General features: G+C 41.9%; 3 protein-coding genes across 9 annotated transcripts; all 3 read right to left on the reverse strand.

Annotated features, from left to right (window-relative positions):
* Positions 1 to 24,550: 24,550 nt before the first annotated feature.
* LOC104019703 (mitochondrial amidoxime-reducing component 1) lies at positions 24,551 to 34,960 on the reverse strand. Its single transcript, XM_009473009.2, has 7 exons — positions 34,668 to 34,960; positions 34,303 to 34,476; positions 30,680 to 30,842; positions 28,855 to 28,995; positions 27,778 to 27,839; positions 27,618 to 27,689; positions 24,551 to 27,087 (listed from the first exon to the last, which is right to left on the reverse strand). The coding sequence occupies exons 1-7, from the start codon at positions 34,937 to 34,939 to the stop codon at positions 26,961 to 26,963; spliced, it is 1,011 nt and encodes a 336-aa protein (XP_009471284.2). The 5' UTR covers positions 34,940 to 34,960; the 3' UTR covers positions 24,551 to 26,960.
* An 8,264-nt stretch (positions 34,961 to 43,224) lies between these two features.
* On the reverse strand, positions 43,225 to 47,487 carry CUNH1orf115 (chromosome unknown C1orf115 homolog). The gene is made up of 2 exons (XM_087775935.1): positions 47,151 to 47,487; positions 43,225 to 44,759 (listed from the first exon to the last, which is right to left on the reverse strand). Exons 1-2 carry the CDS (start codon positions 47,436 to 47,438, stop codon positions 44,640 to 44,642), a joined length of 408 nt encoding a protein of 135 aa, XP_087632061.1. The 5' UTR covers positions 47,439 to 47,487; the 3' UTR covers positions 43,225 to 44,639.
* Positions 47,488 to 51,311: 3,824 nt separating this feature from the next.
* Positions 51,312 to 112,963, reverse strand: MARK1 (microtubule affinity regulating kinase 1). Of its 7 annotated transcripts, none has more exons than XM_087774741.1 (18): positions 112,628 to 112,963; positions 89,298 to 89,501; positions 88,541 to 88,594; positions 80,529 to 80,577; positions 79,325 to 79,390; positions 78,242 to 78,312; positions 77,200 to 77,256; positions 73,126 to 73,362; positions 72,917 to 73,036; positions 68,617 to 68,716; positions 67,897 to 68,009; positions 66,450 to 66,624; positions 65,124 to 65,317; positions 62,413 to 62,513; positions 59,405 to 59,566; positions 58,351 to 58,602; positions 55,519 to 55,563; positions 51,312 to 53,401 (listed from the first exon to the last, which is right to left on the reverse strand). In XM_087774741.1, the coding sequence occupies exons 1-18, from the start codon at positions 112,676 to 112,678 to the stop codon at positions 53,047 to 53,049; spliced, it is 2,406 nt and encodes an 801-aa protein (XP_087630867.1). In that variant the 5' UTR covers positions 112,679 to 112,963; the 3' UTR covers positions 51,312 to 53,046. The 7 variants fall into 7 exon arrangements, with proteins under 7 accessions (XP_087630867.1, XP_087630866.1, XP_087630869.1 ...); XM_087774740.1 differs by having other exon boundaries at positions 58,351 to 58,605; positions 112,628 to 112,961; XM_087774743.1 differs by having other exon boundaries at positions 66,471 to 66,624; positions 112,628 to 112,958.
* Between the last annotated feature and the right edge of the window lie 20,196 nt (positions 112,964 to 133,159).

The following is a 133,159-nucleotide window of genomic DNA, read 5'->3' on the forward strand; positions in this document are numbered from 1 at the left end:
TCTTCCCAGGGCACGTTCCTATGACTTAGGCTCAAGCGTAATGTTGCTTTTGGTTTGATGGTTAAATGAAAATCCAGATTCCCCTAAAATTGTACAATTTAGGAGCTCATTCCTCAGGTTCAAGCTTACTGCTGGTGTCTTAGTCCACCCCCAGCTACAAGTGAGCAGGGATTTCTCTTGCTTCTTCACCAAAACCATCCCATTTTTTAGGTTTTCAGTAAAACTGGAAAGTATCCGTGTCAAATGCTGTTGAAAGAGAAACCTTTTGTTTTTATCAACAGTTCCCAAGGACATGCATTTTCTCAACAGCTCTGTGGACAGGATATGTGAGTGAGAAAGATACGGGTTTTAATCACTGTCCCTCAGCCAGGTCAGGTGGAAGGAAGATGTTTTTTCTGTGGCTTAAATGAAGGCCATATTTCCAAAAGAAATTGGTGATAGTGGCTCCCTAACTAGAGACAACACAATGAAATCCATCATTAAGGGACTGCGTCCTCCAGCTTTCTGAAACATCAGACCTTTAGGGTGTGACAAAATGAACAACCCCAAAAGGAACCAGACAGAATCACAGTCCTCTTAAAAACAAACAAAAACAAACAAAAGGGTCAGTTTTTGCCTGCCACCCCCAGGCCTAGGAACGAGCCCCCCCAAGGTCCAGATCGAGCTCTACAACCCCCAAAATGAACACGACTAGAATTTCACGTTGGAGCCATCTCTCCAAACACGCTGCAAATCCCTTTGCAAAGAGAAACACTTCATAATCCTTCCATTCATGACTGTCCCTCCAACTTTAAACATGCATTTAAAAAATAAATAGGGCATGGGTGCTGTGCAGGAACAGCTTGCTGCTTCTCCCTTTTTTTTTTTTTTTTTTTAAATCAATGAAACAGCCTTAAAGAGGCCCCCTTGAATGAGTTCTGTTCATTTATTTTTCTTGGAAACTTCCAGTCTCCTTAACTCCTTTTAGACATGTATAGAGGTGAATGATTAAGTTGAAACTATTATCTTTGCAAAGAACATCTCTGCTGGTTGCTGGCCAAGTGGAGAGGAAAAGTGAAATGAAATAAACACGACGGAGCTATTGTGTCCCCGACCGGTCCCTGTGGCGAGGTGCTGGGAAGCTTGGCGAAGTTGAAAGGAGGTCCCTGGGTGAGGACTGTTAATGAGGCAGGGCACGTTTTGGAAGAACGTTTTTCTGGCCAGAAATAAGAGCATATGAATAACTTAACGTGAGACAAAGTCAGCCCTCATATAAACAGGTGCCACTTGGAGCTGCAGCTGCGGCTGCCAACCTCCTTTCCTTGGCCACCCCTCCAGAACATGAAAGCAAAACTTTTGCCAGCGAAGGGCACGATATAAATGAAGCTTCAGAGTGCCCTGCTTTGTGAGAGGGCGTAACATCCACTACTATTCCTAGGGTCTCTGCATGACTGCAGCGCTGGGGGGCTGCGGGCAGGGAGTGGGACCCCCCGGCGCTGGGCAGCGGCAAGGCGAGCAGCAGGCGTGCTTTCCCCCTCCCGGGACGTGCACCGATACGAGGTCCCACATGAGATCCGTACCCATTACTCCTGGCTCTGCCACCGGCCGATGGTCCGCCGGTCGGCAATAGCCTGTGCGTCCATTTTCCAGCTGACACGCGAGCTTTGGGCAGACGCTGCCAGGTGAGGTTAGGCAGAATTAAAGTCTTGTGCATAAAGAGATGTGCATCCTCAGGGCCCGACTCCCGGGGCTCCAGCAGTTGTGGTTGCCGCTCTCTGAGCCTCCGAGGCTGGCGCGTAGCTTGAGGACAGCACCGAGGCACTTCTGCATTGGCACCAAGGAAGCTGAGGGACACATCCAGCTGTTGGGGCAGGAAGGCACAAGCTCTCGGGCTGCAGCTGCCTGGGGGGACAGTTCACAGCCCCGGGGGACCCACCGACACCAGACTGCTCGGGGAAGAGGCCGTGCCAAGGGGCCAGTGGTTAGCCGGACTGCCGGCCTCAACACGGGCACAGAGGGACATCAAACGTTACAGCTCACTGGGCTTATCCTTACAAAACGCTCTGACAAGTGAGCACCTAGAAAGGTTACAAACACACTTACTCTGTTATAGCTGCATCTGATTCAGCAGAAATTACCTGACATCCTGAAAACGAGGTGGTTTAAAAGACCCGCACAGTTTAATCCAGCTCTATTTCCAGACTTTAGACTATGGCATTAACTTGTCTTCAAGAGAAACGTGAGATGCAAAATACTTACTGATTTATTACTCCAAAAGAATTACAAGCAGCACTTCAGTATCTTGCTCAGGACAGAGGCATCAGTCAGTCAGTGGATAAAGTAGTGGGATTCAATGCAGGCAGTTACGCAGGTTGCACATATTGAAGCTGCTCTGAAAATTTGTCTTACTTGCTAATTTCATTTGAAAAAATTACCTGTAAGGTATTGCAAATTGTCCCTGGACCTGGTTGAGTCAAGGAAAAGCTTGAAATGGCCACCATAGGCCCATGTGTCTCATGTACCAGTTGACCATTGCTTTGGAATCACCCCACTGGGCTACTTAAAAAAAAAAAAAAAGAAAAAAAAAGGGCAGAAGTAACATTTACGTCACAAGTCACATCTGCTCCTGTAATTACTTTCCTGTCAAATGTTTTTGGCGGAGAAGGAAACCCGACAGAACTGGTATCCAACAATGGATTACAATTCACCGCCTTGAAATCTCCCATTTTTCTGAAGGGAGAAAAAACGGTGGCGCACAGCTGATCCCCAGCGTGTTGCCATGAGGATAACAGAAAAATCAAATGCTTGGCTGTGAGAGCGTGTTTACAGATCACTCACCAGGAAAGGAAAGCTTAGCAAATCTCCCCTGTGAACTTCCTACGTGCCTACGTAGCCCCACGCGGCACAACAATGCCGAAGTCACCTGCGAGGCTGAGCTGCTGCAGGAGAGGAAAACTCATGCGAACCTAACGGTGCCGGCTCATTGAGGCTTAATCTTCAGGCCACACGTAATCAAAAGACAAACAGTCCGGCAGCAATAGCAGCGATAGCACATGTGTGCAGAACAATAGCGCGGCAGCCAGGACAAGCTGTTTTAAGCGCGGGTCACTTAGAAAAGCGCAGAAAACCTGGCAGACTACAGAAAAAGAGAGAATCAAAATTTAGTGTAGCGCAAGTCATTTCCAAGGAAAACACGCAATGTGCACAAATTGTCTGCTAGACGAGAAAGGGTCGGTTTTCTGCAAGAGTAAAAATGGGGGATGACGCATAGGCCTTAGCTTGGATCAGCTAATGGATAACTTCCTTTGCCTTCTCCAGAGCAGAAGGAACAAGAGGCAGCATCTGTTCGCTGCCTCACCAGAGCCAGGATTTTCTCTGTTTGGATTTGAGACTGTGATAGGTAAACCCTGAAGCATTTCAGTGCTAAGGCACAGAAAATCCTTATTCCATTACTGCTGCCGCGTATCCTGGCGGTGCTATCATCTTTCCAGCCTGGATGCCCTCCTGGTGCTGCAGCAGTGCGTTTGGACACCAGAGGCTCTGTGGAGACATCCTGAGCAGGGCTGAGCTTGCCCTGGGCTTGCTCAGCCCCTTGCCTTGCCGCCACCTCTGCACACAGGATAAAGGTTTCTTTTCCTTCACTGCACAGCGGACACCACTCAAGTTTTATATTCTTAGTTTTTTTGATGGCATTTGGTCCCGATGGTGATGGGTACCCACAGCCCTTGCTGGCTCACCCTGCCAGGAGGAAGCTTTGGCTGCATCCCCATGTCAGCTGTTGGGAGAGAGCGGTGGTGACTTTCCCAAGCAGATGGAAAAATGCTCTGCCAGGAGCACTGGATCCAGACGTTCAGTGTGACTTTTAGCACCAGCTCTGTAGGGACCAATTTCTGTGCAACGCCTGTCAAACCCAGAGCACCAGTCCCATTTCATTCATCTTCATTTTCTTCCTTTTCTTAAAGCAAATCTAAAAATTATTCGAAAACTATTGTTTTAACAGACATACAATAAATCAGACGTTGTAAGGGGAGAATGCTGCTGTTCCCCAAGCCAAACACATTCCTGTAGTTCCTGGCCGAGGTTGGTGACCATCAGGACAAGCATTACGTTTCAGCTTTGCTTGGGCCTGAAGTCAGCGGCCGGCAAGAGGGTCTCCATCTGGAGTCATTTTATAGCACTAGAACGGTTCTCCTCCAGGAGCAGCCACCGCCTGCTAATATAAAAATACTTGGGAGAAAAAGCAATACATTTTATTAGGTTGGTAGGAGGAAAAAAAGCTCTATTCAAGACTTCCATTAACTTTTATGAATATCTCCAAAGAGATTTATTTTTATAACAACATTGAAGCAGAGGAATAAAGCCCAAGTTTCTTGACACTCGCAATTACGATTTCTCACCACAGGCAAGTCCAGAGTGTCTGTGGCCAAGCCCTGCTCACCTTGTTCATGTGAAGAGCACCTCTGAAAGCCAGAGCCTGGCTGCGAGAGGAAGGGTGGCCCTGTGGCTGGCACTCAGGGGACCCGTGCTCATATTTTGGTGCTGCCGCAGGCTCCCTACATGACCTTCTCCGCATCATGGGTTTGTCCCAGGGATGTTCAGATCTGCTCCTGGAGTCCCACCAAGTGCTGAAGTAACCCGTCCCACTTCAGATCCTAGCCTGCGATAATCAGAGGTCATCTTTTGCCCGACAGCTTAGTATTTCTACCCAATTAATAAAACGTGCCCTCTCTTGACTTCGGTAAGTCTGAGCATTCACACTGCCCATCCAACCGTCAGCCCTTTTCAAAACCGTCCGCATTGCTGGCCTTCGCTATCTCCTGCGGCAGGGAGCTCCTCAGCCTGAACACACATCGTATAAAAATACTTCCTCTGATCTGTTTTGAATTTGCTACCTTCTAATTTCATTGAATGCCCCTTTGTTCCAGTGTTATATGACATGGTCCCACCAATCTATTTTCTCTAGACTATTTATTATTTTCCTTCCCCTCTTAAAACCTAAAGCAACGTTACAGAAGGAAAAAGAGGTAAGAAAAAAAAAAAGCAAAAAAAAAAGCTCCCCAGGAAATTGTTCTAATAAAAAAATGATTATACTTCATGGTGTGGCCTTGCTGCTCTCTACAGCTGTTGCAAACAAAACCGGTGCGGCGTTGAGCTGTCAGGACCAAGGCACCATACATGAGATGCACACGTGTAGTCCAGGCAGCCCAGATGCGCTGGCACGGGGAGGGCAGGCGCTGGGGAGCGGAGAGATGGAGGCACCGGCCGAGGCTGCACCCACGGGCACCGGCAGCATCCCCAGCACTGCCGGCACCCGAGCCAGGAACTTATTTGTTTGGATCTGAGGCTGCGATAGGCAAACCCTGAGGCATTTCAGCATTGCAGCTCCCACCCGGCCGCTGCTGCTGGAGAGAGGCAGGTCCCTCCACTGCCCAAGCACGTCCAGATGCTTGTGAACCGCGCTCTCACCAGCCCCATAGGAAATACGACCAAAATATCACTCTGATGAGTAAAAGCCCCTCAGCTGGGAGCACTTTTCTAATGAGATTTCCAACACCAGCTGGGAAGCAGCTGGCTGGCCAGGGTGTTTGTAAGGCTGCTGCGGCAGGCAGCTCCCGCCTGTGCAGCTCTGGGGATGTGCTTTACGCTGCAGCCACTGCAGGATGTGAAGCAGAAGAGCCCCCGGCCACCTCCCCAGATGCAGGTCCATCCCACATCGTTTATGTTTTCAGCTGCATTTTTAAAGCACGGCTGGTTTCTCTGTTGATACACTGCCCAGTGACTGTGCAGCTCCTATTGGGAAGGTCTGGGGAGTCCACAGAAGCTGGGTAAGATGGCCCAGCACACACAGGAGCACTGGGACCAGACTTGATACTGGTGCAAGCAAGGCGATCCCACTGGTCTGGGCTTTTACAGTCCAAGAGGACGAGTGAATGGTACCTGCTCAGCCTCGGCAGCGGACACTTGTCCCTGGTCGCCCAGCCCACCATCCTCCTCGTGGCCAACAACGTGGCCATGAAGTATCAAAACTCTTGAAGTAATGGCTAGACCTTTCAGCATTAAGCCAAGGGACAGCACTGACATTTTTTAAATAGCCCTGAGGCAAACAGGGCTGCTTGCTTCTTGTTTCAGGCTGGCTACATACTCGGACTTATGACAACACACTGATTTATACTGGGATCACCGTGTTCTTCCCCACCACAAAAGCCTGGTTGCCTTTCATCTTCTGCCTTCCTTTAAACAAGTGGAACAATAAAAGCTTAAATTCTGCAATGCAGCTTCTGCAATCATTTCACAAGTGATCCTTTCCAGCAATTCAAGCAGCTGCATCCTCTCATCATCCAGAGGCTCTCAAATACCTGAGCAAGAAGACCATGTACCACGGGGGCTTGGTATTCCCTGAGGAACAGCCCAGGCCTTCACAGTTCTGGTGTTGACCTCGGAGCACCAACCACCGCCAGCTCTTGGCACCAGGTTTAGGGCCACGGACTACAGGGGCAATGCAATAATCACAGCCCTTCTGCCTGCTTCACCCAGCAGTCAGCAAGCGACTCCTGCGGAGGGAGGCCAGGGCACAGAGGGCAGAAGCAGCAGCTCCTCGCCCATCCCTGGCTGGAGCAGAGGGAGCGGGGCTGGCCTGTCAGGGCTCAACCCAGACACTTCAACTCACCATTCCCTCCCTGGAACAAGAGGGGTCCAGCCTTGGCCCCTCATCCAAGTTGACACCATTTACACTTTCCAAAGGTCCTTGAAGGGCTCAGAGCAAAGCATGCAGTGAGCAAGCACGGTGTAACCAGCCTGTGCAGGTACTTGTAAATTAGGAGACAAAAAAACCCACAGTTGTCTCAGGACATTGTCCCCTGAAGTGGAGACAAAGCTCCCTTTCCTGGAATGGCAGGCATGTGTCTTTTCTGGGGAAAGAGGATCTGTCTCCTTGCTCTGCTTCCAGCGACCGAGGTCCCAGAGGGCAGGACGTGCCGTGCATGAGAACAGCACACGTTCTGCTCGGCACAGCGCGCTGGGACTGTCCCCCACTGCAGTGAGGAAAACAACTCAAGGCAGCTCCATTTTTGACTCAGGAAGATTCATATTTAAGGCAGGACAATTTTTTGAACTGGTTGTTACATGTCTCTGCAGTTCCTGCTCCCAGTGCGAAGGAGAAGCTCCATGTACCATCAGCAATTTGTCCAACTCCAGAGGAGTATCAGAGTCCAAGTACAATGAATCAATCTCTCCAATTAAATGTAAGTTTATCTGGGGGCGGGGGGTACTGTCTACCCCCAGCCCAGGGCAGGCCGGCCAGGGAAGCCGGCAGCAGGCTCAGCCTGGAGCAGGGCTCCCCGTACCGTCTGCTGTATCCGACTGCCCTCTACCCGACGGCGCGGGACGAACAGCGTGCGGCTCGCTCAGCAACCTGACCGAATCCCACCCCTCGCAAAGCAGTGCCATCAGTTATAAAAAATAAGAAGAAATGCATCCAGTCTTGAGGACATACCCTCTTTAGTTTCTCAAGACTCATGCCACAATGCCCCGAGTAAGGAAAATGTGCCATTGCAAATGTTTATAACATCTGATTTAATGTTACGCAGCTTCTCCCAGCCATAAACCAGAACAAATACTCCCAAGATTTATTACATCCTTCCCTCCAGGGCCTTAAGCAATTGTACTTGATTAATTCAGCAGTTAAACAGAACCAAGCAGAAGCATGATAATTTTGCATCCAGGATTCCTAAGACGCATACTGTTTTCCACAAGGATTTAGGTCTAAAACCAGGAAGATGAGTCTCTAAATATGCTCTTATCCATTTGCATGGGATAACAACACGCACCGGATGTTTTCTCCTTGCAGAGAGATGCTGAGCTAAGTTTCTTCTTGCTTCCTGACATTAAGAATTACTCCTCACTTTTTGTAGCAGTAAATAGCTGTTCCTCAGCTTACATTCTGGATAGGACAAGTATTCTCACTGCCTTACTGCAGTGTCATTTTAAGTGATAGAAACATTTCTTCAGTACCATTGTTAACAGGAGCGAGACCTTCTGGTGCATTTCTCCTGTAAACATCTCTTTGGGGAGTTCAAGATCTCCTGCAAGCAGAGTAGAAGAAACTTCCCTTTGCCCCAACCCCACGCACAAATACCCAGATTTGCCTCAATTCTGCTTCCTTGCAAATCTATAAAAAAGTTTTGAAAGCTCATTATTTCCTTTCTCTGCATGAATTCCTTACAGCAAAGTCTCCATGAGGAGAGACTCGGTTGTGAAGGTAGCACACCGGTGTCAGAGATCGGTAGAGTGACAGGCAGTTTGCCTCCAGAAAGGGACCGGAAAAAACAGAGACCAAGAGTTTCTTACACATTTCCTCGGGACTTCTCAGAGCAGGCCTATCCACATGACAAGAACTCTTCAAATGCTAGCTAGAAAACATGAACAGGAGCTGGAAGAAAGCAGGTAGCCTTTCTGTTTCATAGCTTCTTCCAGGGTTCCATTCTGCCCCCCGAGAGACCCGCGTGCCCAAGGAAGGGTGTAAGCCAAGGAAGAAAGCACATCTGCCTTTTGCATATAGTTAATGAATTCATGGAAGCAGAACCTGAATGGAGCACTTCTGGACAGCGTATCGGCTTTGAAGTGCTGGAGCAATTGAAAATAGCAAGCCTACTTTATACCATCACTGCAGGGAGCAGGGGGTACTGAATAGGGTGTACTTCAGTTAACTATAATGCACAGAATTTATTGCAAATTAAACTGTTTACTGTACAAGGCAATTTGCAAGTACTGTCAGGCTCACAAGGTTTTTTACTGTTGATTTTTCAAGTATTAAAAAACCATCAAAACAATATTAATTGAATGCTCCCTATGCCCTTCCATATCCTCAAAGACATTTACACATCTTCAAGTAATCGAGAAAAATGACCTAGATTGCATCTGATGGGTCATTACTGTTCTACAATACCCACTGGAAAACGCATGTTAAGAGCGGTTTGACAATAATGTATTTGAAGCTACACAAAAAATTGTGGAGTGTATAGACTAGTGCTTCAATTGATTTGAAATATGGTCTAGCATTTGTCTTGGCTGCATTAACAAGGTCTGTTTTACCAATACATTTGTATTTATGATGACTAAGGGCAGATTATAGTTGTTAAAATTTGTCCTCCTGACATGAAAACACTCCTTTGTCATTAATACATTTTGTAGTATAAACTATGATGTCAGGTCAATGTAAAGGGTAAAAACTTTCCTAAAGTATGCACACATCATTTTTTTTAAAGCTATTGAGCCTAATGGAATAACAAAGGTCATAATAACAAACCATTACAGCTTTGGTCTTGGCAACTATGTCCACAGAAGAATCCTCCAAGAAACAATCATCATTTCTCCAATGTTATGGCATTAGGACGACAGGAATGGTTCACAAATGAGTCATGTGAGCCCAGAAACGCAGTAGCTATGTGAAAGCTGAGCAATCAATTATTCATTTGTTTACCGAGAGCTTTCTCAGCTGACATTAACCAGAACTTCTTAAAAAGAAGAACTTTACAGCTGTCCTTGGCTGTCCCACGAGGCTGTGCTCAGAGGCTGAAAAGATTGCTTAATTTCTCTGTAAGTAATCTGGTATTTTTATTGAAATAAACAACAACATATGGACTAATTAACTGGGTTCAACCTGAGACCCAGCAGGTGTCAAAATATCAAAGACCCAGGGCCGGGGTGATGATAAGATGGGAGACCAGGGCAGGGAAGAGGACGTTCAAACAATCAAAATCTAGCTCTTGCTCAAAATTCAGTACATGAAATCCCAAGTAAGCTTTCCTGTACATGGTGTATTGAGGATATGTATACACATTTTGGTCACATTAATACGCATAATTAATCTGCTTTAATGGATTAAATTACATTTTTTCTCACTTTGTAGTGATTGTTTACCCTAAACCCTAACAAAGTTGTTACATTGAAATCTTTTTCAACTACAAATGAGTAAGATTTTAAGAGTTTTAAATATCACACCTTCAACTCTTCTTAATCTATTGCTCTTTTTGCCTTTTTTGGTTTGAAAGACCCATCCAAACCAGGGAAAACTGCCATACAAAAGGAACTGAGAAAATCTGGACACAAACACAGTGTAATCAAGTGCAAAGCAAGCACATAAAAAGAGCTGATCTGAGTGGAGCTAATTTTTTTTTTTTAAACAGTTTTCTCTACATGATAAAGCTGATGAGGAACACTAAAGCCTAGGATAACTGCAGACAGCAGAAAAATGTTTATACGTGGGACTCCACAGAATTACATCTGAATGCCATTAATATTTCCAGATGAAACAAAACTGAGAAAAACCTGAAATAGTAAAATCTTTCATGCTGACATTCCCGTTGCGTTCAGGCTAGATTCTCAAGATGCCATCTGTGATACCAAAAAGAAGTGATTACAGAGTTGGAGATTTTGGTTCTTTCAGAATTGCTAGCAAATGAAAAATCCTACCTTAACCTTTTGACATTTACCCTAGTCAATAAGCCTCAGTTTAATTTTGTTTTCTTTTTCAGACTGAATGCAAAAAATGTGTGCATACTTTAGGAAACATTTCACCCTTTACATTGACCTGCATCTACTTCTAGAAAAAAGGGCAGTAAAAACTACAGTTTTAACAGCATACCTTTAAAAAGCTTGTTATATTTCTAGGGTTCTGGCAAGAAGAGAGTCCAACAGGATTTGAGAGGTGGTGTGGCACTGCTGTGAAATCCACCCACTGAAAAGTCTCACTTTTTGTATGCTTTTTAAGCACTTCTAAAGAGGCTTTACCTACCCATCCTGTGCATGGTTCTTGAACCCACTGTCCCTCCTCCATCATTTCTAAAAACCACCAAATAAAACCAGCAAACCCTAGCACTTACTGGAAGAACAACTGGGATTGCTAGAGTGCCTCGCTAGCCAGGAAAGGCTTGGAGGGGACCCAGGAGTCCTACTTTTACTTCTTTCCCTGATTATGCTTAAAGATACTGACACTTCAGATAGTTTATTACTAAGCACAGCTCCATCTGCTTTATGAGGAAAGTGAGTATCAATCCACCCATGTCAGAGATAAAATACAGGAGGCTCAGAAAGGCTGCGCAGGGTCACTTTAGGCAGAGCTAGGAACAGAATCCCTGTCTAAACAAAAGTCGCGTCCATTTCGCTCCACTATTCTCCTCCAAATGATTATGCCAGTTCTGTAAGCTATAGGCTCCCTATAGGTAAAATGCCATCTATCTACTTTCACTAACAGACAAATGAAGAGATAAGCATTAACAAAACAAAAAGCGAACGAGAGTATCAGCTCTTCTGCATTAGCCACTGCAAAGAGGAAGTTCAGGAGAACAGGGAAATCCTGATTCCTTTCATGCAGCTACAGCCAGAAAACAGATGGATAAAGTGTGCATCACCACCCTTCCAATACATTTATCTCTATCACCATGAGCTACTTCTCAAGACACTGAACCATCTAATACAAAAGTCTGTGTAGAAGAAATCTAGTCAATGTTGCTTTTGACAGACATACCTCTCAAAGCAATCACTGCTTCTTTCAAGTGCGTGACTGTCACCTGAGAATTGTGGTTTGGTTTGGGTTGTTTTTTGTGGCTGCATACATGAGTTTAGGGATGGAGGTGTACAAAACACATACAACATAAAGACCAGGAGCTGATCAAAATGAAAGCTCATAATATGAAGTCATGTATATCTAGACTCCTTTTTTTAAAAAAAAAATCTGATTTAAACAAGCTTTTTAGCATTTCAGTTAATTTGGGCTCTTATACGTGAAATGCACTACAAATATACACATTTATTGGAAACACTGTTCATTTACACAAGGTCTGAGCTGCTTATTCAGATCAAAGAATGAAGCAGTCATGAGTAAAAAGTGAGAGTGATCACTCACAAAATGTTGAGCCTCCCCAAGTCACATACCCTCAAAAGTCTCCACCTTTTGAATATTTGAGTCCCATATATTACAGTCCCATCTGCAACAGATAGTATACCATTTTATGCAGTTAGGTGGATAATTGATCCCATATATTAATTAATTTTCAATGGTAATAATGACTAGACCATATTATTTCTAATATAATTCCAATAAGTTAATGGAACCCAATAATGCTACACTAATGTAGCTACACTACATGACGGTCAAATTGCTACCTTCACTTTCTTTTCCTAAAAAGGCTGACTGGGGGCAATGTAGATGAAATCATATTTTGATTTATTTCACCTTCCCATACCCACTTTTGTCCCAGATGATTAAACCTCCCTGGTACTCCGACCACGCTCTTTTCGAGCAGCCCGGTTCAGGAAAGGGCTGACTATACGTGGCACATCAGCGATACGGCGGTAGACAACTGCTGCCCCAACATATTCTTAATTTCTGGAAACTGGCACTGACACCCACACCTGCTACCACACTGCGTGCTGGTTCTGACTTTGCGAGATCCTAAGTCTGTGGCCTCAGCATGAAGCCTAATTTTGAATTTCTTTCTCAGAACAGTTTCCAGCCCCGTTTTTGATAAAAGCTGATCCTGTAGCAGAATCACTAGATTTCAAACACTGACATAGCATTTCTTGTGTAAATATCCTGTTACTAAATCACGCTGCCTTTTCCCTCCTTTCTCCTGCACATGGTTGCGCTCACAGATAGAGCCACGTTTCTTGCTTTAGGGTCTTACAAACAGGCAGCGATGGGCAGGCTGTGGGAGGGCGCATCTCCTTTCAGAGCTTGCGCAGAGGAGCAGCAAGCTCCAGCACACCAGGCCGTGCCCGAAGATCTGCTCAGCACCACTAAGAGGGCAGCAGAGCCCAGCGCTGTGGTACTTGCTCTCCGTCACCTTAGCACTTACCAGAGTATCTGTCCCTTTAGGAAAAGCATATGGAAACGAGGTCTTGTTGAAGTCAACGGGATCCTGAGCAAGAATTATCCATTACCAGCTACGGTAACTCCTGGGTGTTATTGGGAAAGAGAGCAAAGGCAAGGAACAACCACATGAACACCAGTGAGCAAAGACAAAGTAAAACCACAAGGACAGATTAGCGTAGGGAGAGCAGACAGGTGGTGAGGAAAGCAAATGAATAAATACTGCTGCAATACAGATAGCGATGCTCATGATGAAATGACTTGCCACAGCCATTTTACAGTATTCCTTCTGCTTGACAGTATTTTTTCAGGACATTGTCCAAGCTATAATGGCATAGAAAAGAAATCAAAGCCATCCCATCCCTCTCATCTAACCCAACTGTGTTCTAGTTGCACTGGTCTACCAGAAAAAGTACAGTAAACCAGAACTGTCTTCCTTGTCCTATTCCTTCCGCCTCATTACTCTGCTGATCAGATAAAACATATCGTCCAAGATATACTTCATATTCATTTCAGGACTATTGTTCTGCTAGAAGGGGTAAGCTCATGCTGTAAAGAAAACTTGAAGATCGAGCATCAATATATCACCTGGTGACATGACAGGAAAGAATAAAGTTTAGCAAGTCATGAGATCTGTATAGGGATAATATTTTTCCAGCGGTCTATGTGATGCAAAACCAAAATCAGAAGGGAATATGGTAGTTATTTCAGAAAAAAATATTGTCAGATAGCTGAAAGAGAAAGTGTATTGTCTTGCTCAGTTTGTAAGTGGGAGCCTGGATTCCTCCCACCCAACTCCAGGTACCAGATTGTCTTTGCTTTCTTCATAGTTAGGAGAGAGACAGAGGCATCTCTTGAGGGTGGCTTGGCCCCGCTAACTCCCGACTCCTCTGCTGGACCCTGCCGCTAGGTGGGAAGTTCTCAGGAAGGCCTCTCCACACTGAAATGCATCTCCAAGCAGCCGATGCTTTAAGAAAGACCTTCACTGGAAGTGAAACCAGTCTGTTGAGATGATTCAGAGAACGGTTATTTAAGTTGTGCCTCAAGTACCAGTAAAAATTAAACTCACTGACAGAAAAGCAGAAACACAGTTTCTAAAGTACAGTTCTAAGACTTTTCTTCCCACAGCGACGAAAGAGGGCAAAATATATTGCAGTATAATGTACTTACAGTGCCTGTTTGTGGATATGTAAAGCTCTACTTTCTCTCCCAGGTCATCATTAGAAACCCTCCAGTTGGTACCAAAAGAGCTGGGTGCTTTCTGGATTTGCAGGGAGCAGAGAAGTGTATTTGGGAGAATTTGTAAGGCTACACGTTGCCTAATACGGGTGGCCTCTGTCACCATTTTTATTATACATTTTTCTTAGGGTTCAGCAAGTGAATTAAAATGCTGTAAAATAAGGAAAGCACATAAAACCTTAAACCAGTAAAGGCCTGATCCTCTATCCATTGAAAATGATGGCAAAACTTCCACTGACACATGGGCAGGCAAATGCACAGTAAAACAAACAGTGGTGTGCTTGTGGACAGCCCACAAGCAACACACGGGGAGAGGGAGATCTCTCCCAAGATCCCAGCCGAAAGAGTTGCATTTCCAGTAATACCAAAACACCTGAACAGAAAGGGGAGCAAAGCAAAGCTCCCTGAAACGTTCAGCCAAGGGTGATTCGAGCTCCAGTAATAGCAACAGAGTCCTGACAGGTGAGCAACAGCAACTCTATTCAAATGTGGTTTTAAAGCATATTTATACTTTATCAGTGATTTAAGATCTTAACTTTTGTATTTATTTAAAAAGCAGCAGCACTGTCAAGCAGCTGACAGTAAGAGTAAAATGCAGCTTTACTTCTTGAACATCTGGAAAAGGATAGGGGTAGAAGAATAGTTTGCTGACAACTGTAGAGCTAGCACAGATTTAGGACCCAGTGTTGCCAAATGCAAAGCGTCTCGAGGCAAGAGTGAAGGATCCTCAGCTGGATCTGTCCTCCGGGATGCAGCAAAGGACATCAGTCCCTCAAATTAATGATTCCCTTTCCTGGAAACCTACACTTTGTTATATTTATGGGAGCTTAAAGTTCATGCACAGTCCTAAGACAGGCTAGAGAGCTCATGCTGAATTCTTTTATGTGCGAGAAGTTTATGAGTTTTGTAAGATGGTCAAAAACGGGCAGAGTATTGAAATCCCTTATAGACACAGTGCTCATGTATCCACACAGACGTCCTAGTGAGCAGGTACACGGCAGCAGACCGCATCAGGACTTCTTGGCTGTGGACTTCAGCTGGAACAGGTCTTGCAGCAAAAGTGCTACGTTTCCAGTGCTCCATTTTTGTACATAAATAACATGGTAACAAAAACAGGGATACTCCTGTGTGGAAAGTTTCAGTCTAAACAGCTTACACAAAAAACAGAGCTCTGAAGAAGCAGCAACACAAATCCCTGCAGTATTGTTCAACAAAAACATCTTGAAGAAAAGAGAAAGGCAAAGATCATCTGTAGCACACTGAGATCTCAAGTCAAATCCTACTCGCCTTATTCAGGTGAAATGACTCTTCAGTTTCAGGTCTCACTCTTGAATATGCTGGGTGTATGGCTTCTTAGGGCTTACAAACCCTTCACTTTAACAGTTCAAAGAAGATAACTAAAAATGCCAGTGATTAAAGCTGTGTGTATTCAAATGAAGAGCTACTGAAATGTGGAACATGTCAGGAACCACAAAAAGAACACAAATAAGGAATGAGTCACTCTAAAAGCAATTTCCAGTGGAAACTGAGGGTGAAAATGTACCATATTGTGCTGTGAGTTTGACAAGTATAAATGAAAACTGAAGTGAAACCATGCAGGTTTGTTGTGCTCTCTGGATATGAGAGGCTCATTAAGCTTTTCATTGTGTCCACAGATTACGTATGCCCTAGGTTAGCTTTTTTTGGTTTGCTTTGTTTTTCCCAGAAGGTGCAAGCAGAGTTCAATAACAATCTAAATCACTCTTAGGCTGTCTAGTCTTTGTACAGAGTCTTCTATGCGAAGTTACTTATTCCAGCATAGGCAGGAATTAGCATTCGTTTTTAATGACTTAAAATGCCAGATCTATAATGTAAGCGGCTGAACCCATAGGCTGCAATGTTTTAAACTCCTTTCCAGGTCCTGCCCACTGTGCCATACCTATGCACACATTTTCCTTACATCCCCCAAAGACCACTTCTGTTTGGGAGAGTGCATCAGCACAGGCTAACGTGTTTTTATAAGCAGGGAAGAGGGAGGTCGTAACATGTCTATGCTTTGGAGAGGACATCAACGACTGTAGGTGCTGCACTTGCACATACAGAAAGAATTTACAGACTAAAGTAGCAATGCAAAAGAAACAGAACAAGGGGGCGGAAAGGACTGTGATAAATCATCCGATTTAATCCCTACCCTAAGGCAGGATCGGCTACTATGTTATTTCAGGGCAAGGTTTGTCCAACTTGTCCTTAAAGATCTCCAATAGCAAAGCCTCTCCTCATGCCTGCACAATCCGGTCCAGCTTCTCCCCCTCTTTTCCACTCAGAAAGGCTTTCCCGATGCCTAACCTGAGCTCTGCCGCTCAGCTACCCACAAACTGAGTGCTGCCGTCCATACAGGTCTGCTCAAATCCTATCTGTTTATGAAGGCAGACTGCTTAGGCTGCAGTAAAATTAGGAAGATAGGATGCCTCGCAGAGAAGCCATTCCTGTTCCAGCAGGCAGCATTAAATCCTGGATGAGCCTTTTGCCCTCGTCCTCGAAGGAGCGAAATGCAATTTTGCCTCCATTGCAGAGCAGCTGTGGATCAGCCCTGGCTACCCGCGATGATAACACACCATTATCACCAGCCTTCGCTTCAGAAAAGGAGACAACTACAACCCGTACCTCAAGGGAAGAGGAGCTAAAGGTGTCTCTACCTCACAAAGCCAGGCACAGGACAAAAACACTCCCTCTGGCACCAACCCAAGCTCCTCACAGCACAGCCGAGCACCAAGCAGAGATAGTCCTCAGCAGGATTCATGTGTTACCTCCATTCTGGATTCAACCTAGCAAAGCCCTGGGTGCCAGCCTTCACCCACTGCTGCCATGGAGTCCCTTGGCCCGCAACCACCATGGGGCTTCCAGACCCGGGTTACGTGCGGTCTGCCTGCCGGGGGCTCCTGGACGCCGCAGGCTCACTGCGCACGCTCTGCGCGGCACGCGCGGGCTCCTGCCTGCCTCTGAGAAACGCCTGGCAGCCCTCCCGGAGCCACCGCTTTCTGACTGCGAAATGCTGGCAGCAGCCCACTGTCATTATCAGAGCATTTCACCTCTCGTGTTTCACTCTGCTCCTCTCCGAGAAAGAGAGGACGATTATCCATTCCCCTTGGGGTTTGTAAGAAGCCCGAAGCCTGCCAGGTGCTGAAATAACACGCCCGAGGTGCTGCAAGCCCTTCGCGGGGTGGCCACCAGAGTATTTTACAAGTGACTCCTGGCTCTAATTCAGAAGTGGTTTCCTGCTCTGCCAGTTGGCTGCAGAAACAACACTCAACAACATTTTCACGAGCTTGTTACCACCGAGATAAAAAACAAGAGAGACTGGAGACTGTCGGTGCCCTCCACCACCCACCAGTGCCACCTCCGTGTCACACAGCGACCGCAGCACTGCCGGGCACCAATGCGAAGCAGGCCGGTGCCCGGGGCTGAGCCGCAGCACCCTGGTGCTTGGAGGAGGGATTTCCCTAGTGCTCTTCCAAAATGTAGTGGAAGTGCAACGTTGGTTTTTTTTTTGTAACACACGAAGAGTGCTTTTTTCCATTTGTTCTGATCCATCAAAAGGATGTTAAAAGAATGATGTTAAAAATACTGAATTTCTGGCCAAAAGGAAGGCATATGAGAAGGAAAACCATTTCCAAGAATCCGTGTTCTGGAAAACAGGAGCTCCTTCTCCCCTGCTTGCCAGTACCGCACACCCCAGGAATGCCATTATCACAGCACCCTCACTCAGGGTGTGCTGCCCAGTCATTACATGCCCATGTGTTCACAGAGAGCTTCTTGGTTATTTCAGCTATTCACATGTCAATTCAGCAATAGTAGGCTACAACAGATAAATCCCACCCTAACTTTAGAAAAGACTCCCTGAAAGAACTGCTTTGTTGAATGAAGCATCATTTCTGCGATGTCACTTACGCCTGCCTTGAAAGGGGCTCCCAGGGATTTCCTTTCCAGCTGACTGTTTTCCCACTTATTTAGTCCCTGTTGCAGAATTTGCGAGGGCATCTTAAAGCAGAGAAGCAGCTTGCAAGATTTTGCCTAACAAACATAGTTATTCCTTCTCAGAGCCCGACAGCGTGCACAGCACCTTCAAGAAGCTGATCTGTGCGAAACCTTCATATGTTTATTGTCACCCTTGTGTTCCTGCCCAGCTTGGGCTTGTCCCATGCAACCGATGGAAGGCTCCCTAAAGCACAGGCTGCTGTTCAGCCATGCCACTGGCAGGGACTGGTTCCAGCCACAGATGTAACCGAAACAAAAATAATCATGCACAAAACTTCAGTTGGGACAGGTTTGAAAAGAGAATCTCCGTCAGTTAGTTATTTCTTGGCACTGCTGATTGCCAAGACTTTGAATTTCAATATGGGGTGAAGATTCAAAACAGAGAAGCAGAACTCCTGACACCAATAGGATTAGACATGAATACATTCACTCTAACCCAATAAGACTGAGATGTCCTATATCCCAAATTGATTTTGCATCTTTCTTTCTCAGTATATCATCTTCAAGAGGTTAGACATTTGGCATGCATCTACGGAAAAGCCAGCTGATACATTAATCAAAAGCTTCTGCGACAGTACAGGCACAATCAACATGTAGGAAAGCGTATCGCACTGGAAAAAAACACATGTCCCAGCACAGTGCACCTAAGAGATCACTTGGAAAAGACAGATAGCGAAAGATTTACTGAAGTTGCAAAACCAAGATAAGCAACATTATTCTCCAGAGAAGGCCAGAACAGCCTTCAGCAGAGAGTACTTCCCAGTCACAGCAAAAGCTAAAGCAGACTACGTGCTGCAGTTGGTCACTAACACACACACAAGGCTGGTTTCCAGTTCCACTGGATACCTCAGGGGATGCCATTGAAGCCATCCAGCACGCAGAGGCTTATTTCATAAGGCTGCATAGATGTGCACACGTTGGAGCTGCCATCGGCTCCGCGGCACGGGGGAGGCTGCAGGGTCAGTTCCCTACCTCCCTGCACAGTTCCCTCACAGAGGCTGCCGGTGCAGTTGGTGAAAACCCTGGCTCACCCCAGCCTTACAGACACCCTATAAAGTGCATATACCTGCGATGCAGCCAGGTGCACCCCACCACATGCTGGAGGTTAGTGTTTTCAGGACGGGGCTGCCTTTATGACCATGCACCGGTCTCTCTAGGAACCTGCTGAGCACACTGGGGTAAAATGTGGAAGCCCAGGAGCAACGTCGAGGGTACTACGTTCTCACAGAACTTGCCCTTATGCAGCTGAAACATTATCCCCTGGGCCTTGACAAACAAAAATCCCAAACTATTTACCATTCTAATGAATTATGATAGTTGTTCTCCCTTTCTTTCCCCTGACTTGACTACACACTAAGGTGAGCAGAGAGTCCCAATGCCATCCCATCACCCGCTTCCCATCCAGCTGTACTACACCCCAAAAGGCTACACAAGCACCTGGACTAAGAGCCACTGTAAGTCTAGGAAAAATGTTCAACCTGGAGAAAAGGTGACCAAGTACCCAAATACACTAAGGGATGCACCATCTGTATGATAGAGAGGGACTTAAAGTGCAGCAGGGAGCACCGAAGCTGGACATTTAGAAAACGCTCCCTCTAAGGTCCCTTACATAAGGTCATTTTCCAGTCGCTAAAGATGGAGAAAGAAAGGAGAAAGAAAACTAAGCCAAGAATAAATAAATAAATAAATGAATAAATAAGAGAATTTTTAAAGGTTCAAAAGTTAATTATCACAACTTCATCTAGGGCTGGGACACTACATACCATCTTGCTTTATTCCACTGATGCCAGGAGACTTTTAGTTCAGAGGACACACCAAAAGTGATGCCTCCCTTTTTCAGTGGAAACCTGCCAGGGAAGAAAACAAAAAATCCATGCATGTATCTGTAATAGGTTGTGGTGAGCATGAAACAAGAATAGCAAGCCAGGGAACCCTCACATTTTGCAGGAATGGAGCTTCCATTCCCTTACACAAGTTAAATATGTAATTCAAAAGGATTTTCTCATGAGAAAAAGTAAGCAATCAGGAATGGAAATAAAGTGGTCAGAGCCAATTATCTTGCCAACTTGAGATGCCTTCAGACATGTGTTTGGGGCAGGGGAGCCTCGCAAAACAAAATATTTGAGTATAAATGCAAACCACACCATTTTGAAACAAAGGTTGATTTCTTATACATTCAAGGATAAATATGCATACGTACGTACATATATATACACATAGACACACACACTCTTAAAATAAACAGCTGACTACTGCACAGGTTGAAGAGTGAAGGAAATGCAATGTCCATAGTGCACTACCCCGTAACGGAAGCGAGAAAGGACAGGAGGAATTGAATTGATTGAAAACGCATATGTATTGTGTGATTTTTGTGGAGAATTTCTGAAGTCTATTATAAATACTGCACAATCTTTTTTTTTTAAAAGAATAAGCTTAGTATAAGTGTGGTTGTATTCAGACTCACCTGTGGGCATGCTGCCCCCTCTTTTAAATTTACATATCTTCATGTCTTCTAATCCAGCTCCAAATCCACTTTGACAGCTCCCTCTAGATGAATAGATAAAATACACTGACCTCTCCTACTCAAATTAACAGAGAATATATTAAATAGCATTTGTGGGAGACCCCTTCAGAACGGGCATGCCAGAGACACATACTTTATCCAAATCTATTCCATTTAAAAAGGGCAAACGATCCCAGGGGGACTGGGGAGGGCAGGAACTATCTGCGATGCTAATAGCTTTAAATATAGTCTATTTTCTTCAAACGTAGCTGGCATCCAATGTATTTATGTACATAGAAAGTTCAGTGGGGTAGGAACAGCTATTTTTGGGTTGCAAAAAGGTCAGAGGAATGCAAGACAAGCACTGGCGCTCCAAGGCTCTTGTAAGAATGCTAAACTTGACAGGGCTTTTTAGGAAAACACATTTTTAGTGAAGAAATGCTGGCAGATGGCTCCATAGTGATTGCACATATTAAGTAAAGGACTGCACTTGTTGATCAGCAATACAGCTTTTCTACTGCTTGGAGCTAAGGTGTTGGGAATCTTTTTCAAAACAAACAAACAAACAAACAAATCCCAGGTTTTTTTAGTTTTAGGGTTTGGGGGGGGGTTGTTTGTTTGTTTGTTTGTTTTTTGGGGCGGGGGGAGTGTGTTTCTTTTAAAGTTAAATGGAATCATATTTTAACATACCTGGGCAAATAAAGAAGTGATAATTTTCTATTGCCCTCTTGAAAAGCAAATGAAAAAAAAAAAAAAGCTTTAATGGCAGTGAATTACATAGTCAAGCTAAGTAACTAAGGCTTTGCGTGGAAATGAGATACCATGGGAAGAGGTGCGTACCAGGCTGCCCCTTTTTAGTTTGGAGTATAGTTGGAGTTCAGCCTCCTGTCCCTCATGGAGGAAACCTGCCGTCCAAAGCAGCCCCAGCTGGGACCTGCCTTGCACGCACCCTGCTCGCAGCTCCTGTGGCATCTGGGTCTTAGAAGCTCTCAGGCAGGGCCACGGACACCGAGGCCCCAGAGTATTTCCAACAGCACCAGAGTTGCAGGCACGCTTTGGAAGCACAGTGCTTCAGGCACACTGCTACCTCTAACCTCTCTGGTTGCAGGAGCTAACAAGGAGAATATTTAGCCATGCCATCCATGTTTGTGATTTCTCTACAGTTGGTAACTGAAACAGAATAAAGAGGGGAAAAGCACGCTAAGCTTTTAATTTACTCTAGCAGCTTTCCATTGCCTGCTGCACTGCCTGCGTTCCCTCAGGTCCAGCTGCATGTTCAGATTAAAGAAATCTGATGGACTTTGCTCTTGCTGGCAATCTTAAAATAAGTACACGTTGCTTATGTCTTCATGGATGCACAACACTGACTCCAGCACTGCTGCCACCACTTCCAAAGATAGACTCCACAAGGCTGAGCTGAGTCCAGAAGAGAAACCAAGCCAGGTTCTCAGCAGCACCACAGAAGTCCTAGCAAGCTGTTTAACCTGCATCTGCTCTCAGCATCCTCCAAGGGGCTGATAAATCACAGTGGCTTCCTGGAGCACAGCGGCTCCCAGAACAGGTCCTCCCAGAAGGCACAGCCAACACTGTCACCCTACTTAGCAGATGAAGAGTCTTGCAATGAGGGAGATCCCAGCTGACCACTTACACCGGTGTTTTGGTCACACATCATGGTAGTTTGCCCACGTAGAGAGCAGTTACACATAGGGTTGCATACAAGCGAGGTTCAGCATAGACCTTCTGCTCCATCAGACACAGTGCCCAGGAGCCTTCTCTTTTTTGAATTGGTTGTTGAAGGACTCAAGTTGCATGCCCTTGCATTTCAAGTAAACACAGCCTTTTCCTACAACCATTTCCAGGGCTGAGCAGATACTTTTCGTGGAAGTCTGAAAGGATCAGATATTTTTCCAGACTTTTTACAACTAAGTTTAGATTGATGGATCTATTTGGCTTCCTGGTGCCAGGAGTCAGAAAAATGAGAGAGGTTCCCACCCAAACTCTCCACGACGATGTACCACAGCCTTCTCTGTGGCTATGGTCTGCACGGGTAGAAGATAGTCTCTACTTGCTGTTTAGCTCAGGCTACAATTACTTGTGTTGTGATTTCCTGAAGTCAACGTGATGAGCTGTTGCCCATTGGGGAACGTGGCATTCCTCAGGCCAGGCTACAAGTGGCTGTGACGGGTATCGGGAGTTGATGCTACCCCACAACTAAGGCTCATTCTCAATCTGTCTGCAGAGAAATGCCTTGAGAACGTCCAACCACCCAGTTCCCTGCCTTGATTCACAGCGCCATCTCTTGCAGCTCCAGCCCTAACACACACCCTCCATAGACCTGAGCCTTGCTCGCCTCCTTTCCTCTTACAGCCATTCCTGTTCCCTGGTCTGCCTGACCAAGCAAACTGCCACTTGCCACGCTGACACCATCCCTCCCTTCGCTGTAGACAGGCACCTCCTCAGCTCTGTTTGCTTCATGGCTTCATGCCAGTCTCAGCTGTGGCAGATGATATTCACCTTCACCACAAGCTCGGTCCAAGCTTCATTGCTAGGCTTGACTGCCCACATCCTGGCTGTAACAATCCCAGACATGCATTTACCACCTCAGGAGCCAAAAGGTATTAACCCCTGCTTCACCAGCACTGACCAGTATCGCATGCTCCCACACAACACAGATGCAGTCACGCAGCAGCATCCAACACTCCCCTCTCCGCTGTGGGCATCTTCTTCACACACTGCCCACAAAGCAGCCTGGCTAGCAGGCAGGCATGGCACTCTTTCAAGATACTTGAAAAGGAACACCAATAAATAAAACTGAAGAAAATCAGAAGTACATCTGTAGGTGAAAACCCTTGTCTCACACCAGGAAAGTCAATACAAATGAAGATTCCGGCTCCAGAATCCAAATATTGTCACGTTGAGTAAGCAGATTTGTTTCAGAAAAGGCCCAGTCTCTGAAACCCTTACTGACTTCACCAGTGTCTCTGGGTAAAATGCAAAAATAATTACTAGTAACAGTGACATTCTAAATAGAGATTAACATTAACACAATGGCTATGTAAAATATGTAAAAACAGGAACCTTTATGAGGCATGAATGCTGCCTCTCCTCCAGCTGAAGAATGATACGTGTGGTTTTGATGCCTGCATTATTTTTTAAGAACCTTCTTTCCAAAAGAAACAAAGACTTTGCAAGTGTAGTCCTCAGCCCTGCAGCTGCCAAGTACAGGGAATTTCTTATGGATCTCAAAATGAGAATAAGGCAATTTAAGGTCCTAGAACAGACCCCACAAACAAACACCCCGTGGCAGCCCTTTTTGAAACCTTAGCCATTTGGAGTGGGAAGGGCCAGGAATCTCTTTCCTTCTTATGGAGAAGTGGAGCAATGCCTTTGGAAGGCTTTTTTTCTCCTTAAGATGCAGAAGCATGGATCTTTCTCTTGTTTGGGGGGAGCAGTCACGTACCCGCCTCAAATCTTAACAACCAGGAAATTTCTGCCTGCAAGAAGTGTCCTTCTCTCACACAATCTTCTGCAAGAATTATGTTGGTGCAGTAAGTGCTGTAAAACAAGTTTTGGCTTTCAGAGACCTGAAATAGGAAACATGACCTTGTGTTGACTTGAGTGTACTAAACTTTCCTACTGTCAAACCCATTTTTCCCTATTTTCATATGTCTGTGGAAAAAAAAAAGATAGTCTGTAAACATCTTTCTCATCATCTAGATCATACGGGTCATAAAATTCAGTCTGAAGACCACTTACATCTGATGGTTCTGCTCTCTTACACTTATAGCTTCCTCTGGTTAACTGCATATTTTCCGAAACTCAGAGGTAAGATTAAAAAAAATAATCATCACTGTTAATTATATATGATGTCCTGGAAACAGCAGCAGAAGTTAAATAGCGAAACAGAAAACAAAGAAAAAGGAAGATTCACAAATTTTACACCTTACAAGAGTTTGGATTCAACAGAAGTTTATACTTTTGATTTCTTCCTCTAGAGTTAAAAAAAGCAATTAACATTTTTAAGTACATAATTTAAAAAATAGTGTTTTATGATTGACACATTTTCAGTCAATTTCCTAAATGGCCTTAGCAAAATCAAATACAATTCCAACAGTTACAGCAGTTCAACATTTATATCAAGATATTTATATCGTAATGTTCATAAGTTATGCTCTCCACTTCCCAGAATGGCCCTCTTTCATCACATAATTGATTTAAGTGTCATTTGTGAAACGTGTTGTACTCAGACACATACCTGTTTTAGCATTCCAGCCAAATTCTCCTACGGGGCTTATACAGGGATAAGGCATTTTCTGAACAGGAATGCAGATGCAGTTTCTCATTGGAAAGACAGCCCCATTTCCAAATTAGCCCAATCAATGATAGCCTAATGAGAAGCAACATGATCTATACCACACAATTTGTTACGTAAATCCTAATGTGCTGCTAAAAGAATGGTGAAAAAATATGTTTGGCTAGAGGCAAAAATTCAACTCTCTTTCCTTCCGCTTCTTTGACTTAATGAAGAGACACACACTTAACTAATTGCTCTGGCAGGCCAGCAGGCTGTCTTTGCTTAATACCATTAGGAATTCCACAAGGTTTCAGCTTCTAATACTAAGGATCTTCAACATATGCTTTTTAAAACCGAACCTCAGGATTACTTTCCTTTTTAAAAGATGCCTTTTCTCTCACTTCCTCCCACCAGTTGCTGCATCAGGCATAACAACGCACAAATACGCAACGTGCAGTCCAAACTGGGCACTTGTTTGTCACAGGAAAACTTAATATTTACAGAGAACTCAGCTAACGAAAGGATATTCAGAGCAACTCTGAGTTCACAAATAATAGAAAACTACCTTCCCCATATGCCTGCTTCAGGCTCGCCACATATATCCATCTGAAAATTCCAGTTTCGTATTCACAACAGAAAACACAGAATCTAAACACCAAATTGGGTCATGATTTGTCCTTCTTCACACTTAATTAGATTCCTCTTTTTGTCTAGTTCAACACTCGTTCTAGATCTAGTAATCCATAACAAAGCAACAGGCAGCAAAGCATTTGAAAGATGGCTGGATTTTGTCTTGGAGTCCACTTTTTTTTTTTTAAATAATCATATAATATTTAAAGAAAAGATACTACTGCCATCATCCAACTAGTTTCCTCCCCTAACTGTTTTATGCAGTATAAAATATAGCAGAAAATGTAACTATCAGCTTCATATAAATGGCTGACACTTTCGTTAGAATAGGGGCAGGGGTGGGGGGCAACCAGATATCTAAGTGCGTAACCAGTAAGGATGTTAACATGCTCAGTCCAAAACTGCAGCTTCCCAAACATCTGCTTAGTAGCCTACTTTTCTGTAGTCAGAGATTCACTGAGCCAGAGAGGAACTGTGCATGAAGAAAGAGCCCTACAATATCGGCCTGGACATCAGCTGGAACGGTGCAGGCTCAGAATCAGATCACTCCCAACAGCTTTCCTCCCCCTCCAATGTGCGTAAAGTCTCTGATCCAGTGAACACTTAACTCTTTTAGTCAAACTGGAAGTTCTACTGATACGTTAGCAAGTGCATCACTGCTCTACAGCCTAGCTGTTAGGTATGCCTCACAGGAGAAAAAATTGATGGTTCAAACTCTTATCAAGCAGAGGTCATAAACTAAACGAACCCTCCCGTCTTACACATCACTAACCAGTGTTCCCACCTCTAGATCTGAGTAGCATTGAGTCAGCTCACAACCCTTCTCTTTCTGATATTGCTCCAAACTTGAAAGACAGCAGCAATCTTCAAGAAACGACTGCAGGATAAGAAACACTGCAAGAAAGTACCTCCAGACACAGACAGGGTGAGATGCTAAGGACCAAAGAACAGTGGAATCTAAGACAGAGCCTTGCCATCTGCACTCCCTGTTCACCTGTAAAGGCAGCTCTGTGACCAACATACTTTATGCTTGGCATGACTGTTTTTGTGATTCTTTATAGGCACTGAATGTATCTAATACATGACGCAAAGCCCTTGTACATAATTTTGGATTTCAGTACCGAGCTTGGCATCAAATTTTAGGAGGTGTGATACTCACAGTAGTGCTGTGAAGTCTGTCTTGAATTAGAGATTCTTCTATCACAACCTCCACAAGAACTAAAGATGTGGTTGCTACGGGCATGCTAGTAGATGACATGATTTTAAATGATTGGCACTTCATAGCCTCAAAGACCCCCCTGCACCTTACAAAGGAACACAGCATAGAAAATATTGCAAGGAATAAGAAAAAAGTTATGCTGGTGACCGTGTTCATGGGAAAACAATTTGTGTATCAAAAGTGAAAAGGCATCTTCTGATCAAAGTCTCTCTCATTACTGGACCATCTTGTACACAGGGTCTCCAACTTGAATCGTTCCAGTTTTGTCAACAGCAAAGTATCTTCCAAAGAGAGGGCTGGATTTGTGTATGTGTCGCTCAGACGGATCACATAAGCGGTAACTGCAAAGAGAGAGCACTTCTTTAGAATCAGTGGTAGCAAATTCTAAACATCAAAACTACAGTGATGAGAGAGAGGATATATGAATAGTGATGCCTTGTTTTGGTCACCATACTAGACTAAAAACTAAATAAATATTACAATTAAGAGAACCAAGCAGTTGAAATAGAGAAAAAAAGCCCGATTGTATTCACACGTCCGTGTATAAAACTCATACAAAAGACTTTATAAAAAGAAATGTTGCAAAGTTAGACCTTTAAATACTTTAAATACCTGTTACCCCAGACATTCACCCTAGCAGAGATGAAAGAGGCAGGGAATGTAAAGTTTGCAAGAAAGAAGAGAGAACTTCCTGAATTTTCTTACCATACAGAATTGCAGAAAGTAGAATGGAAGCCAATATACACAGACCTTTACACTGCATTATGTCCCACACATACTTCAAACCACTTTTAAAACACTAGTCTAACATCTGTTGGGATCTAGCCTAAATCCACTCTCACAGCCTAAGCAGCACTGGTATTTTTACAACCTTTTCAATGTTTCCAGGGGCTCCTTCCTGTCCAGGACCCCAGTGTCTGGGTTAACAGTTGTTAAAATACACCTGCAATGACAGACAGCACCAAATCAATAACAGCTTCTCATTATAAATCTCTATACATCTATATAAAATAACGGTCTCAGATGTTTACCTGGCACAACACACTGTCCCTTTCATCTCCACATCGCCAATAAGAATCTCCTCCCAGGTGTCCTGAGGGAAGGTAAGCATTATGCACAGATTAGTCATATCCACATGCAATCATTTTTCCAGGAGTGGCACAGTCATTCCTAGAAGAAGCGGTACCATTCCAGATGATCACCTTTACTTGCATCTTCAAAATAAGTACAATTATATTATGGTACTATTTTAATGAAAAACCCTACAGTCACTGCATTCATCCAATTCAGGACCCACTAGTAATTGTATCTGGAAAGAAAGATACACAAGTAATAAATCCCGTTCTGCAGCATGCACTTGTCCAAACCTAAAGCAAGCTTATTCTTACTGTACTTGTGATAATCTGATCTGTGACCTCTGGTAAGTCACCATTTTTGCAGAAAGGAAATTTTTAGTAGAAGAAAGTTTTCGCTTCTCATCTACACAAGCTTCCTATTGCAATCCTTCTTGGAAGACAAAAACCCATTCCCATTTTAGGAACTTCTTAGATTTGGGAAATTATCAGATCTATCCAGAGTGAATTATTTGGAAAAATGGCAATGTGACATAAAAACACTTAAAAGCCACCATCATCAGTTCACTTCATCACCAGATACCTTCCTAGATTGTTTTTTGAACTACCAGAATATCGTCAGAGATGCAGTGACAGACTGCAGTATTGCAAGGGTCGGTTTTACTCTTGTGCCAAAGGCTATAAAATATCACACTGTCAATTTACAAATTGTTCATTTGTATCACTAATTGATCAATTATAGCATGCATAGCCTTGCCTACTTTATACTTAAAGATGAGCTTTCAGTAGCAGCCTGTCATTTAAACACACTTATTTTATCCTTTGCCAAGCTAAGTAAGCATTGACAGACCTGTCTCCTCCCTCAATGTTTCACATGCACTGATGTGAGCGGAAACTGTACCTCTCTGGAATCCAGTCATAAAAATCACAGAATAGCAGCTTTCCTCATCCTTGTAGGCACCATCACACAAGGAAATTGAGTTACAAAGAAACACAACCACGCCTCCAAAAATACCTTTAAGAGAGTTATTTTACCTCCTCAAAAGCACTGCAATCTGTCACAAGAATATTTGGCCTGAAGTTCTCTATCTTAACTTTCTTTTCCATCCTGGAATTTAGATCTTCCAGTGAAGCTTCTGAGAGGATCAAGACTGGGCTACAGTCAGGATAGGCAACCTACATAAAAAAACACAAACAAATCCTAAGGCCACTGTAACAGCACGGGAGCAAAGTTACTGAACAGCAAAAGGACGGACATGTTGGAACCAGTGGTCACATATTAGCCTGACTGTTAGGCTGCTGCACTCGGGTTTTCATTTTCCTGGTAGCAGGTTAACAAGTAAAATAACATGCCCTTTCCTATTTCAGTAACCACAGCAAGTCTCATTTGTTTAAACTGTAAAATCAAACTTCCATCTACAGAATTAAACTAAAATTATATAAGCTACCACAACTTCTTACAAAATAATACTGTATGCATGTCCCAGACAGGTATTTGAGGTGTTACAGATGGAATTAAACTTAAAATGTTTTACTGATACACTAAGTTATGAAAGATACTTAAGACATTTATGGAACTGCTGAACTTACCTGGTTGGCAATAATCAACTAACTGGATTTTTCTATATAATAAACCTATCTTATCACAACACCAGAGGGAGTTTCACATACAGAACAGCAATACTAAATTGCAATTGTCCATTTGTCAGTCTAAGTTTGCCTGGAAGTGGGAGGGCTGCCATTTTAGCAAACAAGGACAATGACCAGTATTAAAAGAAAACTCCTATATATGCTAGTTCCTCATTAAAAAAAAAAAAAGAGAAATTTTGGCAAGAATTTTAGTGTATAGCCCTCCTCCTGCCCTTCTTTTATATTATCCTTCCCTCGCCCTTGTACATGCCTTTACAACCAGAAGAAGATGCGTGCTGAAGTAACTATACGAACAATTCTGCCCTCTTTTCATGCTAGGATTCCTGAATGTCACCCCTCCTAATCTGACAACCTTTTTGCTGAAACCTGGTCTTCTGTATTGGTCTCAGTATCCTTACATAATAAATGCATATGTATAAAAGTCCATAATTGAATATACCTTCTTCTCTTTGTGCAACAACAAGCAAAACACTGATGCCCTATAGATAATAACGTCACATCAGTAAGGCAAGGTACTCACAATCTGCGTTTACTTAAAAAGCTTACACAGATCAGGTACAGTTCAAACCGTCCTCACAAAAGAGAGCTGTTCAGACAAAAAGAAGGGCATCAACGGCTCCAACGATATGAAGACATCCGAGCACAGCATCTCCTTTCCCTACCTGCATTAACTTTCTCTAATATCACACCTTCAAGCCTCTTTCCACAGAAGGAGATGAAACCTCTGTAACCTTCTTTGGATTTTAATACCTAAGCTCACAACTATAGAGCCCTGGGTTAAGCATCGTTCCTTTAAACAAAATACAAGGTAACATAACCCGTATCAGTACACTCCTAGACCTAACAAGGGATAGGGAACGGAGGTTTTCTATGCAACACAGATTACACCATCAAAACATCTTTAAAGACGTAACGTTCTTCTATTCACTGAGGCACAAAAGGAATGCTATTCTGCAATGTAGTAGTTCCTCTTCAAGTATCAGTATCAGACCCTTTAGCTGTGAATGGTCAATAGCTTAGAACAGACTTAAAATAAAATTTAAGCAAGTCACCTCGTCATTGAAAAGGAGAATATTCATGTGGCTTAAGTACATGACCACACACCTTGCTCAGCTGGGCTGAATCACCAATGACGGAATGGGCATGTTTTGGTGGGTGGGTGGGAAATGGTTAAAAGAATGTACTTCTGAGAAAAAGAACATTCATTTACCTCATCTGTGGTTCGGAAAAGGTTTATTATGTCCTTTGACTTTCTTGGCACCATGGAGGGCTCAAAGTGCACCAGTCGATATGGCTCTGAGTTCAGGAAAGTGGTGATCCACTGAGCAACTTCATCTCCACAGTCCCTGCCTTGGATATCCAGTCCAAACACCCTGACGGATCACAAGACACATCAGCAAGTTAGTTGGAAAGCCGAAGGCTCAAGCATTCTTATTATTCAAAGGCAAACAACTTGTTTTAAAGTAGTAGCAAGATATAGTAAACAAACTGCCTGAATTATAACGAGGTGGAAGTTGGTTTCTGAATTTGACACAAGGATCATTCCCAGTGCGCAATCTCCTTATGGTCACCTTGTTTTGGAAGCTAAGTAACATGGACATGGCTGGACGATATCAGCTGGTGAAAGAATGAGCCATGAAATAGCCTTTAGGTGCCCAGAGCTAGCTGTCACATCAATGACCAGTAACAAACCCACTCATTTGCCATACTTTCAAGCAAAAAAACAGTCTACTCTTGCAGTTGCATGTGACTGCAACACCAAAAGATTTGCCCAGAAATCAACTGAAAGGTAATTAATTTCAGAAAATTAATGACAGTTTGAAAGGATGTGGTTAGTTACTGCAATTGACATTTACAAATGTTATTAACTGTTAATGTCCCCGATTGTTAAGGAAGCTTTCCTTCAGATTTTAGTGCTGTGAAAGTTTAGCCAGAGCTGAGTGAAACTCAAGCTCAAACTTAAGACACTGAGCTATTCTATAGGCTAAGAGAAGTTAAAAATTTATAATGGAAGCAAAGACCATGGTGCATAAAAAGTCACTGGCAGCAGAATACAAACAAGTTTACACAAGAAACACTTTCCTGGCAAGAAAAAGTAAACCTCATTCTTCCAATAAACTTCAACACCATCATGAATAGTTTTACCACTCTCTTCAAAGTAGCAATTTTGATCCAAATGCACTGCAGTTTCCTCTACCTCTACAACCATACTCGGGATAGCTTAAAGCATAGAGATACCCAGGCAGTCCACCTAGCCTGAGCCCAGCTCCTAGGAGCCCTCCTTTACTCATCTGGGGGAGAGATGAACCATCAGGGCGCTGACAGCAACATTCCTGCTCTGTTTGCTGGGACCCCTCTATCAACTCTGTGGCACAGGCTGGGACTAAATGCCATTGCCCCACACAGCATTCAACTGCCTTTCTCTTCCCTCCATTCTCTCAGTCCCTGTGTGCCTTCTGGCTAGCATGACAGAGGTGAGGGTCTTACAGCTTCCAACACTACCGTTTTCCACCCACAAAGCAGATCTATCTTAAGCAGTTGGTGATATAGGGATCCATGGAATACATCATGCAATTTAAGTATCACACCACATACAGACAAAGGGTACAAAGGACGAACACAGAGGCTTCTTAACCAGAGAGCTGTAAAAACCCTCTAGCATATTATTTGCACAAACAGAAACTGTGCCTACACAATGGCTTCAGTCCTACATTTGGCTCCCCAAAACACAGGATTTTTAAATATTCAAGTAAGATCTGGATCTGGACTCACCAGTTTTAAAGATCAGCATCTGCACAGTCTTTTGCAGTCAGACGCACTGTTGCATTGCCTTAGCTCCAAACTACTGGGCACGAGCCAGCACCAATCTGAAGGCATCGTGCTCGCCCAGTGGCAGAATAAATACAAGCCTGCGCGGAGGGCCTTGCCGGCAGAGCGTACCGTGCAGCAAGACAACTACTCCCACGCTCAAGCTGGAAGGGAAGAATCTCAGAGCAAAAGCCAAATCTTCATTTGCCTGAATATAGTACTATTGCCAAACCTCATCCTTACGAATGGCTGAATGGATCAGAAAGAATCAGCCTCGAGCTGGCAAATGGCAAATTGTTTAAGCACTGCAGAGTCATACAAAACCTCAGGATTCTTCCTGAGAAGTACACGGCAACTATGGGTATTGCTAATTTCACATCCTATGACACCACCTACAATACCAGACAACTTGGTAATTTAAAGGCCATTTACATGCATCTAACTTTTGCTTATTTGCATTCCCAAATTCTAGCAGTTTTAAAGCCAGAGAGTGCAATAGTTTATTAAGGCAAAGAAAGAAAAAAATGAAGAGAAGAACAAATCACTGAGATCTAAAATGGGAAAATCCAAGGTATTTTTTCATTACTGAAATGTATTTAGTCTATTTAAATACGTTTGTAACGGCACAACAAATTTTAGAAAAATAACATCTTGAAAACTGCATGTTTTTGTAGTGTGTGTGTCATTGGCTAACATATACACGTTATAGACAGATTTTTAAAAGACTGTTCTATTTCTCCATGAGAAATGCTATCATCTGTAACTTGCACCTGCCTTGTATAAACAGAGATACTGAGCTATGCTGATCAAGGGTTTCCACAGCAACAGATTTATGCTAAAAGCTAGCGAATGCGGTTCCTTTCCAGCACTCTCTTAATCATAGCAGCTGGTACATCAACCTTCTCTGCTACCCAAAGGAAAAGCACTTATCAGTGCTTATCTCTGTAGGGGCTAACACCATTTACAGTTACTAAAGAGTCTTACATATTCATTGACATTTTAGCAGAAAAAAGGTTTTCTGCTTCCCCCTGGCAATTTTCCAGCATGGATTTCAATACATGGATAAAAACGCTTTTGAGGTAGCACCTACAGGGAATGACCTGCTCTCTGGGGATGCCCGTCTTTCCCCTGTGACCATCGAGTGAGCCTTGGGCAACCAAGTTTTTAATTTAGGCACCTCAGTTAAATGCCTACAGACAGGGGTGAGGGAATCTAAACTCCGACATCTCGCCAATTCCAAATGGCCAGTGTGTATCCAAAAATGTTGATGCCTATACTAGTGGAGACCAAGAAATACCAACATGCATGACTGAGGCTCCGAGATGCAATTGCTCACCCAAGCAAAAATGAAAACACTAGAAGTAAACACAAATGAGTAAACATGACAGTCTACGAAGACTGAAGATCACAGTTCATTTGGCAGATGTATAATGTATGTTTCTTGAATATTGTGTCATCTTTTCCTGAGATTCGTTTTCACCAGTGTTTAGCAGATTAAAACTGGAGCTTTTGTTATGACAATCAATCCTGGCCTCCTGTGTAACACACGGCAGAGAATTTCACAGAATGGTTTGGGTTGGAAGGGACCTTTAAAGATCATCTAGTCCAACCCCCCTGCCATAGGCAGGGACATCTTCCACTACATCAGGTTGTTCAAAGCCCTGTCCAATCTGGCCTTGAACAGTTCCAATGATGGAGCGTCCGCAATTTCTCTGGGCAACCCATTCCAGTGTCTCACCACCCTCATCATAAAAAATGTCTGCCTTATGTCTAATCTAAACCTACCCTCTTTTAGTTTAAAACCATCGCCCCTTGCCCTGTCACTACAGACCCTGGTCTGAAGTCTCCCTCCATTATACAGATGGGGAGACAGACCCCCACAGAAAAGGGGCAGAGACACCCGACTTTCACCCTCCAATTTCTGCATAAGAAAACGCAAACTATCACACAGTCTTGAAAAGCAAAACATGTACGTGAGAGGCAGTATTTAGAGAGAAGGGAGGGAACCCCCCCCTTCTTCACTACCTGCAGTTCTGCACGGGATTTTTCCTGGGCAGCTTTATAGGCAAGCACAGCTTCTCCATTTCTGGGGCTTCCAAGGTCAAGTGCCCATTTTCACAGCTGACAGAAATGAGGACCAGCCGTGGCTCCTGGCGAGCTGTAACCATGTGCCCATCTTCCTTGGTCACCAGCCAAAACCTGTAGCGTGACAGGGGACAGAAACGCACTGAACAACGTTCAAGGCCGACGCCGGGCACCGGGTACTCTCGCAGCACAACAGGCGCCTCTTCACAGGCGCTGAAGGAAACCTCGAACAAACGTGGAGGCCCGGCAGCGCGGCCTGCCCCCGGCTCGGCCTCGCCCCGCTCCCCAGCCCGCCCTCGCCGTACCTGTCCCGCAGCTCTCCGCTCCGCAGCCCCATCGGCGTCACCTGCGCCCGCCGCACCGCCACCCCCCGGCACGACTTCACCGGGTAGACGAAGAGCTTCAACACCGTCCCCACCCGCTGCAAGCGGCGGCGGCGGCGCTTCTCCGCCGCTCGCCGCCGCCCGCCGACCCACCGCCAGGCCCCCAGCAGGCCGCCCAGCGCCAGCAGCGCCACCGCCCCCCACAGCCAGCCCGGCCGCGCCGCCCGCAGCGACAGGCCCAGCGCCCCGCTCATGGCGACCGAGCCCCCGCGGAGGCGGCGGCGGCGGCGCGGCGCCTGACGGGGCCGGGGCCGGGGCCGGGGCCGGGGCCGGGGCCGGGGGCGGGCCGAGGGCCGGCGGCCGCCCCCCTCCGGCCCCCCGCGCCTGGCGCCTCCCGGGCCTCGCTGCGGGCGGCCTGCCGGGGCTTCCCGGGCACCGGCCCGCTGCCCCGGGCCGAGGCCTCCGCGGGGCCAAGACCTTCGGTGGAAGAAAGAGTGAAAAGATTTGAGTGCACGCTGCCACGGTCCATCTTGACAAAATACAGGCAGTAAATGCGTTTCTTTTAATATCTGGGCTTTTAGTAAAAACAACGTTGCAGGAAAAGCATGAGCTGTGTAGAAGTACGTGAGGACGTGAAATTCAGCTGTTCGGGTTAACTGCTGATCAGCAGAGCCTTGTGCTGCTGTTGGACTGTGTGGGAGGCATGTGCGGAGGTGGCCTGCCACCTGCGCACCTTCCACATCCCTTGAAACCCCTTCTTGCACTACTTTACTGAGCAAATCGAGGTTTTTTATGAGATAAGTTACCTGCCTTGCGTCTGTGGCATGGGGATCTTCTGAAGGTTGCTTCCTTTCCATTCTGCTCAGTCACGCTGTCTGGCCTCAAGATCACGGGAGTCCCCGTAAGCCTCCCAGGGCACCCGGGAGGACACGGAGTTGTGCCGAAGCGCTGCAGATTTCCTCCTCCATTCACCACTACAGCCCTCCCCTCCTGCTCCCGCTCGTAACCCTAAACGGCCAGTCTGAAATGAGGCAGAACTGGTGCGCTTGAGATGGGACCGACACAGGGAAGACTGGAGGGGTATCTCTGGCAGGGCCGATCTCCTCACACGCTGGCTTTCCTTGCTCCGTTGCTCCTGGCAGCTGTGGCAGCTGCCTGGCAGCAAGCCTGAATCCACCACACGCCGTCCCGCGGCAGCACAGGCGGGTTGTGACCACTTATCCACGGTGAGACGCCCCGTCCTCCATACCCCTGGGACCACCCGATTGCGCCAGGTACATCATAGGTGCTAAATTGCTTGGTTTGGTTTGACCAGACCTCCCCCACCACCTTCAAATCGCTGACCCACTGAGTCAAAAATAATTACTTGTGATGACTTTTATGATGTTGCCACAGACATGAGAGAAGAGCCAGCCCTGCTGAGCAGACTGAGAGCACTTGTGCGCTCTCAGTTAATCTTCTCATTTGACATGGAGTCAACATTTTTTAATTTAATTGAATTCACACAGAGATCTTTAATCTGCAACCACACCCACAGGAGCAGAAGAATGCTGTAAGGGGAACCAGACATCTAATGTATTAGCAAATGTTCAACAAAAGTGCAATGACTGTCTAATTAGTAAGCACTGTTTGATAAGCATGAATCAAAACAATTTAACATAAGTACTAAAGGGAAAAAAACACAAAAACGCGAACTAGTTTTCAAATCTTAACAATAAAAGCAATGCATCAAATGAAATAAATAAATGAAAAAAAAGTTAATATTTATGCCGGTTACAAGTTTTTCAAAAACCAAAGGCATTCCTAATGAACATTGCTGCTTATTTTCACAAGCTTAAGGCAAAAATGAGTAACTACCTTCTGTGATTTCTTGAGCACTGGTAGTATTCTCCACTGTGCAAATCACAAAATGCAGAAAGCTTTCGCCCTCCGGACTTCAGTCTAAGAGACATCAAAATGACAGGATTTGAAATAAGGGAAAATAATTTTGGACGATTTACTGCTTGCTCCCTTCTTCAGGGTGCCAGAAAAAAACAGGTCTGGAGTGTATATATACATTTACCAGCATGACAATTTGGAGCAGTATGGACCTATATAGTGTGGTGGTGTTGCAAATAGCTACAGCTCCTCCCTAGTTACACATTATGGGCGGCACAATGGTGTACAAAACCAGCATCTTTCCGTTTGAAGGATTTGTTAACTAAATTCAGAAATAACTAGCCTTTGCTAGTGATTGCATATTAATTTAGAGACAAAATGATTTCTAAATCCAAGAAGGACCTTAAACTTTCATTCCCTAAATCTACCAGCCTGGAGCCTAAGAAGATTTTGTTCAGACCAGCCCTGAAAAGCAGCTGTTACGTTCAGCCCTGGCTCTTCTTGAAGACTATGGCATGAAGGAGCTTAAAGGGAATAACAGAAGGCAGCAGCATCTGCATAATCTCTCCTCTCCTGCTGTGATACAAGGAATGTAAAATTAGAAATAGCTGCAGAGAGCATGGTTGTGGCTTAACATTTTAGGTCTAAGACTGCAGCCTTTGAGAAAAGCCTTCATCACCCATACGCCAGGCACCTCTGAAAAAGCCTCCTGTAAATAGCTTGACCAGCAGGTTTGTTTAATCCTCCATCCCAGGCACACCTGTGCTTACTTAGGAGCCACCACCTCCTTCTGCTATAAAGCAATGTGAATAGAGCCATCCAGAAAAAATGTAGGTACTGCTCTTGTTACACTCCATAGCCTCTTGTACAACAGGACTGTATTTGCCGTAGCCAGAGTAGGCATGGTAAACCTGCACTTAAAAGGAAATAACCGTGTTTTCAAGTGCTTATAACTTCATCAAACTTCAGGACAGTTGTGCTGAAATTCTCCTGCACCAGGTTCTTGCCTCAGGCTCCTTAAAATGTGTCTGATCAGACGAAGGATTTGCGGTGTCAGTCCCACAGCAAACCGGGGCTGGGCTCTCTTGGTCATGAAAGCGGGTGATGCTGGCATATCTTGAAAAAGCATGGTGTCAGCTCAGAAGCATCCATGTGACAAATTTTCAAGTGGAACAAATTTTATGGAAAAAGTAATAACATACCTGACTTCAGATGCAGTGGGCAATTGGAGATAATTCTGCTAGAGGCAAACCTAGACTCTCTTGTAGCAGCAGCTCAATCAGAGGTCTAAGATGAATGACGAGGAAAAAGTTGAAGAATTTTACTTGTTTCTACTAAAAAAAAGACAAGTGACTGTGGATCTTGTAGGTCTTCAGTATGTGCACAGTGCACTGTACTTCAGAAAGGCATAAAATACTGCACTGAGGGGGTGATTTGGATGGACATTACAAAAAAAAAAACCCACTGACAAAGACAGCAAGATGCTGGCCTGGATTTGGTGACAGGGTGTTAGGACAGAGCTAAACGTAGGCTGCGCTTGTCTCGGTGAAGGAATAGGGTTAAATGCCCACACGAGGGATATGCCAGTTATTTTTCCAGTGACTGATAATTCAGCAAAAGGCAGGAATGAGGGGATGACACAGCCAAGTATGCAGTCCCCCTATGCTGATTTCAACAAGATATGATAAAAATTATATTACACCCACCCCCCCACAAATTATATCCTTCTTCCAAACTTAGAACGAACAATAAATTCAAAAGATTCCTTCATAGAGAGGAGGGGAGGATAAAAGCATTGCTGTTTCCTCTTACAATTTTCAAGGAAATCAGAGTTCAGTGAGTCACGCACTAGAAATGAGCTCAGTGAAATTCATGTAGGGAAAAATCTCAGGCAAATAATTGGCAATGACAGAATTAAAAATAGAGACATTAATGATAGGTGCCTTTTAATGGAGCCAGAGCAATGAGATAAAGGGATCTTTTTTTGTGATGCTTTCCTACATAGGGAATCATAAATACATAAAAAGCTGGCCAGGTCAGTAGGCTACTTCGTTCACTGGCCAGTCATATAGGAAGATGAATTGAAAAGTGTCTTTTTCCTTCAGTCAAACGTTAAACTTCAGTGTCTCTAAATTCACCAGGACAATACAGAAATGGTTATTGCAGGCTAGTGTTCGGCCCAGTATTAACTAATGCAGGCTAATGACGTTACAAGTTCTCCCCGTGTTCCATAATCGCAATTCTCCAGGTGAATATAGTATCAGTCAGGCAGCTTTAGGAATCTGAATAGGCAGGGTAGGGCTGCATGTCACCTGGGAGAGCAGGTAAGGACCGAAGGAGAGGCGTTACTGGGGAGCAGTGCATTTATTCTACAGCACGAGGAGGAACACACTTGTGCAGCTATGGTTTAGCAGCCATCACGGGGGGAGGATGGGATTCACCAAGGGCAGGAAAGTCCCCACCCTAATTGAGGCACAGCTGAAAAAGCAATCTGATGCTCGCGTAGTGTCTCAGGAAAGGAAGGAGCAAGGATTGCTTCATAGGCAGCAGAAGTAGGGGAATACAGAAAGCATCAGGAGGCAAGTACAGACGGCGTGCTGGAGCTGGGGTCCAAGGCAGCTCCTGGGAGGGTGGTTCCAGTCTGCCGACCGCTGTTCCTCCTGCATTTGAAATTACATGTCCTGCCTTAAGCAGTTGTGATCTCTCCAGCAGAGGACGAGACTCAGAAAGAAGAAGTAGCCATGGCTCATCCCCTTTCCTCCAGTGAAGCATCCTAAATGAATGCTTTCAAGGCACAGGAAGAACCTCAGGGCAAAGTGTAATGCATTTTTAGGTGTTGAAGGAAAAAAAACCCACCAAACAAGAACGATGTTCCTATGGCTTTGCATCTGAGACGCTTGCAAACAGGAGGCTCAGGATTCACCTGGGTAGAAAACACTGGTCTGCGGAGACACATGTTACACCGCTGGGACCCAGCACCCTGACGATGGGCCTGGACAAACCAGGAGGCCAGCCAGGGGGAGGGCAGGAAAGCCCTGCAGGAGATGAGACAGGACGAAGAGGCAGGCTGACAAGGCTGGAAATCTGTTTTTTTCCCAGGAGATGGCACTAAAGGACAATTGCCTTTCAGCCGGCATCGTGCAGTGCAGCGGAAACTTCGCTGGGGGCCAAACTGTTCCTCAGGCAGTTTGCACTGCCATCTCCACCAGTCACTCCTTGTTATCAGAAGCAAAGCTTTATTCTTAGCATCTGTGCTTTTAGCAGGGGTGAGGATATCTGCCTTTTACATCTCCATGCAGTTGGTAAATACAAGCTTTCTGTTGATCCTGGCAGGATCCCACTCATAGCCTCAGAAAGTCACCCAGGCTGGAAGGACCCCAGGAGGTCACAGCTCACAGTAGGGTCAACGCTGAATTCACACCGGGTTGCTCTGCTCTTTGATGCCTTGAAAGGCATGCCTTGAAAGCCTCCAGGGACAGAGACTCCCCAGCCTCCCGAGGCAACCTCTTCCCATGCTTAATTATCATATTAGTGATTTTTTTTCTCCCCTTATATCCAGCTGGAACTCCCCAGTTTCAATTTATGACCATTGCTCCTTGCTATCTGGCTGTGGACCTCAGTAGCCTGACTCCATCTTGTTGGCAACCCCTTCTTAGGTACTGAAAAGCTGCTGTCAGGTCCCGCCTAAGTCTGCCTTCCTCCAGCTGAAGAAGCCCAGAGCCCTGAGCCTCTCCTTGCAGATGATGCAGGATTCAGAAAGGAGCACCACACCCTCTGAGCTCAGGCTCGACTTCACCCCAAAACAGGCCTGGCAGCCTGATACTATTTCCTACAAGGAGAAGGAAGGGGAGAATTTTATTCCTTTACTTTCTTTTAATTTAATTATGTCCATTAATCTACAAGCTCTTTAAGCTCTCTACTGCTCCTTGAAGAAAAAGGATTTCCAAAGCACACTCTGTACAGGTAACTGCAACAACTTGCTAACATTTTAGGATCAGTTTTGTCTCAGAAGAGGCCAGTGGCTAGCTAACAAGGGACTCAGGATATGGAAAAAAAGACAACTGGTTTTACAGCAACCCAACACAAAACCTGCCCCCCTTGCCAGGCTTCCAGACAGGCAGAGGACAGAAAGGCCATTCATCCCTGAAGCAAACTTTGGCCCGGGACTGGCAAAGCCCTGGGAGCACCCAAGTGACGTGGTGTGGTGCTGTACGGCTCTCCTCAGCTACAGCACTTCAAAAGCAAGCTGGGCAAGGGTGCTTCCTTGCTGCTAATGTTGCAGGACAAAGGACAATAGCTGTGAGTCCTCTGCCATTTCCTCAGAGCCTCCGGTAAGCCAGAGTAGTAATTAAATGCTCTGGCAAAAACAGGAGAAATAAGCTTTATTCTGCTCCGTGACTCATTGAGCAGACACTAGGAATAGCCAGGGATTTAATTTAAAGGTGACTTGCCAGGATGTCAGATTAGTGGAGTTCATTCCTGGGAGAAGCTTGGACGAGTTGATTACTTCTTGCCACTCTTGCATGTATTCAGCTTCCTGAACTTATTTATCCTGCTGTTTGTTATAAAACGTGATGAAAGGTGGGTAGAAATCTGAAGGGAACCAGATAGCACAGTAGCATACCACTGAAAAAAAAAACGTGTGAGGTGAAATGATGGGTAGAGGTGCCAAGCAAGTGACTGAAGGGAGGGACGCATTTTGTCCAGCTCAAACATCAAATCAAATCTTCCCTGTGTACCCGCTGTACCGTAATATCCACCACATCCCACCTTTCTCTACGAGAGGGCCAAATGTCTGGTTTGTTCCTCAAAAGAACCAGGAGATAAGCTGCAGACAAGCCCATTTTAATAAAAGAGCCTGCCTGCGCCCGTGGGTTGAAAGCTGTCCCTGCTGGGGCGGCTCCTCCAAGGCCAGCCTCGCCAAGAGCACATAAAGCCCGTGCAGAAGCCGAGAGTTAGTCCTGGACTGCCCTCCTGGCTTGGCACGCAGTCAGGGCTGCCCTGCAGAGCCCAGCCTCCCTCACCGTCGCCGCCATCTCGCTCTGCTCTGGGTCACTTGCAGACTTCCAACGCCACAGCTCTGCCTCAGATGGAGGCTGGCATTTCTTGTCGGCTGAGCAGACAACCTGCCACCCGATGCCGAGTGGGTCCGGGAATATTTCCTCTCGTCTCTCATGGCACTGAGACATTTAGCAACAGCGCTGCGGGATCTGCCCTGCCCCACCTGTTTCCATCGTAGACCTGGCACAGCAGCAGGGATGCTGCCACGATTGACAACAACTACAGCCCTCTTCCATCCACCCCACTGAAAAATGAACCTCGCTCCCCAGATTCAGATTTCCTAGATGCTGCTGTGTCAGCTGGACTGCTGAAGAAAGTATCAAACCCTCAGGACAAGGCTTGGCCTCACAAATTCGCTCCACCAGCTGAGGAGTGAATTACTGCTCAAGGAAAACTGATAAGCAGCACTAATTGGTAGCCTCAGTGAGAACCATCAGTTCATTCCGAGCAAGGAAAATAGGCTGGCATGAATCACCAGCTGTTTTATAGCAACAGCAGAGGTTACTTGCTTACTTTTTCTTTCTCTTTCTTCTTTCTTTCTTTGTTTTTGGTCTATTTTAGAAACACCGTTCAGCAGAAGCTGACTCGCCAATATGCATCAAGATTTTCTTTTCTTAGGCTCACATAGAAAGAGCATTTACATATCATTCTGGTTCTGTACGGATGGCAATCAGGTTACTCCCTTAAAGTTGCACCAGGTGAGCAGAGGCTATAGGTCAGCAGGCAAAAGTCAGTGGTAACCGTTGTGCTGAGTGGTTCCACAAGCTAAAGTTCATGTTTACCTTTGTGGAAAGTCCCTGCACTGCATGGGTTGGACCCTGGGTGTTGTAAGGAGGGATCAGCCTCGCTATTCAGAGGACACATGGACAAATAGATGGACACTCATTTCACACAGAAAAATGGAGACAGAAATCCCCCCTGCATTGCTTTAGTAATTTTTTTTAAAAAAAAGCTCTAATGATTCACACTGTAGAAGCACTGTAAAACAGAGTAGTGTAACAAAATTCAAAGTTAATCCCAAAATATGCAAGCTGGTGTGGCATGTGAGCCCCCAGACCCTGTACACTCAGTCTTGCTCAAACAACATTAAAGGATGACTCACGGAGGTATTTAAAAGACATGTAGACGTGGCGCTCAGGGACATGGTGGACTTGGTCATATTAGGTTAACAGCTGGACTTGATGATCTTAAGCATCTTTTCCAACCTGAATGATTCTATGATTCTGTGTGGGTGTTAGGACAGCCCCGTTCTTACTACAGAAGACACAGCAGCTATCAATACCCTCTGGCATGGTGGTGGGGCAGATTGGAGGGACAGGTCTGTCCCCACAAGGAAGCTCAAGAGAAACAACTAAAGGGGATGAAATCCATGAGCAAAATCCCTTTGTGGCTATTCCTACCCCAGCTCGTGCAGCCTTAGATCCTCTACAGCCTCATCTCCACACCTTGCCTCTCCTGAGCATTTCCATGCAGTCTGGGCTACAACCGCGTCCTTCTGGAAGAGCGCTGAGGCCACGGGCAGAACAAAACAGGGAAGTTTACACTGCAGCTTCCCCTTGCTGCTTGGCCACCGCTGAGAAACGCAGGTAAACACATGACATGAATCACATTACTTTTATTTACAGTCTAATTAGAAAAGAGCATTAAAAAAATCCACCTTTGTTTCATTTGCTACATTTAACAGAAATACAGTCTGGTTTGCTAAGACGTGCAAACCCCTTCATTCAAAAAAAGACAAAGAAAGCAAATGAACAGCATTTTTGTCCAGAAAGCAAGTCAACTCCTTGATTACAAAAACACCATCAAAACCAGAAAGATCTATAACACAGAGAAAGCGCTAGCAGGGAAATCCTTTACTGCTGCCACGAAAGACTGATAGAAAAAAACCCAAACAAAACCAAAACCCACAGAATTTTGAAGACACATAAACCCCCTTGTTCCTGCGTCATCAATACAAGATTTATATCCCTGGAGGTGTGACATGGAAGCTGCTCCATCCGCACCGCTGAGCTGAGCCATCTGATGTTGACATTCTCTAGCTACAGCCTCCACATATGGAAACGAAGATGGAGCTGGCAGGTTATTTGGCCCCATTCTTATACAAGAATTCTTGGTTGTACATTCTTATATCGAACGCTGTATGTAGTTTTTTTTCAGATGCAGCTGGTAATCCATTTTCTTTTCTGATGAACACCACAGAACTGGGTGTTCTTCCAGCCCCAGCTTCCAGAATCAGGTATGGCAGATAAAAACTCCCTTCTCAGTAAGAGAAGTATATGCAGGTTTCACAGCAGCAGAGGAAAAGTTTAAAATATTCATCACAGTGAACCTTTAATGCCCCAAAATCGGAAGACAAACACACCTCATTTTCTTTCTGGATTTTAAAATCAGTCTTAAGATTTAAAGGCCCATGATTTCCAGTGTTTGAGATGAACAACAATGATGCAGCAAATGTCACCGTGTCTCAGACTCCAGTCCGTTTATATCTGAGTATATTTTTAAGTATACTCATAATCTGAACCCTCTTGGGGTGGGGGGAAAGGACACCAGAAAACCAAAGACTACCTTTTCCTGATCCCTCGTGACCTGTTTCCTCCACTGCTTTGACAATTCTCTCAGTAGCCAGACTCAGAACTCCACCTCCCTAGCTGCACCCCCCATCTTCTACTTCCCTTCATTTCTCTCTCCCTCATCTACTTGCTTTTCCATCTGTCCTTGGCTCCCTTCCACACACAGCCCAAAGCTTCAGAAAACCAACTCATGTCCGAGAACAAACTTCAGCTCCATTAGCCAAAGATTATTTCCTCGTCCTTGCATTTCTTCAACCCGATCTGATTTTATAAAGCGCTGCAAGTCTTTGCAGAGAAGAGCACTCAGTCCGGGGGAAGGGGCTGGCAGAGGTGTTCGGGGCCGGGACTGTTTGTACAAGAGGTTTCTCAAACGCGGGTCTCAGATTTAATCCTAAGAAAGCAGCAGTGGCCTCGTGTCCTCCCCGGCTGGGCGCGCGGAGCCACGCTAGCGGACGAAGGATGCCACCTGAGCTGCCACCCCAAAGGGAGCGGAATAGGCCATCGCTAATCCTTGCAGGCCGACCACCAAGTAGCGGCATCCCTTCTGCAGAGCTTTGCCGACGTTCTGCGGAGAGAGACGGGAGAAAGGGAGGAAAAAAAAGGAGAGGTGATAGAAGTACCTTCACATGCAATTGCTCCGACAGCCAACGCCACCAACCCAGAAAATGAACTTCTCCCACAGCTAATGAGGGCTTGAGCATGGAACAACATTTTGCCATCTATTTTTCTACAGAAATACACACCCACAGAGTACAGTTAACCCGAATGGATGCAGCCTTCACAGGAAGCCAGGCTTTTACGTGGGCTTCTATTCAAGAACAAAATTAGTTTAAATTCACACCTAGCTTGTAGAGGTATGTGTTTCCCATACATGCATGTTCTAAGTATGTCAGTAACCTTAAAAGCACATAACCTGTTAAAACTGGTGCTGAACAAGAAGGCAGTAAATCACTGAGAATACTTTTATGAAAATTTCATTGTTTTTTGTCAAAACAAGAATGTTTTAACCCACTTTCATGTCTGTACACATTTAAGAACTCATCTGTGTACTGCCCGAGAGATAACTTGCTACAGGTTATTTAAACTAAAAACCTTAATCTAATTTTAATTTCACTCTTGATAGTTTTTGCTCATATGGCTGGTCATGACTGGGAAATCAATACAACGTGGTTAGTTTGGGAGGAATATCAGAATTAGCTGTTAGTAACATTTTACGGTTGTGCGCGACTAAATCAAAATCATCTCTTGTAATATGGAACACACTGAAACAGAAGATATATTTTTAAATATAATGAAATTGGTGAAATCCAGTCAATATCTATTATATTCCTAGGATTTCTTAAAGCTGGATTACAGTGGTACTGGCACATGAAAACATTCAGCTGTCACGATGCCACTGCAGAGCTGAATTTTGCTGTATTTACTCCTATGGAAACTTACTCGAAGGGAGTTAAGATGGCAAAATAAAAAGGCAGCTGAAAGCCAGGGATAAAGCCTGGGGACGGAGGAGGGAACGCAGGCCCCTCCCTTCCCACATCTGCCCCGTCCTACTACGTTGCACGGGCGACTTCTTTCCTCCTTCCTGCACCGTAGGGGGGTTACCTACCCGGACCTCACCAACGCTTTCACGAGTGGTCTTTACTGCCAAAGCTAAACTGGCAAACCTTCCCCGTGGGGATGTTGGCTGGCCAATACAAAAGGGAATATGCAGCGTTCAAGAACTACCCTGTGCTCTAAACGCTATGGTAAGCGCCCTTATACCAACAGCACATATAGCAATAGCACATCAGCACATTTATGAATGGCCGCAACATGACCATGCTTGCAAAACGGCTCTGTATACATCAAGCCTACGCTGGAAGCTCTTCGGACTTGAGACTGCTTCATACAGCATGAGTTGACTGTGACTTGGAAATCTCACTGTTGGAAACTCAAAGTATCAAATCCATCACGAAAGAATGAAATATTCTATTCATCTCTTTATGAAACAGTAGCATTTGCGAGGCAGGTCATGACTGCTGTCATCCGTAAATTCTGTGAATTTCAAAATTACGTAACTTTGCCAAGGTAACTGGCATTTTGCGGATGTCAGACGTAGCAAGCATATCTTTAACAAAATCACCACTTTTTTTGAAGAATGCCGTAGAAAGTCAGGTCTCGTACTGACATCTGTAATCTCTCCGGTAGGAAAAGATTCCAGACAGGTTCTTCCTGCTAACACAGAAACTATTTTTTCCTACAAATATACAAGACATACCTAAGCTGTATTTAAGCGACACGAACAACAGAAGAATAACCACGTTGTTCCAAACAGCACTTTTGTAATTAAAGGCACCCGCCCTCCAGGGGGAGGCAAAAAAAATGATCACCAGACTGCAGGACTTGTGACTTTCCACACAGGAAAGGAAAAGAACAATTTTGAGCCAGAACAGTCGTTACACAATGGAGAACATGTTGCATTTTTTCTTTAACTCATACCGGTGGCTTTCGGGGGACACCTCGCAGGTAAACTGGCAAATGAGCGTACCGGAGGTATTTTATTACCCTTTCTTTGGGTCACTTAAGCAGAAGAGAATAAAAAGCAGGCCAATTAACTGGAAGTTTTAAGAAATGGTGTCAAAACAATGACGGCGAGGGAATCGCAGGCCAAAGCCAGGCAAAGCACCCGTCACACGGCGCAGCTTCGCGTCCTCGTCGCTCCGAGGCGGCAATTTTCTCCCCTGTGGCGCGGTCGCGGCCGGCGCGGTGCCTTCCCCCGCAGGGCCGGCTCCTCCCCGGCAAGACGCGAGCAAGGCGGCGGGCTGGCCCCCGCCTCGGGGCTGAGCACTGCCGCCTACCGCGCCCGAGGGACACGGGGGGCTGCCCGGAGCCCCTCGGAAAAGCCGGTGCCCGCAGATCCCCGCCGAGGGGCCCCCGCTCCGGCTGCCCGGCCGGCCCGGGAGCGCTCTGCCCTCACCTTGCCGTACTTCTTCAGCCGCTTCCCGTAGGGCCGCTTGCCGCCGGCCGGCGGCGGCCGCAGCGGCTCGTAGGAGTCGGGCAGGAGGGCGAAGCGCACCTTCCTGGAGGCAGCGCCCTCCTCCTCCGCCGCCGCCGCCGGCCGCCGGGGCCCTGCGCTGCCCCCAGCCGCCGCCGCCGCCTCCTCCTCCTCCTCCTCGCCGGGCAGGATGGAGACCCGGTCGTCGCCGGGCCCGCGGCGGGAGTACCTGCCCCTGGCCTTGGCGCCCAGCCGCGCACCCACCGTCATGGTGCCGCCGGGCGCCGACCCGTCTGCGCGGAGCTGCGGCCGCTTCCTCCGCCGCCGCCGCGCCACAGGTGTGGCCGGAGGCGGCCGCTGCCCCTTCCCCGGGGCGGGACGGCTGAGGGAAGAGGCGCCCCGGCCCCCGCCACCGGGAGGGCCGTGCCCGCGGACACCGGCCCGGGGCAGCCGGCTGAGGGCTGGCGGGGCCCGCGGCGTGAGGCACCGGCCGCGGCATCCCCGGCCCCGCCGCGGCAGCGGTGAGGAAAACCGTGTCTCGCCGAGCTGGGGAGTTGCGGGGGGAAGCCCGGGACTCGCCCCCCGTCAGCTCGGGAGAGGGGAACCCCCCCGTCGGTAGCGGTGGGACGGGGGAGGCAGCCCCCGCACTGCGCCCGGCGGCTGCGGCCTCCCCGCCCTGACCCCCAGCAACAGACGGAAAAGGTTCCTTCCCCAGCGCCGCTCGCACCGCCCCGCGCCGGCAGCGGGGTTGGGAGATCGCACCCTCGTACCGTCCAAAAAAAAACCAAACCCCAAACTCCCTGGTAACCCCTCTGTTATAGGTGTTCCTACCTACAGCCTCGGGTGAACGGCATCTCCGGCGTACAGGGATCCATTCCGCTACCCCCGGCCAAGGGGAAAGTACCAAAACCTTCATCTAAAGGCAAAGTTTCTCAGCGTTTTTCGCCCAGATGCAGGGGGAGGCCGAGCGCCACGTGCCCCTGCAGCTGGCTGGGCTGCAGGTCAGTGGTCGCGCTTCCGAAGCGGCGTTCGTGTAGCGGGGGCAGACCAAGAAAAGCAAAACTGTATAGGGAGGATCGATACCATTTATTAAACCAGCTGGTGTATTTCTCGAACTTTGATACATACACAAATACTTTGGACAAGGAGATGTAATAAGGGGACAGACTAATCCTTTACTGCGGATTTTTCTTACCGAGGAGCAAAGCCTTGAACCTGTGTCTCCCCGAGGTGCGCCTGTAATGTTCAGCAAGTGAATCCTGCACCTGGTGTAGTTCTGTGCCCCAGGGACGTGGTTTCGCCATTGTCGCAGCTCCAGCCAGAAAGCCCTGTCACGGACGGCTTGGCCAGTCCTCTGAAGGGTGGAAGATGTGAGCCAAGTCTCAGGTCTGTCGCTGTGGGAAAAGTGCTCTATTCCTTCCCCTATTTTATGTTACAGGTGTCACCACTCCTGCTACCATCGTCAGGTCTACATCTAAATCTCCAGAAGGCTGAGGTGGAGACCTAAAGCCAGGACAGGATTTCACACTCCAAGTACCGGCCCCAAATGGCCACCTACCACAGACACGTGTGGCCCTCGGAGCTCCTCCTCCCTCCGTGCTCCAGCTGCGGCAGGGCCCTGAGCCACCCGGTTCTCTCCACCGTCGGGAGTCAGGTGCTGAACTCGCCTACACCCTGCAGGTGCGGGTACGTCCTGAACGCTTCAGAGACAGCGAAACAGAGCAGCACCACAGGTCCTGTCCCACCTACCTGTTTTAACAACAATCACATGGCCTCAAGCTGCGCCAGGGGAGGTTTAGGCTGGATATTAGGAAAAACTTCACCGAAAGGGCAGTCAGGCACTGGCACAGGCTGCCCAGGGAAGTGGTTGAGTCCCCATCCCTGGAGGTATTTAAAAGATGGGTAGACGTGGTGCTCGAGGACATGGTTTGGTGGTGGACTTGGCAGTGATAGGTTAATGGTTGGACTCGGTGATCTTAAGGGTCTTTTCCAACCTTAACAATTCTATGATTCTATGTCAGGGAGCCTGAAGCAGCAAGGTATAGGAGTTAAATTTTGCATGCACCGATACATTGCTGTAGATTTTAATGTGCTACTTACTTAGATAGTTTGAGGGATGAAGTAATTGCTTGACGCTGATGAAGTACTAGCACCAAGAAATAAAATATCAATAATCTGTAAGTGGCTGTTGAATGGGATCTTTCATCTTGTTAACCTCAATCCACCTTGAAAAATTGTAAAGAAATAAGAATGCACTAAATGTTTTCTTGGGGCTTTGAAAAGTGTTTACGCCTACGTTTTCTATTTATAGCTCCATTACTAAACGTATACTTTGCCCCTAAATGGGAAGTACAAAGACAGCGAAAGATAATCTGCCTTCTCAAAAGGGGCAGGCCTTTCCCCACAGGCTGGGTTTATACCTCACCAGTTTGTTTCATTTTCCAGAGTTCAACTACAGAAACCTCGGAGAACTCATCGCTCAGTTGAGATTTACTGTCTCCGTTTGCGTGGCGGGAAGGGAGCCACAACACGTTCTGAGATTAAGAGGCCCAAGGAACCTCTCAGGTATATGACACTGGGTATCAAAAGCCTCAGTGTTGGCATCACCTGTACGACAGTAATGATGCCACTTGGTTCTCGTGCATTGTAACTATATGGCATTAATGACATCACTTGGTTCTCAAGCATTATTTTTCATCCACAGAAGCAGGAGTGAATGTTTATAGTCCTTTCATTGACCTATAAACATTTTAATGTTTTAAATTGGACTGCATGAAAAGGGGTCTACTTAGTTTGGAAGTGTCCGTATACCTTAAACAAAGAAATAAAGCAAAAAAACCCACCCCAGCCCAAACCAGCAGAACCATGCGGTAGTCTAACTGTTCACCCCCCACCCACCCGAAACACGCCCTAGAAATGCTGCCAAGAAACCACAATCGAATACGCAAGCCCTCTGAAGGTCCGAGACATCCCTGTCCCTTCCTGGAGCTGTGGAACATGATGTGCCATTTGACCGTCTTTCGGATTTCTCAAGTTAAGGCTGTGCTGATAAAATGCCATGCTGATCCCCTCCCATGTGAAAGTCAAGCTGCATTTTGGATCCAAATGTTCTTAACCCACGCTTACCCGAGGAGTAACTTATACGTAACAGGTACATAACAAGGCAACTGTTGAGGGACTTGGAAACAAGCACTGAGGATTCGGTATGCAACATCTTACTGATTTCCATACTGAGTACACTCCGCTTGCTAATAAAACTGGCAGTTCTGAAAGCCTCTTTCTTGGATCTTCCCATTTTATTCCTGCCAAGAACAGGAGATTTAGAAAGCCAAACGATGCGTTTGGGTGCAGCTACACCTTTCGCACTCAGATTGGTGTGTTTGCTACAGAGATCGCGAGGTGGTTCACAGCTCATCTTCCAACAAGGCAAAAGAAGGGTTTGGGAATCAGGGCAATTTCACACTGCTGGCAGCTACTGGAAATACTACCATTTGCAAACTGTCCGTATATAGAAACATTAAATTGGCACTTTGGGGTGCCGTGTTTCATGGGAGAGTTGAACTAAAATTTCTAACCTCTGTCCTCCTGAAGTGCTGCCTGTGCTTTGCGGAACATTAATACATCTCTGGTTACACAAAGTGCTGAAAACCAGCAACAATCTAGGGCAGAGCTAGCCAGGTAAAAACAGGGCCTGCAAAGCGGGAAGCTAGCGTAAGTAACTTAATCTACCATCTCACAGCGTGACCTGTATTTTTTCCACCGAAGCTTCTGAAAAGGCAAAGGGTTTTGTTTCATGACTAAGTTCACACGTGATCTTGGATTAACATCACGGTTACGTTCCAGTGGTGTATTTTCAAGGATAACTGAACATTCACGGACACGTACAGGTAAATTGAGCAGACACCCACCCCCTGACCCCGAGGCTGATTTCAGGTGAGTTTCTGGAAAAGCTCCTGGACATCCATTTCCAAGTGCTAAACCATTGGTACTTTCTGGACAGCACAGGACCACAGAACCAATGCAATGCTAATCCTGAATTCACACAACATTGAAGATGAAATCTGTACAGCTTTAGACTATTCTACTACCTGCAGTAATTATTGCGCTTTTATAAAGGGCAAACAACAAGTATTTTAGTATGAGAACTGTTCAAGTAAGTTTTAATAGAGTGCACCAGTGAATCAAGATGACTTGCATCAGATTTTGTTTCAATGAACATCAGATAAAAAAAAGAAAAGGGGCTACAGTTCTTTCTTTCCAAACACCACCCTTTTTCTAAGGCAACAATACACGTCCATTTCCGAACATAACTGTTACAGAGGAAAGCTACATCACAGTACAGTATGTAAAGTCCATCTCGGTCAAGAAGCCATTAGAGAATGGCACATTTACTACACTTACAGCCTTCTAACTTAGGGTTACAGAGTTTACCACAGCTTTTTTTTTAGTTTTTATTTTTTAAAGTGACAATTTCTTAATGAACTTTCTATTCTTCACAAGAGTGTGCAGATGGGGCCCATATGTTGATATTACAGTAATTACGACATTAAATAACATTGCACAACCAACCTCTATGGTTAATTCAGTACAAAATAACAAGTATTAAAATGTACCAGTACTAGTGGTTTTACATAGTTTATAATCATTAATTATGAAGGAAAAAAAATGTGTGGGTTTTTTTTTTTCTTTTCTTTTCAGTAGGCAAGTGCCTAATTACAAAGCTGCACATTACAGGCATAATGATGTGGAATAAATACAAGAAATCTGGTAAAATATTAAACACAAACAGGTTACATGGGAACAAACTGTACAACCACAAAAGCATAAATCAACAATTTATCATTATAAACAATGTATGTTTAGCTGTAAAATATTATGTGGAATCGCATGTACTCTTTGGAGGCACATGTTCCAAAAGCCAAGCTAATTCCTGAGGTGGTATTATTAACTTATACAATTGGTCAACACTTCAGATTACCTTGTGCTATTAAACAGTCCCAATATTAATATATTTCCATAAAATGGAATTTATAGTATTCTGAAGGCAGCAAACAAGTGATATTTTACACCATGATATTCAAATGAAATAGTTGCGGTTCTCCATTTTGGTGCTACATTTGTTAATGGGCCATGGGAGTAAGCACTGTAATTTGCAGACAGAACATCACTTACGCCTGGTTTCTGTTCCCCCACAGCTCTGAGCAGGCCCAAGGCAGAACAAAGTTTTTAAACGGTAAGTGCCAACACTGTAAACATGTATTTTTTTTTTTTTCCCAACTAAACACTGTCCAATAACAAGGATAAGAGCCAAAGATAAGCAGAACAGTCTCGTGTAGAACAAAAGCCGATTATTCATCGACTTTTGGTTCAACTCATGAACAATCTTTAAATAATTAAAAATGGTCATGCTACAGTTGTGAAAACTATTTTTGTGCATTTGACTCAGGACACAAGTTTTTTTAAAAAACGCATGATAGAGGTAAGACTTATAAAAACCACCAAAAATGTAAATGATAGGGAAGAACTTTTCCAACTGAAAGCATCAAACATACATTTCTGTGCAGAAATCTAGACAACTATACAAGATCTGAATTTAAGCAGTCATCTTTTTATTATACAACTCTATGAACATAAAATGAACAGAATGCTCTATATACTTACCTGTACATGTGAACATAACTTCTTTAGCTACAGTTATTTAATATAGGTCATACTGGATTTAACTTTACAATTCTGAATAACTATGTATAACCTTATTGCAATAAGGGCAATTTCTACATGGGGAGTTTCACAGGCCAATCACATTAGGCGTAACCAGTACATTCAAAGTGTAGATCATGTATGAATCTTCCCTGATCCCAAAAAATTTAGGTTCTCTTTACAGCTTAAGCTCGTTTGCTATCTTGGATGCAATGTTCTTAAATGCGATAGAAGTCCCGGATATTCTCTTGAAACGAACTCCATTGAGCGACAATCGTGGCAGTTTGCAGACTTCCATCTCCCACTGAACAAGGCTATCTTGTCGTGCATCACCGTGAACACAGAAGAGCAAAAACCTCTCTTTTTGTTCGTAATCACAGTTATTAGCGTCTAACACTTTCCGAATCTCTCTCATCATATCGTTTGGGTCCATAGAACTAGTGGTCTTCATACTCCACGTGAACCGCAAGGAGCGTGGCTTCGAATCTTTGCTATCCTCCTTCTCCCTGTCTTTTGGCTCCCCAGAAGCACTCCTGGAAGAAGTGACATACAGAACAGTCAAAAATAAAAGCAGTATAGCCGAGAGACAGAAGAGAAATACAGTTCTAGGACAGGGGTTTCTAAACTGCGACTGACACACCACCAGTCACACGCAAGCTAATTCAGAGTTAGATGGATACTGTTGGAACAGTTGTGCACCATCTCCTACACTCGTGCACGCTTCAGCACAGCACTGGGAGCTGCTACCAGCACTGGTGCAGTTCCCAGCGGTGGCACACAAGCAAAGCAAGTTTGGAAACCCCTGCTCTAAAACTTTCTGATGACAACATGTGCAATGGTAACTGCAGCAGACACACGTTACTCCATACTGCTCCAAAGAAAGTGGAATCTATGTAAAAGCATGACTGAAGTTCTGCTGATTTCATGATCTGGAGCATGCCATACACCAACAAAACTGAAGTTGAGGGACACAATCCTGAAGCATAAATCATACTGTAAAAGCAGCAGAGGAAGAAACCCCACCCTGCGATTCAAAAGTCTTCAGTTAATTCCCTCCCCTCTTTTCCGCCTTTCCCGCTTTTGCATTTATTATGTATTTTTGACCTCTCTCTGTGTAAAAGGACCTTATAATAACATGCTTTATTTTAACTGATGAAGCAGAATTTTGTGCTGTAATTTGGTCGTAAACAGCTTGTTTGTCAACCAGTTGAGTACAGAGTCAGCAGCTTTTTCACCAAAGAAACAGTGACATGTAGGCACCAAGTATTTTAGTTGATAAAATGACTCGGACAAAATTTCAAGGGAGTAGTTTCCAATGAATGTTCTTACTCTGATGCTTCCTTACCGAATAGATGACTTACTCCATTCTAGAAAGCATTTTGAGAAACAGCACTAATTATTTTAAAGTAGTTCCACAGCCAACTATTTCTGTTCCTGCCCCAGGTACTTAAGACGCCTGATGCCTCCCCATCCATCACTGGGGAAAGGTGCTGTTCTCATTTCAATAATCTATAAACTGTCACTATTCAGAGAGGAGTCAAAACAAGCATTTTTAATTTCACTTTCAGTGTGTTCCCCAGAGAACCACATCGCTATTAAGGCATAGAGCATGGCAGGGATAAGATCTCAAACAACTTTTAGCCCAAAACAGACACTGTAGGATGACAAAAAGTAGAGGAAGCTAGAGAATGAAAGCAAGAGCTGAAAGCAACTTCACACTTCATTTCATCTGAACATTTGATTACTCTTTTCCCTTTCCATGTCAAGAATTTGACAGCTAACAGACTTTGAATTGAAAAGAGCTAACGTAGATAAAATGCATTGTGTATTAAACAATGTATCCTGTTAAGAATGTGCTGCTTTTTTTTTTTTTAAATAAAGGCTTTCTGTTTTGAAAACTAAGTTGATACTTTCTGTACGTAACCAGTTTAGAATGCAAACTACAATGCCTGTTCATTAGAGAGCATAAAAATAAAAAGTTATGCACTGTGCTAAGCACACCAAAGATGCAGAACCAAATGCTGAAACATGGAAAAAGAGCAGATATACTGGAAAACGAGCATATGAAGGAATGCTTTATTACTAACAAAGCATCTGCAGATTTGTGTACAGCAGTTGCCATACAAACTCAATATTTAGCAGTCACCAGCCTTTTTGTCTGAATGTCACTTATTTTATTCTCAGAGCAAAGTGACATTCATTTCTCAGGGACTGGAAGGTGTTTACTTCTGGCAAACAGCAGCTTTAGTAATGAACAGAGTATGTAACTATAGTAAAAATTTAATATATACACACAGACACACACAAAGTATACTACATTTTCCACTGAAACCAAAAGTAAACACGATTAAATATTTATAAGCCCAAACACGATTTTAAGTGCCTAAATGATTGGTTAACTCCTACCCGGGGCTTTATTATTCAAAGGAATATGCTTAAATAAAGTTTTATATTAAATACTTCGCAGGAAAGTAAAAATGAGGGATAAAGGACCTCACCAAAACCCCCTCCCCCCCAATAAAAAAACATTTTTGAAATGCAGATTACTTAAGCACTATTCTATTTTACATCCTGATTAAAAATCTTTAAGAAATCACTTAAACCTTGATGCGAAAGACCTAGGAGCGAAGTATTAATAGTGGCTCCTCACCTTGAGGTGTCAGTTCTGCCACTGGCTTCGCCTTCACTTGGATCCCTCAAAACAAAGTTAAGGTTGAGATTCAATGATAAAGGTGAAAAATAAAAGTTAAGAAAACCTACATCTAGAACAATGTTAAATAGCTACTGAACAAAAAAAAAAAAAAAAAATAAATCAGTAATGTCAAGCCTAATACTGTTTAATAGTATTTTTTCACAGCTGTAATTTTAATTTCCGTTTATGATACCTTAACTTCTTTCAGCTCTGACATGTAATTGTTTAAAGTTTTTTTTAAACTGATGGTAAAATTAACATGTTCTCAACCTACTGCAGACAGAGCAATGGCCACATGTAATTCCAGCAAGCACAGAGGAGCAGTCGATCAAGGTGGTCCAGGGGGGCTCCGCTCTGCACCCTTCTGGGCCAGGCCTTTAGACCTCAGTCCTGAAAGCACCGAGGTACATGCCCATGCTTAAGCACACTCAAGTAATTAAAGATAAGACGTGCCTAAGAGTTTGCAATACCAAATGTTTGGAGCCCAGTTCAGAAAGGTTACTTCAACATCTGCTTAACGTTAAGCAAATCAGCTGTTACATTGACTTCGACAAGATTACTGGTGAACTTGAGGTTAAATATATATTTTTTATCTTGTTGAATTAGAGCTGTACTTTACCAAGGAACTGTTTTGTATTATGCCTTTTTAGTCTGAAGCAACTTGAAAAATATCCAGCAATTGTATAAGCCACCCAGGTATGTTCCTAGTGCTGCTGTACAAACATTTTAGCACCCAATTTCAATTAGCTAATTAACTTAATACCTTCAAAACACAAATACTTTAGTAACTAACATCAGAGAAGTATCATCTGACATAAACCATTGATTAAAAAATACTTCAATACCCTATTCATTAAGCATTCTCATTATGCATTTATTTTATATACTTACCAGAAAAGGCATTTACCTTTGCCAAAAGATAGTAAAAAAAGTCTTTCATGACACCTTCTAATCAAAGTATGCTTTAAACCATTATTTCCTGAACAGTACAGAAGTTAAAAGGCATGCAGTTACATGATCCAACTAGAAGAGCAAAAAACCCCCCTGAACCTCCACCCATGTAATCCCAGCCACTAAAAATCTCAAACAACCCAAAGTTTAAAAAAATAAAAACACAACAACACACCAACAAACACACGCCCCCCCCCAGCAACAAAACAAACAAAACCCCTACAAGGCCTTCACTATAGGAAAATGTATTTTTAGCAGTATAAAACATAATAGGATATTGTATAAAAAAGTTCTATTGTAAAGATAATTTTAAAAGACATCAATTTACAATATGTTAATTCTAAATACACAATGTACAACATTATTTTAATATTGTAGTTTAACATAATGAAAATATTAATTCTTTGATCTGACTCTCCAAAAAAATTCAAGATACCATTCCTTGCAAATAACAATGAGCTATAAAGCAAAAAACCAACCTGTGCTCTTGAAATTGGTTAGTTACTTAACAGAAAATACCTTTCTTCCCATTTGGAATTCTACACTGACACACCTGACTAACTTCGCTCTAACTTTTTTTTTTTTTTCTTTTTAAAACCAGAGATCAAACTCTCTCCCCCCAACTATGTAAGTGCTGGAGATACCAATAATGGAGGATCATAGTCATGTATCTTCAGGTTTCTGAAAAAAGAAAAGCAGTCACATACTTTTTTTTTTTTTAGGTCATCACAGGAGGTATTACTTAGACAGACACTGATGCACTATCAGCTCACCAGGTTAAATCCATTCTATGAGGAACATAACTGCATTTCTAGCTTTCTCTCTTCTTTTCCCTTGTAATACCACCTTACGCAATTCATATTTTACTTATAAATTTGCAACTACTAGCTTAACCTAACTTTGATTTTTTTTTTTTTTTTTTTAACACACAAATCCGAGAATTCACTACATAACAGCATAATTCTGCAAAGAAAATAGAGGCTTCCAAGATATAATTCTGTTGTAAAACTGACAATAATGCAGTATGGACACATCCATAAGTAGGCTTAAGAATTATAGGTAAATCACTGTCAGAAAGAGGCAAACTGATAATTAAGTCCCCTTTTGGGAAAGCTATTGTGACTGTTGAGTCAACAGTCATTTGATTTTAAGCAGCGTATTTGGAAGTCTTTGCCAGCACCTCTCCTCACAGTATTACTACTGTTAGCATCATCACAGGAATGAACATAGGTCCAGGGTGTGTGGGTTTTCTTCTTTCAGAATCCTGAACTTACATTTGAAGAAGCTGGTAACATGATATGAGAGGCTGCATGATACTGAAATATTAGTATATCCAGACTTCTGCCCACTTCTAAGCTTCTCATTTATTCACAGACTTAAGAATTCCTTTAAATAATTTGTTATACCTATTCCCTCTAAGCACAGCGATAAAATTGTTGCAACGAACTGCACCCAGTTAAAAAAGTAAAATACTGTTAACATTAAGCAATGACTCATTTTTAAGTCACTGCTTCCAGTATTTAAGTTCATTTGATTTTAACTTAATTGTAGCATCTTTGTATTTTAGCTGAAAAGCATGAGCAAAAAAAATTTTGAGTAGCGTTCTCTTGCTCCTTTAAGACAAAGAAGCAGAATAGCTCGTCAAACATAATGGTTACAATATACACAGAGAAGTAAAACAAGGCAGGTTCTGGAAGGAACACACAAACAAGCAGCATTCTAACTAAATTTACATTTACTTCAAACTTAAACTAGAAATTCTCAATGACTTTGCAATTACGGCCCTAGTTATAGGCTGGGCTGTTTTTTTTTTTTTCTCTTAAAAATCAAGGTACTAACCTGCGAACAAACTTGGAAGTTATCTTGCTTATTATACCAGTTGATGTCCCTCTTCTAGCATGTGCAAAAGCACCGGTTTCATGTGATGGTGAGGCGGGCGGTCCATTGTAAGTGGCATTACGCCGCTCCCTTAGCTGCTCACCATGGAAAGTGCTTCGACTTGAACTCCCCCGAGGAAAGCGGGTTCGGTCTGGAGTGGTAGTGCTAATACTATGAGCAGACGGGGAAGCAGCAGGCACTCTTTGAGTTGCACTGCTGGGAAAACAGAAGCATAAATAAAGACTATGCTAGAAACCCTCCTACACGACAACCATTTCTCAAAGATAGGAAAAAAACCCCGCTCTTGATTCTTTTTTTTTTTTTTTTAAAACCTGAATCCGCCACTGATTTGCTTTTATGATTCATACTTAGAAATAATCAAGAGATATTTTCATTGTAAAATGAAATTATTTCAAGTATTAAGAGCAGTTAAAAAAGTATACACAGATAACAGGACAAAAGGTAGAAAAGTCTGTAGTAAGATCTGAAAGTGTTCCCAGCCCTCTTCTGGAAAAATATGTTCATCAAAACCTTTAACACACAAACACTCTAAAAACTTAACAGATATTTCTTAAGAAGTAATCATCTGGCACAAATAATAAATGTATAAAGCTATCTGGGCAGTTAATAGTAAGAGCAACTATACTATGCTGCTTTTAGACAGAAATGAGCCTAGCAATCTACAAAACCAAGAGGTTAGCATTTCAGTATTTCATTTGAATGGTGGTCTGTGCTGCACGGTCCTTTCTAAATTAGTTAAATTCTTAACTACTTAAGTTTTCCAGAAGCTTCCAGAGGAAGGCAGTCAAGGAACTTCTTTAACTGTATGCAAACATGTGTGATGAACAAAATCAGGCTTAAATCATCTGTAATACCCACACTACTTGAATAAGCTACTGTTAGAATGCAACACGACAGTTTTGAATAGATTACAAACATATTGAAGCATATCATGAACTGAACAACAACATTTTTAAAGTGCACAGCATTAAAGAAACAATAATCAATTTATTACCTTGGTCGGTAAGCTTCAGTGCCATCTTTGATGGTTGGCAGTGTGACTTTTATAGGGTGTCCAGAGGCAGACATGGACTTTTGATGTCGAGGCCGTGTTGATACAGCAGAAGCTACAGTAGAGCCTGCAGAAGACGTGCTACTCGCAGACATTTCTGTTAGGCTTTTACCATGGCAGCAAGGCAGGAGGGACGGACAAATGAAAAGGGAAAAGAAAAGTTAGTGTAAAACCCCATAGAAAACAGGGAAAAGAACAACTAATTTTCTTTTATAACATGGCAAGTGCTGTTTAAATAACCAGAAGACTGAGTGACCAGGCTGCCTTAGTCAGCTAAAATAAAGAATACAGAATTCTGAGAAAATTATATTCATCCACAAATCAAATCACCACATATGTTAAATTAGGCCTTTCCATTCCTCCCAAGATTAAAGCTTACACACACATTATTCAAAGTAATGAAGGCTACAAAGATTACATGGAAATAGTGAAAAATACTGAAAAAGAAATTTTCCAAAAACTTAGATTGATTAAATAGACTCTCTTTGTGTGAAATGAATACCCTTATTTTCAGTTAAAACTCAAACACCTAAAAGTTGGAACATTTGGAACTGCTGTCACATTATCACTTGGAAGTGGCTGTGTTTTTAAAGTACCAAGTTGTACTTCTCCTCTGGACTTTTCCATAGTGTTTTAAGGGAAAGGTAGCTCCATCAGAAAGCCCCGAGTTATGGAAGAGGTCAACAGGCAGCAACCACTCAACAGCCACGAAAGCAGTTCTGAATTATTTTTTCCCCGTTATTTACCAAAAAGGTTGCCATTTTTGAACTTCTGGTAAGCGGTCAAAATATTCTTAGGAGAGGAGAAAAATTCCCTTCCATTCTGATTAAGTTCTTCCAAATGTCTTCAGCCATTGAACAGTTAGAGGTGTTATATCACTAAGGAACAACGAAGACAAACAAAATAGCCTCCTGTCTATATTTCTAATAATTTTGTTTTCTACCATGGTAACACCGTGGAATGTTATGTATGTGGAATTACTTGTACCTTATTACATGCCTACTGCACTTCTTCAGCAACAAAAAAATTATATTCATTTCTGAAAGACATCTTCAATACCTTCGAGAATGTCAATATGCCATAAAATGCCTCTAACAGTGACAGCATTGCAATTTCAAAAAAATCCTCTGGTTATCAGTACCTGGGGCTGCCATGCTGGATGTCTTCCAAAAGGTAAAATCCCTACAGGCACATGATAACCAAAACTCCTCAACCTGCCTTCAAATAAGCATTGAAAAGTGAAATAAAATTTTGAAAAGCTGTAAAAGCTCACTCAGGAGCTTACCTCTCCGACAGAGACATGATGTAAAAGCCTGCCCACAACCCCAGGAAGAAGGCAGCGCGCCCACGGGGCGAGGGAAGGCTTTTTCCTGAGCCTGGCAGAGCAGCACCTGCTGCGGACAAAATGGTCCGCTCTACTTCAAGCAAAAATATTCTCCTCCTGTACCAGCTCTCTATCCCAGCCACTGCTAGGCTGAGCCAACCCTTTCAAGATACAGTTCCTTCCACCGATACTTTTATTTCTGTTTTGCCAAAGTGGCAAGGAAGGGATGAAAGTAGTGGCAAAACTACCATGTTATTAATTTTTAAAAACAAAAGTCAAATGACTTAAGTCAAACTACAGCTTTGCCTCTACAAGCATAAATGAAATTGCATTAATAATGTATTAGCAACAACAGTCCCAAAGCTAAATAATATCTGTAGCAAAGAGGTAAAGATTTTGGATGAATAATCCAATGACACAAGATGTTCAGCTACACCAAATCCAGACTGAACTGCAACATGATGTATGGTAGGAAAGGCAAAAATACAACTCAAAAGAAAATTCTCGTCCTTAATTTTTCAGAACATGCTCAAAGAATTGAGCATATTCATTGCACTGATGAAAGGAATAGGAATTAAGAGTCAGCTGTCTTTTCAGTACTGTAAATCTATTTTAGTATATATTTCAACCCTAAACAACCTGTGTTATCTTTCTTTTTAAAAAAATGATTGTTACAGAAGTTGTTCAAATATTTTAAATGGTACAAAAAAATTTGGAAAGACACTTTTGAAAACACCCATCTAATAATTTGAAATTAATATTGAAAATTAGTTTTGTGCTTTTTAACATACCTCCTTAAAGCAATTTAAATAGCTGTACTTTATGTGTTCCATAGCTCATCATTTAAATATAGATCCACAGCCCTATTTTTTTCCTATTTCCAAAATTAAATGCATCATTACTAGATTATGTTATTTCATGCTAGGGATTTTTTGGTTCATTTTACCTTAACCATTTTATTTAAATAGCTTAAAAAAAATCAAGAGTAGGATCTATTGCTTTAAACTAGAAAAATCCAGGTTTTTTTACTCTCCATTAAAGCCAATGCTTTATTTTTCAGTCAGGTACAGGGGTTAACTAACACCAAGGATTAACAAAGAACATACTTCTTAAAAAGTAATTGTGGCAATGTTAAATACAATAGTATTTAACAAAACACACTAAATCGAGTGTAATTATCATCCCACATACAGATACAAATTGGTTACCATCACTACTAAAATATTATTTAGGCCAAAAAATGGTATCAAAAAGGATTGACGAGTCTTAACAATTTCAACTTTTTGAGTGATTACTAGGAGAAATGAAAAAGGATCAGGCTACGCCATTAGGGCACTCCATCTGAAGTTCTCCACAGTTGAACTGCCTACTTAGTTGTGAGCATAGTTACTCTGTGGTGGAAGACACCCCTTGGTAATAAATGTGATTCCATAAAAAGAGGCAAAGGCAGACATACACATTTAGTTATAAGTTTCATCACAAACATAAAAACTGCAGTGGAAGACAAGATGAAAACATATAGTCGGACTTTATGTACTCCACACCATGCTTCATAACAATACTGATTAATTGCATAACCTACTTCTTCTATGCCTCAGTTCTTGTAGCAAGAAAAGTTGAAGAATACCTGCTGTCCTTCCCATTCTGTATTGCAGAATAGCGATCTGAAGAACGTTCACAAACGTAAGTGTTCCTCCTTGTCATTCCACTACCAGAAAATACATTATTCTAGAAGAAAATTAAGACTAAAATTAAATTAAATACTTTCTTCTACTATATATTATGTTGTACAAAAATGTAAGCATTGGAAGCAAATCAAAATAGAGTTTCAGCTGTTTATATATATTCTTAATGTCTTCAAATGAACTAGGTTAATCTGTTGACACAAATCATTATATCATTAGCTATTTTTTTCCAATAGCTCATTCACCATCTCATTACTGTACCACTGAGAGTACGCTAAAAGTGGAGAAATTTAATTTTGCTGACACTTGTTTTACTAAGTATTATTATCCAATTCCCACATACTATGTTACTGAATTATTTGGCTTTGGGATCAAAAGAACGAACTGGAATCCCAGAGAACACAGCTATCTGGCAAGCTGAAAGGCTTCCCTGTGCAGGTTAAGTTGCCAACTAGAGCTCCAGCCTTACAGTTTGTTGCCCCCGTCAGAGGAGTTCTCAAGAGAAAAATGAAAAGATTATCGATCGGCATCAGTCAACCCAGAAATTATGATGCAGATAACATGCCGAATAGGTCTTGTAGCAATGAATACTGATGGAACTTTCTTTGTTACTAATTTCAGTTTGCACACGCTTCATAAAATACCTACAAACGTCCTCTTCCTCCCCCTGCCATGCACAGATTAGCTGCTCAAGATTTACTTTCAGTACATGACGTACCAGTCTCAGTTTTTAATACAGTACATATTGAATTCGGGGTGGGAGAGGTTTGCAGAGTGCTAACATTACATATTGATGCACGCTGGCAAAAGATTTCAAATACATTAAACTCAGGGTACTGTAGGACATCATGAACTCTGCAAGATTTACTGTGTGTTTAGGTCTCCCTCATCTACAGCTTTTCGGCATTAGTATCACCCTGCAGAGACTACTGAATAAACTGTTTCAAAACCAATTTGTAAGGAAGATTAATGACTGCAGTAACTGTTTTTGAAATTAAACTCTTGTAAGTTAGGCTAATATGACTGAAGGTGATAAATATGTTTTTAAGAAATTCTGCCTTCTCTAACAATGTTACCCTCAAAGTTACACAAAAGTATTTTAAAACTGTGCACATTAAATTAGCTTTGTTCATTTTAAATGTTTGAGTTTTAAAAAACTTAACTTTTTTTCTGTGTAAGCTGCTCAACCTTAACTGCTGTTGCAATATCAGACACCACTATTCCTTCATTGTGCCCATCACAAAGCCTTTCAAAGTCCCCAAAAGAGTAACAGAGCTAAAAATGTGCGAATACTGAAGTTGCCATTAGCAAGTAAATAAATTTCTCATTCTTCATAGCAAAGATACTCCATTTAATTAGTTCTCACAAAGCAGAGAAATGCTTTTGACATATCAGCTTGTACCATACATGACTGTAATCAGCTTTGGGGCAATATAGTTTTGGGAAAGCTCAGATATGAAATCTAATCTTAGAAGACTCAGTGCATGCAATCCACACAGCCATAATTTCAAAGACTCTTGTGGGGTGGGAGGAATGCTATTTAAAATTTGAAAAAAAAAAAAGTTTAAAGCATCTGCAGATATATTGCAGACACAGCCTGCAGAACATTAAGAGTTAAATGAACTTCAGCATTTATTTTGTTTAAAGAGAATTCTAGCAGAAACGCGAATCATCTTCCCAGAATATCCAAGATGGGAGCCAGCACATAGAATCCCAAAGGACAAAGAGAATTCCTGCTGCTCATCTACTGTTGGCCAGAAGATGGCCAGAATTTTTGTATTTAATACAGTGCATCTCTTAAATAGCAAAAAGTGTGCTTGAATCTTAAATTATGATTCATGTGTATTCCCCCCACCCCCATGAACTCTTGCTCCTAAGTAGCTGTTTAAATACCATAAAATACTTTTTCATTGTGTATCGTAAAACCTGATACCACTGCACATGAACTTCCACAAGGCAACGTAGATGCTTTCATATTAGGAGAGACAGACTCTCCTATTTGGAACAAAGCTGTCTGAGGCAGTAATATGATAGTGGTTTACAATACTACAAATGATATCATAACAGAAGAACTAGCAAATTAATCATTTCTTAATATAAGAACCAGGTTGTAACTCAGAACATCAACAGGCACACACACCAGGGAACAAGTGGGTTGTTCCCCCTCACATCACCCCATTTCTGAAGTCCAAAATGAAGTGGTTTCAGAAAGCTAAAAGACAAATTCACAGAGAAAAAAGTTCATGAGGGGTATCATGTAGCATCATTCAGATGAAATCTCCAATTCAAGAAGTCCCTTGACTTCCTTGTAGATATGCAAGCATTAGAAACCAGAAAAAGAGCACTCTGTTAGCTCTGTTCTTATGTTCTTTCATGTCCACTATTTGTCTTGACAGATCTTCAGTTTGCCCAAATGCAGACATTCTTGTGCTTACTGTTATGTTAGTGTTAGAAAAAGTAAAGTTGTGGGGGGAAGGGAAAGGTTTATTTTAAAAGACATCCACTGTAGCCTATTTCTGTCTGCCAGTAAAAGTTACCAGAAATAGACTTAGCGGCTTATTCAGTAACCATTATGTCTATAGTAACCTTATGCTGCAGATTTTGTTTAAATAGGGAAAACCAAATATAACAAGCCAAAAGCTCACACACTCACACTGGGAACTGTAGTTGATTTCTTTCTTTCTGGACCCACAAGTGGACTTGCAGCCATCTCTCCTTTGGATCCCACTGTAGTGCTGCTAAGTTTGCGTGAGACATCTTTGTCCCAGTCTTCTTTCTGTTCACTTTCCACACTATTTGCCTGAGCCCTTTTTGTGTATGACACAGCAGGAGGAATTGAGGGACCAACTGCCAAATAAAAACAGTATTAGTAATACCTAAAAATAATCACTGCATTTTTCTTGGCCAAAATAGTCTAAATATAATTCTCAAGTCCAAAAAAAGTATTTGAACAAGTATGACTGCAAACTCAGCACATGTACCAACCTATTAAATTGAGCTTTGACAGCCTACGTTCTTTTTACCCACTCTCTCTTCATTACCAATTTGCAGTTCAGAATTAGTTCCCATTTCATATCAATATGTAAAACCTAGAAGAGTATTGTAATTCTCATTTCAAACCCATGTAATTTATGCAGTATTATGAAAAAAGGAATTAAGAGCATACTTTTCAAATTACTTTTTTTAGTACTTTTTGCCACATATCTTTTCTTCTAAACACTATGAAAGATCTTTTTCTCCTGAAAACCCTAGAACTATTTTGTTTAAAAGCATGTTTATACTTGGAAAAATTACAGTTCTTTCCCCCTCATCATTCTTTAAAATGCTTTGGGGCAAATCCTCCATCAATAGAATTTTTACATTCCCTTGAAATAAAATTACATCAGCTGATCATCTTCAGAATATCGGTTACTTTTTTGGAAAAAACACCACCACACTAACACAGGGAGAATAGTATTGGGGAAAAAAATTAGAAAGAACAATGTAGATTAGGCAAAGGGCCAAAATTTTAGAAATATTTCTAGTCATTTGATAGTTCTCTTTGAGGGAAAAAAGAAAAAATCACCTTTCATTTAATGTTTTAAATATGCACTCCTTTTTGATGTAATCACTTTCACCTGAAAATGTTTCCTGAATACTTGGTAAAATTGTTGTCTCCTGGAAACAGTTTGGCCCCAACTCCAAATGTACTGATAAACATAATGGTTTGCAGCCTTTGAGTTTATCCAGACCAATATTTTGCCATTACTTCCTAAACAGGAAACATCCTCAAGCTCTTATTTAGTGAGTCAACCAAGTAACAAGTCCAAAAAATTAAATCTGCAAATTACATTGACCCAGATTTATGATAGAAGCGTTCATACAAATAAAAGCATCACGGAAGAGCACGATATGATACACAACAAATGCACAGAGTGGTGGACCTGCCAGGTTCACAAAACACTGCACATTCAGACTTAAATTGTGTATGTTACTTTACTTGTTGGAATGTCATCCCCACCATGATCACTGAACCGCCGTTGTTTCTGATTAGTTGATATACTCCGCTGGACCTTCAGGTGAGCAGGAGACTGCACAGAACTGTTGTTGAGGTCACTGCTAGGACGAGATCTTTGACCCAAGTTGCTGCTGGACAAGGACTCGCCTCCTTCAAACTACAAGAAAAACAGTTTTTCAAAGCATAAACAAAATTCAACATTACTGGTACTTTTATGGCATAATAAAGTGAAGAGTTCCAATCAAAGGCATTTTTTTTAAATTTAAAATTGTATCCAGAGTTTAATTTTCTTCAAGATGAATTTTATCACTTCATCTGTGTTTAATGTGCCTTAAAAACACACAGCTAAAGCTAAGAAGTTAATGAATGCTCAAAATAAAATTAGAAGAATCTTGACAGTAACAGAAACTGTGCTATTTTAAAACCTAAGCCAAAGAAAGGCTCCCCTGCCTTTTTTTTTTTTTTTAAGCTTAAAGAGCATTTATAGCTTCAGAACAATTTCAAAATGCATTGGATTGAGTCAGAAGAGCTAAAAAAGCAAGTACCACTGACTCAAGGATTCTTTATGGCCTTCAACACATCTTTATAAGGTATGTAACTCAGCCACTGGTTTGTTGATATCCAAGAAGCGTAAGTTGTAAGTAAGAGCAGTGGAAAAGACGAATACGCTCTTCCAAGCAGTTTGAGTCAAAATCATTTTAGACAGATTCCCTCCACGCTCTGCCATCACAAGGGAATTCTGGTTCAGAGATGTTGTGGGAAAATGCACTCAAGGATGCACATATCAGATCCACACTATCTTAGAAATGAAGTAAGGCCAATGAAGCAGCAGGAAAAAAATTCCTTCAAAAAGAAAGCCTTGGTCTCGGCTTGATTTCTTGAAAATCCCTGTGGTCCCAAAAGATCTACAGATCCCTCTAGTTCCAAAACAGTCAAAAGATTTTCCATTACAAATTTATTAATGACTACAATGCAATTATTAAATAATAAAATAGACTATATTATAGTATATGAGTCAGAATGGATGTGTACGTTTCTGAGAAATAAAGGATGTCACATCTTAGTGGGCAGAAGAATAATTGCTCTAGTCAAATTAACTATTTCAGATTTTAACTGTAAACACACATGACAGGAAGAAGACTCAGCACTCAAAAGCCATGCTACTTCAGATTAACAGCTAGCTTTTTAAAAAAGCAGTTCAACATATTTACAAGCAAGTGTGAAAATACTGTATTCCATCTATTTCTTCATATGAGAACTAAGAAGATATCCAAGAAGATATGAAAAGGGAAAGACATTAATAAGTTATCGATTACAATTTTTTGAAAAAGATGTTACAAAATAGTTCATAAAAACATTGACAACCAGAATATTCAACCCAGCCAGATATAAAGGCCAAAACAGAAGATGTAAATTAGGTAGCACTTACTTCAGGTGGTTTTCTACCTAGAAGCAGGTAAGTAGCCATAACTTCATCGTACTTTTGGTTTACTAAAGATTCATGGATTTCTTCTCTTGAAAAGCCCATTGTGACCATAATGTCTAAAAGTAAAAAGAGCTAGATACATTAGCAGAATAAGTGCTTAGGTTTACTGACACCTTAAGAACAATGAAAATAGAAAAAACCCTTATAATTTAACAGGCAGCTAGGATTCAACTCAACCAGCATAATCTTTGCTGTGCGAAATCAAAAAGGCTACAACTCCCTTCTTTCATTGTTATTTTCTTCTGGAAAACTCAACTATGTTATTCAACATAGCTCAACATTATTCAATATTAAATGTTATTCAACAAACAAATAAAACACTGGCAAATAGAAACTATGAATAGCTACAGGGCCAACAGAGTATCTTTCTCTGACCACGGCAGATAAAAATTGTTGCCCTCATAACAAAATCTGTTTCCTTCTCCCTGTTGAATTCTGTAATCTTATTTGTCTTTTGCTGTGCTTGTAGATTCATGTCAGCTCAGTGAAGTCACAACAGTAGTTATAAGGAGGGCATTGTAATGAAATTTCTCATTTAAATAAAAAGAAAACGTTTTACTTGTACAATGAGATTGTATCTCAAATTCGATAAAAGAGTCTAGTTTGACTTACAAGATAAAATTGCTTATGTCATCAGATGCAACATCCTTGTAAAAGTCTTACCTATTCTCTTGGTGTCATTAAAATCTGGTTCAGGCTCAGTATAGGGCTTTAGTTCTTCTTCTTCATGGCCAACATTCATCCACCGATCCTTCATAATTTGCTAAGGAAAGAAATGTGCTTTTGGTCAATATGCCATTTACCATACCCGATTAAATCTGTGCTAGATGGTCTGGGGAAAAACAACTTAAAATTCATAATAATCTGAACGCTGCTCTTTCCCTTCCACCTTTTCCCCTCACATCATACAGTTTCTTCTTTTCATTCTTTTGTTTCCATTAGTTCATTCCCCCCTACTATTTAGCCTTTACAATACACCCCCCCCCAATACCAGAAAAAATACTGAGAGAAAAAAACTGCACTTCCAACACACAAAATCTTTCATTTGTACCCTTCGCTTCCACCATCTCTTAACCTTGTCTTGCTGAGTGCCCGACACTCGTGCCCTAACCTTGGTTAAGATCCCTAGATACTACTATAATACCAGCTCTATCACAATATAAAACTCCTTCAAATAACAACAAAGGAAGTGTTTAGAAACTAAGGATTATTTCAGGAGCATGCCAATGCATCCTACAGTCATTTGTTTCAAGATTGTGATGCCAACTGGTCATTTTTTCCTATGGATCTTCTCACTGCACTTGACCTAAATATGTTCACAGTTTGGCTGGAGGGAGAAATGCCTCTTAACTCTCTCTATGCCATGCAGGTATTTACTTTAAAAATTTCTCCTGCATTCTTTGGAAAATTTCCTTCTGCTGTGGCCTGGATCTTTTACATGCCTGAAAGATTGATCAGCTGGAATCCCTAACTACCACCACAGTTTCTCCTTAAGGACATATTAATCTTTTTTAAAACAGCTAAAAACATTTTCCCTCCTACAGCAACAGGCACACATGCCTCTTCAGGGACAGATGCTAATAATGCTCACTAGATTGACAGAAGAGTGAAACAAGTGCCAGCAAGTCAAGTTTCCCACAGGCTCCAAATATGCCTTGAAAACACCGAATTAAGTTATTTCTCACAAAGAGCAAAAGACTCAATTTTCCATTGATATAACCAAATTCTTTGTATGTGGTGCTGCTGCCAAATTACAGACCCCAATAGCTGCATCCTTACAAGAACAATACAGAACTTTGTACTTGAGCCAGTTAACATTTTGCTGACAATAAGACTTAAAGATTTCTTCAAAGTTCTGCCACAGAATTGATTTTTTTTTTTTTTTTTTTTTTGCTTTTGAGGGGGATAAAGGGGAAGGGATTGTGAACACATATTGCTATATTGCATTCTGGCACACAGTAGACTTTGGTTACATATTCGTAGCCTTGCAGTAACATGACAGACTCCCCAAAGAGTACTATGCAGTATCTGCATTTACAATTTTTTTAAAGATACCGTTAATTAAAGCTAAAGTTTAAGCATGATGAGGTGTTTGGATGACAGGAATCACACTGCTCAAATCTGACCTCCCCTTCTCGATCCTTCTTGCATTAATAGGCAAAACCAACAATTCCCACTTACAGTTTTTCATGTCCTTCAGTAGGTGGATCTATAGTTCAATGTAATCTGCTCTAGGTTTCCATCTGTTAAATATCTAAACTTTTGCTAGCTTCTGTCTTTTAAATACATGATCTCACAGGCATACTGTGTTATTGTACAACTCTTAAAACAGGCTCTTACAATCAAGCATTTTGAAGTGACACCCATGATCCAATTCCAGGATCAATATTACATCTGTGTAAGTTCAGCTGGGCTGCCAGTCAGCTGACTGAAGAGCAGCTGCCTCGGTCAGGGTATTTACAGATCTGACCCAAACTGTATTTCTTAAAGATCAACCCAAACCGAATTTCAACCAACTAGGTACTATTCATGAGGTTTCCCTCAATTTTCAGGAAAACTATCTAATAAAAATCTAGCCTGGCTCAAGACCTGCCTGTCTCAAAATTATTTGCTTTATTACTGTTTGTAAGCATAAATCTGTTCTGTGGGAATTTCACACAGTGTTGCTTTGCAAAGAACTGGGAGGGGAGGAGGAATTTGTTAAAATCCTGTCAGAGAGATCCACATGTTTTCTGACAATGCTTTTTTCCCCATCTCCTCCTGCAAAGATTTACTGTTTTACAACAACATTCTCTTGCTTCTAAAATGATTTCTCTCTGCTGCAACCATGAAAAAGTCTAGATGAATCACTTTAACAAAAATGTGCCTGGTCCTTACCGGAGGAAAAGCGCTAAGCCTAACCCATATGGTGCTGATCCTGTGTCAGCCTCAGCTTTGATGCTAATGTCACTGACAAACATCCTATTGGATGGTCTGGGAAAAACATGCATGGGAACTGAGCGGGTGTATGGCTGGGACTGAGCAAATAATTAAGACAAAGCACAAACCAAAATCCTCCCCACCTAAGATGACATTGTCTTTCCACTTTTAGAAACTTCTAATATATACACACACACACATTTCCATTCCAAATATGTATTTTTAGAAGTGCTCAGACAGAAGGAATAGTCATTTCTTTCCAAACGATGTACCATAGCTTTCTAATTCAATAAACGTGATTTCAGGAACATTCATTTTAAGAAAGTTTGTGATGTCTGTCTCCCTCAGATTACCGTACTGATCAACGCCTGTTATCATCAGTACTTTGATACTGGCTCAAGACCCCCTATCACACCTAACATTTACTCGCTCTCTTCCATACAATCTGACAACTACACTGTTCCAGCAAGGCTGCTATCCAACACTGCTCTCCAGGGACAGGAAGGAATTTTAGAAGAACTGGATAACACTACAATATCTAGAATGAAAGTGAAATTAGATCTGAAGAGAAACTGCTGAAAATCCAGAGGAAAGTTCAATAGAAGGAAAATCTGTTTTCCTAAAACTTAAACACAACACAGGGAAAAAGTGAGCTTTCACCATCTTCGAGTGACTACGCTCTTATCACTATGTCCTCTAGACAGTAATAAATACAACATAATTAATGAATATCAAAGTAGAAGCCACCATTCACTAGTCTCTTCAGCACACATTTTATTCAAGTTAAAACTATTTATAACAAGTCACAAACCAGCATCAGCTTGAAATAAGTTGCATGCAGACAGAGCTCAATAAATGCATGCTTCCTTGCACAGGTAGCATCCACGCCAGGAAGCATAAGTCATGCCACTACAAATAAAAAGCTGCTTAAATGGGATTTATTCTCTGGAACACCATCCACTGCTGCACAAGTATGCATAGAAAGATGAAACAAAGGTCACTGGTGATTAACTCATGCAAATACTATTTTAAAACCATTCTATTTCTCTTCTGCTCTACTTCCGTCTCTATGGTAAGTACATGTTATTTTACGAAGTCTCTCTTCATTAAAGAATTCACAAAATAGGACAGAGCAACATTTAGAGTGAACTCTACACAAAATATTTGTTAAATATCAGCTCCAGAGTTATCCAGCAAGTATATGTCAATACAGCAAACTTTAACAAAACAGCCCCTTAAAAACACTGAGCCTTTCAGACACCTTACAAATTATGCACAGATATTCTCTGCATCCCATGAAGAGAAAACCTAATTTACTAAAAAAAAAAATAAAAAAAAATCATAACTCAGTAGAAATCCTCAAAACAGATTATCTGCTGTGTCCCTCAGCTAAAATATTACATATGTTAATTTTCCAGCTATTCAGAAACAAAGCTACCAGAAGGGGGAAAAGAGAGGACTGAACAGAAATAACTAGCAATTATTAGCTTATCATTCAAAGAGTTCTTAGTGCTTATCTGTATTATGGCACTAAAACAAACAAAAAACCCACATAGTTTTCTGTCACAGTTATTCTTCTTGTATATATCCTTTCTAAGAAGTCATGCTGGAAATGGTAAGTTAAGTCAAAAATGCTAATGGTATTGCCTGCTGCTGTTTTTGTTTTTCTGGAAAAAACAAAACAAAACAAGACCATCCCCACCAACTAAACCCTCCAACTACAATCTTGTCCTGCTTTCTACACATTTTGAACTAGCTCCATTATCTGACCAAAACAAGTGGGAGCAGTTTGCACTTTGAAATGCCCTTAAATAATAGTCTTTAGTCAGCCACAATTAAGGTCAGACTTTCATTCATTAACACTTTATTTTCAAGCTGCACTGTCTCTCTCTCTTTTTTTTTTTTTTTTTTTTTTTTTTACTTTTGGGCCCTTAAAACAGGAAGAAAGTACCTATCATGAAAAATAAAGAAGCCTTTAGCAATTATTGTATTTTATTCTTTCTTAAACTGAAAACCCTGTTTTCCCCAGGATGAAATTACTTACTTCCAAGCTGCCTCGTTTTATTGGATTCAGTACTAGTAGCTTCTTAAGTAGATTTTCACAGTCTGTGGACATATAGAACGGAATGCGGTACTTCCCCCTCAGTACTCGCTCCCTCAGTTCCTTTAAAATAAGGTTTTAAAAGGTGAGCCTATTAATGACATAGAAGATTTAAAGAGAGTAAAAGCCAAGCTTTCGTATTGTAACTGTACCTTTAAATTCTGACCATCAAATGGCAACGATCCGCTTACTAGTGTGTACAAAATCACCCCAAGGCTCCACACATCCACTTCAGGACCATCGTATTTCTTTCCTTGGAAAAGTTCAGGAGCAGCATAAGGCGGGCTTCCACAAAATGTGTCCAGTTTATTACCGACTGTAAATTCATTACTAAAACCAAAGTCTGCAATTTTAATGTTCATGTCTGCATCAAGTAGAAGGTTTTCTGCCTAAGAGAAAAATAAAAGAGGAAAAGGACAATTTACGTGTCAGAATTAAATCAATGTATTACAGTGTATCATTTATCAATAAATGCAAAAATGTTTCTTTTTCTAAAATGGTTCACCATCTGTATCTGTCTTGCAGAACAAAAGAAACTAATCCCCCTGAATACATTCCAAAGATTGAAAAATCGACTATGTTTACTCAGGAAAATACAACTGTTTAAAAAGCAGGTAAACAGACTTGAAAGTCGGCTAGTGAATTAAGTATGAAGATTTTCTTTTCTGGAAGAAATAACTTAGTTCAGCTTTAGACTGAAGTATCTAGACATCTCAGAACAGCAGTTTCAGCTTTTGAAAGGTTCATGCCAACTTCTGATGCCAAAGAGCGTAAATCTAATCCCAGGCATCAGCTACCATTTTGGTGGCGTAAATGTTAAAAGGGATTTAAGAAAGAAGATCTCTTCTGCTTACAAGATGACAGCACATAGCTTGAAGTGTTTATCTTAGCGCTCTGTATCAAAAAATTCTCTCCCCTTTATTATTAGCGTTTGCTTCAGCAATAACACCACCAAGGTGTTTAACACTCAAGTATTACATTGTGTATGAAAAAATGCATGTATTATACATCTAAGAATATTAATGCCTGTGCAGCGATCATCACGTGAATGCAATGCATCACACAGACATAGATGCAAGTATTCAGGAACCTGGAGAGTCAGCAAACAGTATCTTATACTTAGTGTCACAGGTAGGTCAGAAGATTAAAAGAGTGAGGTTAGAGAAATACTAATACATTACTGGAAAAAAATAAAGTGCATTTCTCAAAATGCAAGGATGCTGTGCAAGGATGCAGCAGAAGTGGGCAACGTTTACTCATCTAACTGGGTCCCTGCTCCTGATCTGCGTATCAGCAACACTGGAGCTGAGCAGTGCAGGAATCCTTCTTTTTCAACAGGAGGACAGACACTAGCCAGAGCAGAGGATTCACCTAACTGCCAAACATCAGTTTTATAGCAAACACAGACACCTCTCATCAGATGCTATGCTCAGAATTGAGCCCAGAAAATAAAAAAAAAGTCTTTGTTTAGGATCAGAGAAGCAGCAATCAATTTATTAGTTGCTTTGATTAAAAGGGTAAACATGATTTTGTTTGGGTTGGTTTGTTTGTTTGTTGGTTTTGTTTTTAATAATTTCACTTGCACTCAATGAGCAGGAGACAATTAACTACCAGTATATCAAGCCAATAGCTGCGCAGCAGAATTTAGCCTTTATCAGGAGTAAAATACAGCCCATTTTTACAAACTAACTATCCTGGAAAATATTTTATTTTCCCAATTTATGACCTGTAATCTCAGCTGGTTCCAGCTGATGTGCCTGCAAACAGACTCACAGAGATATTTTTCAGATCTGACAGCCTTCTGTATTACTGCACAAAGACTTCATTTTCCTTGTGGTCAAAACACTACTGTCAGTGCAGCTGCTCTGAGATTACAATAGTCCTCCTAGTTCAACAGTACTCTGCTACCCAAGTACCCCATGCTTTTAGGTTCCTTACTTCAAACAAAAACACCAAAAAAAACTTTTTAATATGCCAAATAGAAAGACTATGCTCTTGTTGGTTACATGTTCAGAGCAAAAAGTATTAACAGTCACTGAAAAGTTAAGATAAGTTTTGTGCATCACAGGATGAGCAAAGTTGGAATTGGTTATAGCCCTTTCTACACAAGCTGTTTATAATCAGAGAAAATTAAAAGGAGACAGTTTAAGTACCCATGGGCCTTGCACTCCTTCCTCTTCTGCCAGAACAGCCTGGACAACCTTGCGCATTTTCTTAGAAGTCTTCCTAGTTTAGTCTGAAGTAACTTACATTTGATGGAGTTTACCCTTTCTGTTACTAAAGCCACAAAGGCTAATCAAAAATCTCCAAAGTGGTGCTAGACCTCTGCCTTGCAGCACTAACAATGTCAGTTGGTCAGCATCCTCATACCGTGGAGAAAGTCAACAGAAGCAGAGGTGAATGCAGACATAACTTTAAAGTTGCTTCTTCCTTCTCTGCAGCTCCATGAGAAGAGTTTTAAGTGAGACAGAGATGACACATAACGTTTGGAAAGGAGAGATGAAGTGAGAACACCTCCTCAAAGCCATACATTTAGCCTTTTTTTCTTTGGGGAATGTATTTTTCATTGGCTAGGCTGACTGGCTCTCAATCACACCTAACACCGAACTTTTCAAACGAGTCTAGCACAACTTCATCCAAGAGAAGACAGAGAGAGAAAAGCAAACAAAGAAATTATTTTGGAGCTTGCCTGCCTTGCAAATAGGAAGGAGATCAGCAGCAGGCGACTTGTGACAGATGGTAAAAGGCATCCCGCGTGAACGCTGCAAAGCAGTTTTGGATAGTCCTGTGCGCAATGCAGTGAGCTGTATGCATGCTACGGAACGAAGAAACGAATGAGGGGTGGAGGATGTAATGGGCTGTGGGAGAAAGAGTGAGATGCAAGATGGTAAATAACCGCAGGGGTTAATGCAGTAAGACTCAGCTGTACAGCTGGGCTGAGCAAGTCAGTGCCAGGTAAGCACGAGGAGATGGCTGGCTCCCTACTCCCAGCCCAGTATAGGGCTGAGACAACCAGTGAAAGCAGCTCGTCCAGCCAAGCCAATAGGTCCCTAGGTGAAGCCTTCTGGAAAGCTCAACAACAGTGGCTGCAGTAAGCTCCAGGGAGCTTGAGAAAACACTCACGGGCTCCAAACCACCACACAAGATGGGGAGGAATTTTTTTTTTTTTTTTTTAAATCAAGATTTCAATGAGATCCAGCCCTTTCCTTCCTTGCATTCTGACTTCAGAGTGCTGGCCAGGCCCCTCCATCATCAGATGACAATGGCCCTGGGGCAGGGAGGACTCAGCAGAAAAGGATGTATTATCCAGCACCTTATGCACATGCAGGAGCTGGCAGATCAACAGGTATTAGGGAAAAGATTTGTAAGAAAGAGGTTGAGAGCATGTTGCAGTGTATTATAAGAAAGTTAAGACAAAAGATACTGGTGAAAAAAAACCTTACAAATTATTAAACCTCAACTTTTCACAAGTATTTAGATGCATTAGTAAAAAAGAACCTACACCAGTGTTTTCTTTGTAAATGTACAAAGACAGCACAGCAAGATCACAAGCCAACTTTTAAGTGGGTGAAGACCTTGTGTCCAAGTCACATGATATCTAAACTTGGCATGAAGGCAACTTCAGACTGAAGGTTTAGGTTGCACCTGCAATTGCTGAACTCTAACACGGTCTGGTATGTTTATACAGATAGATTACTAGAAAGCATCAAAAAAAAAAAAAAAAAGGAAGTTCGACTAATTTCTGTTTACTTTCGATTTATTTTTCTGCCTGAATTAAACACTAGAGTATAAAGCAGAAGTTCAAATGGATTAAAAACCTAACAGTATTTCTTCTGAATCGCTAAGAAAAGACTGCTTTATGTATCTTGCAATACATTTTAACTGAAAATATTTTAATTAAGTAGTGCTGACTGGTATCATTGAGCTTCTGTGGTTTCACTGTGTAGACATCTGCATGCCAGCAGGTATAATTCTTTGGAGAGCATGTCTTTTTCTTAAAGCCAAAACTGGAATGAAAGTAACACATGTTCTATTCTTGTCTCTCCCCTGTTCCAACAGGCAAGCTACATTTTTTTTGTGCTTCAAAAAATTGAGAATAAAATACAAGTGATAGATTCCTCATTTACATGTTTGAGGCATTCAGAGACAGTGGCAAGGACAAGTATATAGAATGAAATTAAGTCTATACTGTCAACCAGCAAAATGAAAAGTAAGTAATAGCCTACCTTAAGATCACGATGAACTATGCATTTCTGATGACAGTACTGCACAGCAGATACAATCTGAAACACCAAGATGATTAGTAAAACATTTTATTTCAATCTCAGTGTAAGTTTTCATATATAATTTAGTAATTTTGGCTCCTGATATGATTTAGTAGAACACAAGAAATTAATAAGTACAGCTTTCACTGTAGAAAATATTCATTTAAGTTTCATTAAGGCTCAAATACTAAAACTAAAAAGTCCCTAAAAGCAGCTCATTTTCTTATTAAAAGAAGTTTAATACATACTCCTCAAGGTAATAGGCGAAACATCTATTTCAAATGCAGATCACCCAATAGCAATAACTATAAAAGGAAATTATTTCACCCCGCAACCCAATAGCTGGATGTACCATCTCAGATTTTATCTTCTGAAATATTTGCAGCATACCTCTGCAATTCATCCCTAACAGAACAGTTAATTCAACATTTTCATATACAACTTTTACATATATATAAAACAAAAAACAAGTCTGAAACAGTAAGTTAAAAGCTGTTTCTTTATGTGTTAATTATATACCCTAATTCTGAAAAATACCAAATTTTGTTTATTTATCTAATTAAGCTTTTCACAAAATAATCACTAAAAACGGTAAGAAAAAGATGAGAAAGGTTGTAATAACAATATAAAAACCTGTTACAGAATACCCTTTGTACAAAACAATGTGACATGACACAGCAATACATGTCATCATATCAACATCTCCAGATAAAACATCTGTTAAATTCTACAATATTCAGAAAAAGATTAAAAACTCAAGTGAGTCACAATAAAAAGATGTCGCTCTTAGGAACATCCACTAAAGAATGTAAAACAGTCTTACTATTTTTAGATAGTACGTAGGAAGCAGATATTTTTCTCTTCAGGGATTTTTTCCACTCCAGCTTTAATAAACATTATCACAACAATGAATATTTTTTTAAAGTAAAAGAATTATGCTCACACTCATGTCTATCTGAAAACACCATAAATAGAAACAAAAGAGTGAATGTTAATTTCATACCTGCCTGAATTTTGCACGAGCCTCTTTCTCTTTCATTCTTCCATGTGCAACTAGGTAGTCAAACACTTCTCCTGATCACGACAAGGACAAAACATCAGTCCTATTGGCCAGGTTTTATTTTTGACTGTCATGCACGATCAAATCATGCTTGAAAACACCGCTCCTCCCCACCCCCACCCCCCTCGCCTTTTGAAGGGAAAAGAAATAGAAGCAGCCAGGAAAAATTCCTTTTTACTTTTTGCACTGGATTTCAATTTTCAGACATATAATAGTCAAGAAATATAAAAATGGAACCCTTCATACTAAGGCTTCTTCAATTTTTAAAATAAATTTACTTAAAAAACACTGTAAAACAAAAAAGAAATTACTTTAACAATGAAAAACATTTACATCGCAATCGCTGGGAAACAGGCAACTTCTTATGTACCAGGTTTGTTTCACATATCTCTAGCAGCTTCACTTGACAGTATCTGTATTACTTCTACTTTTTCCTTCTTGCTCTCTTTCTAATAAAGCTGCTCAAATGCCTTTCAGATCCTCATCTTTGCACTATCTGAGGAACAGCCTTTCCTAGCTGGTAGGAAATCCAGCCCTGGGCTGGATTCCCTTCCCACATTCAAACGTTTCCCATTCAAATGCTAAGCGGCTTCTCAAGCAGGCACCCACTATCCCTCACACTCTTTATGATCCTGCTGGTCCCCTGTCCTGTGTTCCTTACTCCCATCCCCTGGACCTGCCTCTCCAAGTGCTTTGGCACACATTTTCAAGATAAAATGAGGCACCAGTGCTTGCCTAAATATAACAGATAAATACTGAGTCAAGTTTTTGCCAGAATCGGCACCAGATTAGGTCCCGATATTCCGGCAGAAACCTCAGAACGGTAACTACCCTTAAGCACAAACCCAACAGGTGAACGTGATGCAAGCAAGAAAGTCTGCCCTGGGAGGTCTGCTAGGACTGTTGTGAAGGCCAGACTGGAATAATCCATTAACCATAAAATCCTTAAATCTTTCCTAGGCAGGCAACCAGCATGGCTTCCCGTATTTCAGTTTATCCTTAAAGCAGAATTAAGAATCCACTTACCCCCGCTGGCATATTCCATTACCAAATACAATGTCTTTTCAGTTTCAATAACTTCAAATAATTTTACTGCAAGAAAAATGAATGAGAGAGAGATTGCAGCAGGGAGCAAAAGCACAGCAGAAACAAAAAATTATACTCATGAAGTGAGCACAATTTATGGCCAGTGATAACACTAAACCATACAAAAACTTTATATCCTTTAGGTTAGCATTCTTTTGAGGGGAAAAAGGCAAAATTAATTTCTAAATCACGTTTGAGAAGAAAGCATATTAATTCACAATTTTCTCAGAAGTTTATCACACTGTACAAACAAGTTCATGCTGAAATTAGTGTTTAATTTGACACAGACATCTTTAAGATCATACAAACCTTCCCTGTTTCTCTAGTAAACTGCTCCCAGTTAGAAATCTGAGATTCTGACCAACTAAAAACCGAGCAGACACCCAGAAATGTTAAGTCCGGAAGACTTTCCTCAGATTGTAATAGTAGCCACTTGTTTAAAACAAACACACCCCCACCGCCACCCCCAAGAAAACAAAAAACAGCAGAAGCTAAGAATGCTGGAAAAGCAACAAACAATTCAAGGGATGAGAAGGGAGTGCCTGGCATGTAATAACTTGTACGCCTTGTCCATACCTTGTATGCAACAAGCCCTCTGGCCGATTCAGGACCATTAACTGTCTCTGGAACAAGACTGTCCAGCCCTCCTCAGCCAGAAGAATTGTCATCACAAAGTAGGGCCCTGAAGCTGTGGGGTAGGTGAAAGAACTAAAGCAGAAAGGGAAAATTACATACTTTGTAATTCTAATTTTCTGGAAATATCAGTCGGTGGGAGTGTTTCCTAGACTGAACTAATGGAGTTTTGCTACCTTCACCTAAGAAACTCACGCTTTTTGGCCTCAACAGTAATTTCAATGGACAGAGGGGAGCTGGGGACCTCAGATTGGAGCGCTCAGCATCTCCTACTTTGTGCTAAGGCTTTCTTGGACTGAGCAGTTTATCTCCTCAGAGCAAAATTCTTGTTTCAAGCAGAGTCAATGCAGGAGGTGAGACAATGAAGTGTTTACTGAATGCTCACTGTCCTATTATCTCAAAAAAGTTTAACGAACAAAAGCATAGCTGTAAAGTACATTCAAATAAAGCCAAAGAGAGTAAAATATAAACAGTGTAATGAAAAAAGTTTGCAGAAATGCAGGGCTCCTACCAATATTGGGATGATTCAGTATCTTCATTATTCGTACTTCTCGAAACAGCTGTCAAGGAAGCAAGACAATTTTCTTAAAGTGTGCTTATTAGGGAAAAGTTATTCAAGATATGCAATTTTAGGTGGTAAAAAGGAGCAGCATAAGCCACAGAAAATAGCATTAGCATAAAATACAGATGAATATAGCGCAGTGAACGCCAGAAAACGTAATCTACATCTTGTATGTTATATAACAATAACCACTACCAACGACATATCAAAACCAGACTAATCTTTAAGCTTTATACGAACAGATACAGGTAAGTTTTATAGCCCTTTCTGGAGTTTCACAGTGACCAAAATCAACAGATTATTCACACAAGTTTTTTTACCTCTTTGTTCCGATTTCTTTGGTGACTGGCAAGCTCAGCTAACTACCCTGAATACATATAGAACTGTGGGTGCAAATACAAGGTGTAGTACTACATAAAAGTTGAAGACACAAGTGTTAAAGTGGAATTAAACAGGAATCCCGACGTCCCCCAGTCCTGCCGCTCCACAGTGGTGAAGCGGGTGAGTTCACTTTTCTCACAACTACCAAATCTTACACTGAGTCACAAACAGTGATGTCCCCTCTCCCCCTCCCCAAGGCCTGAAGGTTTATAATTGGTGAAAGTCTGGTTTATGATCCTGAGTCACATAACTAAAAACAACTCGACAAACTCATAGCCCTAAGTGTAAACACTGAAGACAACGGTGGTTTTACATTTTTATTCTTTTTTAAACCAGGAACAAGAGGTTTTCACTCAAATTTCTAGCATTCATGGGTTTATTGATTAAATAAGAGGTGAAGCAAGACTAGGGGCTCAAAGGGAAGAAGCCAAACAAAAGAAATCCAAAATGACTACATAGTTCTGTTACTCTGTACTTGAGGCTGTCAATATGGATAAGTTTGCACTGTTTTACTTCAAGTGGACAGCATATCCCCACTGTTAAATCTATTTACTGTGCTGTGCGCTCTTTAGTCCCGTATTGAACTGAAGTAGGATGTTGAAATGAAGGAAGAAAAGCTCACTGGCTTCAGCGTAATGCTTAGCTGTTTTGGAAACATCTTAGCCCTACAGTCCTCCTTATAGAGAAACCTGGCTCAACACAGAAGTGCGTTGTTGCTGTTTTGCTTGTCTCATGTCTCAGAGGACATATCTCCCTCCATTTTCAAAATTAGTCCCATTTGTTCAGATGCTACCTGCATGAAAGAGTATAGCGATGAAAGCCAGAGACTGAACACCTCCTCAAAGAGTAGCACTTTAGCTTCTTTTTTATGATGGCTGAGGCTACAAGTTAAGAGAAATTAGAATTCTTTTGCTTAGACACCACTGATTTTTTTTACTCCATTTGTGCCACTTAGTAATAACATTTCTAAAATTCTGCATTTATTCTATACATTAAGACTATAGAGCAACATCTTTTTGAAATTCAGCTTTTGATCAGTTAATATAATTGCAGTTCTATGTTCACATTATTTAAGTATTTCAAGCTAGTTACTATCCACTTGCCTTATAATTGCCATTAAAACAATTTCAGAAGGAACTATATACTCTATAAAACCATTTCTCCGAGGAAACATGAACAGTACGATGCAGTTTGCTTGTGTTCAAAATGTAACACGTGGGTATTTAATACTATGCACTAGAATTAACTTTAGCAAATATTCTTGTTTCCTCATAAAGCCAGTTATTCCCATGAAAAAACATCATACCAGGCTGTTCGCTGTGCATTTTTTGTTTTTCTAAGTATCTGAATTTGCTGCTCAAGAAAAAGTTTCTCAGCTAAATCGATATTAATTAGTCAGAAGCTAACAAATCTAAACCAATAGATGGTACAGCTTCAGAACAGCTTCTAAGCAGGTATGTGGAAAACTGCAATTCCTGCCAGAAGATTGGAAAGATATTTCATAACTTGACAGTATTAATGCTGGTATAAAAGTTACAGCAATGAACACGTCTTCATAAGCAGGATTAAAATATTAGACTTCTAAAAATAAAATAATTTCAAATCTAGAAAAAAAGATCATTAAGAGACACAATTTTACATGCAATGTGAAGCATATAGTAATTGCAAAAGAAAAAGTGCATAATCTTATTCAATATTCTCACAGGATTTAGAAGTTTACTAATTGGTTTAAGATTCAAATTGATTTCACAGTGACACGAAATTTTGTTCCACATAATATGTAATTTTTTCTTCCATAAACGAAAAAGCCTATCAGGAAATGGACGTAAAAGTCTATTTTCCTCAAGACAGAACATTACTGACCTCTAGCCCGATGCAGATACTTTGTTATATGAAAGCAATGTTTACTTGCTCCGGTTCTGAATAGAAGACATCACCAAGACCCAAAGTATGGGCTTAGGTTTATTCCATACAAATGCCAATAAAATTTTTTACAACATCTTGTATTATATATCCTGTTGAATAGACATTTTTCAGAAAACTGAAGCATATGTTCTCATACAAAAGCAGGTACACAGTCATGGTACTCACCATGAGTATCTCAAGAGGAAGTAGTTAGTCTCAACCTTTTGAAAGCAAGCAGCTATTCTAAGGCAAATTCTAAATTAACTCAACAGTCACAAGGTGAATCTGGGTATTTTCTTGCTGGTTAGTCGCTCCGAGGTGGTCGCCTTCTTTGTTTGGGCATTCTGACTCAAAGGCACTTTTAATGTTGGTTGAAATGCATTTGCATGCTTAGAGCAAGAACTGGACAAGGCTGAAGCAGCTGAAGTTATCTTAGGTGATGCTCATCCACACAAATCATGTCAAGCATAAGCTGAATGGAAACTGGCTATTTTATTTTACAGACAGGATGCTGTCAGCCTCCCTACAAATGTTATGAAAGCAGGGAAAGAGAAATCAGCAGAGTAAGAATTGAAAGAATAGTTGAAATCTTGGAATCTACCTGCAGGTACCTGCTGACTAAATGGCTTGCTCTGAGAAAAGATCAAAAAACCCTAAGTGGTTGTACTCCCTACAAAACTCTCCGAACTGCCTGCCCACTACTGAAACTACAGCACACAAGGTTGCCTTCTTCATGGGCAGATCTACTTTCCTCTGAGAGTTCGTGGTTTGCAGTTGTTACTGGCTTCTGACAAGTTTCCAGCAGTTGTCTACCTGGAAACTGACATTTTCAGACCTTTTTCTGAAGTAACTCGGGTATAGGCACCTTGCCAATTAGGCAGGTGCAACGTACGTATTCCATAATACTGCTCAGTCAAGCAGCTTTGCTGAAGCTGCTTAGCGTGACAGATACCTTCCAACCCAGGAAGGCCGGAAGAAAGAAATTGTTTGAAAGACTGAAAGAACTGAAATAATGGAACAGCACAGTGTAGAGACTACAAACACAGCCAGACTACACCTTGTGTAGTTCCTGGCCCATACGGTCCAAGGGGATGCGTACAGGTCTCAAATGCGGAGTGGGGAGAAAGAGCAGGGAACCTTATTTCAGTACAGATGTTCAAAACAGCAGAGGGGGAGTGGGACAGAAGTTGGGCAAATGAACTGTCCTCTGGAGTCCTGGTGTACATTCAGGATTTTATTTGGTCCAGTATAAATAAATGCATGTTTATACAAATTAAGAAAATGCCAACATTCACTCCTCCAATTTTCCCTCACAAGACAGAAACAATCTAGAAAATCTCTGGACAATGGATAACACTTGAATTAAAAAAAAAAAAAAAAAAAAAGCATTAACAGTGTTCAAGTATTAGGGTATGCAGCTCTGCATTCTGTGCAGCACTACTTTGGGATAAATCTTTTTTCCCTTCCACTTCCCCCTTGCAGAAGTATGCTGGTCATTAACACTACTTATGTCAATATCGATGTATTTACAAATAGAAATATCTTTAAACAGTAGCCACTACACCCCTCAATAACATCCAGGATACTTCTGTATGCAAAGGAAGAGATGTATTAAAGCAACAAGACCATAGTTATTTCCTACAAAGCCAAGTTTGTTAGTGTTATAGAAATCTGGACAGAACAGCAAGATTAGTTCTCCTTTTGCGACAAGGCGAGCTGCGGGATTATATAATGATCCATTTTACTGATAAAAAATAGCGCTTTCAGAATTCAGACACGCCTTTATTTTTTCTTGAGCAGCAGTGTACTGCTCTCTCAGAAGGTGTAAGTGCTCCCTGACTTCTCTCCCCCATCCCCACCACACACTTATAGGACCAGTCTTTATTCTTAACAAAGTGCTACCATTAAAAAAAGCTCTTGAATAAGCTTCTTGCAAATGGGTGGTAACCTCAATAGCTTCAGTTATAGTAGAGGACAGCCGGCACCATACTCAGTTTGTAGAACTTGTACCTATGGAAAAGGCACAAGGCTTGAAAAGTTGATTACTGCTTTTCCAGTTTCATTTGTCAGGGCACAGACTGCAGAAAGTACAAGGATCTTCTGTCACACCATTGCTAACACTTCCACTTGCTGTCAGGTTGACATCTACATTTATGATTTACCATTTTAAGCCACTACAATCAAACTAAAAATCTTCAGTTAACCAAGGCTTTTTCTTGCTTTGAAAGATGTGCTTCAATGCTTCGCTAGCCTCTAAATCATTACTGAGAAGGGACGTTGCAAAAAAGCATAGCTTTCAATAGGTAACATTGAAATTGTTCCAAATCTTCTACTACTTCTTTACTTCTCTTCTGCTTTTCTTAACAACAGAAAGAACCTAAGTTTGAGGCTTTAGATATGTTTAAAGAATAAAAAGAAGCCCGCTGACCCCTAAAAAGGGAAAATCTGAAATGCCACTTGCTAATCAAACCTATTAAGAAAAAAAGCACCTTCTGCTCCACTAGCAGCTTGCAGAAGAGCAACAGAATTCTATTTCAGAATCATCCCTAGTGAAGCCGGTACAAGACGACACTTTCACTGTAGCAGACATGCAGAAAATAGAACAGATATTTTGATATAAATTCTAGTTACGATGAAACCCAAATACTTACATTTGGGAACAAATTACAATCATGCTAGTGGAAAAAGCTAAGTCAGTACAAGATGTTACTATCAAGACAGCAAGTTCACAGAAAAGCCAGCTCTGTCTTCTAAACGGGTGCTCATTGAGTAAGATGGGAACCACATACTGAACAAACTGAAAAGAAAATAAAAGACAGTGCCCTTAATTCAACATTGTTTATCTATTTAAAGAGGTAGAGGTCCTGAAGCAAAAAGTATTTTATAAAACTGAAGACTATCACACTGCATGCACAAAGACGCAAAATTAAAAATTCACAAGGTCAGCTTAGTTCGGTCATCTCTCCCGGTTTAAGTTAAAATAACTATGCCTGCAGGGTACCCTGTCCGTACTATAGGGCATAAATAACATCGGAGAGTGAAAGAACAAACTAAACACTTTCTCTGCTTTCATACCCGTGACTAACTACAGACCCAGCTTGTATGACACTGCCAGCAACTGAAGTATGTGCGCAAATATTTCCGTTTACAAAAACGGAACCGCGCATGAGAAGCTATGATGCCTTAATTCATTTTACTTAAATTAGGTCAATAGCAAATACTAAAGCAAAACCTACTTGCACTTGGTATCCTTTATATTATACTGAGTGAAAACGGAAAAGCAGAGGGTCATTCACAAGACCAAAGATGACTACATATTTGTCTTATTTGATTAATAATGTGTGTCAAAAATGATTGAAGGCCTAAAAGTTTTGCTGATCTGCACGGAATCGACCAGCTCTGAAGTTCTAGAGACTGCTCTCTCAACTATGCTGATTTAGATGGGTTCAAACTCAGGAGTGGTATTTTTGTTGCAGAAACTTACTACAGTCTCTCTCTACAAACTTGCATTGGAAAAGTGTCTGTTCCTATTAAAACAGTACTACTATCACTGCTTCCCTTTCCCAACATTACCTCTTAAAGAAAAATTGACTACTTAACAGTCCTACAGTACAACCGTACTGTACAACCCTGATGATAAAATTATAAAAAAGATCACATTACAGTCACATTATATAGCAAAGAATCACAAACTGAGTTCAGTGCAGAAAGAAAAATAAAGATGACCGTGAAACATGGAGATATCTTAGAACAAGATTTTTAAAATAAAATTTACAATACACAAATGACATACCAAAATACTAACAGAAATAATTCTAAGCATGCTGATGAACTATCCTCCCACCCCCATTTGCTTTAAAAAAATTACAGTCACTTGAGTGACTGTGCAAAAACTGTGCTTAAGCTTACTTAAAAGCTTTCAGGGAATCAATATTCAATTTCACTCAAAGTTCTCAGAAAATTGTAGCAAGCCAAAGACTTTAAGAGCTTCAAAAAAAAAAAAAAAAAGATTTTTTTTTTTCCTGAAAATTACAACCAAGATGTTATAAAGAAAAATTTGTACTAACAAATTATCACACTTTCCAGTACAAACAGAAGCAGCATGGGATAAATATTTCTAGAAGTTATTGAAGAAGAATGGAATTGTGGTTAAATCACTAAATCTAACTTCAGTCTTTATTTCTGCTATAAACTGCTGCTCACTGTATCTAGAAATGTTTCTCTCGTTATCAGCTTCCCACTCAAAAAACAAGTAACAGCAGCAATGTCCTATTATATGAATATTTTGTACACTACTTGTGCAGTGTGACAGCATCCTGTATAGGCTATAAAATTTTCATTTATGCTTGGAATGATTTTTTTAACCCATTATTGAATATTTTTGTGTGAAATACAACTTATTTATCATTAAAGCAATTATCCCAGAAGTAAGTTTCTCATGCTTAGTTTTCCAGAAAGTTTTAACGTTTTTTACCCTCTCACTGCTCAACAATGAGACAAACTCATCTAGCTGTCCAAGTGTAAATAGCAAGCTAGGTAGGAAACAAGCTACGTGAGCAGCACAGGATTTCCCCAATATGCGCTGTCACGTACTGCCTCTGTGGGTCTCTCTTCGCTAGCTCAAATATTAGCAAAGAGATTTGCATAATATAGGATATACGACTTAAGGATAGCAAAGCTTTTGCATGGACTCTGCACAGCAGGTTGAATTAAAAAAAAAAATCCTGAAGAACCTATACTCAAACAAAAATACTACAGAAGAGAAATTAAAGCACATAAAGAATTAAAAGCAAACAAAGAAAAAAGAAATTAGAGCAAAGTTGTTTATAACTCCCCATAACCAAAGTTACATAATAAAATAAATGTAACAGCAGCCAGAGATAAAAGAACAGCAATAAGCCCTAGCCTCTCTCTCTCATGCTACAGCTACAGACAGCAGCAGTCTAGTATTTGTGAACAAAAAATATCCCGAGTTTTTATAATGGGCAACCTCCAGTAGGACTATACAACACTTCTGTACTTCAGCCAAAACCAAACACATGCATAGTTAACTACTAAAAAAAACCCAAACCAAGCAAAAATCCCCAGGGTTTTATTAAAACACTTATCACAATGGTTATGAAGGACTTCTGAATTTCTATCTACTGGTACAAACAAACAAGAACGTTCCGATTATGTTCAGTCACAAAAAGTAATTGCCAAAGGTCCCTTGAGTTTAACAAATATTTTACTAAAGTTGAAAGAATATAAAAACAAAGGTGAATAAAAAACATTAAAGCCATAAAAATTGGTAATCTTAAGTCCACAAAAACCAGTTACTACATTAAAGAAAAATCCAAGAAAAATACTACCCTTTACAGCATTACATCTTGATTTAGTGTGTAGACAAACTACTTGTGTACCTAATTAGATACAAATTTTGCCAGCAAGGAGTAAAGCTGGAGGAGGAAGGAAGAGCAAAGAAGGAATGCTTAGATAGGAACCACATAGAGCAACTGCCCTCAGACAAATGGCACATGCACGTTATAGCAAAGACAGTAGGATACCACTGTGTTCCAAGGTCATACATAAACAAAGACATTTAGTAAGATAAAGGGAACAAATATTTTTGTCAAGTAAATAAACATCACAGATCAACTGTTTATAGAATTTCAGATGTTATGGTATATTCTTACCTTTTGCAGACTAGTAGGATTTAGCTGAGTTTTATCTATTATTTTCACAGCAACCTTGGGAAGAAACAAACAACCGTGGATTATTAAACTCAGGAAAACGTTTGAACAAAAATATATTGCACCTCCGTGAGCAAAAGCACACATGTGCCTATAAGACATGCATATATGCCTGCTTTTATGCATTTCATCAAGCAAAATTTCTCACCTATTAGGATCTACCAGCAGGAGCTTAGAACTTTGCCACCAGATGGTACCACCAAGTAATCACTTCTATATTTCTGTCAGTGTTCAGACAGAACAATGTTATCCTGTCCACTGCAAAACCAGGCCTTCCAAACACAAGATCTACCTATCAATACATTTCAATATCAAGGATCTACCTATCTATCAATAGATTATCAATATCAATGAAATCTATCAGTAGATTTCTCTTCGGTTTTGGGAGTGCTTGGGGATGAATGGACCCCCTCCCAGCCCCAAAATACCCCTTGATGTGCCACAAACTTTATCATCTCTTCACCAAGAAGTTACATTTTAAAAAAATGGGGCGAGTGGTTAGAGGGAGAAAACTCAGGCACCTCAGGTAACTTTTCTTATATCCTGAAACGGCCTCTTTGCATCGTCCTTTATGATGACAAAAAAAATACACTTCTATTCGGAAGAGAAAGGTAAAAGAATAGCAGAAATACTTATTGTAAATATAGCCAAAGAGAATATAAAACACACTGTCAGCCTTTTTATTTTTTTAAAGGCTTACCTCTCTTCCAGTAAGCACATGCCTTGCCAGTTTCACTTTGGCAAAATTTCCTTTTCCTATTGTTTTCAGTAAGCGATAATTTCCAATGTGAGGATGCTCTTCATTGGTAGACGTAATGGAGTTTCTACATCGGGGGATGTTTTGTCTGCTACTTGACTTGATAGGCTGGACATGTGGTTCAGTGTATCCATCCACAGAGGTATGCTGGAAGGCAGACAAAATAGTTGGGAATTTAGCTACTTGGATTTTAGACAGTTGCAGCAGAATAGACTAAAAGCATAAAAAGGTGTAGAGGGGAGCAATTTATTTATTTTTACAGTATAACTGATAAGTTCGGATGGTAGCTTAAGCAGAATATGCTGTCTTTGGGCAGAGTTTGATGCATGTCAAGAACACAAGTCTGCAGAAAGATTTTACCAGCTCCAAAAGTAAAACTAGAGACACCTAGGCAGTAATCAACAAACCATGACAGACTGTTTTTAATATGAAACTATGCCAAACTACACACTACACCACTACGTTGCAAATAAACTTGCCTAATCATAACCAAATTTAGTCTTTCAAAAATACACAGTACAAAAAAATATTTGTATTTTGGCATATTTGGAAACAAAGTTCCACCCTATTTTTCTCTTAACTTTCTTCACCTCAAATAACATTATGAGAAAAACATTTTTTCAAGTAAGCTTTGTTCTCCAAACCTGTTTGCATCTTTTTGTAAGTCACAGTTCTCATTCAAATAATGAAAAATCTACATCTTTTTTTAAAAAAATAATAATCTATTCTTGAACAGAAAACTCCATGATATCTCATAAGTATATTTGAAATCTCAAAAAGTCTGAAGAACTAAGAGGATGTTATTTTTAATGCATGCCAACACATCATCCCACATTAAATGTTAGTCACTGAAACCCGCAGTGCTTCTGTAGTCTTTAACTTCCAAGTATATAAGGGGCAAGACACAGATGGGGCTTGGAAATGTTCCAAGAAGAAACCAAAATAACAGAATATGCCAAAGGGGTGTTAAGTGTTTCAGTATTTCAAATGCTTTCTAACACTAGTGGCAGATGGGTACAAATGTTTACCAGGTAAAATTTAGACTCTAATCTTTTAAGTTACAGATTTTAAGGCAGGCAAATACTGTAGGTAGAAATAGTGTCTTCTCAGACCAGTTTTTAGATTTTGTAACAGAAAGGCATGCTTACTCCCAGCTCACTCAGTTCCTGCTAAGCATAAAGCACAAAACTCAAGACACCTTAATATTTTCCCATTATTCACTGCTTCAATCAAAAAAAATAAAAAAAGTGGGTATCTCGGTATCTTTGTACAGAGCACCAACTGAGCCTGTTTCTTTACAGATCAAAGGTTTCTAGATCTTAAGCTGAAAGCAGAGTCAGAAGGCAGCAGGAGGGTTTCACTGTTTCTCCCAATACCCAACCTAACATGGGTCTATGCCGATCTCACCTGTCATTCCTTATGCAAGTCATTATTTTCTTACACAAAACGCAATTTAAAGCAGTGCTTCCAACTTCAGTGTACATTTATTATAGACTGAAGTCAATCCCCTCCTGTAAACACCCAGGCTTACAGATAGTCCCACTGAGCCAAGTGGAGTTATTTCGGGACATAAGCACTAGTAGAATTGGGAAAACTAGCAAACAGCTGCAACACAACCGGAAAAAACAAGGAGTATACCACAACCAGAATGTTCTTCCCAAATGCAGTACAACTCTGCTTACATCACCTCCAGCATTATTAATTATTCACTATGGCCAGGAGAACAGCCCTAAATATAATTTTTTGTTTGTCTTTTCATTAACTGAGTCTCTCTGCAAAATACTACTATACCCCCACTGCTAGACTGCTTTCCAAATTACTGCAGAACCAAGCAAGCCAGGCATGTTTAGATTCTGTGTATCAGGCAAACTTATTCAACCATGAAATAACATGCTAACAATAGTATTTATCCTTTAGAAGCGCATAATTAAAATACTTTCTGTGGACTTGGAAAGAAAGGATCAGGATGACAGCTCCAAGCAAAGAGGCTTTGAAACACTCCTTCAACATCGGACACTAGTCCTACATGTGATAAACCAGAGCCCAAATAAAAGTCTTGCCTAAGAAAACACCCCGCAAGATCAGTATTTGTATGGTGTTAATAATGAATATTATAGCCATACCTAGACCTCCATCCAGAGCTACAGCACTATGCTATACAAGCAGGTTTTAAAAGTCTTTGAGCCTATTTATGCACACAATTAGATCTTCACTACTTGAAATACAATGCCTACCAGAAGCATTAGCAACCCTAATATCAATTACCAATTTCATACGCTTCGTAGGATTAACCTACTTCCAGTAGGTACTTGAAGGGATCTTTTAGATAAGCAGTTGGATAGGCAAACAAAACTAATGCCACAGGCAAAGCAAAACATGACTTCACAGGATGGATCATTTTAATGCAGATTTAACAGGGAAATCAATTATTTAATCGTAATGACAATATAATGCAGAACCAATCTGAAGAGGGGAAAAAAAAAAAGTAGCAAGGTTCATGGTCATGACTATTCTGGACTTTGGTCTTTTTGTGACAGAAAAACTAAGCCCCTCTGGATAGTTTCTTAATTATTCCCTCTTTGATAGATTATCTTGAGTCAACCCTTCTCAAGCACTGTATTGCTAGCCGGTCGAGGGAGGTGATTGTCCTGCTCCAGTCTGCACTGGTGTGGCCTCATCTTGAGTACTGTGTGCAGTTTTGGGCGCCACATTACAAAAAAAAGGATACAAAGCTACTAGAGAGCGTCCAGAGGAGAGCCACGAAGATGGTCAAGGGTTTAGAGGGGAAGCCATACAAGGAGCGGCTGAAGTCACTTGGTCTGTTCAGCCTGGAGAAGAGAAGAGTGAGGGGAGACCTCATCTCAGTCTACAGCTTCCTCACAAGGGAAGGAGGAGGGGCAGGCGCCCATCTCTTCTCCCTGGTGACCAATGGTAGAACTCAAGGGAACGTCAGGAAGATATGCCAGGGAGGTTTAGGTTGGACGTTAGGAAAAGGTTCTTCACCCAGAGGACGGTGGAGCACTGGAACAGGCTCCTCCGGGAGGCGGTCACGGTGCCAAGCCTGACAATATTGAAGAAGCATTTGGACAATGCCCTCAGACATATGGTGGGAATTTTGGGGTTGTCCTGTGCAGGGACAGGAGTTGGACTCGGTGACCCTTGTGGGTCCCTTCCAACTCAGGACTTTCTATGATCCTCCCCAGGTATGCCCAAGAATGACAGAAAACATGCATAAATAAGGTCAGGTTTCTTAGTTTGAGAGACACATATATACATATAATTCCTGAATTTGAAAAGCACTGAATGAAATTCACATTATTGTTCTTAAATTGTACAATTGGCCTCTCTCTTGCACATAAACAGCTTGCTATTATTGGAAAGCACAGAGGAATTTAAACTAGAAACTCATCGACTTCTAGAAATCAGCATTCAACAAAATCAAAACATGACAAGGTTAAGATGTTGGACAAAAAAAAAAAAAGTTAAGTTCAGTCAAATAACAGTATCTCAGTGATTATTTCCAAACAATGCTAAGGCTGAATTCCACAGAAGCATGCAATAACCACACTGCCTAGAAAGACAAGCTATGTAGTTTTTAAGATCTTTCTGGTCCATTACAATACATTCATTCATTATGCATCAGCTACTATGTGGCTATTTAAAAATGCCATTTCAGAACAACAATCTCTAAATTCTGAGAAATTTTTCAGGGTGCTGGAAACAAGGGGGCTGTAAAAACCAACATTCTCCTTGAAGTTCACTGCCACCTAAAAAACAATTCCAGCTAACAACCTGCATTGTACATCATAAACATGACTCCCTGTATATTCAGTTCATGTCAGTGTTAAATAAAACGTCTAGACCTCAACACAAAATTAGATGTTTCTTAAAATAAAATGCAATTTTAAACAAAAAATGTGCAGCAGTAACAAAAGTTTAAAGCTGAAACAGTACATTAGAGCAGCCATTTAGGTATTTTGCACATTAGTCAAGTGTTTAAAAAACAAACAAACAAGAAAAAAACCATACAAAACAAAACCCACCACCTTTTCAGAAATCTCAGAAAAGTAATTCTAGCATTCAATTCTAGATCGCAACTGAAGAGAGCTCAATTGACACTTATTACTCCTAACTAGGTTTGTTTCCAACGTGTTCCATTAGAATTATTACAGAAAGTCAATGGCACTAAAATTACATGAGAGTTAACCTGACCCATAGCTTCCCCAAGACTCAAAGCTATCATTTTCCTTGTTTACCCAAGGCAGCTTTGCAAGAGCAAGATGACACGATGCCCAGACACGTTATCTTTGAGAAAGTGCAGAAGAACTGACCCCACCAAGTAGATACAGAGTGTGTGCTCCACTACTTTAATCATTCAGCATCCTTTAGCCACTTAGCTAGCCACTGGGGTAGTATTCTCACTGCTTATACACTGTAATTAAACTTACATCATCATACATATTAACTGCTCTTACAGCTTAGTCTTAAAAAGTCCCCAAAACTATTCCAGCCACCAAACCACAGTCTTTCTCAATCAAACAACAGTGAAGGCCTCTATAGTCCTTCTGAGTAATGGGGTAACTTCCACACATTGATCTGCCTGTAAATTCACCTCACTTGATTAAATAAACGTCTTAGTCCTGAATTTTCCCCTTCTTGAATATCTGCAAGGCAAATTCCTTGGTACAGCCAGCCCATGGAAGCAGAGTACGCACACATGGTGCTAGAAAAGGCACATCATCACATTTCCTCTATCAATATTATCTCCCGTTCTGAACTTAAGTTTCTTGCAGCCAATTTTTATATTCGTAACACCAAGCATTTTCAAGCATGTGCCATACACATGAGCATTTGTAACAGCTGTCATATTTTGCAAGGTAATCAAAACAGCTAGCCCAGACAAAGGGAGTCTGAAGGGTTTAGAAGATGGTCTTCTAAACAGCTCTGATCTGAAACAGCTTTGATTCACAATATAGGGAAAGGAAAGGGGAGAAAGATGAAAAGTAACGTCCTGGATGTTCAACTGCTTTTGTGTTTTAACTGCTTGCTGTCCGTAACTACTCCTTTAGGACCTAGGAGCTGCTAGCAAACCACCTCAAGCAAGTCTTTTGTTGAAGTAACAAATAAAACTAGAAGAGCCCACTTTTTGGAAAGATCTTGGTAAACCTCAATGTAGAAACCAACGGAGATGTTCAGACCAGCTTCTACAACACATATCAAGAGTACCCAGAGGTCCAGGTTTACAGGTATGAAGTGTGGTGCAACTCTGCACGAGATGACAGTACCTGATCCACCAACTAGTGCCAGAAGAAGGGCATTCACTCCTCTTACAGCTACCCCTCACATCTGCACAAAACCACAGCTCACTCTTGCCACGTGCACCCGTCACATCACACTACAATTACTAAAGCACCTCTGATCTTAGTCAAAACATTAATATAGCCCTATCTACTCTAATTTTTCATACCTCTCAGACATGTAAGAAAGTGCTTTGGAGGGGACAATTAAAAAGACTGAATGCGTGTGTATGCACACATGATTCTTTTCATAATTTCTTATCAGCAATTAAATGCATTGAGAATGCACAATAGAAACTTTATTATTAAAAAAACCCGAAACCCAAAGCAGTCAACCTACTTCACTGAAACAGGATAATATGCAGGACTCAGCTCAGAAAAACCCAAGAAAGAAAGAAACAAAAGAACACAGTGAGGCAAACAGTATATACAGATTTTAAATCAGATACCAACGCATGGCAGAAACAGGAGAGAATCAAAATTGTGAAAAGTTTGTCCTTAACTTGTACCCATACCCTGAGCCTGCTCACACAGGCTTTCTAGAAGCGCACAAAGAAAATAAACACATGAATGTGCATCTTTCTGTTTATATCAGATTTACATTATATGTAGAAATTCCAGGCATGAACTTTTGAAAGAGCTTGAAGCTATCAGCAATAAGAAACAATGATTTTGAATAAAGCTGGCCTCAGTCAAGCACATAGAAACATTTCTTTAACTGATGCTGTAACTCTGAAAAGCATTTTATAGAAAACTTTAAAAAAAAAATCCAAACTATAAGCATGAAGTTCAATATACAGCATCAAGTGAGATACTAAACAAAATAACTTCTCCTTACTCTTTTTTTGTATCTCTTTCCTTTTCTTCCCAATTGTAATATTCTGTATTTCAAAAAAACAACTTCAAAGCTAATAGTAAAACTTTTCTATTGCAAGGTTAAGTACAATCCCTTAATGTCATTACATAATAAAGACTCCTTTCTAAAAGCATACCTATATGCTGGTAATAGGTAAACTTATGGTGAGCATTGAGAAAAATCTTATCCTGTGCTTGTTACTATGATATTGAATCCCTTAGAAATTCTGGTGGGTTTTTTTTGTTTTGTTTGGGGTTTTTTTTTGTTTGTTTTTTAAGTGCTCAACATAGCTTTGCCAGACATATCAGAAAAAAGGTTGCCAACGTCAAGACGGAATTGTTTCTCTAATCACAAACTGCACAGGATGTCGTGTTTACAACTCCATACTTGAAGCCATCCAGGACAGAACACAGCGCAGCATCTACCAGGGCAGCGCCATATGCAGCTAACCGACGGATTTCAAAAGCGCATACACAAGGTTCTTCAGAATACTTGTAATCTTCATGACACTAAACTGTCATAAATCCTGTCCATATCACAGTAAGCTTGCTCCCAGGTTTGTTTTTTTTTTTCTTTTTCTTTTAAGCACAACAGTAATGCCATATGGAAGGGTGGAGTTCATTATCACATGGAATCACAGATACTTTTTATTTAAAGGATTAAAAAAAAAAAAAAAAATGCACCAGTCCTCCCCTGAGAAGTCACTCAAAGCATTTCAGAAAAACAAATACCTTCATAGCATTAAATCAGGTCTTGTAACCCAAACTCGGCTAACAGGCTTCCTCCTCTCCCCGGCCCGAAGCCCTCAGCCCGGCCAGGCGCGCAGGTGCAGCAGAACAGGACCTTCCTGCCTTTGTTCCATTTCACTCAGAATTGGCGCAGTTATTTCAACCTGGCACTTTCCTTCCTGACTCATCCCAAACACACAAACAAGATTTTCCAGGGCTAATTCAGGACAGTCAACCCGTATCATCTCCATTAATTGCTACAACAAAACTGAACCCTCCCTGTAGCCCTGGTGAAAATTGAGACAAGCCAGCTAAAAGCTGCTGCAGTAAACCACAGGTGGAACCGAGGGGAGGAAAAAAAAAAATTGGTTTTCCTGAAATCCTCTTAGGTTTACTCATTTTTATTTGTCATTTGGTGTAGTACTAGAAGCTAAAGTCAATGCTAACAAGCAAAAGAGTGAAACATTTCCTATCTTGTCAAAACAAATGGCTAACGTCCCTCACCCCTGAAACCTAACACAAACCTGCGTTTTTGAAGAAAAGCACTTATGGTAGGGGGAAGGAAGGAGAAAACTATTCCTGCTGCAGCCTCCTGGACACATTTAAACACTGCCCTTCAGACAGAGTTCTTTCAACATTTCTTGCCAGCCATTGCTCTTTCCTCAGGAGGTGATCAGTTTAACCTTGCCAGTCTTTTTTGACTTATTTCATGAGATCTTCAAAGCTGCCAGCACAGAGCTCCCAGTGAGCATTGCCAGCTCACCCAGGACATCTTGGCAGCACCCGGAGACACAGGCAGCTACACGGCACTACTGCTGAATGCCACGGCACTCACAGTTTGCTCAAAAACCCTCAGTAAAACAAAAAGAAAACAAAATGCTAATGTTGATTGTTAACTGAACCAACCAAACAAGAACAGGAACACACCCAGAAAGCGAAACTTCTGGCAAAGGAAACTGGCAGGAGTTTTTATTGCAGTTATAAATGATGCAGCCAGGTCATTTTTCAGCCGGCCTGATGAAAGGCAAGAGAAGAGAGACATGAAACAACTTACAGTTCAGGATCATGTCAGGCACATGGAGCTTCTCAAGAGTTTGCAGGACTACAAGAAATAGAAAATGTTTTAATATCGAACGTCAAAACTGAGGGGAAAGGGCTGTTTCTACAGTCTGGAGACTACAATCCGGAAACCTGAGGCTTTTCTCCAGACAAGGAGAACAGCAGCAAGAGGAAAAGTTTACTCACAAAAGAGCAACCAGATTATAGAGCTAAGTTTCTCTGATACTCACGATCAAACAACCAGTCTTCTGGGCCAGATGAGGTTTCTTCTACAGAAGGAAAACATACGCACAGCTAATTGGGATCAGGCTCTGAATCCCAACTCATTGTTTCTTTCAAAGGTTATGAAATGGGAATTTTTTTCTTGCCCATTGCATACCTAAAACAACTCTGGAAGAGTCCACATGTGGCATGATGGCTGCTGAAGCCAACCCATCGCTGCTTACATGCCTGCACCCACTTACAACTGCACTACCATCCATGCAGCGGGATGGAGAGCCAACACAGGGAGCCAAGCCAGACAAAACCTAGCAACTCTCTCCCTGAGCACATGCGCCCCCAGACAGCTTCTCAAGCATCAGCGCAGGCTCGAGGAGAAAGGCGAACACCCGGCCCAGGGAAGATGGGGCCACAGCAGCTCCATGTTAAGCTCTTGTGGAACTACACTGACAGGACAGGAACGACATGGAAAAGAACATTGATCACACCACTTTTCTTGATAATCCAGAGGCAAATTGACACCAGTGGCGAAACTTTAGCTAGGAGATACTTATTCCCATTCCACAACAAGGTAGAAAACCAGAAGAACTGGGGGAAAAAAAACCAACAACACCACCACCCCCCCCACCCCCCCCCCAAACAAATAAGTAGAGTTGCTTATTTTGTTGTTTACCTGCACTGGCTGCGTGAGACAGAAGAGCACACAATGCGAGCTTAAGAAACTACCCTTTAGGAGTGACATGCATGGGCAAAGCACCCTTAACATTTCTGCCACATAAAAGGGAAAATTAAGTTACTCCTTTAGCAAGCTGGACAGCATTTCTAAAGTCTTTACATCCCCGTTACTGGATTCATCCAATGGATCCAATGATAAATCCCTCAAGACAGATCACCATCTTATTTTGAAGACTAATTTTACCTCAAGGTCTTATTAACTTTCTGAAGTAAAGCCTGCTTCTAGAAGGTGATGAGATGACCAATTAAAATATCCAAACTGATAGCAATACACACTAATTGATGCACACATGTCCTAGAAAAGAAATTGTAAGGCAACGCAGGACTCTAATGTTTCAGGATCATGTCAAGCTACGTTTCAAATGAAGTTACCCAATATTCAGAAGGATTTTGCAATGTTCTTTTGAGACATACCTTTCAGGGATCTTAAAAGTCTAATTTAAAGGGTATGGAGACTCATCTTAATGTTTCCCTTTATACAATACAGTACACAACACAAACGTATCTAAAAGTAGTTGGGCAACCAGTTCATGTTGAAAATTGGAAGAGGAAAAAATTGCATGGACCTACAGCAGATTAATAGGGCCTATCTCATGCCCTTGCACAGGAGCTGCAGCCTTCAGGGGAGGGGCAGGGAATCCTTCCTGACCTGGAGAGCACTTTCACGGCGTCTTGCACTAGAGCATACTCGCTTAGTTTCTTCAACTTCAAGGCTTGATAATATTTTCTGGTCCATCTCTCTGCAGCAAGACCTTCTGATGTCATTAACAAGTCTTGCCTCAGAGGACAGAAGTGCAGAGCGCCTACTGAACCCCATCTGCCAAGGAGATGCAGTTTTAATATTTAAGCCAGGATTTCATCAGACTCGGCATTCTGCAGAAATATTTTTTCATATGCATTGATACAAAGGTTAACTTTCTGAGGAATAATGCATATTTTGGCACAGGAAAACCAGCTGCCTTCCTAAGAGGAAGGAGCACCTTTGATGGCATAGGACACTTCTACCAACAAGCCTGCACTCAAGCAGCATTGTTAAAATGGTTTTGTCTACCAAGAACAGTTGAGCAGAGTCTGATCTGATGGTAGGACCTGCAGATAAAGTTAGAAGGACACCACTAAACTTAGCTGGTCTTCTGAAAGCATAAACCATGTTTTACATATAGAGCAAAATTATGACGATGTATCCAAGCCAGCAGGTGTAGTGGGACATGGTGAGCTCAAAGAAAAAAAAAAAAACAAAAAACCCAAAGCAAAATGAAGAGAGTCTTCTGCTCAGTGCTCCCTGCCCTGTTTTTCATGTAAGTGTTAATTAACAGATCAAATAAAATGTCCTCTGTTGGGCTGTAGTAACTATTTACCTTTATGTGGATAAGCTACACCACATTTCAACTTAGCAAATATATTCCCAACCTTGCACAGATTTATGCTTAACTTTAAGCTGTCCAAACACTGTATGCCCCTTGGACCAGCTCATATCTTATGATCAAAGAGCACGCTGTACACGGAGCTCAGACTACAATCTCCTCAGAGCCCCTTGTTTCTAAACCCATGCAACCACCTATTTTAACCTTTGGGCTTCCATTATTTATGAACACAACCAACCACAATTTAGCACTTTAGAAATATATGCAACTAGGAAGCTAAATTGAAAAAAATGGAAAAAAACAAACAGCAGCAATATTCTATGTAACAGATTAAAAAAAAAATATTTCTTCATATGCTTTAAACAGGCAGATACAGTAATACAGTAGATTGTGAATACTGACAATCACACATATACTGCAGATATCTGTCAATATCCTGAATCCAAACCATAAACAGAAATCATGTGTGAGAATAGCTGAGATGTAAAAGCCAAGCACAAGAAAAAGAATGAACATAACACATGAAATAGTCCACGTTACAGAAGTCAGGAAAGGAAGTGAAAGATAAAACATCATAGGATGCAAAGAAAATATTAAAAACAATAGATGTTGGATTTACCCAGCCCATTAAAATGAAATGATAAGAAAATGTGGAAGAAATAATGTACATATATATATATAGGTAAAGCTTAAGAACACAAGCCAAAGAACCTACGATTAAAGGCTTGAACAAAACCTGATATATATTCAATATGAATAGAGTCATTAAAACAAGCAGCCAATCCAACAATAAGAAAAAAGTACAAAAAAAGAAGTATGACCTTTTTCTCCAGTCCTTGACAATCAGTGGGTGAGGAATCCCAGTTCCCCAGCTATGGTCTTTAGACACGACCCCAGCCTGCAGGCTGTCAAAGTCAGGCATTTCCAGACTTCTTTACCTAGATGGTGAGGCACAGCAAATAACCAGGAGCAGCAACGGTGGCCTCCAGCTCACCATTAGCAGTGACAACTCTTGGTTCTGTCCTGAGCTGGACATCGAAACAGTTTGGATAACATTAGAGCAATGTGTCTTACAGTCTGGAAATCCTCAATTGAGGTGGCTTTACCTAATCAGATGCTGTCTCATATTAAAACAGGAATTAATTTTATTCAGTCTTAAGGAAGGGAAAGTCAGGAAAGCAGAGAAGTCATGGGAACTTGAGGGCAATGTCAGCAGGTGACAGGAACTATCAATCTCCCTACCAGCCATTGGGAATCCATCCTCAAAACCTTAAAGGAGAATCATCCTTATGCAGATTTCAAACAGACATCACTGAATTGTTCCAAGTCTTAGGATGGGTCAGACAGCAGTGTTATGTTCTCTCTTCCACCATCAGGCTGCCAGGGGTCCCTCTCCCACCCACAGTCCTAAGATGCTCCTTGCCTCTTAAGAGATGAGGAAAGCCACAGCACACATTCCCTTATGCAATGTTGTAATCCCTAAATTATCACAGGCTCACTGGGAACTCCATCTGTAATTTTTTTTCCTTAATTTACCAAACTAACTGGAACCCTTCCAATCCCAGGGGATGAGAACTATTGCATTAAATACCTTTCTCGTTTCGCCAAGCAGCTAACAAAGAATCTATTAATTTTCTACCATCTTCTTAACACCCAATAAGTGACCTGAAATCAGGCACAACTTTCTACCCTTTCTCAAAAATTATCTGGAGGTAAACTTAACTCCAATATATGATAACTGTACTACCTGCCAATATACTTGACAGTCTCCTAGTTTGCTTCCTTCTTTTTTATGTCTGTCACCCACTGAGCTAGTCTTAGAAATATCTTCAATTAAATCAAGACAATATTAGGAAAATGGCTCATGCACCATTAGTATTTCACTTTATAACAACTGTAGTCTAATAGTCAAAGTGCTATATTTAATTCAGCTTCTTCAGGTTAGGAATTACTATGTGAAGGGAATGAAAACAAGCAGATGGACACAGGAGTCCAGTTTGTCTCTTCTATGCTACTCCAGAAGGCTTGACACCTCTCACTTTGAAAATAATTCTATTTAAACAGAGTATTACACACCATTAGGAAATGTACAAAATAATAACGATTATCATCAATATTTTATCTTGTAGTATTTAGAAAACATCAAATTTGATTTTGATTGAGCGCTATACTTCTGCAATCACTGGATAAGCAAGAATAGCTTTCTTTAAAAGGACCTTTAAATACAGTTTTTATTTTATCAGCCTACTTTGCTTTGCACAGGTTGAGGGATTAGATTTCCCTTAGCTTGCCTACAAACACTGCTGTAGGCATATATTCTCTAATAACAATTATGCCTTCCATTGGCTAATTCCAGCATCTGTATTAGATCGACCATCATTGCTCATACCAACTTTCCGTAGATAAGATTTCTCTGGACTATGCAGTAGATGGAGCAAGAGTTTCATTGTGAAGGGCTTTCATAAATTTTCTTTGTTCATGTGCATCTTATGTCCATCACTGGAAGAAAGAACTCTAAAAAGCAGCCAGCCTTGTTCATTTAATATCAAATTAAGAAAATCAAATTTGAAAAGCTATTATACATAGGTATGCCTGGTAAATACTACTCAGAGACACTATTATTAATATTTTCTGTATACATCTCATTGTATTGAATTATTACAATTGTTATTCCTTCTGGAGTCTGATCTTAAGGAAAAAATACTATTTTAGTCCTTCACCAAGTAATGACATTTTCCTGATTTTTTTTGATCACTGGTAGACAGTCCTTACTGTAATAATTGCATGGGGAAGAAAATCTGATTACTGTTGGAAAAAAATTACTAAATAAAACCCCAAATGCTTTAAAGAATTCTATTACCTTCAATCGATGATAATATCTGGAATAGAGATATGAGTAAATACATTACACATGTAATCCATTTGTGGAAAACAACCATATCCTCTGTAAGAGCTCAACATAGCATTTAACAGGCTAAGGTAATTTCCATGGCAAAAATCAGACTCTTAATGCGCGAGATTCTCTGAATTTTTGAGCTATGCCTCTGTTTATTTTAGCTAACGACAGAAACATCTAAGAATTAAAAAGATACTCTTATACAACTGAAGCCAAGCATGCACTCTCAAAAGGAATTTCAGAGATTTACTGTTTAAGCACAAGTTACACTGCTGCTATATGTACTGCAGTATGCCCCACACTTCACTTCCCTAACTCTGCAATTCTTGCACATTAAATTCCACATGTACCTGCTGAGTTTATGAAGAAAATCTCTCTCTCTACAAATGACATTAAAAAATTGTATGTCCTTTTGAACTAATCATTGTAAAGCTTTGGTTGCTCTCTGCTGTTATCTGGAAGAAGACAGCACAGTAACTTTACTAGGGGGGAAGGAAAGAAATGCAGAGTGAGGAAAATGTAGTCTAACCGATGAGTATTTAAAGTTGTAACAATCCTTTTTGCTCATAATTTCAAGAAGAACCCCCAAAACAGAAACAATTCTCCCCAATCCACTCACAGCAAAGCATTTCTTCATTCTCTTTAGCTTTACAATTCAGATTACTCCCGTACTAAAGTGCTCCTTGGGATTCACACAAAAGGATATTACTTGAAGGACAAACAGGAGCCACAACTACGTAGCTTTAGTAAAGCCATGTATTGGTTTTGCTTATGTCATTAAATGAGCAAAACTGGAAAAGGTCCCAGAAAGACTGAGAAGCATAAGGAAGTTGGCAACAAGTATGCAAGCTCAAGCACAAAAGCACGTTAGTAAGCAAAGTGTAGGGGAAAACAAGGTTGGGAGGGCAAGAATGTGATAAGATAGGAAATTACAGGTATTGAATGGCCAGCAACTTAATGAACATGGGTAAATGGAATCTCAGAAAGATGGATATTGGGAAGTAAGGATAAAGCTGCTGTGACAGCAGGTTATAGACTACCACCAAGTTTAAAATTAAATTGGTCAAATATTTGAGGGATTACATAAGAAAAATGGTCTATGTAATAACCTTTAACATTAAGACTACAAATAAACGGCTTTTTCCCCTCTGAAAAAGGGGGCTGCCTGGAGACAAGTAAAAGATGTTTTACTTTATTTTTCTTTTACTTTCTTCCTAAGTATTGGGTTAATATGGAAAAGATACGAACCAACAGTAGGGAAAGGAGAAAGCCAGGAGGAAAGCTTCCAAGAGAGCTGAAAATAGCACTCTATCGTAGTGACTAAGGCTGTGCCTCCACTTACAAGAAGGTGCATGTTTTACTGCATCACGAGTAAGGCATGGGTCCTCCTACAGAAGCACAGCGGAGCAGAGGCACTACAGGCTTTACCACGAGGTTAGCCTTGGGCAGGAGCCTTTACAGCAAGCCCTGCTAGAGCCTAATCTATCCAAATCTAATTTATTTTCTCCAACCACATCTGTCTAATGAAAGATATCGCTTCTCCCTAACAACCTTGCCTAATTTTGTCTCTGCTTGAGATTTTAAAAGTTATCATGCACTACTATTACTTTATAATACAAAAACAATTAGACTTTGTCACCAGTAATATCACTATCTGCTCTTGCAAAAGACTGCCACGGGCTATCCAGTAACTCTGTATGTTCAGCTATGTGAACATCGATGTACTAACACAAGTGCTTTCATCAGAGGTGAAATACAGTTCTTATTATCCAAGCTATCCATATCACAACTATGTATTTTCAAATACAATTCTGCAACACAACTGGACAAAGCTCCTCATGTGGAATCAATTAAAATGTATCATAAGTTTGGATATCATTCTCCGCTCTGATTAACATCTCTTCTTTTGCTACTTTTGTGAATTCTACAGGCCACGCATTTAAACGTACAACAGGATTATTATTCTACTTGCTGCCAACACACCATTAGGGTCATGGTGAACAAGGCACATACTGATCTGAAGTCACGAACGTGTTTCATTCTTTCCTCAGTGTAACTCAAACTATGTTTATCAGTCCTTACCTAAGAAATCATTAGGACTATGAACACATATCACATTATTATACTTACCGGGCATTCAAAATTACTGAACAATTTAAAGAATGTTTTACTGCTCATTTTTTTCTGCAAGTGCTTCTTTAGATTTTGTACACAGCTTAGAAATTCAAACAATCACACTGGCTAAAGCTTATTGTAACCAAAAGTCCTCTTTTTGATATGTTACCAGTCTTTTGAAGAATGCAGGTGTGAAGAAAAATAATCCTTCTTTTCAAAATATGATGTATTATTGTATTATGAATGTAGGTTTCTATAACATGGCTTACATTTTTATAAAATGTTGCAAACTTGAAACAGTTTGCACACAAAGGGCCAGAAGTCATTGGTACTGAGCACTTGTATCTTGAACAGCTCAGCAGGAGTCTTTACAGAAGTCATCTTGACTGTAAGCCACATTAAAGCTAACCAAGTAAGTGGAGTGCAGGCCACTTCTCATTGTGACACCCACAGCCTACACCTAAGGTGTCCCACAAGCATAGGAACGGCAAGATAAAAGAAGGAAAATCACTTTTTACTTGATCCATATACAACAAACAACAGAATACAAGAACTTGAAAACACAGACAACGCATTCATTCCAGCAGAAGAGAGCCTGCTTTCCACAATGATTTAAGGGATGTAAAGGGACTGTCGATCAGCCGTCCTGATAAGATGGACTATTTTGGAGTGACATAATGATCTTCCATTCTACAGAGATGCACAGAAAACCTGCGCTTTTGGGTTTTACATAAATAGACTCTACTGATCAATCATTACAACCTCAGCCATGGCACTGCTCCATGAGCATGTCCTGTTCGTTGCTTTAAAGGTTAATTGTAGCCCCGCTGAATTTAACTGTGCGGATGCCTTCCTACAACTGTGAACATGTCTTTCAGCATAAGTTGGTGTTTTCTTTGAAAGTATACATAAAGAAATCCCTGACAAAATGCTCATCTAAAAAAAACCCCAAAAAACAAAACCCACAACAAAAGCAAAACCACCAAACTTTTTTTTCAACTGGCATCTCAGTTCAAAAAGAGGCGGGATTATGATAAGCACAGAGAGTACTTCCCAAGGCTTTTGCTTGGGAAATATTTCACCAAGATAGCTATAGAGTGTTCGGTCATTACTTAGAAAAAATAAGATGAAACAAGTGCAGGGAAACCTGCCTTAAGAACAAGGACCATCTTATCCTCCTGGAATTTTTAACTTCAGATTTGCTAGGATGCTCACCAAAACTGTCTAAGCTGCATCATCACATACATCTATGAAGTCTTAAACTGACCTTGAGATCTCAACAATCCTTTGATTTTACTATTTGACTATGTAATTCACAGAAAAAAAAAGGAGACATTTTCTTTCTTAGATGAAATACAACTGGCCCAATGTAAAGCTCCGTTCAGCACTGAGCAGAGAGAACATACAAAAAATGTTAATTTAGAATGTGAGAAAAGTAGAAAAACGTTAACAATTAAACAGGCTTGGTAGTTGATGTGGAGAAAGCTTATCATTAAAACTCGGATTCAGTTGCATTATATTCATTACACTGAACGATGTGAATGTTTCAATGGAACTTTCCTGCTTTCATAGCTGTTTTCAGAAATATTCAACTGTGGAGAACATTTCTTTTTAATTTACGACTACCTAGAGGGGAGTAAACATTCAAGAACGAAGACCCAGAAAAAACTGGGAGGTCATAAAGAGTTTTTTTTGGTGATTCTGAAATTCCAGAGAGATTTAAAAAAAAAAAAAAATTAATAGATTGTATCATGACCACAACACAAATAAACTAAGTTTGAAACACGTCACTGTCTGCAGCAACTTACAAGTAGTATGTTTAACCTGGAGGGCAGCACAAATGTATACATTTAAAAAAAAAAAAAAAAAGGGGTTGAAGCTACTAAAAGATAATTAGATTAAACAGAAGCAATAAAATGCTTTCTCTCTGATATCACAACATTTGAAAAGTTTGCTCAAACTCTCAAATTGTTAGTAGGCCAATTTGTAAGAAATCCGTCTTAGGGCTTTAGTTGCACCATAGATTTCTAGCTCCACATTAATAGTAAAATCATCTCTCCTTTTTCAGAAGAGTTTCTCAATGAATCTGCACTACTGGAAAACTGTTTAAAGTTCTCTCTCAAACACCAGTAAGATATTAAGACTAGGTCCATGCTAAATTCTGAGAACAAGAAAAAAAAACCTCTGCAAGTGCAAATACAAATCACTGATCAAGAACATAACGTTACAGAAATCACTGTATCTGCACTTACAAGAAAAATGAAATTACTACTTTTTCTGTGTTTAAACTATTGATATCAACTAAAAGTTAGCAGGAGCTCCCTCTGCTAAACAACAGGAATTGTGATGGTAGAAACTTACCACATTTATAGTAGAAACATTAATTTCCAAATATAATTGGGTGCCATGGGGAAAAAAAAAATCCTCCCTTTACTGATGATTAAAACATTTTAAGTGCAGAGATAGAAAATTTAAAAAACTATATTAATATAAACAGTAAGTCTGCATGATCAGAAAAATATGACGGTAGAGACCCCACCGATAACAAGGCTCCATGGAACGTAATCTTCTTGTTCTAGTTCAGCGTTTAACTCCACTGACCATGTAAGTACAGTTTTCAGAACGCCAACCACAAACAATCTAACTTTATGTTTACCTATGAAGTATGAAATGAAACAAGTAGCACAATCAAACTGCATTAACTCTTTCTGAACTTCATATACTCTTTTACAATACCTAGAAAGAACACTGAGGCATGAAGCTACATTTTCACTGGTTTGTTCCAAAATATTTATCTTTACAGAAAGAAAATGAAACTAAACATCTATATCACCTGTCCCATGACACTCTATGATTCACACAGAAGGTTAACTTCAAAATGGATAACATACTTCATAACAAAATGAACCTTGTTCTCTCTGTGCATAATGCTATAGCTAAACGTATGTTTTACCTCACAACATAGGAGCTTGCTCAAGACCTGAACCAAAAGAAAAAAAAAGTCTGCATAGAGAAAACACAAACCTTCAAAATAAGATTAGGAGAATATACCCTGTTCTTACCATTCAAACAAACATACGACCTAATGGTGTAATTATGATCAAGGAAAATAATCTTACAAGGAAAGAACACAGACATTCTCCACTTTGCTAAAGCCCATCTCCTGTGGCTAAGAAAGATACAGCTGTACTCTTGAACCCATAAGGCTTGGAAACTAGGCCATTCTTCTGCTTAAGGCACTGAACGGAAGAATTCTTGTCAGATACTTTCTCCCACGCCCCCTCTGTCCAAATCAAAACCATGTGTTCTTATTGTGCAAAAGCAAATCCAGAAGGAAAAAAAACAGAAAGAAATTAAACATGGTATAATTATTACTACCCCAACCTGACCACTCCATTCCATCCTCTTATCTCTTGCCCTGTTCAATTTTTTTTCCTCTTTAAAATGCAGCTGTCTACTTGCCTCCACTACCAGAAAGTCCTCCTTAACCACACTCACTTTAGCTGGCATCCGAGATATTCTTCTCTCGCTAGGCTGCAAACAGGCGTGCATGTGTCAAAATTATAATTATTTGTATGATAATGAAGCAAATCACATGATCATAGGTCACTGTATTATCCTTCCTTAAAAATCCCTCTGCCGTGACATTTCTTAATCACTCTCAGATGGCACTGGCTAGGTAAGACAAACCACACTTCCCACATTCTTCCTCAACTCTGGCCAGTGTTATCATCAAGCACTCCTGCCTTGTTTGTTCCTTCTTCCGCCGTAAACATGCAAGATCTCTGCAGCAGAATTAACCGACTTTCATGTGTCTGAAAAGTACAAAGCAAAATAATACTTTAAAACTTAGCTAGATGGGTGACACCACAACACAAATGAATACTAATACCTTATAGTAAGGTTAAGCTGAACTTACTATAGAAAAAAAAAAAGTATTCTTACGCCAGACTAAGAAGTCCTTATGTCAGAAAAGCCAAACTACAGCATTCTTTTTTATTAATTTTACTAAAGTGAGTAGTATACAGCCGACTGTTGAATCTCTGAATCTTTTCTTATACAGAGCTCCTCAAAAACATTTAAGAGAATATATTACTGATGTATTTCTTTTCTTTTGCCTTAATTCAGGAAAACCATTCCCCAATTTAATGACATGATACAATACAATACACCATGAAGGGAAAAACATAAAAGCCCCTCTTTCCTCAATTAATACCAACTCAGTGAAAACAAAAGGGCAACTCTAGCTCAAAGCTTTTGATTCCTGTCCCTCTCCTCCTCTAGCCCCAGCAGAGATGGGAAGCTCAGTTCACCCAAACTAACCCCAACTGCAAGTGTTTCAATGCACTGAAACATTACCTATGGCAGCTTACACAAAATGTATCAAAAGGAAGCTGTAAATAGTTACATGTACAAAATCAAAACACAGGAAAATTACTATTTTGAATACTACTCTTACCAGATTTATTTTTTTTAAGTGCGGGGTAATAGGCATGAAAATAATCTTTACTGTACTGCCTCCACCCACTTAATTTCCCCAAGCTTCCCAATAAACCGTTCAATAGGAATAGTGTTTGACAATCATTTTCTATTTTGTTTCCTTAAACATAGCTTTCATGAAAGAGAAATAACATTTCCAATGAAAAATATTTATGGACACATGCTAGAAAAGTTAAACATAGCACTGGGAGACACAAAGAATAGCAAAAAGGAAAAAAAAAAAAAAAAAGGTGTGAATTTCTCTAATGCAAACCTATCAGTTATCCACATACTGACTGTTTCACAACCACTGTTTCCCCTCCACCTGTTGTTTGTCCATTGTCGGCGGTCCCTGTACCTTTCACTCCAGCTTTCTGATAAGACCTTATCAAGTAATCTCCTATACGATCTTATCCCTTCACGACTATTTTCAAAGGGCGCTGTGGGATAAAAGGCACAAAGAATTACGGAAATATGTATGTTTTTCACCCATCCCACCAGGAACTCCCATAATTCCTCAAGGAATGTATATTCTTATGACAGGTGCTATATCCAATTATCACAATATTTTTTTTTCAAATGACAGAACACGTGCTTGCATACTCACTGAGAAAAGCATACGTTGCTTTTTTAAATACGTACTATTTTAAAGAGCACTGAAAGCAGCTGCCAAGAGACTGGGGGTGGCAGTGGTAGGGTAGTTCCCCATGATTTCATGCAACGACCTCACGCCATGTGCAAAGCACAGCTGGATGTGTACGTAGGCTTGTACTCAGAACCATCAATCAGCTCACTCTGGGATACAGAGCTACAGCCTGTCCCTTGAGAGCCACACAATGGAGCAACATTGCTGAGATGGCCACGTGTATGAGATGGAAGAAGAGTACCCTCCTGTAGATCACCATTAGCTGCAGAACTCGGGGCAGCTTCACTAATATACGTGTACTCAGGAACTGGAAATATGCGCTACAAAGATGGATTTATTTACCAGGCCCAAACCACTCCTACTTACGCTGCTCTAACTACTCACTCTTTCCAACCACTTCTCGCTTTAGTTGCAACGTCTTATACCCTAGTTACCCAGAGCTTACCAGCTAAACTTTGTGCATCAAGACCCAGCAGCACAAATGCTTTGCCAGTCCATTAGCGTTTATTAGCAGGAGAAAGCACATTAAAAGTAAATTAAGAGTCTCACTTCACCCTGACAGTGTCCATTTTAAACCAAGGAATGCTGTTCGGGAAATCAGCAACGGACCACCTCCTTCTTCATCCCACGTTTGCCACTTCAGCAAAAGGTCTTACGTAAGGGAGACCACGGGTACCAGAGAGGGCTTCCCGAGGCTCCCCCGTGGACAGAAGTGACAACCTCCTCAAGATCTCTGCTCCAAAACCCAGCAGACACCATACTAATGGCAGCATTAGAATTACTTTGTGCAGATTTGGGAACTTACTACTGCATGGCTCTTTACTGTTTATCTGACTGGAAGATTACATTCGTTAGTATCAGGTTACAGACTTATACCAAGATTTTCAGGAGCAAATGTGCAATTTTGAGTATTTTGATATCCCGCACAAACTTGTTTTAGATAGCCAATGAACTCTCTGAAATAAACAAATAATCCTTGTCAAAATAGAGGTGTCAAAATAGAGCATTCAAAAGTAGCATAATATTTTCTAAATGAACTACCAAGACTACCAAGACTTTAATTGAAGTTTTCATTCTATAGAATTTGATGACGTCTGAGAATATTTCCATTTGCCTTGTGTAAATGTAGTTTGCAAGTCTTATGTACTATATTACTGGATATATGCATAAATATTTCTTATCTCTTCCTGTCATCTATTCCTCATCTACATTCCTATATACATTTGAAATGGAGACTCATAAGCAGCATGTATCACTCAAACCTGGACTTTGTAATTTAATTAAATCTAAACTTTCATCTTCATCTCAAGGACTTGCTTTCATTCTGACACTAATACAGGATTCATCAGTCCATGAAGAGTAAGGACAGACCAAATGCATCTACTTGCTTTAAGCTTTAACTAGTAACCACAGTGATATTGCTATATCAATTAAACTTCCCCTGAGCGACTGACACTAAAAATTCATTATAATAAGACAGCAAGCTAGGGTTTTACTTCTTTAACTATATTATCTCATTTCTGTTACCCTTGTCTTCCAAATCCTCTTCTCATATTCACTTTTCACTTCACATAACTCAGTAACCTGTTCAGCAGACACTGCTGCTTTGGCTGGTACAGTAACAAACATTATGAGCTCCTACGGTTGGCCAGAACCTCTATGGATTGATGCAATACAAACAAGCACCTTCCTCAACCCATTTCAACCCACCAGACCATTTTCCTTCATTTCTTACTGATCCCTGTCAACCCAGCAAGAAGGTGGGTGCAACTGCATGTGTTAAATTTCGTATGATTCCTTTTTCTGTCCTGCGCCTTCTGCCACCCTCCCAAAGGCAACTGATGATATCTAGCACACATTCCAAACAAACCTCTTCTAGTATTGGTCCCCTGACCTAAGACGACAATTTCACACCTCCCATACTAGCGCCTATTTAAATAATCACTACTGACAGACAGACCAGACACGGTCCAGGATTTTAAGATTTCTCAGGTACACCGTGTACTGTAACTGAGACCGGTTATTTTCTGTGGGAAGACCACCACAATGGGGAACAATCCTATGCTTCTACCCCATCAAGTCCGGGCGGAGCAGAGGAAGAGCGCAAAGATGTTTAAAGAGAGCACAAAGGAAGATACAAACAATCAACTCGGGAGGTACCAAGGACATGACGACAGACAGCCTCTCGCAGACGCAGCACAAAGCAAAACAGAGGAAGGAATACAGCAACAGCAACGCCGCGGACCATCTTCGAGGTGCAAACCGAACAAAGAGCAAGTACGGCTGAATCCCAGCGGGCGAGACGGGAACGAGTGCCAGGCAGTTAGAAAGACCACGAGTGGGTGCCCTGGCCCTGGCCCTGCCCCAGGCCCAGGCGTGCCCGGCGTGGGGGACGCGTGAAGGCAGGGCGGCCCGGCCTGCAGCCCGCGGGGGTAGAGGCCTCTCCCCGCCGGGGGACCGAAGCCAACGGCCCGTGTGTGCCTACAGCCGCCGGCTCCAGCCAAGTACATATACGGGCGGCCCGGCCCGGCCCGGCCCAACAACGCGTTGGAAGGGGCTGCCCGGCCGCCGTGCGGGCGGCAGCCGCCCACCGACCCTGCGGGAGGCCCGGGGCCGCAGGCGGGCTGGGGCGACGTGGAGCCCGGCGCGCCGGACCCGCCCCGGCAGCGCCGCATGGAGGAGCCTGAGGCGCGGGCAGGCGGCGGTGCCGGCCCGGCCCGCCGGGCGAGGGGACGGCCGCGGCCCGCCCGCCCCTCGGGCACCTGGCCTGGGCGGCGGGACAGGCCGGGCCGCCGCCAGGTGCCGGGGGGAGGCGGCTGCGGAGGGGGCGGCGGGCGGGGGAAGGGGGGCGGCGGAGGGGGGCCCGGCGCGGCACTCACGTTCTCCGTGTCCCGCTCGTTGACGGTGGGCAGCGGCGTCCGAGTGGACATCTTGTGGGCCGCGGCGGCGCCGCGCCCGGCGCGCTGAGGGGAAGGCCGCCCGCTCTCCTAGGCCGCGGCGGAGGCCGCCGGCTGCCCCCGCCGGCAGCCGGGCGCACACGGCGGGACGCGGGCCTCCTGCCGGCCCCGCTAGGCGCCCGGCGCCATGGCCTCGCCCGCCCGGCCGACCCTCCGCCCGCCGTGCTCCCCGCCCGCCTCGCCGCCGCCGGGCTCCGCGCAGCTCGGCCGCCGGCTCCTCCTCCTCCCTCCTGCCCGCTCAGGTGAGCGGCCGGCAGCGCAGGGGGGCCGCGGCGCCTCCTCGCAGCATCCGGCGGCGGCACCGACTCCTCCTCCCGCCGCCGCTGCCCCGCGCTCCCTTCCCCGTCTCTCCCCTCCCCTCCTCCTCCCCGCCCCCGCCCCGCCGCGCTGGGCCCGGCCCCGCCGGCCAGGCTCCGCCGCCCCGCGCCGCAGGAAGCGCCGGGCGGTGCGGGCGGGCGCGGCAAGCGCGGGCGGGCGGGCGGGGGGGGGGGCCTGTGCCGGCGCCACCGTCCCTCCCGCCGCGGCACCCGTCACGGGTGGCGCCGGGCCCTGCCGGGGTGGCGGCCGGGCGGGAGGGCGCGCCGGGCCCCGGCCCGAGGTGGAGTGGGCCGGGGCAGGTGTGCTGCTTCGTGGGGGAGGCCGAGGGGAGGGGGCCGGGGGTGGGAGGGCCCCGGGAGGAGGCCGGCGGGGCTCGGGGAGTCAGCCGCCTGCGGAGCCCCCTGCCTGAGGGACGCGGGACGGGGTCCACAGGGGTGCTGGGCCTCCTGCAGCCTGGCGAGTGGGTTGCCGCAGAGACTCGCCCATTGCCAGGAGTCGGCCTTGGAAAGGGCGGTGGGGCAGCCCTGCCCGCCTCCCGCACGGCTCCGAGTCCACAAGTCACAGACTCTGGGAGGCTCCTAAAACCCTGTGTCAGCATCGGTGTAAACCCAGCCGTTTATTTGTGCGCCTGAGCCAGCCAGCCTCCTTCACCCACTTGAAGCTGAAATCGGATCGACAAGACTCTGTGCGATGCATCTATCTGCTCGTGTCCGACCGGCACGCAGTCCTCAAACACTTCACCGATGACCTCATGTACTTAAAATTAGAACCATACACACATTTTTGTCTTTGAGAAGTTACTAGTGTTTACATGACAGCAGCTTTTGCTATAAAACCAGCCAAACCCTTCACCAAATTCTAAAAATGATCTGTAAAAATAAAAAAAATAACCCCCTCTGCACCAAAACCAAAAGAAAAACAATGTGCCCGAATTTCCGTTGCAATATTTCGGCAGATTTTTGTAGCTCAGGCTGTAAACATCTGCATAAATGCTGTAAACATCATCGTAAATGCTGTAAACACAATCCTTGCTCTGAAAGACCTTCCTTGTGAAAAATACTTTGGGAAGCACTTGATGGGTTGTATGTCTATCTCCAGGAAGCTCTTATGTGCTGGGGCATGGATTGTTATTTATTACCTATATTTATAGGTTTTATATATATATGTGCCTATATTTATAGGTAAACACACTAAACAGAGTATATTTAGGTCGGGCTGTGTTAGTTCTGGTGTGGTTCAAGGGGTGCCCCCAGCTCCTCAGCACTGGTCAGCCAACAGCGGAGTTTTCCAGATGTTTGGGAAAAGAGCTCTTCCTCTGCAGCCGATGCAGGCACAGGCAGAGAACGTCCCCACGCTGTACGCGCAGTGAGACTGGACTCGCTCTTTGCACATTCAGCATCGTGTTGCTCTGAGCATGCATGATTTGTCTGTCTGGAATGACAGAGGTTCCCAGCTAGTCCTCAGCCCAAAGCCTCCCAAATCCTTGCGAGGGCCTCTGCGAGCTCCTAGCTCTCTCCTCACGTAGCTGGCACTACCAACCACAAAGGAAATTTCAGGGTCCTTCATTTTTCCGGGAACAAAATAATCCAAGATTGGCTTTACGTGGTGTAAACAGCCATGGTCTAGCCAGCATGCCAAAACAAGTTTGTTGACAAACTGGATATTAACCCAGTTTGGTTGCTTAGCTCATCAAAATGCATTCACTTTTATCCCAAATGAGAACAAGGCTGTGTCTAGGGCTCTGTGTGGGGCCTGACTCTGCAACCCTTACTTGGTCAAAACTCCCACTGACGCAAGTCCGTCGTGGTATGGATTTGTGTACGCGCTTGTGGTCAGAGAAGAAAGGAGCGTAAACTCAAATGTCTTCTAAATGTGTTTAATGGCACCACTGACTAAGGGAAAGCTTAGAAAGACTTCCTGCCTTAGAATTTGAATGTGTTTTGGTCAGTAATTCGTAGGAAAATGTTGGTTCATCAGAAATTAAAAGTGTAATAATATTATAATTCTTGTTATCTGAAGATCTGCTTTGCAGTTGTTTTGGCCATAGTTGTTACTGTTATCATCTTTTTTCACATTAATAAGTCACTCATTCATTTAATAGCTCGGTTTAATTTTGTTTGGTTATTACTACAGGCCTCTCGTCTCCCCCGAGTGAGAACATGCAGCGACAACAACTGAGGAGCTGTGTGGAAGAAAAGGTGACCACAGAGATGGTCCCATCGTCCCCCAGCCGCTCTCCAAAGAGGCAAAAAGGAAGATGGGCAATGGGCTGAGCACAAAAATGGCCTGGAAAAAGGGTGCTCCAGACTGTCTGAGACCTGCACTAAAATATGCAGAAAGTTATTGCTGCTTCACGCAGCGTTAAGGCCTGCTTGGTGCCCAGCGCGAGTCACAGAGCACGAGCAGGGCTCGGGTGGCGGCAGCAGCGGTGCTGCGGAGGGGTGCAAACAGCAGGCAGCGAGGGGAAGGCTGTCATTTTGGGAAGGCAGGAGCCAGCAGGAGCGTTTTGCTTGGGATCCATGTTTTGAAGGGCTGGAGGAAGCCTTGGCTTCTCACATCAGAAGTGAAAAGGACAGACTTGTGTCAATAGAAAGCTCTGGGCAGTGGTTGTGATCTTTCACCCCGAGCTCTGAGAAACCTGCAGGGGCCCCTGCTCGAGCCTGTGCGAGTACCTGGTTGTTTTGTTCCTGACTGGTTGTTCAGGCAAAGACAGAGGATGCAGAGCACAAGACTCAAGCTCTTACACCATTATTATTCTGAAATGTGCTCATTCTCTGCGTTTTTGCCAGAAATGACATGTTTATTTATGACTAGACGACTTTGTTTAGTGAGGAAACTAAGGTGTCAGTCAGCTTTGTAGGCACTTGTCCCTCCCAAGGGGAGCTCCAGCAGTGAGTCAGCTGCAGCTTCCCGGCACGCAGGCAGAACAGACTCATTGCTTTGTGCCTTGTAGAAGCCAAGCCCATGTGCCTCCTCCTCCACGAAGCCAGCTGGCTGGTGCTTAGGCCCACTTTTCTTTTTGTTTGCAGGGATGTGCTGGATGGGAGCAGCACAGCCAGGCAAGCACAGAAATCCCAGTCCCTCCAGCCTGGCAGAAGGGCAGCTTCCCGGCTCCAGTGCTCCCTCCGGACCCACCTCAGATGGTCTGCGGTTCATTTAGTGACTGGCTTGAACTTCAGTGCTGGAAGGGTGGATGTTCCACCACCTTAACAGTAACTGAATCTCATCCACAACTGCAGCAGCAATTTCAGACACTAACTTGAATGAAACCTTTTCCCACAGTTTTCAAATTTAATTCTCAACAGCGTGAGAGGTTCAGAAATAATGCAGGAACAGGCGGCCACTGAGATGCAAATAAAACAGAACAAAATCTTTGTCATTATTGCCTTTCATTGCACCAGGACATCTACTATATTGCGGAAAATTAAATGAAAGACATGGAAAATACGTAAGAATAATATACCTCCAGCTGCATGTAATAAGACTGCAATAGCATTAAGGACTCCTGAGGTCATTACAAACTACAGATACAGGGCCCCACAGATTATTTACTTTCATGAGGGACACAGGACAGTATTATATGTACTCTGAATATACCTAGACTTTGTAAATATATTATTAGTTACAGTCAAGATTCCAATTTTTCCATAAGAATCATTAGGAAGTACAGTCTTGGTGAAAAGTTAAATAACATATAATTTGCCCCAAATACTTTAAGCCTCCAAACAAATGAGCATTTTTTTTTCCATTATAATAGGAACACATACCTCTTGTGAATACTCTTATCATGTATATGCAAACAAAGGTTTAAATACATTTAACAGAGAGAATTTGTTTCAAGGTCAGTTGTGCTGAAATTTGCCCCTAAATGTAGTTAAGTTTGTGTCTTCACATCTTCTGGGTAACAGAAGATTTTTATAGTTTCGATACCATTATAAGGAACTGCCATAAGAATGCCCATGTAAGAACTTCATATGAAAACAGCAAATAAAAGGAGCATTTGTCACTGATGAGCCTGGATCTCTGGGAGAAGTAGAATAAAATCATAGTAAAACTTAGTAGTTAGAGAGCTTTCTTGCACATCCCTAAGGCCTCTAAAATGGTATCAGCAAATCTATTTCACAGAAGGAAGACCACCTGAAGAAGAGCTGCACCTTTCAGGAGTGAGCCCTGGCAGCACCTCTAAAATATGTGGGTTGCCAATGGTCTGAAGAAGCTAGTAAGGACATTTGCTCTGTCCCTGGGCATGCCTCCGATGGCCTGAAAACACAGAAGGGTGTTATAAACTGGTCATACATTGCTAAAGATCTCTGTACCGGCTCTTAATAACCATCACCAAAAATAACTCGTTTCAATTGTTTCCTTTGGCTTTGATATCTCATCTTTCTTTTGCCGCCCCCAGTCTCTATCAGCCACAGCCAAGTTCTTCCCACATCTGAAGAGTTTCAGAAAGGAAACTAGCAAGCCGCTGTAGCGCTGAGGTAGAACCACAATGAAACCTGGGGCAATGGCAACTGCATGAATTTCAGCCCTTGTTTTCATTTGCTGCAGTCTTTTTTTGACTGTTGTGGCTTTTAATAGTGGTTTCAAACTTGCTTTTTAAAACTCTCATTTTCTTTCTTTCCTTTTTGAGCTTGAGTTTAGATTAAGTATATTGGCAGAGGAGGTAAGGCTTGAATCATTTTCATGCATTAGCACTGACAATATCTTTTTTGATATTCATTTTTTTGAGATATTAAGATTCTTAGAAAAGACTGTATTAGAGAGTAATAACAATGAAAACATAGTGTAGCATGTTGGAAATATCTGTAACGTAAGGCAATATCTTGGTATCCCTTTTATCTGAAAATATTTATTTGTTATGAAAGCATGTTAAGGAGTAAAATAACTATTTAAAGCAGGTACTTACATGATTCCTATCACAGCTGCATCTCAGCCTATCACATAAGACATAACGCACCAGTGCATTAGACCTGGGAAGCTTCCCTAGCTGTTGCTCAGCTGCGGATCTGAGGAGCGGAGGGACTAAACGGTCTGTCCAGGAACAGAGAGGAAGCCAGGGACAAAGGAGACAGCAGACTCCCTCTAAGTATTCCTTTGGGACCCTCTGGGTACAGATTTAAAACCAGCTTTAGATAACCCCAGGAGATGGGGCAGGATGGCAGAAAGCCTGCAACAAGAGGCCTGGTGATCTGCCATTGATCTTCAGAGGGCCATCAGGGACCAGAGTGGGGGAAGAGTTGGGAAAGGCAATTAACCTAAGTGGTCACAGATGTTCTCACTCTACATGTGCCCTCTTCAGACTTCAGTGGTGTGGTTTCTGTGGAAACAGAAACTCTGTGCTAAATGGAGCTGCTATCCCTGGCAGGATCTCATTTTTCTAACGATGTATTCTACAGTAGCTCAACAAGAGCTTGTTGATGCAGAAAGGTGCAAAGCTATCCTGCAGCAGCATTACATATTCCGATCCAAACTAGAACAGCTTTTGATGCAGGAATAATTTCAGGTTTTGATTTGAGTTAATCCAATAAATGATTCTATAACAGGGAAGTCCCTATGTAATCCCCAGTGAGTGTGCAGTCAGTTCCAGTAGTCTTTCCTCTCCCCCATTTTAAGGTGACCAAGGAAAGGAAGATTTGAGCTGAACTCCTTACTGCAAGATTTAAGCCTGTGTGTGTGTCTGTGTGAGTGAATATTTTTTTACTTATTTAGGACAACTTTTATTTCATATTTTTATAATGTCTTATTTGGTTAAGATACCTTGTTGAGTGGACTGGGTTTCATTTTTTACTGAGTCATTCTACCACTTTAGAAGCTTAAAATGGCTTGGGATGTTGGGTAATTTTTTTTTTTCATCTCCCCCTCAACCGCCCACCCCCCACCCCCCCAAAGCAGTCTCCCTGTTTTGTTTTTTGCTGACTGCACTGAACTGGCAGAATAGCCTTAAAGATAATTGACAAAATGACAGGATAGAATAAAAAGTTGGAAAGGAAGGTCTGACACAGGCATTCCTGGACTTTTCAACAGTTAAACCACAATGGCCTGTTCAAATGAACGCATTACTCCCACAAGAGAAAGTAAATTTTATCCCTCCCAGAATTTGCATACAGAATACAATGGCAAACAACCACTTACTGCTGTGGGTCGTACTGACCATGTCTTACAGCAGACTGAAGACTAAGGCTGAATCCATCCTACCTTCTCCGAGGTTGTCAGGAGGAAAGAAAGGCCATCTGGACCTCCTGTAACAGCCACTGAGCCGGAGCTGGCAAAAACCTTGGCTGCAATAGCTTCAGCAATGGATTTAAGAGAGGACAGATTCTAGAGGTCTCCTTTAAAGAGTCCTAAAAAGGTGTAAAATGACCAGATGAGAATGATAGGCAGCAGGGTTCACTTTGCGTTGACTAAATGACTGCACAAAACCAACACCCCAAAGTCAGGCGCAGGGAGAGGAAAGAGGACCTTACTCTGAGTTACCTCGTCGCCCCGAGATGCGATAACTGACCGTATGGGGCCGTCGTCTGCCACCAGTACCATTGTCTTGCAAAACCACATCATCTTGCTTTCCCAGCCTCTGAAGGGGGGGTGGCTGGAAACAGAGAGGAGAACACGGCAAACAAGAAAAGAAGCACGTTGTAGGATTTTACTTTTTAAGTTAGCCAGAGAAGTACGAAACAATGTCAACCCGATTTCCAGAATGAGCTAAAAATAAACCGAAGGGTTTATTTTTAGATGTACCAAGCTATCCAATAACAGCTCATCTTTATGGCATGTAGGAATAGGATCAAGATTCTGATTTTGGTTATAATGCTGGGAGTTTTCCATTGGCTTCAAAGATAATTAGTAGTTTCACCAAAGTAATTTGATCAGAATTTGGCTGTAGATCTATTCCTTGATGTGATGCACTTACACATAAGTTTTAGTGGAAAAATAATTATTAAAAAAAAAAATAGATCTACCTCACAGCCTTTTTTGAGGTTTAAATGATTTTAAGTGTTTTGAGAATGAATGGTGCTATACGTATGCTCAGCATTATTATGTATTATATAAATGCATAACATCAGGCATGCTATTTTCATCTTTGCCCACAGCACGATAATGACATATCTGCAGTGGGATGAAATGCAATGCTATATTTAATAAAGGTTATGGATTATGTTTGTATTTCATGTTGTTAAGTGATATGCTGCTTCTGATATCTAGGTCACTGCTCAGATTTGTCAGGGGTTAACCATGGCCAGTCGTTCCTATCTGACACCTGGTATGCTTCTGTTGCTAGAAGAAAAGTTTTTCCCCTCTGTAACTCATCAACTTAGTTTAGAGCCAGTGAAAATGCTCTGTGATGATGCCAATGCTTACAGGGGTGGAAGAAAATGCCAGTCTTTATTCCGAGATAACCTATTCAAAACTCAGCTAAGCAGTGTTGGTGATAGTGATATAAAATGAATTAAGGACATATAGCTAAAATGCTGTAAAGTCCAGCACCTTTTAGGAGCACTAAAAAGCTAACTAAAATATCTGAGAATAAGTTTAGCAAGCTAATGGTTTACTTAAGATAATAGTTCCTTTTTTTATGGAGATCTGATATGGTTGCAATGAAGTATGGGACAGAAGATCTCACTGGAGTACCAAAACATTTTCCAGTAAGGTTTGCAAGTCTAGCTTTACGAATACTGAAGTTTATTTCAGTTGCAAAAAATGTACACAAATTTTTCAGGTTAGATTTGTGTCTCAAGCCTAACTTCTGGCACTGTTCCTGCATTGCCAGTATTTTCCCTGCAGAAGTACACTAAAAATCCACCGGATCAAATCTTAAGGCCTTCTGGCCAGTTTTTATTGAGCTCTTACTAGAAACACAACTCGCAGTAGTTCAAATCCTGATGGATAAAAAGCAGCTGAGCACGCACCCTTCCCTCTAATTTCCATAGCAGTTGTTGCTGAGTAAGGCCTGGATGCAGCTCCTGCTCCTGCGTCAGGACTGCTGACACAAACAAGTGGGAGGAAGATCAAGCTCCGGTGAGGACGGACCTCAGGAGCTGGTCCATTCTGCTTTCACACGGATGGGAGTGTCACAGCGTGCTTTCCTGCCTAATCAACCTCAACACAGCCTTGCACAACTCAGCCTCTTTTAAGCTTTTAACCAGGGTGTAGGAGTTCAGAAAAAAAAAAAAAAACACCTCCCTTCCCCGAAGAAAAATGTAATTGCAAAAATTTGTTTTGATGTAGCATGTACAGTAAACTTGAATCACTGAAAGTGAACCACACATTTGTGCAAGTATTTTTTCTTTCCCTAATTTTCATTCCTAGTTAGCTATTCATTTTATTTACCTCCTCGAGAAAACATGCTAGAGACTGGATCTAGCTCTCAGTGAGGCTCATGGTGGAGCTCCCAAGGCCATAATCCCTGGGGCTGTAAGACAGCTCCTCTCTGTTGACCCCGCTGGGGCTATCCCAGTATATACCAGCAGACAATCTGGTCCCCATCATCGTTAATGCAGACAGTCCTCTGTGTGACTCATCTTATGGGCCAAAGCAAACATTAATGCACAGTAATAATATCAAAATAGTGCATGGTGATAGGTTCCACTCTCATTGTAATTGTGTTACTAATTACAAATGCTACTTATTCTTTATAACACTCATTGGTTTTAATACTCTGAGAGAGATTGGGAGCCAAGTGTATTTAAGGCTTCATACAAACAAAAGCCTTGATGTTATAACATGATCTGCGCTAGAAGCTATGCATATATGCAACTTCAGTGTCAAGATCACGGTCCTTGCAACCTCTCTAGACCTCTGCTGAAGCGAACCCAGAAGCTGCAAATTTATTCTTCTGTTAACAGGCTCAGAATACGGATCTCGGATATTATTACCAGTACGTAGCATGCCAAGAGGTGAAGGACAAATGGAAGAGCAGTCTAAAATTCAACTGATGCAATAAATGGGCATAGTGAATAGCAGGGCGAGAATGGAATACCAAGGGACAAAGCCAAGAAAATGATTGTTCAGTTTAGGGAAGACGGTCAGACAAAATTGACTAATATTTAACAATCACATACTCACTGTAGAGTCATTTATTGTAACCAGCAATAAGAAAACCACTAATGAATGGCTAGAGAAATGTACTGATTGGGTCCCTTAATATAGATTCAAAACAATGCCATCAATGAATATGGGAATTCCTTGACAAGAGGAAAAGGGATATAATCCTATCTCTGGTACTTATACAGCTTCTTTTACCATGGCATCTGAGCATCTTTCTCATAATAGTCCTCGTATTCCATGCAGTTGGGAAGCTTTAGAGCAGGCCCACAGCAGCAGGCATCCCTGAGAGGGGGGCAGGCTGCCAGGGATGGCACAGCCAGGGTGGGTTGTCCTAACCTAATCCCTACCTCCTACTAGTACAGCTGCTGGTACCATCACCTAGTAGCAGCTCTTCAAGCCTCCCCCATCCCACCCCATCCCACCCCATCCTATCCCATCCCATCCCATCCCATCCCATCCCATCCCATCCCATCCCATCCCATCCCATCCTGTCTCATCCCATTCCACCCTGTCTCATGCCGTGCCGTGCCATGCCATGCCATGCCATGCCATGCCATGCCATGCCATGCCATGCCATCCCATCCCATCCCATCCCATCCCATCCCATCCCATCCCATCCTTATCTTCACGTTTGCACTTGGTTTCTCTGCAGCAGGACTATGCCGCAATCTCAGCTTTCTTTCCTTCTGTTCCCAGCAGCATGGGAGATACAGGAGAGAAGGCTGGGAATGCTGCTTCTCCGGGGAAAGAGCTGTTGCTTTTTGGAGAGGTAAAGAAAGTAAACTCTTACTCTTCCTATCCCCATGTACATTTCCCTGATCTTACTAGTCCTCCTCCCTTCAGACCTGCTCAGTGCAACTACAAAATTCACCTTTACCCATCTGTTTTGGGATTCTTGGGAAATTTTATGCCCTTCATACTAATGCGAACTGAAGCATGGAAAGAATAAACGAGGCTATCCAGAAAGTCAACAGTAGAGAGAGACCCAAAAAATGAATTTTCTCACATGCAGGCTGCTACCCTAGCTACCGAGACTTTCTTTTTGTGGAGCCTTATTTTCTACATGTTAATCCAGGCTTCTCTTTTCTTTTCCTCATATTTTTGGGTCTTAAGTTCAATAAGAAAGTGGTTTTGCTTCCTCTGACAATGTTGATCAACAGAATTTCACTTGCAAGCATATCTAGGTAGCGAGAAAGTTTTGCAAATATTTGTGCAAATGTTCATCCAGTTCATAAACTGCATGATTTGACCATCTTGAAACCTTCCTCTGGTTTGGAGAATCGTGCAGACAGGGATTAAAAACGGTGCCATCTGACAAGTCAGGCCAAACTATAGGCAGCTGGTATTCTAAGCAATCATCCTAATGCATAGTTCATGAGTGAGCCATTGGCTGCAATGTATTTGTGTTAGTCATTTATCAAATAATAATGAGCACCGAAGGCTAGGTCCTATAAATGGATGAATGGGGCCAATTCCTGCACCTTGGTATGAGGAATGTGTCTCGAGGCCCATGTTTATGGAGCTACAAATTTGTTCTTTGCTCTCTTATCAATAATAAGACTAAAGGAATGCAATTTTTGTTGTTAATACTTTGCTTAACGTTAGTCTAGGGAAAGGTTGTTAGTATTCTATAGCTATCTCATCAGTCTCAAGGGACATGTCATATACATTAAAGGGCACAAATCAATAAGTAACATAAAACCTTCCTAACCCTAAAGTCAAATATTAACATCTTCCCTTACTTTTTTCTTTTTTTCTTTTTTTCTTTTCTTCTTTTTTTTTTTTTTTTGGCTTCTGGCAAATTCCTGAAGAACCCAAGGCTGAGAGTGGCTGAGAGTGCTAGAATATTGCCCAGAGATGACAAAAATAATGAGACTGCCATGTGCCCGCCTGTCTGTGCCAAATTTCAAGCATATAAGTCCACAGTGAGCTCAAAAGTTTAGTATGGAGGGAAGTGCTTTATGATGTGTTGGAATCCTGCAGGATGCTCTAATCAAGAGAAGGTTCAATACCTGGTACCTATAAAACAATAAATTTTTGGGACTAAAATTTTCTGGAATAAAGATGCTTCTTCCTAAAAGTCTGCAAAAAATAATAATTGCCATTTTATAGAAATAATTCCATTGATATAATCCTTAAAATATACTTATTTAATTATATTCAAAATTGAATATTGCTAAATGTTTCCAAAACTGAGTTATGAACCTGTGCATAAATCCTTGTAGCAAAAGATCTGTTTTCATCTTGCAGCATTAACATTTAGAGCATTTTAAAAAGTGCAGTAGTGCCACATGTTCAAAGCAATTCGAAATTCCAATTAAAGGGTAACATCATGTTAAACAGTTATAAAGTTAAATATATGTGCATAATTTATTAGATATAGGCATAGTTTTTTTTCAAATGTCTATGCACATCTGAAAATGGTACCTATTCCCATTTATTTATGCCTCTATGTATAATAAACTGCACACCTATAGATGCACTAGATACAGGCATACAGATAGTTCAGATACATTCCCAAGGCGTCTTCAATTACTAATATTTTTGTCAGTGGGAAGGAACGTGATCTTTCATAACAATGAAGTAATTGTTTATTTTCTCCTTGCCATTTTGTTGCAGGAATTAGACATTTTGGGTTACTTATTACCATGAGATAATTCCTGCCGGTCTGCTGAAGGCACAAGCAAGGCAAAGTGTTTCCTAATTCCCAGAAGGCATGTGTTATCTCATGGTAACACACACACGCGTTGCGGTGTGACATTTCTTCTTGATACAGGTAAATGGACCATACTGTATCCAGGATACAGCTTTGTGCTTCCATTAAAATCTCACTTGTATTTCCCTGCTTGCAAAATACTTTATCAAGCTGTATAGTACAAAATAAAATTTCGTGGAGTGCTTGCACCACTGTGATTTTAATAAAATCCAGAGAAAGACTAAACAGAAACATACAACTGCTGAAAAGCTGAAGGGCTGACATTTCAGTGAAAGTTGCTGTCTTCATTCTTGTGTGTGGGGGAAAGGATATTGATAATCTCATGCTACTGATGGGCAACAGTGTGTGGGTAGCTGTCTTAAAACATATTGTGAATATAATGGAAACATATTATTGCTAAATGTTTTCATGGTGTTGCTGTTGGGGCCTGACTACAACAAGGTTTCCTAACTTTGGTCAGCAAATCAGATGAAGAGCCTTCTGCAAGTCTTCTCCCTGGCTGTTTGTATTTCTCAATATTCTCAGTCAGGAATGCATCCAGGACGCATCCCAGCTTTCAGATGGCTCCTTGTAGTGGTGGTTATGCAGTTAGTCGCTTAGAAAGATGGACAAGTCTGTGCAGTGGGCAGCCCTCTTGCATCATGTCAACCGTGCCCGGGGCCAGCTGACTTATTTTTCCACACGTTGGTTTACTCTGAGGCAGAGATTCTCCATGCTACTAACATCTGCTCAAGGGAGATGTAAAATTTCCCTTTTAGGAGGTGTAGGAGAAGGCAAAAAGGGAAGGCATCTGTCTGTGACAAGCCCCCAAATCCATTATTAATTTCTGATTGCAGCATATTTTTCTCAGTTTCCCATAGCAGAGTCTCATTCCAGTACTCTCAGCTCTTCACCTGAGTTTAAAGTCCACTGAGATCAATATACAATGAACGTGGACATGAGAGGACAGACTAATGATGGAAGAGAGAGAGGACAATGAAAACAGCCTACTAATTATTGCACTTGGGGATTTCCTCCAGAAACTAAAGTCCTTCCAGATTTCCTCTAGAAAGGAATTTGCAGCCACTGGGTACATCCTCTTTGTGTCAATAATTTGTTGTATACTGACGATGAGGCAATACAGCCCTTTCTTTATGTACAGCTAGCTATTACACTTGCAAATAAAGTCACGCATATCATATTATAAATGTGATCTTTACACCCCGAGCTCTTCTGTGTTACAGAATTGTCAACAGAGGAGTCTCCTTCCTCTATTAATTGGGGACTTGGATACAGGAAAATTCTTCACGGGAAACTCCCATATACCATAAAAATGATCATGAACCTGGTTATCTTCTAAATATGGTCATAAATCATCTTTTCCTTTTTGTTAGTAAAAATCCCCCTGATTAGTTTGGGACATTAACAGGCAAATTTTTTGGCAATGGCTTTTGGTGCTTCAAATGCTTTCCTTCAAGAAAAAGGAGGAAAAGACATTTGGGTTGGAGAGAACTGGAGAGGCACGCTGACTCGAACACAGTTAGCTGGAGTAGCAAGACCAACATGAAAAACGGATTTTTTTGCTTGTGGTTTTCTTTTTCCCCAAAGTTGTCTGTGGAATTAGCTCCCCTACAGATGTATTTCTCCAGATGACAGCCTCTGCTTTGCGTCTGTTACATAGAGAGCTGAACATGGGCTCTGAAGTTTGAAACTGGATTTCCAGTCAGTCAGAGTTCAAGGAAGACTTGGGATTTTGGCTTGGTTTCATAGCTAATTACATGGCATAAAATCCCCGCTATCTTGAAGTCAATGGCACAAATCCCACTGGTTTCAGTAGGGCAAGAATGTCACCCCTTACAGTTTAGAGGTTAACTACAAAAAAAAAAAGAACTATGATTCTGACCATACAGTAATTATATCATCTTTATTCATGCCCATGCTTGTCATGCTTTTAGTCTACTGGATCTATCTGTTTCCCATCATATATATTTATAAAGGTTTCCCTGCCTGCCTCTTTCTGGAGTTCCTGTGATCTGTTCAAGGGGTGTGATCTTCAAATCCAGACACAGAAAGACCCCTAGGAAGTGCATAAGCTTGTGATAAAATGCTGATAGCATTCTGGCACTTAATTTCCAAATTCCAATGGAGTCACAAGACAGATTCCATTTATTTTAATTGTCTCTACATCAGTTCCTTTTAGTGCTTGAGGACTACTGGACAGCATCATATGAGATGTGCCAAAAGTGTTCGTCAGAGCAAATTGGCAATAATCTTCTGTGTAGCTATAATTGTTTGGTTTTTTTATCAGCACATCTTCCTCAAATATTCCTGGCCATATACGGTATGAACTTTTTGCTTTTATTCAGGAATTTTCTTTTCAATTTCTCTTTTTCTTAAGGCAGCCTGTACTAGGACAACGTGAAAAAATTCTGGAGTGTGATCCAGTCCCTTGCATTCATAACTGGTAAACAGATGGTTCTGTGAGCCTCAGGCAGCGGAGGAATATCATCACATTTATAGAGTTTTAGTGATAACTCAGATAGTTACTCCAAAACATCATATGTTACACCAGTATTTTGCACCAACTGAGTAATGTGGAGTGTTCTGCCAAGGCTCCTCGGTGTGCTTTTTCACAGCTGTGATGCTGTCAGCCCAAAGACAATGCTTGCAGTGAGGAGCCCAGCGCTCCCACAGACGCTCAGCTGTCCCGAGGCTGGATCTCAGCCAAAAGAATCCTGAAACATTTTCCATGGGCTATATCCTAATGTATATTGCCTGTGCATTCATGCAATTCTTTCTAATGGGAGGATGGTTTGCAGGATAGCTGCTGCACTGGCTTATAGTCTGCTCTGGAAGTGCATAAGGCAGAGGTCCCCTCTGTAGAACTAACATTGCCTTATTTTCTATGACAACTATGAGTTTATACATAGATATTGCATTGCATTATTTTGTTGCTCAAACCTCATTAAACTATGTGGAGTTTAAATATACCCAAGCCACAATGCTGGTTTATAACATCCTTCTGTGGTGATCGCTGTGTTGATGTAGCTGTGACCTTGTTTGATTGAACGGCATGGTGTTCTGGGAAGACAGCCCCTGGTGTGATGATGATATGGCCCTTGGTTCTGTAGCTGGTGGTTTCTCTGGCAGCACACCATGGGATGGCCACCACAAAGTATAGGGGCTGGGGGCTTGGAAATTAATGTCCCTGCTTCTGCTCTAGGTATTGGTTATGATGAACCTGAGCAAGTACTTCAGCAGAGCATTTATCTGCAACATCTCTACTCAGTGCAGCACCACTTTGGGTGCAGTGGTGGGTGCAGCAGGGTACAGATGCCATCCTGGGGTCACCAATGAAAGCGACTATTCCACAGGAGAGCTAAAAGCTCCACTCATGCCTGCATCAGCAGCAGGCACACACACAGAGCTCCTCTCCAGTTGCCCCTCCAGGCTGCTAATGGCTGTAGCAAACCAGTTTTGCAATGACTGATCAACTGTGGAAGCTGTTGTTGTATGGGCATTTGTGATTTTGTGAGAAGGTTGCTGCTGTATCACCTAATAAGACATCGCAACGCATAGGAGTTTATTAGTGGCACTGCATTTCAAACAGTTTAGACTAAAGTCCTTACTGACAGACAAACGGGCTTTATCAAATACCTTTAGCAGGTGACACATTAATCCTTTGATTACTAATAATAGCATAAAAATAAGATGATCACACAAAATTAACTATCAGACTCCAAGTCACAGGTTCCTTCTTTGGTGAACAGGTTATTTATGCAAACCTAGATTCATTTCACACCCTTCAAGCAAAGACATCATCAGTGAGAATGGTTATTTCTTAATGGATTTTGACATATGTCAGTTCAGTGCCCCATACCGTTATACAAGAGACACCTTGCCTTATGCTCCTCTGCTTTCTAAAACTTTGTACCTGTTTGTGGGACAGGGGAAATCAGTGGTCGAATTCTGAACCATGTGTTTGCAGGCTGCTATGAATATACTCCGAAATAGCTGAAGTTGGTAGCAATGCCTGTGTAAAAGCTGATGTTTCTGAGCATCATGAGTCCATCATGCTAAGTGCCTGATGGGTTTTGCACATTTGTGAGCGTAAGAGAAAGATGCTGAAGGACTGGCGGGAACAGGAGGTCAAGAGATCCTCTGGACATATGTAAGCCAAAGTGGGTATGTTGGCAAGCTGCCTCGTGTGGTCAGGGAAACAAGAGCAGGGAGGCTTTATGCTCCCATTCAGAGACCAGAAAATAGTTGGAGGGAAGGAATGTCGTGTAACCAAGAATATGTGTTTGCATTTACTCATACTTAGAGTTAACAGCATGGAAGGATATTATGCTATTTATAAGCGGTATTGCAATGAAATTTTGCAACTGAGTGGTATCAGAATAAGTTTATTTTGTGATAGATAATAACAGAACATAAATTTAAAAATATAGGTAGTGTATTGTTTCTTGTTTCAACAAGCACCTGGTGAACTGACCTTTTGGTAATTAGGTGGGTAAGTAATAAAGCAAGCAGATGGTGTAAGTTAATTGAATACAAATCAGGACTTCCACTGGAAAGTGCTAGAGGTCTGCAAACCACAGACCACAGGTTAAGAATGACCAATGTAGGTAATGCATTTGTTCTCGTCCATCTTCTTGGGGGTGGGATTGCACATTGCATGCTGTGGGAGGGCCCTCCAGTTACCCCTGAATGGTGTATCTTCTCCAGAGTGCAGTACTCCGGGATGCAGTCATGAGCACCGATCACAAAAGAAGTTAATCCGTGACATTCCTCCCCTGCAATGCCTGTGTCAGGGCTCTTTCCAGGGCAATGAGCTCCATTTCAGTCCTCTGAGGATTCTCTGGGAAATGCTTTAGGGCCTTCTGTTGGGTTAGGTCCAGTAGTTGCTGGAACAGATCCCTCTCTTGCTCCTTTTTGTTTTTGAACCACATGTTGGCCAATCCGTCTGTGTGCACTACCTCCTGCTTCAGGGGAGCTGTGGCATCAAAAACCCTAAAGCAGATTTTAAAAAAAGGGGAAGGGGTTTAAAATTATACTTTCTTAATATCAGTCCTCATGCTAAATGCAACAAAACTGCTCCCTTAACACTACCCCATCTTCAGTTCATGCTCTGGAGCCCAGACCAGGCAGTAAAGTGCAAACCAAATAGTTTTTGCTTGCTGTAGGTCTTCATGTAGCAAAGATGATGCTTTGGAATATGGCAAGAGAGGGGGCAATTAGCTGGGAGGGGCTGTGGTGGCTCGTGTAAACAGAGGACATCAGTCAGCAGGTTAGCAATTCCGTTGTACCCCCGGTTCTCTTTGTACAGGAGGATATTACAGCCTCAGGAATCAGAAAGAGCCTTGCAAGGGTCTTGTGCAAGAGAAAGGACTTTGTCACGATGGTGGCCCAGTGGCTTCAGTATTCCTCTCTGTGCTGGGCTCTTGTGCAATTTTCAGCCCTGCTGGTTTGTGCAGTGTTGGCTGCTTTCATAAATCTCCTGATTGAATCCCAATGCATACACAAGATCAAAGGAGCTTGCAGTGGGTTTTATGCTGTTTGTTTGGCTGTCTCCAGTGCCTGCACTGCAGCCTTGGGTGCTTTGCAAATAGATAACCACCATGTAACATTCAGAGCCTCTGCAAAAAGGTGGTCCAGCTTGTCCCTGGGTAATTCGCCCGGAGCTCTCTAGCTTTGCCTTGGTAGGGCAGCCAGCATAGGGTATTCATTATTCCCTATTTGTCTTGAAAGTGTTCTCTAAAGGTGTCTGCATTCTGGTGGGTCTTCTGAGAGAGACCACAAAGGTCTGTATGAGTGCCAGTAAAACCTTATCTCTCAGAAAAGGCACACTATGGCATCGTTGCTACAGTGCTCGTAGTTACTCTTCTTTAAAATGTCAAACAGTAGCAAATTCACACATAATATTTTAACCTGGGGTCTTTATAGACCTCAAAACTAGCCCCATATGAAGTACTGACCCCAAATCCTCTAGCTCCTAATCTAAACGTAGCCTGGGAAACTTGGCAAGTCCCAGCCCTAATGACAGCTTGCCAACACTTACATACCACGGAGCTGCGTGGTGTGAGGTGGCAGTGACCATGGCCTATATTTGAGCCCACGAGCTGCAGCAACTGTTGTAGGAAGTGGAGGTACGGAGGATGTGTTTCTAAGTATAGAAATTCTGCAAGACCATTAAGATTTGCTTTCTTTTGCTAAGTCGTTCCTGACGGTAACTTTCTTATAAACCTTGCATGCTCTGCTAGTTTTTGTTTTACCTCTGAAAATCTATTTCAAACTCTAAGGCATCGCAAGACAATTCAACTTTGCTCCTTAGCACCCTTGCAGGACCGCAATCTATCATTTCATATCGCTGCTTGTGACGGTCCCTAGCCATACACAGCAATTTTGTATTCCGCACTTCTGTTAAAAGAGCAACTAGTTCTGATTTCTTCAGACTGAATATTTGCACGTTTATAGCAGCCTGCTCCCTGCCTCTCTGTGAGAAAATACAGGTTCTGTAATCTTCTATACAGCTATTCACATGCTGAGTGTTGTCTGGAGACTTAAAGCTACGTGATCAATGCAAGCATCTCCTATTCCAATCCGAAAGGCAGAACTTTGCTGTTTTGTTAAAATCACAAGTGAGCTGTATACACTACGCTTTCCCTTAAAATCACTCATGCAGTTCCACTGCGTAAGTTATAAGGAGATAGATTGGTGTGGGCTGGTAATGAGGTTTCTACCACCATGTCAGCCAGCCTTGTCTGCACCAGTGGCCTATTTTGCATTCTCGAGCTGGAAACCATCGTAAACCAGTACATAGGAACACCTAATTACATTTTAGCATCCGTAAAGGGGACATTTGGATCTCTTCTGCAAAAATTAACTCTGATTATCATTTGATGAAGTAATTTGATGAACATACCAAGTTATGGGAACAAAAAATATTGCAGCAATTATCTTTTGCCAGATGATTAATACAGTGGAAGAGGGTTAATTAGGAAGTTGAACAAATCATCACAGAAATATATATCGCAGAAACATAATTTTCAAGTGTTGTTGATCTCTTCCAACAGCGTTGTGTAGACAATTTTAACAGAAGAAATTAAGACAAATATAAGCAGTTACTGCTAGAGGTGAGGAACATATCAGTCTCTTAAAAATACCACTGACTGACTTCTCATTCCAGAGACTCCACATAGATCATTCCCTGGATAGTGTTATGAATCATTTGCCCATCCCAACGTTTTGTTCGAACAACAACTCTACTAGTCATCTGATTTGTCAGACAACTGGATGAAATTTCTCCTCTGCATCTCACTTCGTGCCCCTAGGGCTGAGAAAATGGATTGATTTTAAAATGGGACCTATTGTGCCAAATTTCCTGAGCACTTCAAATGAATACTCTTGCTCGGTCATGACTAATGCCTTCTCAGATTCTGAGAACATGTCCGTGGCTTGCGTGCTCTCCTTTTGGTTGAATAACAAAGAACCACCATTCATAAAGAGATCTTTCAAGAAACTTCTTGTAAATCAATCACTGACAACTGCATAGTCAGTCTTCTTGGTCTTGTCAGTTTTTAATTAAAAAGTTACGCCAACAAGTGATGACAGACATGAGCAGCACAGCGTTCTTCAAAACGTCCAAATACATCTGAAGGTGAGCACACAGGACAAGTTACAGTCCCACTCAACAGAATACCAGCTGAAAATGACCTGCCATGTAGAAATAAAAAACAAACATTGAAAGACAGATTTTTTTCTAGTTCTGTGTGTTTTGTGAATACCTGAAATGTGCTCTGTAACTTGCTGCCCTAATCCAGGCTTAGATGTAGCCCCAGAATAAAAAAGGTGACTGTACTTACTCTTGCATCGTTTGACTGCATGACATCGACATTCATTTGATGGTGCTAGCTTGCAAAGAGTGATGATGGCTCTGTGTTTCCGTCCATATATTCTCCTACAAAGCACTTTACTGTTTGGATTTTAAATTAATTAACATGTTGGAGGAAGGAAGCCTCTGTTACTAAGCTATCCAGCACTGAGCTTATCTTTCCCTTCACATCACCTCCTCCTGGCCATTTTAAATAACGCGTGAGAAGTATTGACACACATCCTTACAGGATGCCAACAGATGTTCATGCAAAACTAGTGAAGACCCAGAACTGACAATCCAGACGATATGAGGTGAAAGGAAAGCCAGGCAATATGATTTAGAGGTTAAAACTTCTCAGGCTGCCTTTCAACATCATAAAGAGGGAAAGCGAGAGAGAAGGGATGACTCAGTTTAAAATTATTTCTTTCAAGGCAGATAACCTTAAAAATGGAGAGAAGAAACCTACCGATTTGAGGCTTGTGAAATCTTCTTCTGTCCCTAGACTCATAATCCATGTAGT

Source organism: Nipponia nippon, unplaced genomic scaffold (genome assembly GCF_047370975.1).
Source record: "Nipponia nippon isolate SJK-2023a ecotype South Korea unplaced genomic scaffold, ASM4737097v1 scaffold_4, whole genome shotgun sequence".
Taxonomy (NCBI): domain Eukaryota; kingdom Metazoa; phylum Chordata; class Aves; order Pelecaniformes; family Threskiornithidae; genus Nipponia; species Nipponia nippon.

Bases quoted from the DNA above. Each gene is read 5' to 3' on its own strand.
- MARK1 (XM_087774740.1), bottom strand. From the start codon at position 112,678: ATGTCCACTCGGACGCCGCTGCCCACCGTCAACGAGCGGGACACGGAG. The intron at 77,257-78,241 runs GTATGAAATTAA...TTGGTGTTTCAG, and splicing joins CTCGTGCAAAATTCAGGCAG to ATTGTATCTGCTGTGCAGTA. The intron at 73,037-73,125 runs GTACAGTTACAA...CTTATTTTAAAG, and splicing joins TTGATGGTCAGAATTTAAAG to GAACTGAGGGAGCGAGTACT.
- LOC104019703 (XM_009473009.2), bottom strand. From the start codon at position 34,939: ATGAGCGGGGCGCTGGGCCTGTCGCTGCGGGCGGCGCGGCCGGGCTGG. The intron at 28,996-30,679 runs GTAAATGAATGT...TTTTTTATGTAG, and splicing joins TTTTCCGAACCACAGATGAG to GTTGCCTATCCTGACTGTAG. The intron at 27,840-28,854 runs GTAAAATAACTC...ACCTTCCCTCAG, and splicing joins ATTGCAGTGCTTTTGAGGAG to GACACCTGGGAGGAGATTCT.
- CUNH1orf115 (XM_087775935.1), bottom strand. From the start codon at position 47,438: ATGACGGTGGGTGCGCGGCTGGGCGCCAAGGCCAGGGGCAGGTACTCC. The intron at 44,760-47,150 runs GTGAGGGCAGAG...CTCTCTCCGCAG, and splicing joins GGCTGAAGAAGTACGGCAAG to AACGTCGGCAAAGCTCTGCA.